At 47.6% G+C, this 121896-nt stretch overlaps 2 protein-coding genes across 7 annotated transcripts in view; both read left to right on the top strand.

The window, feature by feature from the left end:
• The first annotated feature begins 434 nt into the window (after window positions 1–434).
• Window positions 435–63890, top strand: tbc1d2 (TBC1 domain family, member 2). Of its 4 annotated transcripts, none has more exons than XM_078213958.1 (13): window positions 435–1338; window positions 10571–10718; window positions 18803–18938; window positions 23944–24071; window positions 26794–26981; window positions 33481–33861; window positions 38504–38614; window positions 42684–42868; window positions 46640–47143; window positions 55140–55260; window positions 58513–58698; window positions 61309–61430; window positions 62835–63890. In XM_078213958.1, exons 1-13 carry the CDS (start codon window positions 928–930, stop codon window positions 63088–63090), a joined length of 2877 nt encoding a protein of 958 aa, XP_078070084.1. In that variant the 5' UTR covers window positions 435–927; the 3' UTR covers window positions 63091–63890. The 4 variants fall into 4 exon arrangements, with proteins under 4 accessions (XP_078070084.1, XP_078070086.1, XP_078070087.1 ...); XM_078213961.1 differs by having other exon boundaries at window positions 1100–1338; window positions 18808–18938; XM_078213960.1 differs by lacking the exons at window positions 18803–18938; window positions 23944–24071.
• Window positions 63891–102362: 38472 nt separating this feature from the next.
• The window catches only part of LOC144494736 (coronin-2B-like), a 155463-nt gene continuing 135929 nt past the window's right edge, over window positions 102363–121896 (top strand). For all 3 annotated transcript variants that reach the window (XM_078214018.1, XM_078214013.1, XM_078214015.1), the window contains exon 1: window positions 102363–102699. The gene's annotated coding sequence lies outside the window, so the exon portion shown is untranslated. The remainder of the gene's footprint in view (window positions 102700–121896) is intronic.

Below are 121896 nucleotides of genomic sequence, written 5' to 3'. Positions count from 1 at the left end.
CATCGAAGCCAGACTCCCTTCCGAAGCAAACACCAGCACTGCATTACTGATGGATTAAGAATTACAGAACCCAGCATTAATCTTCACTCCAGGATCCACAGTGCTAAGGCACAGGGGACTCTTAATCTGGAAGGAAGTTGTTGGGTGTTTGGTTAGAACTTGTTTGAAATCGCTTTCCGGAATTGTCAGTTATGCAATTAGATACTCATTTTCTTTTGCGGTGTGCTGCCTGCGCCAGAGTGTTGTCTGTGGTAACCCCAGTAACACAGCGCTTGCCCTTAAATTCTAATTTTCGCCTTTCCGGCCAGTGGTATTTCCCCATGCAATTTCCTAGGGGGTGTGGGCTTCCTCGTTTCGGGAGTTTCTCCAGCGTTGGAAAATTACAAAGGGCGGGGGGAGTCAAGGTGACAGCAGCGGCGAGAATTTGGGAGGAACACTGAGCGTTACCGCCCAGCCTGCAGTGTGTGTGTGTGATCAGGAGACAGGGAACTTGGCAAGTGTCCTGTGAATGATGTGGGCGCAGCCTGGGGATTGGAAAGGCACTGAGGGCAACATATTAACCCGGGTGCGGAGCGCATGAAGTGCCTCCGATGAACAAGAATGAGTTTGTTTTCTTTTTGTGATGACTTGGACCAACTAACTCACTGCCAACGTTAACTCAAGTTCACATTTGTTGAAACTGCTGCAGAAACTTTGGATGGAACTTTGCCCTCGTTAATTCGGATCAGGGGAAGTGGATATTTTGTCCCGAGTTTGTTGCACATGGACTGTTTGCTGTTTCTTGTAGAGGTGGATGCACAGTTTAACGTTGAAAGATGTGATGTGAATTCTGCCCCCCTGGTCTCTGTGTGACATGTTGGCTCAATAATTCTTTACATTTTTGCTCTCAGTAGTATTGGTGTGTGTGTGTGTGAGTGTTGGACAATCATGGCAGAGACACTGGAAGTGGGTAAGACTGGTCTTAGCCTGGAAAAGCCACAGGAGGACTCTGGCACTGGGGCAGCGTGTGTTACTGCGGGTGAGGGGGCAGCTTCAGCCAGAGCGGATGAGCCAGATGATTTGGCCAACTACCTGGAGCTCAAGCCCGAAGGGCAGCCTGGGGGCAGCAAGCTGTGCGGCTACCTCAACAAGCTGGGGGGCAAGGGGCCACTGAAGGGCTGCAAGACCCGCTGGTTCGTCTTCGAGCAGAGGACCTGCCACCTGTATTACTTCCGAACAGCCCAGGACTGTAACCCACTGGGCAGCATAGACCTGGCAAAGGCTGTCTTCAACTACAGTCTGGAGGCAGAGGAAGGAACCTTTGAAATCACAACTCCAGAGAAGGAATATACTCTGAAGGTGAGTGTGAAGTTACAGGGGTGACGCTGCTCAGAGCTGGCAGTGATTTAACCATTAACATCGCAAGTTGGGATTCTTAAACAAACGATTCATGTTTGAAGCGTATGTGAGTTTTATTCACATACCCACTCACCGGCTTCCTTACCAACCATGGGTGATCTCTTGGTGAGAATAAATATTTCATTATGAACTAAGCTAAGCCGCAAAGAGTATATTTCTGTCTGTTGTCTGTCTCTGCTTCACCGTCTGCCTCCTTGCCTGTCTGTCTCTGTCTGTTTAGCCGTCTTGGGCCCCTCCACCCGTCTGCTCCCCACCTGCTCATCCCCCATCCCTCTGCAGGCCTATATCCATATAGAACATAGAACATAGAACATTACAGCGCAGAACAGGCCCTTCGGCCCACGATGTTGCACCGACCAGTTAAAAAAAAAACTGTGACCCTCCAACCTAAACCAATTTCTTTTCGTCCATGAACCTATCTACGGATCTCTTAAACGCCCCCAAACTAGGCGCATTTACTACTGATGCTGGCAGGGCATTCCAATCCCTCACCACCCTCTGGGTAAAGAACCTACCCCTGACATCGGTTCTATAACTACCCCCCCTCAATTTAAAGCCATGCCCCCTCGTGCTGGATTTCTCCATCAGAGGAAAAAGGCTATCACTATCCACCCTATCTAAACCTCTAATCATCTTATATGTTTCAATAAGATCCCCTCTTAGCCGCCGCCTTTCCAGCGAAAACAATCCCAAATCCCTCAGCCTCTCCTCATAGGATCTCCCCTCCATACCAGGCAACATCCTGGTAAACCTCCTCTGCACCCTCTCCAAAGCCTCCACATCCTTCCTGTAATGTGGGGACCAGAACTGCACACAGTACTCCAAGTGCGGCCGCACCAGAGTTGTGTACAGTTGCAACATAACGCTACGACTCCTAAATTCAATCCCCCTACCAATAAACGCCAAGACACCATATGCCTTCTTAACAACCTTATCTACTTGATTCCCAACTTTCAGGGATCTATGCACACATACACCTAGATCCCTCTGCTCCTCCACACTATTCAAAGTCCTCCCGTTAGCCCTATACTCAACACATCTGTTATTCCTACCAAAGTGAATTACCTCACACTTCTCCGCATTAAACTCCATCCGCCACCTCTCGGCCCAACTTTGCAACCTGTCTAAGTCTTCCTGCAAACTACGACACCCTTCCTCACTGTCTACCACACCACCGACTTTGGTGTCATCAGCAAATTTGCTAATCCACCCAACTATACCCTCATCCAGATCATTAATAAATATTACAAACAGCAGTGGCCCCAAAACAGATCCCTGAGGTACACCACTTGTAACCGCACTCCATGATGAATATTTACTATCAACCACCACCCTCTGTTTCCTATCCGCTAGCCAATTCCTGATCCAATTTCCTAGATCACCCCCAATCCCATACATCTGCATTTTCTGCAGAAGCCTACCATGGTGAACCTTATCAAACGCCTTACTAAAATCCATATATACCACGTCCACTGCCTTGCCCCCATCCACCTCCTTGGTCACTTTCTCAAAAAACTCAATGTCGCTCTATCGGCCTGTTTCAGTGTGTGTCTCCCCCCCCACTCCCTTCTCTCTCTCTTTTTCTTTCCCTCTCTTTTTCTCTCTCCCTTTCTTTCTCTCTCTCTCTCCTTTCTTTCTTTCTCTTTCTCTCCCTCTTTCTTTCTCTCTTTCTATCCAATGTTGGTAGTTTACAATATGTCTGAAGGACTGAACAATTTGAAACACGAATGTTTGGGATGGGCTTTAGAAACATGTCACATTGTATACTGTTCACCTGCTTTAAGTTTCCATCATTATGACTTACAATATGGAATGATCATCAAGATCATAGAATCCCTATAGTGCAGAACGAGGCCATTTGGCCCATCGAGTCTGCGCCAACCATAATCCCACTCAGGCCCTATCCCCAGAATCCCACTTATTTACCCTGCTAACCCCCAACCAAGATGACTTCTGAAATTCAGTGCAGGTTTAGTAATACTCTGAAAAATTTCCAGTAATTACAAATTTTGCCTTCTAGCAGCAAGGAACTGTGAAGCAATTACTGGCGACTGCTTAACTCGCTAACTTCTGTAAGGCAGTGTAGTGTTTGAAATGAATTATTCAATTCCTTTTTTGTTCCCCTTTTCTTTCTGCCTACCACAAGCAAGTTACAACGTAAACCACACTGGGGAAGTGGAATTATTTAGAAAACAGATAATTTTTATGGGATGGAATAACGTCTTATTTTGAGATGAGGTATAAACTGAAACTAGGGTGACTTATCTACAAGTTTAGTTATCGTTTCCTGAATAAACACGCTGTTTACCAGGTTAATAAAGTGATGCAATAGCCGCATTTTAATTTGCTGTGAGATTTTTTTGTGCACCTAGATTCCGTGTAAAACACTACTGGAAAAGTGAAACCAAAATGACATTTCGAATGAGGTAGAAATGTCCGGGGATGGAAAGCCTCGAGGGGCCTGGGGCGAGAGTGGGAGTGTGGCCTTGAGATAGATGATCAGGCATGATCATACTGAATGGTGGAGCAGGCTCGAAGGGCCGAATGGCCCACTCCTCCTATTTTCGACGTCCCTATTGAGGAAGTGGCCTTTTCCAACTCTCTCCTAATTGCTGAGCTGAGGTTGGCCAACTAGAAAGGTGGCAGGGGCAGTGCTGTTGAGCTTAGAGGATGGAAAAGTTACCTGGGCCACTAAAACATCTTTCTCATGACTAAGATGGAATTGGCTGGGACTGTCAATGGACTGCCTTCCCTTCGGGCAGCAGAATATAAGACAAAAGAACAGGAGATGGCCATTTAGCCCTTCTCATCTCCACCATTCAATAAGGTCATGGCTGACCTTTCACCTCAACTGCTTCCTACACTATTCCCATACTCCTTAATTCCCTTGGCACCCAAACTCTATTGGCCCCTATCCTGAATATATTCAGCAACTGAGCATCCACAGCTTCCTGGGGTAGAGAATTCCAAAGATTCACAACCCTCTTCATTAAAGAAATTTCTTCTCACCTCGGTCCCAAATGGCTGACCCCTTACCCTGAGACTGTGAGCCTGTGTTCTAGATTCCTCAGTAAGAAGTTTAACAACACCAGGTTAAAGTCCAACAGGTTTATTTGGTAGCAAAAGCCACACAAGCTTTCGGAGCTCTAAGCCCCTTCTTCAGGTGAGTGGGAATTCTGTTCACAAACAGAGCATATAAAGACACAGACTCAATTTACATGAATAATGGTTGGAATGCGAATACTTACAACTAATCAAGTCTTTAAGAAACAAAACAATGTGAGTGGAGAGAGCATCAAGACAGGCTAAAAAGATGTGTATTGTCTCCAGACAAGACAGCCAGTGAAACTCTGCAGGTCCACGCAACTGTGGGGGTTACAAATAGTGTGACATGAACCCAATATCCCGGTTGAGGCCGTCCTCGTGTGTGCGGAACTTGGCTATCAGTTTCTGCTCAGCGACTCTGCGCTGTCGTGTGTCGCGAAGGCCGCCTTGGAGAACGCTTACCCGAATATCAGAGGCCGAATGCCCGTGACCGCTGAAGTGCTCCCCAACAGGAAGAGAACAGTCTTGCCTGGTGATTGTCGAGCGGTGTTCATTCATCCGTTGTCACAGCGTCTGCATAGTTTCCCCAATGTACCATGCCTCGGGACATCCTTTCTTGCAGCGTATCAGGTAGACAACGTTGGCCGAATTGCAAGAGTATGTACCGTGTACCTGGTGGATGGTGTTCTCACGTGAGATGATGGCATCTGTGTCGATGATCCGGCACGTCTTGCAGAGGTTGCTGTGGCAGGGTTGTGTGATGTCGTGGTCACTGTTCTCCTGAAGGCTGGGTAGTTTGCTGCGGACAATGGTCTGTTTGAGGTTGTGCGGTTGTTTGAAGGCAAGAAGTGGGGGTGTGGGGATGGCCTTGGCGAGATGTTCGTCTTCATCAATGACATGTTGAAGGCTCCGGAGGAGATGCCGTAGCTTCTCCGCTCCGGGGAAGCACTGGACAACGAAGGGTACTCTGTCCACTGTGTCCCGTGTATCCCGTGCCATCAGACCTTTGAATGGACCTACCTCGTAATAAGTTGATCTTTCCCTACACCCTAGCTATGACTGTAACACTACATTCTGCACTCTTTCCTTCCCTTCTCTATGAACGGTATGCTTTGTCTGTATAGCGCGCAAGAAACAATACTTTTCACTGTATACCAATACCAACATGGCCAACATATCTGGTTCTCTTTCGATCTGTCTCCTCTGTTTCTCAACCCAACAATTTGTTTCCCCCACTTACTCTGTGTGGATCCCCCGTGATCATGGGAACATCACCATCAAATCTTCTCTTCCCGAAGGAGAACCACCTCAGACTCTCCAATCTATCCCTCAGACTGAACCCCTTCGTCCCTAGACCATTCTTGTAACATCTTTCCCGCACTCTGTCTAAAGCCGTCCTATCTTTGTGATGTAAACGCCATCTCTCTGTAACCTGCTCAAGCCCTCAGATAATCTCTGTCATTTTCCAATTCTGCTCTCCTGAGCCCCCGCTTTCTGCCCTCCACCACTGGTGGTCGTGTCTTTAGCTGCCAGAGCCCCAAGCTCTGGAATTCCAGGGTGGCACGGTGGCACAGTGGTTGGCACTGCTGCCTCACAGTGCCAGGGACCTGGGTACAATTCCATGCTTGGGTGACTGTCTGAATGGAGTCTGCACATTCTCCCCCTGTCTGCGTGGGTTTCCTCCCGCAGTCCGAAATATATGTAGGTTAGGTGAATTGGCCATGCTAAATTACCGCTTAGTGCCCAAAGATGTGCAGGTTAATCAGACTGGCCATTGCTAAATTATCCCTTAGTATCCAAAATGTGCAGGTCAGGTGGATTGGCCATGCTAAATTGCCCCTTAGTGCCCAAAGATGTGCAGGTAGGTGGATTGGCCATGCTAAATTGCCCCTTAGTGCCCAAAGATGTGCAGGTCAGGTGGATTGGCCATGCTAAATTGCCCCTTAGTGCCCAAAGATGTGCAGGTCAGGTGGATTGGCCATGCTAAATTGCCCCTTAGTGCCCAAAGATGTGCAGGTAGGTGAATTGGCCATGCTAAATTGCCCCTTAGTGCCCAAAGGTGTGCAGGTTAGTCAGATTGGCCATGCTAAGTTGCCCCTTAGTGCCCAAAGATGTGCAGATTAGGTGGATTCACCATGCTAAATTGCCCCTTTGTGTCCCAAGATGTGTAGGTTAGAGGGATTAGCCATCGTAAATATGTGGGGTTACTGGGTAAGGTGCTCTGTTGGAGAGTTGGTGCAGACTCGATGGGCCAAATGGCATCCCTTCTGCTCTGTCGGGATTCTATGATACCAACAGCCAGGCTACGGTCACAATGAACGAACAGTCAGGTCCCAATACTGGAAAGTACATTCACAAAAGACAGGAAACATCTGCTGTCCTTCAGACAACTGAAATATTTCCCCTTTTGACCAGATTATTTTTGGAACTGTATGTTTTAGTTTTCCAAACTGAGACTTAAATTGAGACATGCTTCATTATTCATGAGGAGAAGGAAAAGCTCAAATTTGCAAGTTGAGATGTGTAATTGGGGCTACTTAATCCTCCAGATGGGGTCCCGTGGGGTTTGCTGCAATGCTGCATGTAACTGGGAGTAAAATTGGGTGATGTATAACACTGCCATTACACTCAGTCCTGACCAGTCCAGTTACTTTCAGACTGGGGCCCTTTTGTGTCGCAAGATGCATAGGTTAGAGGGATGAACCATAGTAAATATGTGGAGTTTCACTTCCAGTTTCTGCCCACACTTGCCCTATTCATGATGAAGCAATGGTGCCAATAGAGATACAAGTCTGAAAGAAGTAACCACAGGCTGAAAGTGAGATCAGGCCCCATCATGATGCTGTGTCAACTGACGGGAATAGTGAACTTGACACAACCTGATGCAACACCTTTACTAGAGCAAACATTTCCAGACATTTCCTGGTGTGTTAACAGGCAGTTTGACACCATGAGAATTAGATCAAAAAGAATGAGGTTTCAAGGGTGTCTTAAAGCACAAGCGAAAGGTGGAGAGGTGAAGGAATAATTTTTTAGACTCACTGAGGTGCAGAGAGGCTATTCGGCCCATCGGGTCTGCACCGACTCTCTGAAAGAGAATCCCACCCAGGCCCTCTTCTCTGCCCTATCCCTGCAACCCCGCGAATTTACCATGACTAATACACATAACCTACACATTGACTTTGGGTGGGATTTTCCGGCCTCGGGTCGAGCGAGGCCTGTCGCTTGTCTCTTCTCTCCACACCCACTCCAACTTACAAAATACACCCAGCACAGAAACAGGCCATTCAGTCCAAGTTCCATGTGACCTCCCTCACACTTCTCTTCATCTCAACCCCCATCAACCTAACCGTCTATTCATAAGAACATAAGAACTAGGAGCAGGAGTAGGCCATCTGGCCCCTCGAGCCTGCTCCGCCATTCAATAAGATCATGGCTGATCTTTTCGTGGACTCAGCTCCACTTACCCGCCCGCTCACCATTATCTTTAAGATTACCCTTGTGTAACTGCCTAGCATTGCCATCAATGCAGAAAAGCTTTACGACAGCGATTCCAGGGATGAGGCACTTCAGTTACGTGGATGGATTGGAGGAGCTAGGATTGTTCTTCCTACAGAAGAGAATGTTGAGAGGAGATCTGCTGAAAATCATGAGAGTTCCAGGCAGAGTGGGTAGCGATATACTGTTCCCCTTGCTGGACGGGTCGAGAACGAGAGGACACTGATTTGAGATGAGAACCAAACACGAGATGAGGGAAAAATCTTTTTGTACACGGCGAGTGGTTAGGATCAGGAGTACATTGTCCATGTGTGTGATGGAGGCAGATCCAATCTTAGCTTTTGAAGGGGACATAGATAGGCACTTGAAGGGAAAGGATTTGCAGAATTGTTGGGAAAGGGCAGATCTGAGAAACGAGCTGAGTTACTTTTGCAGGGAGCTGGCATGAACAACATGGCCTCCTCCTGTGCTGTACTTATCTACACTATTCACCTCAACCCTCCCATGTTTTTGATTCGATTTATTATTGTCACATGTATTAGTATACAGTGAAAAGTATTGTTTCTTGCGCACTATACAGACAAAGCATACCGTTCATAGAGAAGGAAAGGAGAGAGTGCAGAACGTAGTGTTAAAGTCGGGTGTAGAGAAAGATCAACTTAATATATGATAGTCCGTTCAAACGTCTGATGGCAGCAGGGAAGGAGATGTTCTAGAGTTGGTTGGTACGTGATCTCAGACTTGTGTACCTTTTCCCTGATGAAAGAAGGTGGAAGAGAGAATGTCCGGGATACGTGGTGTCCTTAATTATGCTGGCTGTTTTTCCGAAGGCAGTGGGAAGTGTAGACAGAGTCAATGGATGGGAGGCTGGTTTGCGTGATGGACTGGGCCACATTCACAATCTTTTGTAGTTTCTTGCGGTCTTGGACAGAGCAGGAGTCGTACCAAGCTGTGATACAACCAGAAAGAATGCTTTCTATGGTGTTTCTGTAAAAGCAGATTATGGTGAATCTCAGCAGCAGCTGAGACAAGGCAGTGGTGAAAACAGTGCTCAACTTGCTGAGCTTTGCATTGTAGAGCCAGTGTGTGTGTAATTGAAAGCAGTAAGGAAAACTAGGAACAATTAACTCTGCTATCCATGTCCTGACTGGCACCAAATCCCATTCACCCATTACCCATGTTGTCATTAAGAAGTCTCACAACATCAGACTAAAATCCAACAGGTTTATTTGGAATCACAAGCTTTTGGAGTGCTGCTCCTTCATCAGGTGAGTCACCTGATGAAGGAGCAGCACTCCAAAAGCTTGTGATTCCAAATAAACCTGTTGGGCTTTAACCTGGTGTTGTGAGGCTTCTTGCTGTGCCCACCCCGGTCCAACGCCGGCAACCCCACATCATGTTTTCGTTGACCTGTATCCTTGTCTGCAATGACTCAAGTTTAGCATTCTTCCCCTTGTGTAACATAGGAAATAGAAGGAGGAAAGTTTACTTATTAGTGTCACAAGTAGGCTTACATTAACACTGCAATGCAGTTACTGTGAAAATCCCCTAGTCGCTACACTCTGGCGCCCGTTCGGGTACACTGAGGGAGAATTTAGCATGGTCAATGCACCCTAACCAGCACGTCTTTCGGACTGAGTAGGCTATTCGGCCCTTCGAGCCTGCTCCACCATTCATTATGATCATGGCCGATCATCCAACTCAATATCCTGATCCCTCCTTCCCCCCCATGTCCCTTGATCTCTTTAGTGTCAAGAGCCACATCCGATTTCTTCTTGAAATCAGACAACTTTTGGCCTCGACTACTTTTCTGTGGTAGTGAATTCCACTCATTCGCCACCCTCTGGGTGAAGAAATTTCTCTTCACCTCGGTTTCAAAATGTTTCCCCTTATCCTCAAACTATCTACAAATCCCTCTGTAGCTTCATCCCCTCACTAACTGTCTCTCGGTTCCCAGCTGTCAGTTCTCTGCGCTTCTCCAACTCTGTCCTCTTGTGAACTTCTGATTCTCATCGCTGAACCATTTGGTGGCAGTGTTTTGATTTGCCCAGGTCTCACGTTTTGGAATAGCCTCCCTAAATCTCTTCATCCCTCTACCTCTCCGTCCTCCTCAAAAATCCTCCTCACCACATATCGTTTTTGACCTAATATCTTATGACTCGGTGACAAATTCTTGCTGTTGGAACCTTGTAAAGCTAAAAAAAAGGTAAAATATGAAAGCGTTTATGGTTAAAGTTTATTTATTAGTGTCACAAGTAGGTCTACATTAACACTGCATTGAAGTTACTGTGAAAATCCCCTAGTCGCCACACTCCAGCGCCTGTTTGGGTAAACTGAGGGAGAATTTATCATGGCCTAACCAGCACGTCTTTCGGAGTGTGGGAGGAAACTGGGACACCCGGAGGAAACCCACACAGACACGAGGAGGACGTGCAGACTCCGCACAGGCAGTCACCCGAGCCGGGAATTGAACCCAGGTCCCTGGCGCTGTGCGGCAGCAGTGCTAACCGCTGTGCCGCCGTGCTGCCCAGAGACGCAGTTGATTTGGGTGAGACAGATCTGAAGTTAAGGGATTTGGGAATAAATATGTTCTTTTTGCCTTTTATGAGAAGAATTAATTTGTTTTCAGGCAAAAAATTGTCAAGTCATGATGTACTGGTTACAGAAGTTACAGCAAAAACGCTGGGAGCATGGTGAGGAGCAGAACCATCTCCTTATAGACAACCCCAACATCTCCACTGAACATCCTGAGTTACTACCAGCCCTCAGCAGAGAAGGTATGTCCATCTTTACCAGACTGGAATGCTCCAAAACGTAACCTAAAATTGAATGCAGAGTGTTAAGTGCTACGTTTTGATAGGAAGGACAAGGAGAGGCAGTATAAAATAAAGGGTTCTGAAGAGGGTGTAGGACCAGAGGGACCCTAGAGGTATATCTGTACAAATCATTGAAGGTGTCAGGGTAAGTTGAGAAAGTGGTTGATAAGGTATACCGGATCCTGGGTTTATTCCAAATCTCTTCCCGCACCTCGTGGTGAACTAAGGCAGACTTTCACATTCTGATGACTTACACAGCTTTGAGAGAACATAGCCTTTGGCAGACGTCACGAGGAATGAGGGTGAGCTGGTATTTCTGACTCTGGCACATGGCTCAGCTGCCACGTCAGCCTTGGGTTGCCAACTCTGGTTGGACACATTCCTGGAGGTTTGATCATGTGACCTCCCGCCCGCAGCAGTCCCTTCGAATCAAACGGCCTCTTTGTTTTCTCTCCCTTTGCCAAGAATTTGAAAACAATGAACTGGGTTCGAAAAGGAAATTGGACGGGCACTTGAGGGAAAGAAACTTGCAGATTTACAGAATCATCACAGCACAGAAACAGGCCATTTGGCCCATTGAGTTTGCACTGGCTCTCTGAGCAATTCACTAAGTGTCGTTCGCCATTCATCTCCCTATAACCCTGCATGTTTTCCCTTTTAAGATAACAAGCTGATTCCTTCTTGAATGCTTTGATTGAACCTGCCTCCACCACACTCTCAGCCAGTGCATTCCAAACCCTGAAACGCTTGCTAAGTGATAATAATCTTTCCGCATGTCACTATTTTGCTTCTTTTGCCAGTTATCTTGAATCGGTGCCCTCTTGTTCTCAATCCTTTCATGAGTGGGAACAGTTTCTCTCTGTGGAGACCCCTTGTGATTTCTGAAAGGCGGGGATCAAGCGAGGGATTGAGACTGAGTGGACTGCTCTACAGAGAGCTGGCATGGGACACTTTGGGCCAAAAGGCTTCCTGTCTTTGTCTGGGGTTCATACACGCGCTGTTTTTCCCTTTGGGGAATAGTGGGGAGGTGGCGGAAGGATTCCTGAGCTTATTATCAGCCCTTTGAACGCATTGAAAGCTCCTTCCGTGGTCAACAAGTCCCATCATTGGACTTGAACCCAGAGCTTCTGGTCCAGATGTGGGGTGCTACCCACTGTGCCACAAGACCTCCTGATTTGGGATTTCCATTTGATGATGTTGGGTTCTTTGATGCGAAGGGTGGCACGATGGCACAGTGGTTAGCACTGCTGCCTCTCAGCGCCAGGAACTCACGCTCAATTCCGGCCTTGGGTGACTGTCAGTGTGGAGTTTGAACGTTCTCCCCGTGTCTGCATGGGTTTCCTCCGGGTGCTCCGGTTTCCTCCCACAGCCCAAAAATGTGCGGGTTAGGTGGATTGGCCGTGCTAAATTGCACCTAAGTGTCAGCGGGATTAGCTAGGGTAAATACATGGGGTTACAGGGATAAGAAAATGGGGCATGTCCTCTCTCTGTTCGACCCCAAAAAACCCCACACATTTCCCATGGCTAATTCTTCTAACCTACACACCTTTGGACACTAAGGGGCAATTTAGCATGGGCAATCCACCTAATCTGCATATCTTTGGAGCGTGGGAGGAAACCGGAGCAGCCAGAGGAAACCCACGCAGATACGGGGAGAATGTGCAGACTCCACACATTCACCCAAGGCTGAAATTGAACTTGGGTCCGAGGCACTGTGAGGCAATAGTGATAACCACTGTGCCACCATGCCGGCCCATGTGGTCACTTTAACTAGGCATCTCCACATCGTCACTTTAACTGCCAGGTTGGCTTTTGGTTTTTGGTAAGATTTTCAGCAGCCAGTGGGAGTCTGTCATTAATGAATGGCAACACCAGGTTAAAGTCCAACAGGTTTATTTGGTAGCAAAAGCCACACAAGCTTTCGGAGCCCCAAGCCCCTTCTTCAGGTGAGTGGCACCTGTAGAAGGGGCTTGGGGCTCCGAAAGCTTGTGTGGCTTTTGCTACCAAATAAACCTGTTGGACTTTAACCTGATGTTGGTAAACTTCTTACTGTGTTTACCCCAGTCCAACGCCAGCATCTCCACATCATTAATGAATGGGACAGTCCTTCGCTGCACCACCAAAGGAGGCATTGCAGGAAATTAAAGGGGGTGAGGGGCGCTACCCTTCTCACAGAGAGGTCACAACCTAATGATGGAGACCAAACTGGATAATGAGAGAACTTTAACCGGTCCATGGGCAGAATTTTGGGTCATAGAGTCATAGAGGTTTACAGCATGGAAACGTGCTCTTCGGCCCAACTTGTCCATGCCGTTCTTTTGTTTAACCACTAAGCTAGTCCCAATTGTCCGCATTTGGTCCACCTCACTCTATACCCATCTTACCCATGTAATTGTCCAAATGCTTTTTAAAAGACAAAATTGTACCCGCCGCTACTACTACCTCTGGCAGCTTGTTCCAGATACTTACTACCCTCTGTTTGAAGAAATTACCCCTCTGGACCCTTTTGTATCTCTCCCCTCTCACCTTAAACCTATGCCCTCTAGTTTTAGACTTCCCTACCTTTGGGAAAAGATGTTGACTATCTAGCTGATCTATGCCCCTCATTATTTTATAAACCTCTATAAGATCACCCCTAAGTCTCCTACGCTCCAGAGAAAAAAGTCCCAGTCTATCCAGCCTCTCCTTATAACTCAAACCATCAAGTCACAGTAGCATCCTAGTAAATCTTTTCTGCACGCTTTCTCGTTCAATAACATCCTCTCTATAATAGGGTGACCAGAACTGTACACAGTATTCCTAGTATGGCCTTACCAATGTCTTAGTGACCACCTGGGGTCTGTTTCCCAGGAGATAACTTAACTCCAAAATCTGACTTGAAAACCAGTTTGAAAAGCCTGGCCACTTTGGTCCACTAATCTCCAAAATCTGTGATTGCAATACAGACGATAAACAGGAAAGAAATGTTCCTTTATTTGAAGTATTGGAGGATAACAGTTCTGATTCAGTCACGAGGGTGTGTGGTCCAAGGTAATGATCCATTGAGGGGGTTCATGTATTAGAAATCACAGGGGGTCTTGTGGCATAGTGGGTAGCATCCCTACATCTGGACCAGATGCACTGGGTTCAAGTCCAATGAAAAGACTTGTTGGCCATGAAAGGAGCATTCAATGCAGTTTAGTGGGCTCAGGAATCCTTCCACTGTCTCTCTGACTATTCCCCAAGGGAAAAACAGTGTGTGTGTGAAGATACGCTAAACAAAACTGTATTAGAAACACATATTCTACTGCATGCCAGCTGTCCTTTGTAAGCTTGAGGGAATCATCTTTACCCAATTGTCTACTTTAAGACAAGAAACTGCAAACTCCAGGTTTTGGGAGAGGGTTATGTTATGGTGCTGTGGGTGTTCCACAATCTGCCCTTTTTCCCAGTGGTAAGATATATCGAGTCATCCTGGCGTGCTTCAATGGGATGCAGGAAGAGACAACACTTCAAAAATAACACTACTAAAAAATAACTTCTTATCGCACCTTTCACAACCTCAGAATGTCCCAAAGCACTTGATAGCCAATGATGTACTTTTGAAATGTACTCAGTGTAGGAAACACGGCAGCCAATTTGCGGACAGCAAGCTCCTCCCACAAATAACAATGTGTGAACGGCCAGATAATCTGCTTTCAAAGCTGCTAAATCTTTGGCCAGGACACTGGGAAAAACTCCCCTGTTTTTGAAGATAGTTAAAGGTAAACTCGCCATAGTCCCAGATGACCATAGGCTGTGACTGGTGGTGATTTTAACCTGAGGGTCACCACACCTCAGACGAGGGGCAAGCTTGAGAAGACGGGGCCTTCATGAATAACCTCAGCCGGTGCGAGAATCGAATCCACGCTGTTGGCGTCGCTCGACATCACTAACCAGCTGTCCAGCCAACTGAGCTAAACCGACTGAAGATAATAACGATGGAGTATTTGGCATTCACCTGAGGAAGCTGACAAGAATCTCCGGTGGCACAGTGGTTAGTACTGCTGCTTCGTAGTTCCAAGGACCCGGGTTCGATTTCCAGCTTGGGTCACTGGCTCTGTGGAGTCTGCACGTTCTCCCCGTGTCTGCGTGTGTTTCCTCCGGGTGCTGTGGTTTCCTCCCACAGTCCGAAAGACGTGGTGGTTAGACGCATTGGCCGTGCTAAATTCTCCTTCAGTGTACCCGAACAGGTGCCGGAGCATGACGACTAGGGGATTTTCACAGTAACTTCATTGCAGTGTTAATGTAGGCCTACTTGTGATGCTAATAAATAAACTTTAATATCTCCTCTGAATGACAGTGCAGTATTCCCTCAGTACTGCACTGAGAACATTGGCCTAGATTCTTTTCTCCAGTCTCCACAGTGGAACTTGAACCCACAACCTTCAGGCTCAAGACTGCTACCCACTGAACCCCAGCAGACACTGCATCCATTTGAACCATATTTGGGCATAGCTAGTTTGTCTTAACATGCCTGTTATTGTTAAAGTTGCGTGAGATTTGCTTAGAAGCCAGTATGAAACTCACAGTATCAAGCCTGTCGATCCTGTTCTTCCATCCTGGAAGGGATGGTGAGTCAGAATACTGGAAGTCACATCCTATTTGCTGACTGACTTCATCTGTAATTTGATGTGGCTTTCTTTGCCAGAAGCTGATATCATGTAATTTTACCAAGAGACATAAAACTTAACCTTCTGTTTTCCGCATGATGTGCAACTCAAATACATGTCAGGAGATATTTGTATCTGCAACTTAGGACATGTCTTAATCATTGCAATAGATAGCGTACACACACACACACACACACACGAGTTGCCGCCGTGGGTCTGTCTATATGTGACTGAACAGACTGTTTCTTGACCTGCGGATCTTTGGGCACATGAGGCAGAATGTCCCATGAGATTGGGGCGGCACGGTGGCACAGTGGTTAGCACTGCTGCCTCACAGCGCCAGGGACCCGGTTCGATTCTGACCTCGGGTCACTGTCTGTGTGGAGTTTGCACATTCTCCCTGTGTCCGCGTGGGTTTCCTCCGGGTGCTCCGGTTTCCTCCCACACTCCAAAGATGTGCGGGTTAGGTTGATTGGCCATGCTAAATTGTCCATTAGTATCAGGGGGATCAGCAGGGTAGATAGGTGGGGTTAAGGGAGTGGGGCCTGGGGTGGGATTGTGGTCGGTGCAGACTCGATGGGCCGAATGGCCTCCTTCTGCCCTGAAGGGATTCTATGATTCTATGAAATTGGGATCCAGAGCGCAGCATTTGCTTCCTTTTCTTTCTGTCCCTGCCACCGTTACGGGATTTGGGATCAAAGCACAAGGCCGCTTGATGGACAAGTTGTCACCATTTTGAATGAGCAAGCTTCCCACTATTGTGCAGGAATAATGACCCTGGAGCTGCAGGGGATTTGTGACAGTGTTCTCTTTTCTTTCGTTGCCAGATTCTGTCAATGGGCGTTTTAACAATTTTACTTTTTCTAAGGGTTGAGTGAAGTTTTCCCAGAATGTTCAGTCTGTGGCTGATGTCCACAGCCTTCACTTAGCCCAGAGAGATGACAAATCCATCTGTGCAAAACCACACTCTCGATGCTAAATAGCTGTAAGCCCGCCTGCCAAGTCTTTGCATTGTGTCTTAGCAACAATTGAGTGAACACACTGAGTATTGACATCACTATTGCCCAATGAGTTGTATTCTGTCAGTCAGTGAGCTGGAGGTACGGCGGGACCTGGAACAAGACTCGCAGCAAACGGTTTATTAGTCACAAGTAAGCTTACATTCATTCACACTGCAATGAAGTTACTGTGAAAATCCCCTCGTCGCCACACTCTTCTCCGCCTGTTACACTGAGGGAGAATTTATCATAGCCAATCCACCTAACCAGCATGTCTTTTGGACTGTGGGAGGAAACCGGAGCGCCCAAAGGAAACCCACACAGACACGGAGAGAAATGCAAACTCCGCACTGACGGTGACCCAAGCCAGGAATCGAACCTGGGTCCCTGGTGCTTTGAGGCAGCAGTGCTAATCACTGTGCCCTATCTTACAGCAAACAAAATCCATTTTACTCAGCAGTCTCTTTCTAAACAGCTCACAACACAAACAGTCCAGAGTCTAAACGGAGACTCTACGGACTACAGCAGTCTCCCGATAAAAGCAGGATTTCTTCTCCAGCAGGAAAGCAGTGAGTGGAGGATAGTAACATCATCACATTCCATAGGTAAAATCAATCCTAGTCACGCACAGCATAGTGCTTGGAGACTTGATGGACGAGCGAATTAGACAACATCTCCACCATGGATGGGACTTGTGCTGCTACCCACAATACTCAGTTAAAAGGAATTCTCATTGGGTTGACAAACCCAATGGGCAGCACGGTGGCACAGTGGTCAGCACTGCTGCCTCACAGCACTAGGGACCCAGCTTTGATTCCAGCCTCGGGTCACTGTCTGTGCAGAGTCCTCCCATCCTCCCCGTGTCTGCGTGGGTTTCCTCCCACAGTCCAAAGATGTGCGGGTTAGGTGGATTGGCCATTGCCCCCGAGTGTCAGGGGGACTAGCTCTGGTAAATGCATGGCGTTATGGAGATAGGGCCTGGGTGGGATTGTGGTTGGTGCAGACTCGATGGGCTGAATGGCCTTCGTCTGCACTGTAGGATTCTATGATTCTATGACAAATGAACTTGAGTTTGACGTCTCTGGAATTGTGAAGTCTTTGTGCCTCTAAGTATGTATTTGATTGGCAGCTCTAATTCTGTTTGAGACAAGCACTTGAATTCCTATTTGTTTTTTGATCAAGCTTCAAAGTGTTTTGGGAATATATCTGCATTGCTTCAATCCAGCTGTCCTTCCAAAGCCATCAGGAAGTGCAAGATAGCCAGGACAAACCATCGGAGATTTGTGTGCGACCGGGAGATGTAAAATTGCCTTTTCCTAGTCCAGAAAGAATAGTTATGATAAGACAATTACTGTTTTCCTGTTCCCTTCTCTGCTGATTATATGGCTTCCTTTCAAAAGAAAAGTATACAGGATCTTGCACTGTATCAACAGAAGCTTAGACTACAAAAACAAGCAGGAAATGCTGAATATTTATAGCTGTAGCAGGAGTACTTTGGCCAATTAGGGTGGCACAGTGGTTAGCACTGCTGCCTCACAGCGCCAGGGACATGGGTTCAATTCTGGCCTCGGGTCACTGTCTGTGCGGAGTTTGCACATTCTCCCTGTGTCTGCGTGGGTTTCCTCCGGGTGCTCCGGTTTCCTCCCACACTGCAAAGATGTGAGGGTTGGGTTGATTGGCCATGCTAAATTGCCCCTTAGTGTCAGGGGGATTAGCAGGGTAAAAGAGGGTTATGGGAAAAGGGCCCTGAGTGGGATTGTGGTCGGCACAGATTTGATGGGCTGAATGGCCTCCTCCTGTACTGTAGGGATTCTGTGATTCTAATTCGAGGCACCAAGGGTGGATGTCAAGCCTTGGTGAGATTTACCGTAATTTTACTTTATTCATTCATGGCAAGTGACCACCCCAGCAGTTATTGCCCATCCCTAATTGCCCTTGAGAAGGTGGTGGTGAGCTGCCTTCTTGAACCGCTGCAATCCCCATGGTGTAAATACACCTGCAGTGCTGTTAGGGAGGGAGTTCCAGGATTTTAACCCAGTGACAATGAAGGAACAGCTGATATATTCCCAAGTCAAGATGGTGAATGGAACATAAATACTAGTATGGGTTGATTGGGCAGAAATGCCTGTATAATCCTCGATGACATTGTTCCTTGCCAGTGTGCATCAACAAACGTTGGCTGATCACGAGCTACACGTTGATTTTAAGGAGATTATCGAGTCATTGATGGTGTAAAATTCCTGCCTTCATGCGATTTGGATTATGGGATATTTGTGCAAAATTTGGTTTGAAAGGTGGCAGCCAGGCCCTGGGTTTCAGCGAGTGGGTGCTGGACGTGGTCAACACTGCTGACAAGCCGGTCACTTCTTCACACTTTCTGTTAACGAGGGAAACAAAACATTCTCACTTTCCTCAGAGCAGACGGACGAATTCTTGGATCCTGTGAAAACGCCCACCGGTCACGTGGGAGTGGAGGCAGCTTCTCTACCAATCATGCTGCAACCAACCACCCTGTATAACATCTCCCTCAAGCACCTGGGAACAGAAATCCAGTAAGTGTTTGCCGTTGCATTACTTTTCACAGCGTGTGGATTGGGGGGGATAAGAAGGAGTCACAGCGAGCTGTAGTGGCCTGGAACACGCTGTCTTGGAAGGATGGTGGAAACAGATTCGGTTGCAACTTTCAAAAAGAGAATTGGCTACAGGAGCGAGAGAGTTAAGTCACCATAGATAGATTGGAGAAGTGGGCAACACAGAGGCCCAGTGGTTAGCACTGCTGCCTCGCAGCGCCAGGGTCCCAGATTTGATTCCCGGTTTGGATCACTGTCTGTGTGGTGTTTGCACATTCTCCCCGTGTCTGCGTGGGTTTCCTCCGGGTGCTCTGGTTTCCTCCCACAGTCCAAAGATGTGCGGGTGAGATGGATTGGCCATGCTAAATTGTCACTTAGTGTCAGGGGGACTAGCAGGGGAAATACATGGGACTACGGGGATAGGGGCTGGTTGGGATTGTGGTCGGTGCAGACCTGATGGGCCGAATGGCCTCCTTCTGCACTGTAGGGATTCTATGACTGTTTTCCGTGGCGAGGTGAAGATTAGGAGGCGATTTGATACTGGTGTTCAAAATCACAAAGGGAGGGTCGCGATGGAATAAAAACTGTTCCCATTGGCGGAAGGATTGAGAATGGGAGGGCACAGATTTAAGGTAATTGGTAAATGAAGCAATGAAGACACGAAGAGAAAGTGTTTTCACTCAGCGAGTGGTTAGGGTTTGGATTGCGCTGCTTGGGAGTTTAGCTTTCAAGAGAGAATAGGATTATTTTCTGAGAAGGAAGATTGTGAGAGGGTTACGAGGAGATGGCAGGGGAATGGCGCTGGGTGAATTACTCAATTGGAGAACCAGGGCAGATATGGGGGGTGGGGTTAGGGGAGCGGGGTGGGGGGTGTGTGAATGGCCTCCTGTGCTTGTAACCATTCTGTGAAAAGAGAGTTGGTTGAACACTTGGACAAGGGAAAATTGGCAGGGCTCTGGGGAAAGAACATTTGTGGAGTGGGACTAATTGGATGGCACTTTCAAAGACCTAGAACAAGTACAATGGGCTGAACGGCCTCGTTCTGTACTGAATAATGAAATGTCATTTGGTATTTATTTCATTGACTCCCACTGGAGATTTCATTGTTCAAAGGAGCACTGCCCTTCTGAAAAACATTTATTACCCCTGCCCCTTTGCAAGCACCAACCTCCTGTTCAAAATGTTTCCAGTGGCTCTTGACTTTGTTACTCAAATGGGTCCAGATGGCAGCGGGCACTGGCAGCTCGTCATCTGTGTGAGGAAGGTAATCAACCAGTTGAACTGACCCTGCATTCACAGGATGTGGCAATGCTGATGTTTCCTCGATGGCCTTGAAAAAGATGGGGGAGAGCAGCCATCACCTTGACCTTGGAATAGCTCCCTAGGCAGAGGCAGTTAGGAGTGAACCACGTTGGATCTGGAGTCAGGCTTCCCTAAAGGATGTTGGTAAAGCGGAATGGGCTTTTAACAACAATCTCACCCTCACTTAATGTGTGTGTATTTAAATTCTCGGCCTTTTGGTTAAGATCAAGTGTAGTATGGTCGGCAGCCCATGGTCGGCCGCACTTGGTTGAGGTCATTAGGTTACACTGAGGCTTCATATGTTTCATATGAAGCAATTTTTAAAAGCGGCATCTCGGCCTTTTGGCTAAGATGCAAATGAGCTCAAGTCTTGGAGGAGGAACCTCCCCCTTCCCCAATCAGCTTGGCTCATGTAGATCAGGCCCAGGACAGGGTGGTTTGGTCGCTCGCCCTGTCTTGTCAGCCTGGATCTGAAATGTCTCAACTTGTTGAGACTCTGAATTGGATTTGATTGAATTGGAAAAGTATTAATAAAATGGAATTCAAATGAGCATCTCTGGATCACGAGTCCTATAACTTGATTTGATTTATTATTGTCACATGTATTAGTATACAGTAAAAAGTATTGTTCCTTTCGTGTTATAAAGGTAAAGCATACTGTTCATAGAGAAGGAAAGGAGAGAGTGTAGAATGTAGTGTTACAGTCATAGCTAGGGTGTAGAGAAAGATCAGCTTAATGCGAGGTAGGTCCATTCAAAAGTCTGACAGCAGCAGGGAAGAAGCTGTTCTTGAGTCAGTTGGTATGTAACCTAAGGCTTTTGATTCTTTTTTCCCGACGGAAGAAGCTGGAAGAGAGAATGTCCGGGTTGCGTGGGGTACTTAATTATGCTGGCTGCTTTTAAGAACATAAGAACATAAGAAATAGGAGCAGGAGTAGGCCATCTAGCCCCTTGAGCCTGCCCCGCCATTCAATAAGATCCTGGCTGATCTGAAGTGGATCAGTTCCACTTACCCGCCTGATCCCTATAACCCTAATTCCCTTATCGATCAGGAATCCATCTATCCGTGATTTAAACATATTCAACGAGGTAGCCTCCACCACTTCAGCGGGCAGAGAATTCCAGAGATTCACCACCCTCTGTGAGAAGAAGTTCCTCCTCAACTCTGTCCTAAACTGATCCCCCTTTATTTTGAGGCTGTGCCCTCTAGTTCTAGCTTCCTTTCTAAGTGGAAAGAATCTCTCCACCTCTACCCTATCCAGCCCCTTCATTATCTTATAGGTCTCTATAAGATCCCCCCTCAGCCTTCTAAATTCCAACGAGTACAAACCCAATCTGCTCAGTCTCTCCTCATAATCAACACCCCTCATCTCTGGTATCAACCTGGTGAACCTTCTCTGCACTCCCTCCAAGGCCAATATATCCTTCCACAAATAATAATAATTTCCGAGGCAGTGGGAAGTGTAGACAGAATTGATGGATGGGAGGCTGGTTTGCGTGATGGATTGGGCTACATTCACGACCCTTTTGTAGTTTATTGTGGTCTTGGGTAGAGCAGGAGCCATACCAAGCTGTGATACAACCAGAAAGGATGCTTTCTATGGCGCATCTGTAAAAGTTGGTGAGAGTCGTAGCTGACATGCCAAATTTCCTTAGTCTTCTGAGAAAGTAGAGGCATTGGTGGGGCTTTCTTAACTATAGTGTCGGCGTGGGGGGGACCAGTGACATAACCAATTTGCGACCATGCCCTAGTGTGTGCACATACGAATGTTTAAGAAGGATTTACTGAATTAGGGGATGGAGTGGGAAATTTGATTCTTTATTTCTTTAGTTCAGGAGAAATGTCTTTACCCAGAGAGTGGGGAGATTGTGGAACTCACTACCGCAGGGAGTGGACAAGGTGAATACCACAAATACAGTTAAGGGGGACGAACATATGAGGGAGAAAGGAATGGAAGGTTGTGCTGATGGGGTGAAGTAGGAAGTGAGGGGGCCTGCGTGAAGCATTAACCGGCTGGGCCAAATGGCCTAATTTTTGTGCTGTAGTTACTATGACAATCGTTTTGACACTCCCATTTAAAGTGGAAAATCCCTAAGCAAATTTAAACTGAATGGAATAGAGTACAACAGAGGAGGCAGGGAGACGGTGGCATAGTGATGTTGTTGGTGGACTGATAATCCAGAGACCCAGGGTAACGCTCTGGAGACCCGGGTTCGAATCCCACCATGACAGATGGTGAGATTTGAATTCAATAAAAATCTGGGATTAGAAGCCTAATGATGATCATGAATTGATTGTCATAAAAACCCATCTAGTTCACTAATTTCCTGTAGGGAAGGAAATCTGCCATCCTTACCCATCCTTACCCAGTGTAACGACTTTAATCAGGCAGTTGAGGTGGGCCAGTTTGAATATAAACCATCAAAGGATGTCCTTGATTAAGGACCAAATTGATGTTTGTTGCTGTGCTATGTTGTTTGTACTATTATATTAAAAATGGCATGTTTTTTTGTTGATACTGTGTTATGTCAGGTGTTATCTTTATAATTTATTATTGTTGGTATTTTGAAAGTGTGATGTATCTTTGTATTTGTAAACTGTTTGATAAGTAAAAGGAGTGGGCCAAATTGATGGGCCAATCAGGGAGCCTCTTGCTTTGTACCTAACCAGGCGTGTCAGTTCCTCTGGGACTCCGAGTGTGGACTGCGAACTGAAAGTACTCGGTATGCTGTTGTCAGACTTGTAAATAAAGTGATTTTGGTGAAGCGACTTCTGCCTCCGAGGACTTATCACACCCAGTCTGGCCTACATGTGATTCCAGATCCACAGCAATGTGGTTAACGCTTCACCGCCCTCTGAAAAGGCCCAGCGAGCCACTCAGTTCAAGGGCAATTATGGGTGGGCAACAAATGGTGGCCTTGCCAGAAACACCCACATCCCAGGAATTAATTGAAAGAAAGAACTCAAACTCGGGATGGGGTTTTCTGGGTTTTTGGTCTCACCGAAAGCCCACGACATTTGTGTGCTCTCTCCCCCCACTGCCCCCCCCCCCCCCCCCCCCCCCCCACCCCAACCCCCGCGATGAGTTTTCCCATGGTGGGGTCAGAAAATGCCAGCCTTGGAAATATTTTTAAAGTATTTTAAACTTGTGCGGAATTGGCATAAAACAACTTACAACACCCACAAATCACAGATAGCCTTGTGACTTAACTGGCAGTTTGTTTTGACAAAGTGCATAGAATCCCTACAGTGCAGAAGAAGGCCATTTAGTCCATCGAGTCTACACTGACCACAATCCCACCCAGATCCTATCCCCATAACCCCACATATTTACCCTCTCAATCCCTCTGACACTAGGGGTAATTTAACATGGCCAATCAACCTAACCCCTAAATCTTTGGACTGTGGGAGCACCCGGAGGGGATCCACGCAGACAGGGGGAGAACATACAGACTCCGCACAGTCACCCGAGGCCGGAATTGAAACCAGGTCCCTGGCACTGTGAGGCAGCAGTGCTAACCACTGTGCCACCGTGCCGTGCATCTTTGATGGATTGTCAGATTAGATTCATTTCCATGCTGCATTTTGAATCCCTTGTGTTTGTTAGATAGCGGATATGCTGCAATCTCCTTATCTCACTGAATGCTCTTTGTCTGTTGCTTATCTGTCCCATTCCCCAAAACAGGAATTTTGGTTCCAAGACAGTGTTTCAGTTCTCCGGAAGCAGGGCGCTAAGGGAAAGCAGGACATGCTTTGAGGGGCCTAACGACACTAATGAGGAGCTACCGCAGGCCAAAGGCGGCAATCCAGCAGGTAGGGCCTCACCCGCACACAGCGGGAGCACTCCCACATAAAAAAATCAAAAACAAATTCCTTTATATTTCCAAAACTAGCTGAGCCCCTCCTGCCAAAGAATTACAAGTCTTTGTGACTCATTGATTTATCTGTCTTGGGCGGCAGAAGGCATGTGACACACCTTTTTGGAAGGAATTTACCTGGGAAATACCAGCTCGTGAACAACCTATCACCACGGGTGTGTGGTTTTCTATGTAAAGAGTTCAAAACACTTCACTCGGAAATAGATTTGTACAGCATTTAAGGCAGCAAATAATCACTTAACCTCTGGGCTAAAAATTAATAGCTTGCCCAAGAGTCACTGTTGTTAGATCACTAAGGACCTGAGGCCAAGGCTGGCATTGGGAATGGCTTGTGACAGAAACACTGTGGGACCAGGGTTTTCCGATGGGCCTACTGCAGATTTTGTTTGCCAGAGCCTGCGATTGCTGATAGTTTACAAATTGAATTACTTGCCTTTAATTTCTCGGTTAGGCATTTTCTTTTTTCTAATTGAACTATTGAATCTGCGGTTGTTTTCTATAGAATCACTAATTGCTAACAAAATGGAATAAGGAGGAGCTTTAAAAAATCATCATTTAATACAAACACTGTTGAGGTTTTGTTTTACACTCAGAATAAGAGAATTGGATAAATAACTGAGGTGGAAAATTCTACAGGGCTACGGACCCTACATAATTACAATGGGCTTTGAAGAAAGTTCCTCTTTGCGACACCATCAGCCATAGAATCAAAGGATCCCTACAGTGCAGAAAGAGGCCATGCGGCCCATCGAGCCTGCACTGACCACAATCTCACCCAGGCCCTACTCCCGTAACCGTACATATTTACCTTGCTAATCCCCCGGTCAAGTAGGGTCAATTTAGCATGGCCAATCAACCTAATTCGCACATCTTTGGAGTGTGGGGGGGAAACCGGCGCACCCGGAGGAAACCCACGCAGAATGTGCAAACTCCACACAGATAGTGACCCAAGGCTGGAATTGATCCTGGGCCCCTGGTGCTGTGAGGTAGCAGTGCGAGCCACTGTGCCACCGTGCCGCCCATGTAGCCACCAATTTCTGCATAGCAAGATCCCAGAAAGAGGTGAATGATAAATTTGTTTTAGGTTGATTGAGGGAATGAATGTTGGTTAGACACCTGGGGGCGGGATTGTACGACCTCGCTCAACCCGAGACCAGAAAATCCTGCTTGGGGTCAACGGACCTTCCCATCGTCCGTCCCTCGCCTGCTCCGATTCCCGTGGCGGGCAGGGCGGTAAAATTCCAGCGCTGGGGAGACCTCCGCTGTTGTTCTTTGAATAGTGTCACAAGATGTTTTACATCCCCCCCCTGAAAGGGCAGTCCGGGGCTGAGAAGCTCACCTGAAAAACAGCGCCTCCAACAGTACGGCACACCCTCAGCACTGCACCTGGAGTATTGGCCTGGATTGTGTGTTGGGAATGGGAGTCGAACCTGCAATCTTCTGACTTGGGGTAGAGGGGATTTGCTCCTTCAGCTTCTGGGGGAGCGGGCTTAAAGGGCTGTAGCCTCTTTGCCTGGCAGGATAGTGGCTGGGAGCTATCCATAGACAACCTGAAAAGGATGGTGAACATGGATTCAGTAATTTTCATTCAGGGAAATTGGATAAATAAGTGAAGAGGCGAACTTTGCAGGCCCTGGATAAGTGTGATGGGCTGAATAGCCTTCCTGTCTGCTGTATCGTAGATTATAGAATCCATACAGTGCAGAAGGAGGCCATTCGGTCCATCGAGTCTGCACTGACCATAATCCCACACAAGCCCTATCCCCGTAATCCTGCATATTTACCCTGCTAATCCCCCTGACACTAAAGGGTAAACCTAACCCGCACATGTTTGGACTGTGGGAGGAAACGGGAGCACCCGGAGGAAACCCACGCAGACACGGGGAGAATGTGATTTGATTTGATTTATTATTGTCACGTGTATTATCATACAGTGAAAAGTATTGTTTCTTGCGCGCTATACAGACAAAGCATACTGTTCATAGAGAAGGAAATGAGAGAGTGCAGAATGTAGTGTTACAGTCATAGCTAGGGTGTAGAGAAAGATCAACTTAATACGAGGTAGGTCCATTCAAAAGTCTGACAGCAGCAGGGAAGAAGCTGTTCTTGAGTCGGTTGGTATGCGACCTCAGACTTTTGTATCTTTTTCCCGAAGGAAGAAGGTGGAAGAGAGAATGTCTGGGGTGGCGTGGGGTCCTTAATTATGCTGGCTGCTTTGCTGAGGTAGCGGGAAGTGTAGACAGAGTCAATGGATGGGAGGCTGGTTTGTGTGATGGATTGGGCTACATTCACGATCTTTTGTAGTTCAAACTCCACACAGACAGTGACCCAAGACTGGAATCGAACCAGGGTCCCTGGCGCTGTGAGGCAGCAGTGCTAACCACTGTTCTACCGTGACACCCATCATCTTCTAAAAATACTGGGGCACCTGCTAAAAACGATGGGTGAAAAATTCCTGATTTTCCTCTGAAATGGAGTTCAGCCCAGTGATGGTGGTTTTAAATTTGCTCATCCCTCCAGGCTGGAGTTCTGAGTTCTCCATTGCATCAAACAGACATTGGAAGTATGAACATGCTGAGCTGTCCTCCCAATGTTAAATGGCTGTCGCAGTGTGCACAGCACTATGTAATGAGCTCATGTTTGCCTATTCTCTTCAGTGAAGGATCCACAGCAGGAAGAAGGGACCAGTCCAGTTCAAAAGCCTTCAGGGGGATGTTTGAAATCACTGACCATTCGACACAATTGGACTCCGCTGTCTCCGGAGAAGGACGAGATCGCCCCCGACAAGGTCGGCAGATTACATAGTGACATCCTGGGGCTCACCAATGAGCTTAACGCACAGAGGGTAAGGCACCTGCCTCTTAGTAGGAGTGTTTGTGCAAGGTTACTGAGATTGGAACAAAGCATATCTGAGTTGTGTTTCCAAAAGGTTATAGAATCATTGATTCGTACAGTACGGAACGATGCCATTTGGCCCATCAAGACTTTGTTCTTCGAAGAGCAATTCAATTTGCCCCCACTGCCCCTTCCCTTGCCCCCACTGCCCCTTCCCTTGCCCCCACTGCCCCTTCCCTTGCCCCCACTGCCCCTTCCCTTGCCCCCACTGCCCCTTCCCTTGCCCCCACTGCCCCTTCCCTTGCCCCCACTGCCCCTTCCCTTGCCCCCACTGCCCCTTCCCTTGCCCCCACTGCCCCTTCCCTTGCCCCCACTGCCCCTTCCCTTGCCCCCACTGCCCCTTCCCTTGCCCCCACTGCCCCTTCCCTTGCCCCCACTGCCCCTTCCCTTGCCCCCACTGCCCCTTCCCTTGCCCCCACTGCCCCTTCCCTTGCCCCCACTGCCCCTTCCCTTGCCCCCCCACTGCCCCTTCCCTTGCCCCCCCACTGCCCCTTCCCTTGCCCCCCCACTGCCCCTTCCCTTGCCCCCCCACTGCCCCTTCCCTTGCCCCCCCACTGCCCCTTCCCTTGCCCCCCCCACTGCCCCTTCCCTTGCCCCCCCCACTGCCCCTTCCCTTGCCCCCCCCCCACTGCCCCTTCCCTTGCCCCCCCCACTGCCCCTTCCCTTGCCCCCCCCACTGCCCCTTCCCTTGCCCCCCCACTGCCCCTTCCCTTGCCCCCCCACTGCCCCTTCCCTTGCCCCCCCACTGCCCCTTCCCTTGCCCCCCCACTGCCCCTTCCCTTGCCCCCCCACTGCCCCTTCCCTTGCCCCCCCACTGCCCCTTCCCTTGCCCCCCCCACTGCCCCTTCCCTTGCCCCCCCACTGCCCCTTCCCTTGCCCCCCCACTGCCCCTTCCCTTGCCCCCCCACTGCCCCTTCCCTTGCCCCCCCACTGCCCCTTCCCTTGCCCCCCCACTGCCCCCCCACTGCCCCTTCCCTTGCCCTCCCACTGCCCCTTCCCTTGCCCCCCCACTGCCCCTTCCCTTGCCCCCCCACTGCCCCTTCCCTTGCCCCCCCACTGCCCCTTCCCTTGCCCCCCCACTGCCCCTTCCCTTGCCCCCCCACTGCCCCTTCCCTTGCCCCCCCACTGCCCCTTCCCTTGCCCCCCCACTGCCCCTTCCCTTGCCCCCCCACTGCCCCTTCCCTTGTCCCCTCCGCTGCCCCTCCCTTTGCCCCCCCACTGCCCCTTCCCTTGCCCCCCCCCGCTGCCCCTTCCCTTGTCCCCCCCGCTGCCCCTTCCCTTGTCCCCCCCGCTGCCCCTCCCTTTGCCCCCCGCCGCCCCTCCCTTTGCCCCCCCGCCGCCCCTCCCTTTGCCCCCCCGCCGCCCCTCCCTTTGCCCATACCACTGCAATCTTTTCCCATCACCTTTGGATGGTTTGTCAGGTTCTCCAAGGGCATTGAAAGAAAGACCTTAGTTTTATATGGAGCCCCGAATCATTTTACCGACAAAATTTAAAATGTAGTCGCTTTGGAATATAGGAAATGTGGAGCCAGTTCTCTCTCCGCAAGTTCCCATGAAATACTCTGACATAATAACTAAATCTGTGGGTGACACAGTGGTTAGCACTGCTGCCTCACAGCGCCAGGGACCCAGGTTCAATTCCGGCCTTGGGTGACTGTCCATGTGGAGTTTGCACATTCTCCCTGTGTCTGCATGGGTTTCCTCCGGGTGCTCCAGTTTCCTCCCACCGTCCAATGATGTGTGGTTTAGGTTAATTGGCCATGTTAAATTGCTCCTTAGTTTCCAAAGTTGTGCAGGCTAAGTGATTGGCCATGCTAAATTGCCCCTTAATGTCTCAAGATAGTTATGGGGTTCAATGGGATAAATGGGTATGGATAGAGGACGGGAGTGGGCCTGGGTATGATGCTCTGTCGGAGAGGCGGGTACAGTTACAGCATATAAAATACATTTGGACAGGTACGTGGATGGGAAAGGTTTAATTTGATTTGATTTATTATTGTCACATATATTAGTATACGGTGAAAAGTATTGTTTCTTGCACGCTATACAGACAAAGCATACCATTCATAGAGAAGGAAAGGACAGGGTGCAGAATGTAGTGTTACAGTCATAGCTAGCCATCAAGTCTGGTGCAGACTTGATGGCCCGAATGGCCTTCTCCTGCACTGTAGGGATTCTATGATTTCCTTTCTTAAAGGGCATTAGTGAACCAGATGGGTTTTTACAACAATCAGTGATATTGTTATGGTCATCATTATTGCGATGAGCTTCAATTCCAGATTTTATTAATTGACTTTAACTTTCACCAACTACCAGCCGCCGTGTCCCTAGAGCACTCGCTGGGGCCTCTGGATTACTAACCCAGTGATATTACTACTGTGTCGCAATCTCTATCTTAGTTGGATGTTTTATACCAAATCACGGCCCCAATTGCACAACATCATCACTTTCTACCCAATGCATCATGTCACTAGAGTGAGGTGGAAGTGGTAGCAATATTGAAACCACTTTTCATTCCCTACACCATCACAGTCCCAAATCTACATGAAACAGCGCAGTGTGCTGTCTGCCATGTGTCCTGCTTAAGGAGGTTCCTCAACTGCAGAGTGTGTTCAAGACTGATTGATAGGTGGCGATTGGCAAAGGGAAATTGGGGTAGAGAGTTGGTCATTATTGAAAGGTGGAGCAAATCTGAAGGATAAGTGGCTCACTCCTGCTTGACGGTATCGTACCTTTAAGAAATATATTTGTGGGTGGCACAGTGGTTAGCACTGCTGCCTCACAGTGCCAGGGACCCGGGTTCGATTCCTAGCTTGGGTCACTGTGCAGAGTCGGCACGTTCTCCCCGTGTCTGCGTGGATTTCCTGCGGGGGCTCCGGTTTCCTCCCACAATCCAAAGATGTGTGGGTTAGGTTGATTGGCCGTGCTAAATTGCCCCTAGTTTCTGGGGGAGTAGCAGGGTAAATATGTGTGGTTACAGGGAGAGGGTGGGGTTGCTGTCGGTGCAGGTTCGATGGGCTGAATGACCTCCTTCTGTACTGTAGAGATTCTATGATTCTGTGATATTTTAATCATGTTTCTTTGCAGCTGTTTCAAGCAGTTAAGACCATAAGACCATAAGACCATAAGACATAGGAGCGGAAGTAAGGCCATTCGGCCCATCGAGTCCACTCCACCATTCAATCATGGTTGATTTCAACTCCATTTACCCGCTCTCTCCCCATAGCCCTTAATTCCTCGAGAAATCAAGAATTTATCAATTTCTGTCTTGAAGACGCTCAACGTCTCGGCCTCCACAGCCTCCACGGCCTCCACAGTTCCTAGCATTTTATTGGCACCATTCTATCTGCAGCCAGTCTCCTTTAATTGTTCCTGAAGCAATATAATGGACATCATGTTTATTTTTAATCTGGGCTGTTGCAGTGTCCTGGGGTTTGATGATCCTTTTGGAATTGCTGGGTGGAGCATGATTGACACGCCAGGTGCTGCCTGGGGACAGTTTTTTTCCCACAGATGCTGTGTGGACTACAGACAGAAAGCAGTGTCTCTTGTTTTTCCCTCTCCCTGGAGTTGGAAATTCTGCCGTCTGTGAGTTACTGTTAGAAGCAGGTGGAGGCAGGCAGAGTCTCAGTCTCTCTCTCTCCCTCCAGAGGCGTTTTGGAAAGTTTCCGGCCTGGGTCATGCAGTCCAAAAATGTGCAGGTTAGGTGGATTGGCCATGTTAAATTGGCCATTAGTGTCAGCGGGACCAGCAAGGGTAAATACGTGAGGTTACGGGGATAGGACCTGGCTGGGATTGTTGTCGTTGCAGGCTTGATGGGCCAAATGTCCACCTTCTGACTGTAGGGATTCTATGATTCAAGCGTTTGCTAGTTTTATTAGATGGTAGGAATGGAAAAGCCATTTACACATGGGCTGAATGTCCACCTTCTGACTGTAGGGATTCTATGATTCTATGATATCACCTGCTCCTGTTACTCACGGCATTCCAAGTGATTTGAAACAGATAAGATTCTGAGAGTCTTGGCAAGGTGCTGGGAGGATGTTTCCCCTGACAGGGGAACCTGGAACTCGGGCATACAGTTTCAAATGAAAGGGTCTCCATTTAAGATGGGGATGAGAAGGAATTTCTTCCCTCGAAGGGTTGTTATCTGTGGAGAGCAGTGGGGGAGAGAGTTCCAGAGATTAATGACCAGCTGCCTTCTCTGCTAGAAGGAAATCAATTCCAGATCCTCATTCAGGAGAAAAATCCAATAGAACCTGGGGAAGGAACTGGTACTGGCCTGAACTGGTACTGTTCTGAACTGGCACGAACTGTTCTGAACTGGCACGAACTGTTCTGAACTGGCACGAACTGTTCTGAACTGGCACGAACTGTTCTGAACTGGCACAAACTGTTCTGAACTGGTCTGTACTGGTCTGTGTGCCTTAAATTGGAACTCCAGTCCAGAGCAGTACCAGTCATTTCCAAATCCTGAATCTCTCCACATAATTAAAATTCTTTAGTGCTGGTAAGGGGAAAGATTTAAAAGGGACATGAGGGACAACTTTTTCACACACAGGCTGAAGTGTTTGGGATGAGCGGCCAGAGGAGTTGGTAGAGACGGGTACAGTTACAACATTTAAAAGACATTTGGACAGGTACACAGAGAGGGAAAGGTTTAATTTGATTTTGATTTGATTTATTATTGTCACATGTATCAGCATACAGTGAAAGTATTGTTTCTTGCGCACTATATAGACAAAGCATACTGTTCATAGAGAAGGAAAGGAGAGAGTGCAGAATGTAGTGTTACAGTCATAGCTAGGGTGTAGAGAAAGATCAACTTAATACAAGGTAGGTCCATTCAAAAGTCTGACGGCAGCAGGGAAGAAGCTGTTCTTGAGTCGGTTGGTCTGTGACCTCAGACTTTTGCATCTTTTTCCCGACGGAAGAAAGTGGAAGAGAGAATGCCCGGGGTGCGTGGGATCCTTGATTGTGTTTAGAGGGATATGGGCCAAACACGGGCAAATGGAACTAGTTCAGTTGAGGAAACCTGGTTGGCATGGAAGAACAAAGAACAGTACAGCACAGGAAACAGGCCCTTCGGCCCTCCAAGCCTGTGCCGCTCCTTGGTCCAACTAGACCAATCGTTTGTATCCCTCCATTCCCAGGCTGCTCATGTGACTATCCAGGTAAGTCTTAAACGATGTCGGCGTGCCTGCCTCCACCACCCTACTTGGCAGCGCATTCCAGGCCTCCACCACCCTCTGTGTAAAAAATGTCCCTCTGATGTCTGAGTTATACTTCGTCCCTCTCAGCTTGAGCCCGTGACCCCTCGTGATCGTCACCTCCGACCTGGGAAAAAGCTTCCCACTGTTCGCCCTATCTATACCCTTCATAATCTTGTACACCTCTATTAGATCTCCCCTCATTCTCCGTCTTTCCAAGGAGAACAACCCCAGTCTACCCAATCTCTCCTCATAGCTAAGACCCTCCATACCAGGCAACATCCTGGTAAACCTTCTCTGCACTCTCTCTAATGCCTCCACGTCCTTCTGGTAGTGCGGCGACCAGAACTGGACGCAGTACTCCAAATGTGGCCTAACCAGCGTTCTATACAGCTGCATCATCAGACTCCAGCTTTTATACTCTATACCCCGTCCTATAAAGGCAAGCATACCATATGCCTTCTTCACCACCTTCTCCACCTGTGTTGCCACCTTCAAGGATTTGTGGACTTGCACACCTAGGTCCCTCTGTGTTTCTATACTCCTGATAACTCTGCCATTTATTGTGTAACTCCTCCCTACATTATTTCTTCCAAAATGCATCACTTCGCATTTATCCGGATTAAACTCCATCTGCCACCTCTCCGCCCAATTTTCCAGCCTATCTATATCCTGCTGTATTGCCCGACAATGCTCTTCGCTATCCGCAATTCCAGCCATCTTCGTGTCATCCGCAAACTTGCTGATAACACCAGTTACACCTTCTTCCAAATCATTTATATATATCACAAATAGCAGAGGTCCCAGTACAGAGCCCTGCGGAACACCACTGGTCACAGACCTCCAGCCGGAAAAAGACCCTTCGACCACTACCCTCTGTCTCCTATGGCCAAGCCAGTTCTCCACCCATCTAGCCACTTCTCCTTGTATCCCATGAGCCTTAACCTTCTTAACCAACCTGCCATGTGGTACTTGGTCAAATGCCTTACTGAAATCCATATAGACGACATCCACGGCCCTTCCTTCATCAACCGTTTTTGGGCCGAAGGGCCTGTTTTCGTGCTGTATATCTCTATGAGTTTATGACTCTATGTATCACCCCAGTAGACCTTCTCTGCACTCTCTCTAGAACTTAAATCATTTTGTTTTTTTTCAGTTTTTGAGGTGGGATTGCAAGATTTGTTTTAAAATGAATTGTTAGGTTGACCGTTTGACCTTTGCCGATTTTATTGGTGGCAGGAATTGGTCAAGCTCTTGCACAGGGCCCTCGAGGCGGCACAGCAGGAGAAGAGAGCCTGTGCCTCGTACCTCTCCGCCGATGATTCCACCCGCCTGGAGCTGGTGCGGCACAAAGTCCGGCAGATCGGGGAGCTGGGAAAGCGGATCAGCCTGCTGGAGAAGGAGAAGCAGGAGCTGGAGCTGAGGCTGCGGCTGCAGACGGATCTGACCGATGAGTTGAAGCAACATGCCCTGCTGCTGATGGAGAAGAACCACGCCAAGCAGGAGGTCATCTTGAAACTCTCCGAACAGATGGCCAACGAAAACTCCCTCCCAGAAAACTGTGACAAACTCACCGCAGAGACCATGAGAAAACTGGAGGACAGAATTGCACATCTCAAGGTAATTTGGTTTTCTGATGATAATGTTAGCATTCATGTCGAGAGGGCTAGACTCCAAGAGCAGGGATGTACTTCTGAGGCTGTATAAGGCTCAGGTCAGACCCCATTTGGACCATTGTGAGCAGTTTTGGGCCCCGTATCTAAGGAAGGATGTGCTGGCCTTGGAAAGGGTCCAGAGGAGGTTCACAAGAATGATCCCTGGAATGAAGAGCTTGTCGTATGAGGAATGGTTGAGGACTCTGGGTCTGTACTCGTTGGAGTTTAGAAGGATGAGGGGGGATTTTATTGAAACTTACAGGATACTGCAAGGCCTGGATAGAGTGGACATGAAGAGGATGTGTCCACTAGTAGAAAAAACTAGAACCAGAGGGCACAACCACAGGCTAAGGGGACGATCCTTTAAAGCAGAGATGAGGAGGAATTTCTTCAGCCAGAGAGTGGTGAATCTGTGGAACTCTTTGCCGCAGAAGGCTGTGGAGGCCAGGTCATTGAGTGTCTTTAAGACAGAGATAGATAGGTTCTTGATTAATAAGGGGATCAGAGGTTATGGGGAAAAGGCAGGAGAATGGGGATGAGAAAAATATCAGCCATGATTGAATGGCAGAGCAGACTCGATGGGCCGAGTGGCCTAATTCTGCTCCTATGTCTTATGACAACACAAACTTATATTTGTGTAGGGACAGGAGGAGGCCATTTGCCCCTTGAAGGCTGTTTGCCACTTCATGAGATTGTAGCTAACCAGCCCCCTAACTCCACACACACCGTCTTTGCCACACATCTCTTCACAAACTTTGGCTGACAAAACCTTTCAGTGTTGGATTTAAAATGGACAATAGATCTCGTATTGTTTGCAGAGGATTTCCCAAACTTCTACCACCCTCATGCGCAGAAGTGTTTCTTAACTTTGCTCTTGAGAGGCTTGTCTCTCACTTTCAGACTGTTTCCCATTATAAAACATTGCGGAGCACTTGGCAGGAGTCATTTACCCACCAAAATCTGACACCAAGATGCACAATGCCCAGTGACCCAGTTTGGGTTTCGCCAGGGTCACTCAGCTCCTGACCTCATTACAGCCTTGGTTCAAACATGGACATAAGAGCTGAATTCCAGAGGTGAGGTGGGAGTGACAGCCCTTGACATCAAGGCCGCATTCGACCAAGTGTGGCATCAAGGAGCCCTAGCGAAACTGGAATCAATGGGTATCAGGGGGAAAACTCTCCGCTGGTTCATACCTGGTACATAGGAAGATGGTTGTGGTTGTGGAGGGTCAGTCAGCTCAGCTCCAGGACATCTCTGCAGGAGTCCCTCAGGGTAGTGTCCTAGGCCCAACAATCTTCAGCTGCTTCATCAATGACCTTCCCTCCGTCATAAGGTCAGAAGTGGGGATGTTCGCTGATGATTGCACAATGTTCAGCGCCATTCGCAACTCCTCAGATAGTGAAGCAGTCCATGTTCAAATGCAACAAGATCTGGACAATGTCCAGGCTTGGGCTGACAAGTGGCAAGTAACATTCGCTCCACACAAATGCCAGGCAATGACCATCACCAATAGAAGACACTCCAACCACCACCCCTTGACATTCAATGGTGTAACCATCACTGAATCCCCCACTATCAACGTCCTTGGGGTTACCATTGACCAGAAGCTCAACCATAATAAGGGTTGGCACGGTAGCACAGTGGTTAGCACTGCTGCTTCACAGCTCCAGGGACCTGGGTTCGATTCCCGGCTTGGGTCACCGTCCGTGTGGAGTTTGCACGTTCTCCTCGTGTCTGCATGGGTTTCCTCCAGCTGCTCCGGTTTCCTCCCACAGTCCAAAGATGTGCGGGTTAGTTTGATTGGCCATGCTAAAAAATTGCCCTTAGTGTCATGAGATGCGTAGGTTAGAGGGGTTAGTGGGTAAATATGTAGGGATATGGGGTTAGGGTCTGGGTGGGATTGTGGTCGGTGCAGACTCGATGGGCCGAATGGCCTCTTTCTGTGCTGTAGGGTTTCTAAAAAAAAATATCAGTGGCTACAAGGGCAGGTCAGAGGCTAGGAATACTGCGGCGAATAATTCACCTCCTGATTCCCCAAAGCCTGTCCACCATCTACAAGGCACAAGTCAGGAGTGTTATGGAATGCTCCCCACTTGCCTGGATGGGTGCAGCTCCAACAACACTCAAGAAGCTCAATTCCATCCAGGACAAAGCAGCCCGCTTGTTTGGCGCCACATCTACAAACATCCACTTCCTCCACCACCGACACTCAGTAGCAGCAGTGTGTACCATCTACAAGGTGCACTGCAGAAATTCGCCAAAGATCCTTAGACAAAGCCTTCCATCTAGAAGGACAAGGGCAGCAGATACATGGGAACACCACCACCTGCAAGTTCCTCTCCAAGCCACTCACCATCCTGACTTGGAAATATATCGGCCGTTCCTTCGCAGTCGCTGGGTCAAAGTCCTGGAATTCCTTCCCTAACGGCATTGTGGGTCAACCCACAGCACATGGACTGCAGCGATTCAAGAAGGCAGCTCACCACCATCCTGCCCCCAGGGCAACTAGGGATGGGCAATAAATGCTGGCCAGCCAGCGATGCCCATGTCCCAAGAATGAATAATTTTTTTAAAACGAGGCGACTTGGGGACCAAAAGATTGGCCAAAAGGGCAGTTTTAAGGAACGCATCAAAGGAGGGGTGAGAGTGATATGCAGGAGGTTTAGAGAGGAAATTCCGGCACTTAGGGCCCAGGTAGCGGAATCACGGTCACCAATAGTGAAGCGATTAACGAAAGTAACCCTTTGTGCAGTCATAGCTAAAATTTGATGGATTATTTAACACAATGGGTAAAAGTGGTGGAGTCCAAGTTCATTATCCTCCTTATCTTCACCAACTCTTCCAGCCCACCAGAATTTCTGAGCTCCTCCAATTGGCCAATTTCTCCCTCAGTGTACCCAAACAGGCGCCAGAGTGTGGCAACTAGGGGATTTTCACAGTAACTTCATTGCAGTGTGAATGTAAGCCTGCTTGTGACACTAATAAATAAACTTTAAAAAGGGGCGGCATGGTGGCACAGTGATTAGCACTGCTGCCTCACAGCGTCAGGGACCCGGGTTCAATTCCGGCCTTGGATCACTGATCTGCGTGGAGTTTGCACGTTCTCCTCGTGTCTGCGTGGGTTTCCTCCAGGTGCTCCGATTTCCTCCCACAGTCCAAAGATGTTTTGGTTAGGTGGATTGGCCATGCCAAATTGCCCCTTAGGGGAATAGGTGGGAATAGCTAGGGTAAAGGGTTATGGGGATAGGGCCTGGGTGGGATTGTGGTTGGTGCAGGTTCAATGGGCCGAATGGCCTCCTTCTGCACTGTAGGGATTCTATGATTCTACGATTTCATATGTGTGGCAATAGCCCAGCTGTGGCTTTGATTCTTCCTAACTCTGTGACCACCTTCAGCCCATGGAGATTCCTCACGCATCCACAATTTCCATCGCTTTGGTGTCTGAATCTTCAGCTGCTAAGCTCTGAAATTCCCACTTCCCCAAACCTCTCCTTTCCCATGCTCCGGAATGCCTCCCTCTGTGACTGAGCTTCTGACCATTAACGTGGCCTTAACATGTCCTGGCGTGGCTCAGTGTCAGTTTGTTTTGTTTGTTCATGGGCTGTGGGCGTCGCTGGCTGGGTCCAGCATTTATTGCCCATTCCTACATGTAGGCCAGACCGGGTAAGGATGACAGATTTCCTTCCCTAAAGGACATTAGTGAACCAGATGGGTTTTTCTGACAATTGATAAATGGTTTCATGATCATTAATTGACTTTTAATTCCAGATTTTTATTGAATTCAAATTTTACCATCTGCCCCTGTAGGGTTTGAACCTCGGTCTCTGGGTAACTAGTCCAGTGACAATGCAACTACACCACAGCCTCCCCTGTGAAGTGCCTTGGGATGTTTTATTACATGAAAGACACTGCTATATAGATCAGAGAATCATAGAATCCTACAGTGCAGAAGGAGGCCATTCAACCCATCGAGTCTGCACTGACCACAGTCCCAGCCAGGCCCTATCCCCATAGCCGCATGCATTTACCCTAGCTAGTCTACCTGATACCAAGGGGCAATTTACCATGGCCAATCAACCCAACCCGCACATCTTTGGACTGTGGGAGGAAACAGGAGCACCCGGAGGAAACCCATGCAGACACGGGGAGAATGTGCAAACTCCACGCAGACAGTGACCCAAGCCGGGAATTGAACCCGGGTCCCTGGCGCTGTGAGGCAGCAGTGCTAACCACTGTGCCATCATGCCACCCCCATATAAATGCAGGTTGTTATTCTTTACCTATTGAAAGGCAGAATGCAAATGGGGACCTCACTCTCTCGCATATTCCAAACCATTGGGTTTATTGAAAGAAGATTTAGTTTAGTTTGAAAATAGTTGTGAATTTGAGGGAAAAAAACAGCAGGAACCGGTTTAAACGTAAGGTGTGTAAGAGTTGGAGAATCTGTATCGATGCTTATTCGATGGTTTATAAAATCTTTTTCTTTTAAGAAACCATAGTTTTTGATGTTTGAAATTACCGTCACATTTCTTCAAATCCACTTTTAAAAACACTAAACCATTGTTACTGTGAAGTTTACCTGTTTGAACTTCTTTATTTGACAGGATGATCAAGATGCTTACAAAACCCAAAACAAGTTCTTAAACTCGGAGATCTACCAGGTTACCAAGCTTTGGCAGGCCACTGCTGATCGGGAGAAGGCTCTGGATATGAAGGTATGGGGTGGTCATGGTAGACACTGCGACCGGGATTCCCTCCCTGACAGTGCCGCAAGACAACTTCCACCACACTGACTGTAGCAGCTCAGCAAGGCTACTCACCATCACCTTCTCGAGGGGGAGGGAGGTGATGAGGAACAGGCTGCTGGATTTGACCCTGACATCCGTATCCTTCAGAATGAATAAAGCATTTGAGCTGGGATCGTTACAAACAGGATCAGGAGTAGGCCATTCGGCCCCTCGAGCCTGCTCCATCATTCGGCAAGATCATGACTGATCTGATTGGGCCACTTTTCTGCCTGTCTCCCATAACCCGTGACTGTCTTGTAGGTTAAAGAATCAATTTTGAATATATTCAACGACCCAGCTTCCACTGCTCTCTAGGGAAGAGAACTCCAAAGACTAGCAACCCTCGGAGAGAACTAATACCGGGGCGACACGGTGGCACAGTGGTTAGCATTGCTGCCTCACAGCTCCAGGGACCCAGGTTCGATTCCCGGCTTGGGTCACTGTCTGTGTGGAGTTTGCACATTCTCCCCTTGTCTGCGTGGGTTTCCTCCGTGTAGTCCGGTTTCCTCCCACAGTCCAAAGGTGTGCGGGTTAGATACATTGGCTATGCTAAATTGCCTCTTTGTGTCCTGGGATGCGTAGGTTAGAGGGATTAGTGGGGTAAATATGTGGGGTTACGGGGATAGGGCTAGGTGAAACTGTTGTCGGTGCAGACTCGATGGGCTGAATGGCCTCCTTCTGCACTGTAGGGTTTCTGTGATTTCATCTCCATCTTAATGGGAGACCCCTTATTTTTAAATTGGTGCCCCCTCCCCCAAGTTCTAGATTCTCCCATGAGGGGAATCGTTGTCTCACATCCACCCTGTGCGGGTCCCTCAGACTCCTCTGTGTTTCAGGAAGGTAAGAAGTTTAACAACACCAGGTTAAAGTCCAACAGGTTTATTTGGTAGCAAAAGCCACACAAGCTTTCGGAGCTCCAAGCCCCTTCTTCAGGTGAGTGGGAATTCTGTTCACAAACGTTTGTGAACAGAATTCCCACTCACCTGAAGAAGGGGCTTGGAGCTCCGAAAGCTTGTGTGGCTTTTGCTACCAAATAAACCTGTTGGGCTTTAACCTGGTGTTGTTAAACTTCTTACTGTGTTTACCCCAGTCCAACGCCGGCATCTCCACATCATGACTTTCAGGAAGGTCACACCTCATTCTTCTAAACTCCAATGTGGCAACTTGTGCAACCTTTCCCTGTACCACAAACCAACCACTCCAGAATTAGCCTAAAGAGAATTCTCTGAACTACTTACAATGCAATTATATCCTTCCTTAAGTAAGATGACCAAAACTGTAGACAGCGGTCCAGGTGTAGTCTCACTGGTTTGTGTTCTCACCAGCTTGTTGGGCAAGGGGTGATTCTTGCTTTGGTAAATTCAGACATCAAATAAGTGGCAAGTCCCAGATTCAAATCCCAGATGAGCCTTTCAGACCAAGTCAGGTGTTCTGTTCACTTCTTGGGGGTCTTTTAGCTCAGTTGGCTGGATGGCTGGTTTGTGATGCAGAGCGATGCCAACAGCACAGGTTCAATTCCCGTACCGGCTGAGGCCTTGCCCCACCTCCTCAACCTTGCCCCTCGCCTGAGGTGCTGACCCTCAGGTTAAATCACCACCAGTCAGCTCCCCCCCTGCCTCAAAGGGAGAGAGCAGCTAATGGCCATCTTTGAATATGGTGACTTTACCGTTGCCTGTGGTGTCACCAGTGCCCTCTACAGTTGCAGCAAGACTTCCCTTTTAGCAATAAAGCCCAACATTCCATTTGCCTTCCTAATTAATTCCTTTACCTGGGTGCTAACTTTTTGTGATTCATACACAAGGTCACCCAGATGTACCACAGCATTCTGCAGTTTCTCTCCATTTAAAGAATATTCTATTTTCCTATCCTTCTGATCAAAGTGGACAACATCACATTTTCCAATATTACGTTTCATCAGCTATTTTTGTCCACTCGCTTAACCTGGGGCGGCACGGCAGCACTGCTGCCTCACAGCGCCGGGGACCCGGGTTCGATTCCCGGCTTGGGTCACTGTTCGTGTGGAGTTTGTACGTCCTCCCCGTGTCTGCATGAGTTTCCTCCGGGTGCTCCGGTTTCCTCCCACAGTCTGAAAGACATGCTGGTTAGGTGTACTGGCCACGCTAAATTCTCCCTCAGTGTACCCAAACAGGCACTGGAATGTGGCGACTAGGGGACTTTCACAGTAACTTCATTGCAGTGTTAATGTAAGCCTTACTTGTGACACTAATAAAAAAAATAAACATTCCTTTGTAGCCTCCTCACAATTTTCTTTCCTACTTACATCAGCAATGGCTGATCCAAGTCGTTGATATAGATTGTAAATAGTTACAATAATAAATAGGGACCCCAGAACTGATTCCTGTGGCACTCCACTAATGGAGCAGCGCTCCGAAAGCTAGTGGCGTTTGCTACCAAATAAACCTGTTGGACTTTAACCTGGTGTTGTTAGACTCCTTACTGTGTGCACTCCACTAGTTACAGCTTTTCCTCTGGGAAATTGTGCTGCCAATTTAACAATTAACTCAACTTTTTCCCTTAGTTTTGTCTTGATCCTTGTTCAGTAAACTGCAGCGGGTTCTGAGGGGAGAGTGTGAGAGGGAGCTATGCTAAATGAAGTGTGTGTGTGAGAGATGCTCTCCCCCTGGTGGCGAATGAGCAAATTCCTCCCATTGCATCTGATACATTCAAAATGCAAGCTGATCCCACGAAGAGTGCATCTGACGCAGTATGGCTGGTCAGAATATCTAATGATTGTTTTTTTCACAAATCACATCCATTTTCCTTCAGCCCTCTCTGTGTCACACCTCCCTCAGTTACTGAAGTCAATGAAAGGAATTTCTGATGCAACTCTCAGAAAGTTATTTCCACATCGTAGAATCCCTGCAGTGCAGAAGGAGGCCTTTCAGCCCATCGAGTCTGCGCCGACTCTCTGAAAGAACATCTTACCCAGGCCCACCCCCGGACTTATCCCATAACCCTGTGCATTTACCCCACTAATCTACACATCTTGTGACACTAAGGGGCAATTTAGCACAGCCAATCCACCTAACCCGCACATCTTTGGACTGTGGGAGGAAACCGGACTACACGGAGGAAATCCATGTAGACTCGGGGAGAAGGTGCAGACTCCGCATGGACAGTGACCCAAGACGGGAATCGAACCCGGGTCCCTGGTGCTGTGAGGCAGCAGTGCTAACCACTGTGCCACCCTGTGTCAAGTTTTTGTACACATAGTTGGGGCAATTAGCTAGTAAATAACTTAATGCTTTTTTTACATTAATGGTTCCTGTTTAAACATCAAATTTCCTGTATTTATAAAAGATAATAACCTCATTTGTTTGCACATTGAAGGACAGTTTAAAGCAGCATTATTCTTGGTCCTCACAGCCCTTCGCATTGTCAGATTGTTTGAAAGTTTGCAACCCTCTCCACGCTGCGTGGAATGCACTTCTTAATTTTCCCCTCTGATATTCCACCCACCCTTATTGTGACAAATAACTCAGCGATTTGCAACAGCCTGACACCAGTCCTTGTGGAAAAGCTGATGCGACCATCTAATGTACACATCTTTGAACACTAAGGGGTGACTTAGCACAGCCAATGCACCTAACCCGCATCTTTCGGACTGTAGGAGGAAACCGGAGCACCCGGAGGAAACCCACAAAGACACGGGGAGAACGTGCAGACTCCGCACAGACAGTGACCCAAGCTGGGAATCGAACCCGGGTCCCTGGCGCTGTGAGGTAGCAGTGCTAACCAATGTGCCACTGTCCTGCCCGATTATTTTGCCAAATGTCTTAAACCTACATCCTCTGGTCACTAGCCCTCCAACCTGTGGCAACATTTTGCCCGTACTTCCTCAATTCAAACCCTGCGTCGCTCAGGCTGCCAGCGCTAAAGGTTTACTTTCTGCCTGAACTAAAGCTGTCGGCAAGTCAGGCGTGCCAGCTGTTTATTTTTCTTTTGATGTTTCGAGCTTTTCCTTCTCTCTCTGCAGTGTGCCGCTTTGGAGGCCAAATGCTGTCAGGTTGAGAGCAAGTACTTGTCGATGATCCGAAAGCTCCAGGACAACACCAGCAAGCAGGAGGAGACGCAGCAGCAGGTGGTCAAAGAGATCATTGCTGACCAGTCAAAATGGGAGGTCAAAGCTAAACCTGGCAACCAAGTCGGTGGATTTTTCAAGTGAGTGAAGAACAAGATGGTGCATCTTAATTTGGAATATCTCTCCTTTGTTATGAAGGATTACCGTCTGTGTGTGTTCATTCTTCCATAAGATGTGGGCATCGTTGGCAAGGGCAACATTTATTGCCCATCCCTAATTGCCCTTGAACTGAGTGGCTCGCTGGGCCATTTCAGAGGGTAGTTAAGATTTTTTTAATTCATTCGTGGGACATCGCTGGCTGGCCAGCATTTATTGCCCATCCCTAGTTGCCCTTGAGAAGGTGGTGGTGAATTGCCTTCTTGAATCGTTGCAGTCCATGTGCTGTGGGTTGACCCGCAACCCACATAATTCAACCACATTGCTGTGGCTCTGGAGTCACATGTAGGCCAGACCAGGTAAGGACGGCAGATTTCCTTCCTTAAAGGACACTAGTGAACCAGATGGGTTTTTATAACAATCGGTGATACTTCCATGGTCACCATTACTGAGCCTGACTTCAGATTTATTATTTAATTCAATTTAAGTTCCACTGGCGTTCTGGTGGGATTTGAACCCATGTCTTCAGATCATTAGCCTGGGCCTCAGGAATACTAATCCAGTTATATTATCACAACGCCAGCATCTCTTCCCCCTTGCATCCCGCCCTAGCCCACCCCATCACCTTCTCGAGGGCAGTTGGCGATGGGCAACAAATGCTGCCCTTGCCAGTGACCCTCACATCCCATGAAAGAATTAAAAAAGTCACTGGAAATTTTGATTTGATCTTTATTTATTCTTGTCACATGTATTAACATACAGTGAAAAGTGTTGTTTCTTGTGTGCTATAGACAAAACATACTGTTCATAGAGAAGGAAATGAGAGAGTGCAGAATGTAGTGTTACAGTCATAGTTAGGGTGTAGAGAAAGATCAACTTAATGCAAGGTAAGTCCATTCAAAAGTCTGACGGCAGCAGGGAAAAAACTGTTCTTGAGTCTGTCTGTACGTGATCTCAGACTTTTGTATCTTTTTCCCGACGGAAGAAGGTGGAAGAGAGAATGTCTGGGGTGCGTGGGGTCCTTAATTATGCTGGCTGCTTTGCCGAGGCAGCGGGAAGTGTAGACAGAGTCAATGGATGGGAGGCTGGTTTGCGTGATGGATTGGGCTACATTCACGACCTTTTGTAGTTCCTTGCGGTCTTGGGCAGAGCAGGAGCCCATACCAAGCTGTGATACAACCGGAAAGAATGCTTTCTATGGTGCATCTGTAAAAGTTGGAGAGAGTCGTGACATGCTAAATTTCCTTAGTCTTCTGAGAAAGTAGAGACGTTGATGGGCTTTCTTAACTATAGCGTCGGCATGGAGGGACCAGGACAGGTTGTTGGTGATCTGGACACCTAAAAACCTGAATCTGGATAAGAACCATTTCTCCAGAAATATCCAATGCTCTCCTGCTGAGGGAAATGGGAAAAGAGATGAAATTGTATTTAATTTGAAACCAAACATTATTATTTGAGATGAAGCTCAAATGCTCTCTGCTGGAGCAGAGAAGACTGAGGGGCGACCTGATTGAGGTGTTCAAGATTATGAGGGGCATGGACAGGGTGGATAGGGGGCAGCTGTCCCCCTTAGCTGAAGGGTCAGTTTTGCAAGGTAAAAGTGAGAGGTGGGAGGATTAGTGGGGATTTGAGGAAAATCTTTTTTACTCAGAGTGCTGACGGTCTGGAATGTGCTGCCTGGGAGGGTGGTGGAGGCGGGATGCCTCACATCCTTTAAAAAGTACCTGGATGAGTACTTGGCACATCGTAACATTCAAGGCTATGGGCCAAGTGCTGGCAAGTGGCATTCGGTGGACAGGTCTGGGCCTTTCATGCGTCAGTGCAGACTCGATGGGCCGAAAGGCCTCTTCTGTACTGGAGTATCCTGTGGTTCTGAAACTGAGGAACTGGGACAGTGGCTGGTTATTAATTTTAAACACATTCCTTGTTTTATTATTGAACAATTTTTCATAGACAAGGGTGTCCAGGCTCAAGAGACCGAATGGCCTACGCCTGCTCCTAAGTAAAATGTTCCATTTACTCCTTGATCTCACAGTCTCTCCCTGTTCACAGAATCAGCTTTCAACTCTTAAAATTTGGGGGGGAAATTATCAATTGCAGGAAGAAGGGCAGCACGGTGGCACAGTGGGTTAGCACTGCTGCCTCACAGCGCCAGGGACCCGGGTTCGATTCCCGGTTGGGTCACTGTCTGTGCGGAGTCTGCACGTTCTCTGCGTGGGTTTCCTCCGGGTGCTCCGGTTTCCTCCCACAGTCTGAAAGACGTGCTGGTTAGGGTGCATTGGCCATGCTAAATTCTCCCTCAGTGTACCCGAACAGGCGCCGTAGTGTGGCAACTAGGGGATTTTCACAGTAACTTTATTGCAGTGTTAATGTAAACCTACTTGTGACACCAAGTAATAAAATAAAAATAAAGAAGGATTTGCATTATGCTTCATGACCTCAGGGTGTTCTAAAGCACCTTACAGCCAACAAAGTATGTTGAAAGTGCTGTGACTATTGTGGGAACTATGGCGTTGCGGAGTTTTGCAGCACCTGGGACAGTGGTATGTAGAGTATCGAAGTTTATCCCGGCATGAGCAAGGGAGACATAATGAGCAAGCCAAGTCCTGCTCAAAGATACGATCGTTACAGTCGTCATTTTTATACTCCCCTCGAGGGTACGAACACAGAATCCCTACAGTACAGAAGGAGGCCATTCGGCCCACCGAACACAATCCCGCCCAGGCCCTATTCCTCTAACCCCACATGTTTATCCTGTTAATCCCCATTTAGCATGGCCAATCCACCTAACCCCCACATCTTTGGACTGTGGGAGGAAACCCACGCAGACACAGGGAGAATGTGCAAACTCCACACAGACACTGACCCAAGGCCAGAATTGAACCCGGGTCCCTGGCGCTGTGAGGCAGCAGTGCTAACCACTATACCACCGTAACCAGATGATTCTGACCAACACAATTGACAACTGGAAAATTCAATCACAACAATTAACCCGTGAACAACTGTAAAATCAACAAGCAAGTTATTGACCCATAGTTGCTCCACACCACTCGATTGCACACAGCAAGATCCAATGTGATGATGACCAGATAAAGTGCCTCCTTAAGATATTGGTTGAGGGATAAACATTGGTTAGTGTAATCTCTCCTACTCTTTGATATATTAACGGGAAGTCCACCTTGGTTCAACATGTCTTCCGAGACACGGCACCTCCAACTGTGCACTACTTCCTCAGAGCCGCACTGGCAGTGTTGCTCTGGAATGTTCTATTGGGGTGGGACTTGAACCCGTAATGTTCTGTCTCTGACGTGAAACTGTGCTACCGTCTGAGCTACAGCTGACGCTGAAGATAGTGCATCGCCAGAACTGAAAAAATGTTTTTTTTGGTCCAGTGATGTGCAGGTTCGGTGGATTGGCCATGCTAGATTGCCCCTTAGTGTCCAAAGATGTGTAGGTTAGAGGACTTGGCCATGCTAAATTGTCCCTTAGTGTCCAAAGATGTGTAGGTTAGGTGGTTTGGCCATGCTAAATTGCCCCTTAGTATCCAATGATGTGCTGGTCAGGAGGATTAGTGGGGTAAATATGTGGGATTGCGGGGATAGGGCAGGAGGTGGGCCAGGGTAAGATACTCTGTTGGAGAGTTGGTGCAGACTCGATGGGCTGAATGTCTTCCTTCTGTAGGGATTCTATGATCATCTTCTCCTAACTTGTGGCTCCGTACATCAGTGATTTCTGTTTCTTTCTCCCTATCCCAGTGAGTACGACGAATATGGCTTCAAGATTGTGTCTTCGCCGGTGCAGGACAAGATCCTATTGGCCAAAATCCAGGCGCTCCAGCGGAAATCCATGCAGCTGATAGCCAGTCAGGAAGGCCAGGAGAAAGCCATCCAGGTTAAGTGGGCAAACCAGCTCTCGGGCAGGAGCGCCAGTGAGCTCCTGCCATCGCCAGAGTTAAAGAACATGATCCGTAACGGCGTCCCCAAGGAGTACCGGCAGCAAGTCTGGAAATGGTGCATCAACCGGTGGGTTCGGCACATTCGAGAGCGATACGGTTCGAAACGTTACCAGGAGCTGCTGAGGCTGTGTAAGAACAAAGACCGAGCAGCGTCCAAGCAGATCGAGTTGGATCTCGACCGGACTCTGACCAACAACAGGCTCTTCAACTCCCCGACCTCCAAGATGGTTCAGAAACTGCGCCGCGTGCTACTGGCCTACTCGTGGCAAAACCCCGACATTGGCTACTGCCAAGGACTGAACAGGTACCCCTCCTGAACCTCGCTTCTGTACACACAGGCACCCAGACAGAGATAGAGATGCACCGGCCAACTTTACCACCCAATCGGAAGGTCTGTTGACCTCGGGTGGGATTTTACAGTTTTGGGACGAGTGAGGGTGTAAAATCCTGCCTACAAGGTTGGATTTACCCGGGGTTGGGGTCAGGGGGGCGGGATATGGGAGGCGATTTGATCAATGGGTCACGAACTTGCCCCTCACACCCCCGCCCATTTGAGACCCGGGAACTGATGGGGATTTCCGTCAATGTCCGGGTGAGGGGAGTGGGCCAGACTGTGGCCCAACTCAGGAGCCACTGTTGTGACTGCTGTCTGTGAATGGTTAAAGAGAAAAGGATGGAGTCTGCAGGATTTGAACTGGTCAAGAAGGATGCTGGGACCACAACTTTTCACATACATTAACGATTTGGAGGAAGGAACTGAAGGCACTGTTGCCAAGTTTGCAGATGATACAAAGATATGTAGAGGGACAGGTAGTATTGAGGAAGCAGGGGGGCTGCAGAAGGACTTGGACAGGTTAGGAGAATGGACAAAGAAGTGGCAGATGGAATACAATGTGGAAAAGTGTGAGGCTATGCACTTTGGAAGGAGGAATGGAGGCATAGACTATTGTTTAAATGAGAAAATGCTTCGGAAATCAGAAACACAAAGGGATTCCCGAGTCATTATTCAAGATTCTCTTAAGGTTAACGTGCAGGTTCAGTCGGCAGTTAGGAAGGCAAATGCAATGTTAGCATTCATGTTGAGAGGGCTAGAATAGAAGAGCAGGGATGTACTTCTGAGGCTGTATAAGGCTCTGGTCAGACCCCATTTGGAGTATTGTGGGCCCCATATCTAAGGAAGAATGTGCTGGCCTTGGAAAGGGTCCAGAGGAGGTTCATAAGAATGATCCCTGGAATGAAGAACTTGTCATATGAGGAATGGTTGGGGACTCTGGGTCTGTACTCGTTGGCGTTTAGAAGGATGAGTGGGGATCTTATTGAAACTTACAGGATACTGCGAGGCCTGGATAGAGTGGACCTGGAGAGGATGTTTCCGCTAGTAGGAAAAACTAGAACCAGAGGGCACAACCTCAGGCTAAAGGGACGATCCTTTAAAACAGAGATGAGGAGGAATATCTTCAGCCAGAGTGGTGAATCTGTGGAACTCTTTGCCGCAGAAGGCTGTGGAGGCCGGGTCATTGAGTGTCTTTAAGACAGAGAAAGATAGGTTCTTGATTAATAAGGGGATATGGGGTTATGGGGAAAAGGCAGGAGAATGGGGATGAGAAAAATATCAGCCATGATTGAATGGCGGAGCAGACTCGATGGGCCGAGTGGCCTAATTCTGCTCCCATGTCTTATAGTCTTATGGATGGATTGCTGGAACTCGGGATAGGGACAGGCAAAAGTTGGTGTTGTTAAAATGTCATTACTGCGCGATAGACCTTGGCCAAAACTTCAATTCTTTTTTGAATTAACGCTAACCTCCTTCCCTGCTGCCGACCCTACTCCTGATAGGATGGAGCTGTTCACATCTCCCATTGGCCACACCGCCCCTCCGGGCTCATTAATCGCACAAATGTATCCAATTACTGACGAGGCAGACTTCACTTCGCTGGTTCCTCCACCTCACCCGAGCTGAGGTTGACAGTGTTGGTCATGGAGGTTGCAGACTGGCACATGGGACACTGGCTTCGCCGTGCCAACCCAATTCAAGACCATGACAATCCGGCCCATGGTTTGTTACTGGGCTGGCCGTAATCCAGAGACCTGGTTTAGTGATCTGGAGATAACGGGCTCAATTTTACAAGCGCCAGGTTCCTCGTCCCACCCTGGCTAAAATGTCAGTGTAGGGACAGCTGCCAAAACGAACATGACCGTTAGTCAGCTGAAGGTGGGATTTTTTAGAATCTCAGAATCCTGACAGTGCAGAAGGAGGCCATTCGGCCCATCGAGCCTTGTACTGACAACAATCCCACCCAGACCCTATCCCCGTAACCCCACCTATTTACCCTGTTAATTACCCTGATGCTGAGGGGCAATTGAGCATGGGCAATCAAACTAACCCGCACATCTTTGGAGTGTGGGAGGAAACCGGAGCACCCGGAGGAAACCCACGCAGACACGGTGCAGACTCCACACAGTGACTCAAGCCGGGAATCGAACCCAGGTCCCTGGCGCTGAGAGGCAGCAGTGCTAACCACTGTGCCACCGTGTTGCCCATTTCTGCCTCATAGTAGCAGGATGTCCAGTCCATTCAGGGGTTGGCAGCTCTCCACTTTGTCGCAGAGGTTGTGCAATATTCGATTGGAGTGATTGGGTAAGTGTTTGGTGGTCTCGCTGGCTGCCCAGTTGGCAGGCCCAGGCAAGGGGGGGGATGGGTGGTCTTTGAGAGGCCAATATCGGGCGGGAGGTGGGGAAGCAACCTGCAAGGACGTTTAGGGACCCTGGGGGGAGTCTTTTTCTGGATCCCCAATGTCCAGGGGGCTCGTTAAGGAGAGATCCCTTCCACCCGCTTTCGTAGAGATGGCCGCTCGCCAGGGGCAGCTGGATGAGGCCCTTAAATGGGAATTACTTGTCCACTTAAGGGCTGCGGTTGGCCCACTGATGGGTGGGCCGCTTGACGCCACCCCTGCCGGTGGTATGTCAACGAGATCAGGCGTGATGTGTGAATGAGACTTGGTGTGGGATAGAATGTGGAAAAATGTACATGTAGAAACCTGACACAAGTGTGTTTCCTCTTTCCCCCAACACCCCCGTCATGGTATTTGATCAGCATGGCTGGCTGTGAACAACACGTTGTGCAGACCTGTTTGGACAGCTCCTATCTGTTATTCCAACATGAAGCATTATTTACCAGGAACCAACCATTCGTATGATTTGAATTCCCTGTTTATGGTGATTGCTGCAATGCAGCACTCAGCCGGCAGATTGATGGGCTTTCTCTGGGCACGTTGCCAGCTGGGCTTATGGACCGTCAGCATCAGGAAGCTTCCTTCTTCAATCCCAGACCAAAGCCACTCGAGTTTACCGCCTGCACCAGCACGTTTGCACTGGGATGGTTCCTTGGGGATGAAGCCAGTGGGTGGGATCAGTGTCCTTGCTCTCTGTTCAGGCTGTGGGAGAGGGATAAACAGTAGATTGGGCAATGCAACAAGTTGGAGCGATCCCTCAAATCCAGCCTCAATGTACTGTGTGAAAGGAGGAAATTGCATTTCTATAGCACCTTACACCAACTCAGAACATCTCAAAGCACTGGGACAGCCAGTGGAATACTTTTGAGGTGTGTTGTTCTGTAGGAAAAATGTCACTTTGCACTCTGCAAACTGTGGCATTGTGTTTTTTGTTTTAGTGATGTTGCTCAAGGGATTAATATTGGCCAAGACATGAGGGAGAACTCCTCTTCACTGTGGTCAGGGATCTTTTACATCCACCTGAGAGGGTAGACAGGGCCTCGGTTTAATGTCTCAGCTGTGAGATGGCACTTCTGACAGTGCAGCACGCCCTCGGTGTGGCATTGCGAGTTTCAACCAGAGTCTAAAGTGGGACTTGAACCCACAACCTTCTGCCTCTGAGATGGGAGCATTGCTCACTCAGCAGACACCTGATGCTGCAATTCATGCAATTCATCTGGGATAAGGATAGGGAGAGGGCCCCCCCCCCCACCCGGGGCCCCCCCCCCCACCCAATGGCTCGTGTTAGGAACTTGGTGTCCTAATGGTATGTTCATTGTATTATTGAGGTTAAGGATACACAGGTGAAAGACATTGATTGATTTCAGTATCTCGAGCACTTGTAAAGAGAGACTCGCACTGTGCGCCTTTCCATTTGGCTTGGCGGGAGGGGTTTCCAGTACGGCTTGCTGCGGCACACACTCCTCCTCTGTCAGGACGCGCCTTGGCATTCTGTTCCACCACCTGGCGATGGGAGAGGTCCCCAGTAGAAGGCAGTCTATGTGGGAGTCCTCCTTTTTTCCTGACATAGAGGGTGTTGCACACAGCAGGGCAGTGCAATTATGGAGCTAGGTGATCCATTGACTCCCTGGCTGCATGTATTTGCTGTATTCCACATTGATGTAGATTGCCCGAGGAGGCAGCCCCCTTTTCGTTACCTGAAGGGGCTGCTCCTCAACTTCTGATTGGAATTCAGCCCCACACTCCTGATCTTCAGTCACCTGGTGCTGGGAGCGGGGGGGGGGGGGGGGGGGGGGAGGAGAGTGGTGGTGGTGGCACGGAGGGAGGAGGACCTCACCGCAAGCCCTGCTACTAGCCTGGCCAAGGTGACCAGTAAGAGGCACATGCGGGGGATGGTTGAGGGGGCAGTCTGACCCGACTGTCTGGCTCTGTGAGCGGCTACTTTTGTGGCTGAATGGCCTTGGAGAGGATAGACGGCCATGTTCACGGGTATGCTTCCAGCCTTTCCCACCCAGTGGACACTGCGAGTTTTGCAGTGCATCATCACCCCCGACATTGATAAGAACAAAGAACAGTACAGCACAGGAACAGGCCCTTCAGCCCTCCAAGCCTGCGCCGATCATGATGCCTGCCTAAACTAAAACTGAATGCACTTACGGAGTCCGTATCCTTCCGTTCCTATCCTACTCAACTGTCTAGTTGCCTCTTATATGCCACTATCGTACCTGCTCCCACACCTCCATGGGCAGCGGGTTCCAGACATACACCACCCTCTGTGTAAAAAAACTTGCCTCGCACATCTCCTCTAAACTTATCCCCACGCACCTTAAACCTACGCCCCCTAGTACTTGTCTTTTCTCCCCTAGGAAAGAGCATCTGACTATCCACTCTGTCCATGCCACTCATAATCTTGTAGACCTCTATCAGGTCACCCCTCAACCTCCGTCGGTCCAGTGAGAACAAACCGAGTTGATCCAACCTCTCCTCACAGCTAATACCCTCCAGACCAGGCAACACCCTGGTAAACCTCTTCCTGTACCCTCTCCAAAGCCTCCGCATCCTTCTGGTAGTGTGGCGACCAGAATTGTACACAGTATTCCAAATGAGGCCTAACTAAGGTTCTGTACAGCTGCAGCACGACCTGCCAATTTTTATACTCAATTTTTAAAATCAATTTTGATTTGGTATTGCAAGTTTGCTTTGCTGTTTAGATTTCTTTGTTCCAGTGACCCACCAGGGATTGCCACCCTCTCTCATTTCAGAACGTTTCAATTTATTGATTTTTGTTTTATCAAAAGAGAGACCAATAGTGACTGGTGAGACCAGATAGTTAGCGTATAACGCAAATAACACCGAGGTCACGGGGTCAATCCCCGTACTGGTAAGGGAGCCTGCTGCACACATAATCTTATTCAAGATTATTTGGGTTCTTTAACTGGTTGTAGGGCAGAAGGAGACCATTCTGGCCTTTGTGACGTTACCAACACACTGCATGAGCAATTCACCTCTCGTCACTTACTTATGTAGCTCTGTGGTTTGAAGAAAAACTGGCGGATCTCCTTGTTAGCCTGCTCCTGGCCAAGGTTTTATTTTATTCGTTAATTGGATGTGGGCATCGTTGGGTGGGCCAACATTTATTGCCCATCCCTGATTGCCCTTGCGGGGCCAGTTGAGGAGTTGCTGTGGCTTTGGAGTCAAACGTAGGCCAGACCAGGTTAGGACGGCAGATTTCCTTCTCTAAAGGACATTAGTGAACCAGATGGGTTTTTACAACAGTCAACAATGTCATCGTTAGACTTTTAATTCCAGATTTTTATTGAGTTCAGATTTCACCATCTGCCGTGGTGGGATTTGAACCTGGCATTACTCTGGCTCCTGGATTCTAGTGCAGTGACAATGCCACTATGCCACTCCCTCCACTATGGTCTATTGCTTAGGGATTTTCAACTTTAGATCGGAATATCAAACAATAGTCATAGTAACTACAGCACAAAAACAGGCCATTTGGTCCAAATGATTAATGATTCACACAACAATTGAGGGAATTGTTTGACCTGACTACCCGCCCCTCTTTCTTGGGTTCGTTGGCACCCGGGTGTCCTTCGAGAAAGAGCATTGCATGTCTGTTGGTATGTGTGAGGCCTTCCACGACCACTGGGTGTCATGCAGTTGGAGTGTATTGACATGTTAACTTCAGTTTCCTTTGATGTTTCTGCTTGAAGCACAGTGCTGCTTTAAGGAACGGTTCTTTAGTCAAGTGGCTTATTTGATAATTTGCTTTGCTCAAAAGAGTATGAAGTGAGATTGGTGTAAAGAATCATAGAATCCTACAGTGCAGAAGGAGCCATTTGGCCCATCGAGTCTGCACCAACCACAATCCCTCCCAGGCCTTATTCCCATAACTTAATGCATTAACCCTAGCTAGTCCCCCTGACAATAAGGGGCAATTTAGCATGGCCAATCCACCTAACCCGCACATCTTTGGACTGTGGGAAGAAACCGGAGCACTCGGAGGAAACCCACGCAGACACGGAGAACTTGCAAACTCCACACAGTCACCCGAGGCTGGAATTGAACCCGGGTCCCTGGTGCTGTGAGGCAGCAGTGCTAACCACTGTGCCGCCCTGGTGATGGCCGGTTAGCTCAGCTGGCTGGAGCATGGTGCTAATAACACCAAGGTCATGGGTTCAATTCTACTGCTGTTCACCAAATACTTTCTCTACCTCAAAAGCATGCACATAACTGCCCCCAGTTTAGCTGGAATCTTGAAATGGTTACAGCGCAGAAGGAGGCCACTCAGTCCTTCTTGTCTGGAGGAACCTGCTCCTATGCTGCTCTTTCCTTTGTTGAAGGTTCCTGGTCCACCTTCCTACACCCACCAGTGGGGTTGACTCACCACGGGAGTCTCTCAAACAGCTGGAATTTCAGTTATGAACCAGTCCTGGCAGGGGGTCATTCATCCTGGCTACCTACTCCTCTTCCATGGTTATGCCCGCAATCGGGTTTTCCACAGAGAGGGAAAACGTTATGTCCCCGGTTTGTTGGAGGCCTTCTACAACTAGCGGGTGTTGCATTATCTCCTCCCCCAAAATATTACTTAAATTAAATGTAATAAGTTTCCTGTAAAGTTTTTATTTGTTACAGTGCCCCTTTAAGGGGCAGTTCATTAATTAATTAGTTTATTTGTTTGATTGTTGTATTAGAATGATTGGCTATGCTAAATTGCCCCTTAGTGTCATGGGGATTAGCAGGGTAAATATGTGGCATTACAGGGATAGAGCCTGGAAAGGATTGTTGTCAGAAAGTTGGTGCAGACTCGATGGGCTGAATGGTCCCCTTCTACACTGTAGGATTCTATGAATCGCTCCAACATTGGTGGGCTCACAGCACCTGAGGTTCTAAGCTCTATAATTCCCTCCCTAAACCTCTCTTCCTCTCTACCACTCAAACTTATCTTTTAAGAGACTCCTTAAAGCCAACTGCTTTGACCGAGCTTCTTTTCAGCTGTCCTAGTGTCTCCTTATGTGTCTCAGTGTCAAAACCATTGTCTTATCATTCTTCCTGTGAAGCACTTTAGCATGTTTTATTTTTATTCATTTGTGGGACATGGGCGTCGCTGGCTGGCCAGCATTTATTGCCCATCCCTAGTTGCCCCTTGAGAAGGTGGTGGTGAGCTGCCTTCTTGAATCGCTGCAGTCCATGTGCTGTGGGTTGACCCACAATGCCGTTAGGGAGGGAATTCCAGGATTTTGACCCAGCGACTGTGAAGGGACAGTGAATAATTTCCAGGTCAGGATGGTGAGTGACTTGGAGGGGAACTTGCAGGTGGTGGTGTTCCCATGTATCTGCTGCCCTTGTCCTTCTAGATGGAAGTGGTCGTGGGTTTGGAAGGTGCTGTCCAAAGATCTTTGGTGAATTTCTACATTTTATTACATTAGAAGCGCCATACTAATGCAGTTTGTTGTTGCTGTGCTGTTACTCTGGGCCTGTTCCAAACTCCAGGAAGGAAAAGAGGGGGATCGCTGGGAGGAAGGAGACTGCTTGATTAGTAATGTTGACTTTTCACAGACTGGCGGCCATTGCGCTGTTGATCCTGCGGGAAGAGGAGGATGCTTTCTGGTGTCTGGTGGCCATCATTGACTGCATTATGCCGGAGGATTACTATAGCAAGACCCTTACTGGCTCCCAGGTGAGGACCTGTGGCTCTCTGATCAATTAAATCCATTCTTCACAAGTATTGGAACATTTTTGGGGGAGGGAGAGGAGTTGCACCTGTTAGGATGTTAATATATTGTCACAGGTAAGTACTCGGAGCACTAATAAAGAATGCCTGTTTCCGTGATATAGAGGGTGCACATTCTATCTGTACAGATAGTTGTGAGGATCTAGTCTGAATTGAGTTCTTCAAGTTATAAGCTGGATAAATGGAGTATGATGCTCTCTGAATGATCAACTTCGTCACCATAAAGTCTTCCAGAGCAAAATGGCGTCCATCACTGAGTGTTGCAGACTGGCACAATCCAAGGTCCAGGAATGTATGCATGGGGGCACGGTGGCACAATGGTTAGCACTGTTGCCTCACAGCGCTAGGGACCCGGGTTCAATTCCCGGCTTGGATCAGTGTCTGTGCGGAGTCTGCACATTCTCTCCGTGAGTGCGTGGGTTTCCTCTGGGCGCTCCGGTTTCCTCCCACAGTCTGAAAGGCATGCTGGTTAGGGGAATTGGCCATGCTAAATTCTCCCTCAGTGTACCCGAACAGGTGCTGGAGTGTGGCGACTAGGGGATTTTCACAGTAACTTCATTGCAGTGTTAATGTAAGCTTACTTGTGACGATAAATAAACTTTATACTAAAGCTTGGGTGCATTGGGGAAAGGCCACAGTCTTTCAGCCATAGTGCACTGAGGGGTTGGATAATGGGTAAATCCCCTTGGTTGTAGTTTATTGAATCCCTACAATACAGAAGAAGGCCATTTGGCCCATTGAGCCTGCACCGACGACAATCCCAGCCAGTCCCTATCCCCGTAACCCCACGTATTTACCCTACTAATCCCCCTGACACTAAGGGGCAATTTAGCATGGTCAATCCACCTAACCTGCACATCTTTGGACTGTGGGAGGAAACCGGAGCACCCGGAGGAAACCCACACAGACACGGGGAGAATGTGCACACTCCACACAGACAGTGACCCAAGCTGGGAATCGAACCCGGGTCCCTGGCGCTGTGAGGCAGCAGTGCTAACCACTATGCCGCCCTTGTGTAACATCTTAATGAATCTTGTAAATATTAATTGTAAATGTAGTAACTCACACATAGTAATGGAAAAAAAACTGATTTGGTTTGCACCTAATGTAATGTCAATGTTGGTCATGTAAATTATGTTTATAAATCTTATATGAATAGACTATATTTTTAGAGGAAAAATAATTGCCGCAATAAACTCGTCTCCATTCTGTAAACTGGCTTCTTCCCATTCCCGAGAGCCAGCAGCTGATATTGTTTATGTGAGGTGGCTCAAGTAATAAGTATTTGTCTGATAGGCTGGTGCACTCAGTCACTCCCCCCATTGCACAGTGTCCCCTTTCCAATTCCAATTCTCTCCTCAGAGGGCAGCACGGTGGCACAGTGGTTGCGGCGGCACAGTGGTGAGCACTGCTGCCTCACAGTGCCAGGGACCTGGGTTCCATTCACGCCTGGGTGCACAGTTTAATTATGTCTGTGTGGAGTTTGCACTTACTCCCTATGTCTGCGTGGGGTTTGCTCCGGGTGCTCCGGTTTCCTCCCACAGCCCAAAGATGTGCGGGTTAGGTGGATTGGCCATGTTAAATTGCCCCTTACTGTCCCACGATGTGTTGGTTAGATGGATTAGCCATGGTAGATGCACGGGGTTACAGGGATGGGGCGGAGGGTGGGCCAGGATGTTCCCTCGGAAAGTTGGTGCAGACTCGATTGGCTGAATGGCCTCTTTCTGCACTATAGGGATTCTGTGGTTTGAAGGCAGACTTTCATCTGTTTCCATAGCTAGTAATTCCCGGAACAGTTCTGAAACCAGGGGCTTACAACTTGAGGGGCGCCACTCCACATCAAGTGAGGCTGACCAGAAGTTTCTTCCGCTCTTGGCGTGTTTGGAAGGATTTTTACAGGTTGATGCACTCAACCATCGGGGAAGACTGAAAAAGCCAGGACTCTTTTCTCAAGAGAGGGCTGAGGAGTGAACTCTTGGGTTCAAAAGGGTTTGATAGTTATGTTTCCATCGTTGGGTGGAGTCCAAAGCTAGGGACCATAAATTTGGTCATTAATAAATTCAACATGCAAATTTACCCAGAAAGTGGTGAGAATGTGTAACTCCTGCCCGTTGAGGTGAATAGTGTGGATACAACGGTGGCACAGTGGTTAGCACTGCTGCTTCACAGCACCCTGGACCCAGGTTCAATTCCGGCCTCGGGTCACTGTTTGTGTGGAGTTTGCGCATTCTCCCCATGTCTGTGTGGGTTTCCTCTGGGTGCTCTGGTTTCCTCCCACAGTCCAAAGATGTGAGTTGGGTTGATTGGCTATGCTAAAGTGCCCCCTTAGTGTCAGGGGGAGTAGCAAGGTAAATAGGTGGGGTTGCGGGGATGAGGCCTGGGTGGGATTGTTGTCAGTGCAGCCTCGATGGGCCAAATGATCTCATCCTGCCCTGTAGGGATTCTATGATTTTAGGGGATACTGGATTAACACATGAGGGAGAAAGGAATCGCAGGATACACTGATGGGATGAGATAAAGTGGGATGGGAGGCGACTTGTTGCTTCCAGTTGGCATAATCCAACTGGTCCATGTTGGTGTTTGAACTTTGGGGAGGAATGGCGTAGTGGAGTTTTTGGAGTAGTAATCCAGAGATCCCCGGTAATACACTGGGGACCTGGATTCAAATCCCACCACGGCAGATGGTGAAATCTGAATTCAATAAAAAAAATTTGGAATTAAAAGCTTAATGATGATCGTGAAACCATTGTTGATTATTGTAAAAACCCATCTGGTTCACTAACGTCCTTTAGGGAAGGAAATCTGCCATCCTTACCCGGTCGTACATATTACTCCTGACCCCCAGCGGGGTGGTTGACCGTGAATGCCCTCTGGAATGGCGAGCCACTCAGTTCAAGTTCATTAGTGATAGGCAACAAATGCTCCCCCAGCCAGCCGTACCCACATCCCATGAGTGAATTTTTTTAAAGAGGTATTTTTGTGCTTATAAAGTTCAATGTAATTCTATTTAATATTAATTTATGCTGAGCCTGTTCATTGTTAGTGAGTGGTCTGTCTTCTGTTGGCCAGTGCCTGGAACAAATTAAATATGTCCATATATGAAAGGTAATGGAGCAAGAGTGAATTATGTCAACGATTGTGAGTTGGGAAGAGGATGGTGTTGTGTGACCATTTAATTCTATGTTTATCTCGTTACAGGCTGACCAGAGAGTATTTAAGGATTTATTGTCAGAGAAGCTACCCAGGCTCATGTCTCACTTTGATCTGTATAACGTGGACCTCTCTTACATCACCTTTAACTGGTTCCTGGTTGTCTTTGTTGACAGTCTTCAGAGTAACATCCTCCTCCGAGTCTGGGACGCATTCCTGTATGAGGGAACAAAGGTACCAGTGAGGTCTTGTGGTTGTACTTTCTGTTCTTCTGCTCTGCTAAAGCTATAATTAATATATAATTAAAATATATGAATATTAAATAAGATTTCACAAAAGAAAAGAAACAACAAATTGGGGTTAGAAAGGAGGAAAATGCGAAAGGAAAATAACAGGTATGGAATTGTCTTGAGTGACAGGATTCATTCATTCGTGGGACATGGGCGTCGCTGGCTGGCCAGCATTTATTGCCCATCTCTAGTTGCCCTTAGAGGGGCAACTGAGAGTCAACCACATTGCTGTGGCTCTGGAGTCACATGTAGACCAGACCGGGTAAGGACGACAGATTTCCTTCCCTAAAGGACATTAGTGAACCAGATGGGGTTTTTCCTGACAATCGACAATGGTTTCATGGTCATCAGTAGATTCTTAATTCCAGATTTCTCTTATTGAATTCAAATTCCACCAACTGCCGTGGCGGGATTCGAACCCGGGGGCCAGAACATTGGCTGAGTTTCTGGATTAATAGCCTAGTGATAATACCACTAGGCCATCGCCTCCCACAGTGTAGTGGTTAGTCTTCCAAATTGGAGGAAGGTTTGGTAAAGGAGTTCCCCAGTGGTCAGTGTTAGGAGCCCTGTTCTCCCTGTTGTTATATTAATGACCTAGACCTTAGCATACAGGCACAGTTTCAAAATTTGTGAATGGTACAAAAGTTGAGAGCATTGTGAAATTGTGAGGCAGACAGAGTAGAACTTTAAAAGGACACAGGTTGGCGGAATGGGTGGACAAGTGGCACATTATAAAGTTTTTTTAAAAAGTTTAATTTATTAGTGTCACAGGTAGGCTTACATTAACACTGCAATGAAGTTACTATGAAAATCCCCCAGTCGCCACACTTCGGCGCCTATTCGGTTACACTGAGGGAGAATTTAGCATGGCCAATGCACCCCTAACCAGCACTTCTTTCGGACTGTGGGAAGAAACCGGAGCACCCGGAGGAAACCCACGCAGACACGGGAAGAATGTGCAGACTTCGCACAGACAGTGACCCAAGCTGGGAATCGAACCTGCGTCCCTGGCGCTGTGAGGCAGCAGTGTTAACTGCTGTGCTACCGTAATTTACTGCCGAGAAGGGGGAAGTGATACATTTTAGTCTGAAGAACATGGAGAGACAATATAAAGAGAGGGTGCAATTCTTTAGGAGGGTCCTGGGTAGCTATGTGCAGAAATCATTGAAGATGGCAGGTCAGGTTGAGAGAGTGGTGAATAGAGCATACAGTATCCTAGACTTATTCAATAGGGAGATAAAATACAGGAGTAAGGAGGTTATGATAAATCTGGATGAAACTCTTGTTTGGCCTCAGCTGGAATAATGGGTCCAGTTTGAGGAACCACACGTGAGGAAAGATGTGAAGACTTTGGAGAGAATGTGGAAAAGATTCACAAAAATGGTTCCGTGGATGAGGAACTACAGTTATGTAGAAAGATTGGAGAAATTTTCCTTGGAGAAGGGAAGGCTGAGGTGAGGTTTGATCGAGATGTTCAAAATCACGAGAGGTTCGGACAGAGTTGATGTAGAGAAACTGCTCCCATTTGGTGGAAAAATCGAGAACCAGAGGGCAAAGACTTAAGATAATTGGTAAAAGAAGTCATGGCGACATGAGGAGAAAGCTTTTCAAGCCATGAGCTGTTAGGATCTGGAATGTGATCGCTGGCAGTGTTGGGGAGATGAGGTCCACCAAGGCATTCCAGCTAGAATGAGATATTTATCTGTAAAACAGAACTACAGGGAGAAGACAGCGGAGTGGCACTCGGTGAATTGCTCCTTCAGAGGCCCAGCAGAAGCAGGATGGGCCGAATGGCCTCCTTCTATGATTCTATAACAACTAGGAAGCAGGATTAAGTGAGGGTTTCTTGTCTGGAGATTAACACCAGAGTTAGATGATTTGAACTAGGAGCGACACTGCAATTGGCTCTCGGTCTGTGAGATTATAGAGCGGGATAGTCAGCTGGAACATCACAGAATGATATAGCACAGGAGGAGGCCATTCAGCCCATTGCGTCTGTGCCGGCTGCTGATTTGCCTGACTGCTGAAAGCGTGGACAATTGAATGAGATCGAGAGCTGTATTGGAAGTGATAGGTTGGTGTGGCCAAACTGGCAGCAGAGTCAGTAAAGCGAGTGGATCACTGAAGATAATTGACCGAAGAACCAGAAGTGACACCAGGACAGCTGTTTATAATCTAGTGAGCTATGATGTGGAGCACACGGCCTAGGAGTTCGGTGGGAGCAGGGGAATCAGATACACACTTGAAAAAGGGAAAGATGTGGGGCTATAGAGAAGGGGAGGGGGGGGGGGGCAGTGAGATGAATTGGGTAGCTTGTTCAAAGAGCCAGCATAGGTGTGTTGGGCCAAATGGCCTTCGCCTGTGCTATATGATTCTACCACAGCTGAAAATTTCACAGGGTTCTGACAGCTCATCGATCCCAAGGCATTGCCCACAGCACAAGGTTTTCAAATGGATGAATTAGTTGGGTTTGGCAGTTAACCAACAGGCCTTGTGTGGAGGTGATAGAGGGAGAAAGATCGAAACTGCAGCATGTCCCCCCTTTGTGTTGCAGGTAATATTCCGCTACGCACTCGCAATTTTCAAATACAACGAGGAGGAACTTCTGAATCTTAGTGATAACCTGGCCATTTATGACTACCTTGGATGCTTGACGCAAAACATTTCTGAGGGAAGGTAAGATTTGACTTTGTTTAGAATTTTAACAAAATAATTTAGCGATGTAGGTACATAGGGACTAAGGAGCAGGAGTAGGCCATTCAGCCCGTTGAGCATGCTACATCATTCAATTAGATCATGTTTGATCACCTGCCGAAAACCACTTTCCCGCACTACCCCAGATCTCTCAATGTCATTAGCCTTCAGAAATCTATTGTTCTCTTGTCCTGAACATGCTCAGTGATCTTCCACAGCCTTTCACAGAGCTGGTGCAGACTCGATGGGCCGAATGGCCCCCTTCCACACTGTAGGGATTAGAATAGGATAGAATCTCTACAGTGCAGAAGGAGGCCAATCGGCCCATTGGGTCTGCACTGACCACAATCCCACCTAGGCCCCATCCCCGTAACCCCACATATTTACCCCACTAATCCCTCTAACCTGCACATCCCGGGACATTAAGGGATAATTTAGCACGGCCAATGCACCTAACCTGCTCACCTTTGGACTGTGGAAGGAAACCGGAGCACCCGGAGGAAACCCACGCAGACACGGGGAGAATGTGCAAACTCCACAAAGACATTGACCCAAGGCCGGAATTGAACCTGGGGGGGTCCCTGGCGCTGTGAGGCAGCAGTGCTAACCACCGTGCCACCTGATGAAGAGTCACCCGGACTCGAAATGTTAACTCTATTTTCCCTCTCCACAGATGCTGCCAGTCCTGCTGAGTTTTTGCAGCATTTTGTGTCCTTGTCTCCTCTACCCTCTCCAAAGGATGTGAAAGACCCCGTGGCACTATTTTAAAAGAGGAGTGCAGTGGTTAGCACTGCTGCCTCGCAGCGCCAAGGATCCGGGTTCAATTCCCGCCTCGGGTCGCTGTCTGTATGAAGTCTGCACATTCTCCCCGTGTCTGTGTGGGTTTCCTCCGGGTGCTCCGGTTTCCTCCCACACTCCAAAGATGTGCGGGTTAGGTGGATTGGCCATGCTAAATTGCCCCTTTGTGTCCCAAGATGTGTAGGTTAGGCGGATTAGCCATGGGAAATGTGTGGGGTTACAGGGATAGGGCAGGGGAGAGGCCCTGGGTGAGATACTCTGTTAGAGTCGGTGCAGACTCGATGGGCCAAATGGCCTCCCCTGCACTGTAGGGATTTTATGATGTCTTGGGCCAGTAGTTCATGTTCCAGCCAACATTGCAAAAGCAGATGATCTAGTCGTTGTGCAATTTGTGGGATCTTGCTGTGCACAAATTGGCTGCTGCATTTTCCACCTTACATCAGTGACTGCACTGCAAAACAAAAAAATACCACATTGGCTGTCAGACGCTTTCAGAAACTCACGGTCATGAAAGGTGTGATATTAATGCAAGTTCTTTCCTTCCTTAATCTTCTCAAATGATCAGCAATTGTTTCTGGCATTCCGCAGGAAGCTGATGAACATTGCGTTTGTCGAAATGAACCCCTTTCCCCTGAAGTTGCTTCAAAACCGACGGACGGTGCACCTGGAGAAGCTGAAAGCTGAACTGAGCGAGCTGGAGAGCATTCGGGAAGCGTATGTGAAAGAGAAAGTGGAGCAGAAGGTCTCCATTGATGGCGCCAGTGAGGACGAGGAAGAAACTGAGAGGAATCGTTCTGGAGCGCCAACACCTGATCTTCCGGCAGGGGATGCCCCAAAGTCCTGATGTCGCTCTTCAAGAAGGTGCTCCGACACTCGAGACTTCCAACAGCGGGAATAGCTTTCCGCTAGACACGTTTCCTTCATATACAAGGGAGCATGCGTGAGTGACGTTTGATTTCACTGTGTGAAATACCTTTCTTGTGTTCATCATTGTCGGTATCACAGCTCCCATCTCAGGTGTAACGGAGCCCCGATGGAGAGTGGTGGAGCTTGGAATACTTCACCCCAAACCGAGGCAACCTCTCTCCAAAGCTCAGCAAGGGGGTGACACCTGCTTCGCTGCAAACGTCTTTCTCCAGTTCTCACGTCGGACATCCCGTGAACGAGACCAGGCCGCGCACTCCTGAAATATCTCGGCTCCTTTTGGAGTCAGGTTTGTTCGGATCTAGAGCAATTCTGCTCGAGTACACTTCCACATAAAGAGAGAAGAGATGTTCCACCCTATCAGCCTGAACTGGGATGAAACCAATCCTGAGAGATGAGAGGAGTGTGGACTATATAAACCACCTGTTCATACAAGGGGATTATTTATCATTTTGACACCTGATTTTAGCCCAACTTAGCACTCACCAAATAAATTGTAAATACAGAATGCCTTGTAGGTTAATGTTAGGATATTCATTGTATAAACCTATTTGTAAGTATTTGTCCACCTGTGGGACAGAAATCTAATCCCAAAACCAACCCCAGTATATTGGATTAATTTAAGTCCTCATTAAAGAGGGCAGCGGTATCCCTATGTACAAGATTTTTTTAAAAAGTGGTGATATTAAAAGTTTAATTGTTCATTCATCTGTATTATTGCAACACCATTCTTTTGATTTGATTTATTATTGCCACATGTATTAACATACAGTGAAAAGTATTGTTTCTTGCGCGCTATACAGACAAAGCATACCGTTCATAGAGAAGGAAAGGAGAGAGTGCAGAATTGGTGTTACAGTCACAGCTAGGGTGTAGAGAAAGATCAACTTAATGCAATTCAAAAGTCTGACAGCAGCAGGGAAGAAGCTGTTCTTGAGTCGGTTGGTACATGACCTCAGACTTTTGTATCTTTTTCTTGACGGAAGAAGGTGGAAGCGAGAATGTCCGGGGTGTGTGGGGTCCTTAATTATGCTGGCTGCTTTGCTGAGGCAGCGGGAAGTGTAGACAGAGGCAATGGAAGAGAGGCTGGTTTACCTGATGGATTGGGCTACATTCACGACCCTTTTATAGTTCATTGCGGTCTTGGGCAGAGCAGGAGCCATACCAAGCTGTGATTCAACCAGAAAGAATGCTTTCTATGGTGCATCTGTAAAAGTTGGTGAGAGTCGTAGCTGACATGCCAAATTTCCTTAGTCTTCTGAGAAAATCGAGGCATTGGTGCGCTTTCTTAACTATAGTGTCGGCACGAGAGGACCAGGACAGATTGTTGGTGATCTGGACACGTAAAAACTTGAAGCTCTTGACCTTTTCTTGTCTTCTTTGTCCCCGTTGATGTAGAGAGGGGCATGTTCTCCTTTACTCTTCCTGAAGTTGATGACAATGTTCTTTGTTTTGTTGACATTGACATCCTGGACAAAGCAGCCTACTTGATGGCATCTCTCCCCCCCCCCCCCCCCCCCCCCCCCCACTCCACCCACAAATACATACTGGCAGCAGTGTGCACCATCTCCAAGATGCACTGCAGCAATCCACCAAGGCTTCTTCGACAGCACCTTCTAAGCCTGTGACCTCTGCCTCCTAGAAGGACAGGGGCAACAGATACATGGGAACACCACCTCCTGCAAGTTCACCTCCAAGTCACTCACCATCTGACTCGGAAATATATTTGCTGTTCCTTCACTGTCGCTGGGTCAAACTCCTGGAGCTCTCTCCCTAACAGCACTGTGGGTGTACTTACACCATATGGACTGCAGCAGTTCAAGAAGGCGACTCACCACCAGCTTCTCAAGGACAATTAGGGATGGGCAATAAATGCTGGCCAGCCAGCGACGCCCACATCCCTTGAAAGAATGAATAAAAAATAATTACCATAATATTTTACTGTGGAGAAGTTTCTAACTTGTATCGGTAGTTCTCATCACTGTTGGGAACAGGACTATGGCCAAACTTTTAACGGCATGCCTGCCCGAGGCTTGTAAGATCGTAGCCGAGGCCAAGGGAGAATGCCGCTTTGTGAGCCTGGGGCGGACGTGCCAGTAAAATCAGGGCCAACGTCTCTGGAGTTGGCAGAATTTGGGTACAGTTGGTCAGTCTGGAGCTGTAACCAATATACATGTAAAACTTAAAACATCATAATTTTTATTCTTCAGAAACTCACTTATCCAATGTTTGGAAAAACATGCAGCCTCTGTGATCATGTATTGTTACAGACTGCCCCTGAAACCAGAGTTGTCAATCATAGTCAGTCTGTCCAATTAGGACCTGTACCCATGACCTCATTACAATGTTGATTTACACTGCCCAGGTGGCACAACTCACCTGAGAGGCCATTTTGTGTTGCTACTGGTTATGGTGTTCTGAATCATAGAAACTAGAAGCAGGAGTAGGCCATTTGGCCCGTCATGGCTGATCATCAATATCCTGATTCCCCTCTTTCTCCCCCCCATATCTCTTGATCCCTTTAGCCCCAAGAGCTATATCTAATTTGACGACGTGAATACGAACTAAACATAGTTTTTGATATCGGGGGCACTGTTCCAAAGAGAGTCTGATATTCCTTTTGAGATGGATTAGTGTTGAACAACCCAGGTGTTTGGACGTGAAGAGACTGGCTTGAGAGCCATGTTGGTGCGTCGCTGGGCTAGTATGCTAGTTGCCATGGTTCAATTGTCTGCCACACTGAGCAGTCACCACGGAAATCACTTTATTCAGATGTCTTTGAACTTCCACCAGTACACAAAGCACACAATCCCCCACACCCACAGTGCAATTAAACCTCAAGTTAAACATTGAGTCATTCACTCAGGAACCGTGTCAAAAGGTACACGGCCATTTCCAAATATCCCGGCAGTCACATCGCTGATGTAGCCTCACTTCTGTGATGGATTTTTTTTGCAAAACTGGAAAGTGTTAATTTTAACAGCCCTGGATCTTTGGGGAAATTCGCATGTGTGTGTGTTGTTTTGAACAAGTGCTTATTTTCCAGCTTTCTTCCATCTCTTCCAAAGGCAGTGGTCTCCATGGTTATATTGCTTATGATGTGGAGATGCCGGCGTTGGACTGGGGTGAACACAGTAAGAAGTCTAACAACACCAGGTTAAAGTCCAACAGGTTTATTTGGTAGCAAAAGCCACAAGCTTTCGGAGCCCCAAGCCCCTTCTTCAGGTGAGTGAGGACTCGTGTTCGCAAACAGGGCATATAAAGACACAAACTCAATTTACAAGATAATGGGTGGAATGTGAGTCTTTCCAGGTAATCAAGTCTTAAAGTTACAATGTGAGTGGAGAGAGCATTAGGCACCGGTTAAAAAGATGTGTATTGTTTCCAGACAGGAAAGTTAGTGAGATTTTGCAAGTCCAGACAGGCCATGGGAGTTACAGATAATGTGACATGAACCCAAGATCCCGGTTGAGGCCGTCCTCATGTGTGTGGAGCTTGGCTATCAGTTCCTGCTCAGTGATTCTGCATTGTGTGTCATGAAGGCCACCTTGGAGAACGCTTATCTGTTGGGGAGCACTTCAGCAGTCACGGGCATTCAGCCTCTGATCTTCAGGTAAGTGTTCTCCAAGGCAGCCTTCACGACACACGACAACGCAGAATTGCTGAGCAGAGACTGATAGCCAAACTCCGCATACATGAGGACGGCCTCAACCGGGATCTTGGGTTCATGTCACACTATCAGTAACCCCCATGACCTGTTTGGACTTGCAAAATCTCACTAACTTCCCTGTCTGGAAACAATACACATCTCTTTAACCGGTGCCTAATGCTCTCTCCACTCACATTGTAACTTTAAGACTTGATTACCTGTAAAGACTCACATTCCACCCATTATCTTGTAAATTGAGTTTGTGTCTTTATATGCCCTGTTTGTGAACACGAGTCCTCACTCACCTGAAGAAGGGGCTTGGGGCTCCGAAATCTTGTGTGGCTTTTGCTACCAAATAAACCTGTTGGACTTTAACCTGGTGTTGTTAGACTTCTTACTATACTGATTACCACAGCTCTCCAATAACTGGGCACTGAACTGCGTTGGACTATTTTTTCCTGGGTGCATGTGCATGCTCAATATCTATGCACATTCGTGCATTGTGTAGGCTGGAGTTCCTGAGGAAGGATCTGGGATGAGGGTCCTTGTTGTTTGTTCTTCCAGTACAAACCAGCTTGTAACGCCTTGGGCGTGATTTGCCGTATTCCCCTCTCCCCTCCACCATGGTTTGTTTTGCGGCAGAGACAGCCTGTCATTGGCCAGCAGTGGGATCTTCTGGTTCTACCTTTCAACAGAGTTTTGCGTTGTTTGCACCCTTTGCTGCTGGGACCAGAAGGTCCCATTAGCGGCCAGAAAATCCCACCAACTCTTTCCCATATTTAACTGGGATCTGTTACTGCACTTTGCAGTGTAGGACCACATAAAGAAGCACACTCTTCTGAAAAAAAACAGGATATTCTGGTAATAATCAGAAGGACAGACAGCATCTGTGATGGGAGAAGCATGGTGGCACAGTGGTTAGCATTGCTGCCTTACAGCACCAGGGACCTGGATTCAATTCCTGGCTTGGGTCTGTGCAGAGTGTGTACATTCTCCCCGTGTCAGCGTGGGTTTCCCCCGGGTGCTCCAGTTTCCTCCCACAGTCTGAAAGACGTGCTGGTTAGGGTGCATTGACCATGCTAAATTCTCCTTCAGTGTACCCGAACAGGCGCTGGAGTGTGGCAACTAGGGGATTTTCACAGTAACTTCATTGCAATGTTAATGTAAGCCGACTTGTGACTAATAAATAAACAAACAAACAAGTCATGCGTGGGATATTACAGCCTTGCTCACTCTGAAATAGTAAAATCCCGCTCGAAGTCAACGGACCTTTCCATGGTCCGCCCCTTGCCCGCTCCGATTCCCGTGGCGGGTAGGATGATAAAATTCTCGCTATAAGAGTTCACATTTCAGGTTGACATCCTTACTTTCTGACAAAAAGTCACAGGCCCCAAAGATTAACTCCATTTCTCTCTGTACAGATATCCCCACAGATAGAATCAGAGAATCCTACAGTGCAGAAGGCGGCCATTTGGTCCATCCCACCCAGGCCCTATCCCCATAACCCTATGCATTTACCCTAGCTAGTTGCCCTGACATTAAGTGGCAATTTAGCACGGCTAATCAACCTAACCCACACACCTTTGGACTGTGGGAGGAAACCGGAGCACCCGGAGGAAACCCGCGCAGACAAGGGGAGAATGTGCAAACTCCGCACAGACAGTGATCCAAGCCGGGAATTGAACCTGGGTCCCTGGTGCTGTGAGGCAGCAGTGCTAACCACCGTGCCGTCCCATGTCCTCTCTGATATAGATATGCTGAGACATCCTCTCTGTACAGATATACCTTGCCAAAGCTGTTGAGTATTTCCAGCGATTTTCTAGTTTTATTTCAGCTTTCCAGCATCTGCAGCATTTTTCTTTTGTTCAGGGAAAGCCCCCTGTATTTTTTGCTTTTATTGTCAAGTGGGATTGCTAACATTCCCGGGACTCTGGAACCCGCCAGCTCACAGCAAGCAGACAGATTAGCTGCTGGCCTCTTTATGTGACTCGGAGACGAACTGGCCTGTGCGTGATTAATGAAGTTCCGAATGCAGAATCTGGTGCAGGATCCCACCATTGTGGCCAGCGGGAAAGGCGCCACTGGAGCCGCCCATCGCCGCGTTTAGTCTCAAAATGGGAGACTTCTGTCCCAAGAGTGCGGGGGACATTCCAGTAGCACCAGGCTTACTGAAAAACAAGGTGCCAACCTGGTGAAGCTACAATACAGGACAACTTGCGAGCCAAACATCATTAGCAGCAAGTGATAGACAGAACTAAGCGATTGCACAACCAACGGATCAAATCAGAATCTGCCTCATGCAGTTACAAATATTCCACCATTTGTAACATTGAAATATGAGTAAATTATCATATAATACAGTCCACTATTAATCTGAATTTTTCACTATTGAAACCTCCTCCCAATCAGATCATAGAATCCCTACAGTGCAGAAGGAGGCCATTCAGACCATCAAGTCTGCATCGAACACTGTCCCACCCAGGCCCTATTCCTGTAACCCCTCACATTTACCCTGCTAATCCCCCTGACACCATAGTTAATTTAGCATGGCCAACCCACCTAACCGGCACATCTTTCGACTGTGGGAGGAAACCAGAACACCCGGAGGAAACTCACGCAGAGAATGTGCAAACTCTACACAGACAGTGACCCAAGCCGGGAATTGAACCCAAGTCCCTGGAGCTGTGAGGCAGCAGCGCCAACCACTGTGCAGCCCCAGCTACCAGAGAGTTTTACCTTTTCTTTGATAGGTCTCTGTTGTTGGTGTTGGTTGCTTGATCTCAGACGCTTTGTGCGGGCGAGCAGATAGAGAGGGAGATGAAGGTGGGAAAACTGTAGAGATGACCTCCAATCTGCCACTCCTGAGTAGTCTCACACTTGTAATTACGGGCACTGCTCAAATGTTCACAAGCCAATTAGGGGAGGTGATGGCCTAGTGGTATTATCGCTAGACTATTAATTCAGAAACTCAGCTAATGTTCTGGGGACCTGGGTTCGAATCCCGCCACGGCAGATGGCGGAATTTGATTTCAAGAAAAAATACCTGGAATTAAGAATCTACTGATGACCATGAAACCATTGTCGGAAAAACCCATCTGGTTCACAAATGTTCTTTAGGGAGGGAAATCTGTCGTCCTTACCCAGTCTGGCCTACATGGGGCGACATGATGGCACTGTGGTTGGCACTGTGGTTAGCACTGCTGCCTCACAACGCCAGGGACCCAGGTTCAATTCCGGCCTCGGGTCACTGTCTGTCTGGAGTTTGCACATTCTCCCCATGTCTGCGTGGGTTTCCTCCGGGTGCTCCAGTTTCCTCCCACAGTCCAAAGATGTACGGGTTAGGTTGATTGGTCATGTGAAATTAACTTTAGTGTCAGGGGGATCAGCAGGGTAGATATGAGGGGTTGCGGAAAAAGGGCCTGGGTGGGATTGTGGTAGGTGCAGAATTGATGGGCCGAATGGCCTCCTCCTGCTCTGTCGGGATTCTATGATACATGTAACTCCAAGCCACAGCAAGGTGGTTGACTCTCAACTGCCCTCTGAAGTGGCCTAGCAAGCCATTGAGCCCAAGGGCAACTAAGAGTGGGCAACAAATGCTGGCCCAGCCAGCGATGCCCATCTCCCATGAATGAATTTTAAAAAATTATTTGGCCATTATACTCCAAATAAATAATATTGGATTTTTCTGGAGCAGGTGAGACTTATCCAAATTTGTGTCCTGTGGCTTCACAGTCAGATGATAGTTTTCAATGGCAATATATCTAAATTAGACATTTCTATTCCCGGAGAATAATTTTGAGAGCTGATTAGACAAATATATTTGTACAAAGGTTACACAGCTTACTGTCATCATCCAGAGGAGGGGGCTGTCTTTAATGAGGCACATTGCCAACTATCTCTCTCGCATCTTTGCTGCACAGGCAGTGAAACCCGGTATAAAAAATACTTGGATTGTTTTTTAAATGTAATATATGTTCTGAACTTTGTCATACATGTGTCATGCTAAGTTTTAATTGGTGTAAAATGTCCTGCAGATCCTGAACTGTGCAGTCTCTCACTCATATTGTAAAACTCAATTTTATTCTATTCATTTGTGGGACATGGGCATCGCTGGCTGGGCCAGCAGTTGTTGCCCATCCTTAGTTGCCCTTGGACTGAGTGGCCTGCTAGGCCGTATCAGAGGGCAGTTGAGAGTCAACCACATTGCTGTGACTTTGGAGTCACATGTATCATAGAATCACGGAATCCCTCAAATATTTGTGAGCATTTCAACCACACAAAATTGCCACGGAAATTAAAACCCCATTTCTCAGCAGGCTCCAGGTGCACCAGCTGAGGTGACATTGATACTCCGCTGTGTGTCTGTGTTTAACACCCTCAACTATAATGATCACACACACATTGGCCCATAATTTCCCTGTTCCACAGCATCACGTTTGGGGGGGTACCTCAGTGATACGCTGGGGATTCCCTCTCGGACGTTCCCACGTAAGGGTTTACCCGGCAATTATCCAGAAGCACTAACATCCCTGGACAATCGGGTTGGCTTGGGAACCATCTCTTAGAAGTGGTTTAAATGGCTCACTTTGGATTGTTCTGCCAGTTTTACCCTGACGGTTACTCTGAAAGAATTAGAAGAAAAAAAGCACTTCACCGTAACCAATTAAATACCCAGACTGAGCCCAGCATGTGGATACACAAACAAACCCCTCCCCGACCGGTCCGACCCAACCCAACACTCACCCCGAGCTCTAGCCGGCCCTATCCTCCCTCCTGGTTCTACCACCCTTCCCCCCCACCCCAATTGACCAATAGGCTGCTAGTTTACGACCTCGCTCGGGCCTCAGGGTAAAGTCCTACCCCGAGGCCAACAGAGAATTCCATTCTGGGGCGGGCGTGGCGGTAAAATTCATCTCATTGTCTTCAAGACTAGAAGATCAATCGGCAGGACACTGCTGTATGCAACCCTGGAGAAAAATCATAAGGACATTAAAAAAGATGTGTAATAGTAATTTGAAATTTTTTCTGCCAGATATAAAAATATTGAAAATGAAGGTGGGGAAGAGGCTGATATTTGAGCATTATCCAGTTGCAATGAGCCTTTTTGCTTTCCAATTAATGCAGGAAGGCAGTAAGTCACAAGGATTGATGTGTTGGCCGACTAATGATTTGATTTATTATTGTCACATGTAGTAGTATACAGTGAAAAGTATTGTTTCTTGCGCATATTACAAAGCATACCGTTCATAAACAGGAAAGGACAGGGTGCAGAATGTGGTGTTACAGTCATAGCTAGGGTGTAGAGAAAGATCAACTTAATGCGAGGTAGGTCCATTCAAAAGTCTGATGGCAGCAGGGAAGAAGCTGTTCTTGAGTCGATTGTTCGTGACCTCAGGCTTTTGTATCTTTTTCCCGATGGAAGAGAGAATGTCTAGGGTGTGTGGGGCCCTTAATTATGCTGGCTGCTTTGCCGAGGCAGCGGGAAGTGGAGACAGAGTCAATGGATGGGAGGCTGGTTTGTGTGATGGATTGGGCTACATTCACCACCCTTTATAGTTTACTAATGGCTCGAGGGTGAGGGAAAGACACATGATGAAAACTCACGTTAATTACAATTCTATTCAAAACACACAAGTTTATAGAAAAAAGAATCCTTCAATTCCTTCATGATGCGGCATTTTTTGACATCACATACGTCACATTGAGGGAGCAAGTACAGTGTTCACTAAATCAATAAATCTGTCCAATCTTTATCGCAGAATGCTTTGTGTCGATTTTATACACTTGTATATTTTTGATGAGGGACAAATAAACACGATAAAGTAGTTTGATTGTGTGATGCTGGAAATCGTTGCAGATTACTGTCCTGAACTTTACAGAAAATGATATCCAACAGCAGAATCTTTGTGAAATTTCTCTCCAGTCTTCTAAAAAAAAGATGTAAAGAGTTGAACCTTGCTTACTGGGAATACACTACTCAATCTAAGTTTCTCATCAAAAAAGATTGAAACTTACATACCTAATTCAAAGAAGTTATTCAACGTCTCTTTATTGTGATAACTTTCTTATCTGTTAAATTGCAACTTCAGCTAACTGACATTTTATTTTATTATTTTATGAGGTGTGAGAATCACTCAAAGGTCAGGATTTGTTGACCATCCTTATTTGCCCTTGAACTGTGTGTCTCGCTCGGCCATTTCAGAGGGGCAGTTGAGAGTCAACCACATTGCTGTGGGTCTGGAGTCACATGTAGGCCAGACCGGGTAAGGACGGCAGATTTCCATTAACAAACCAGGTGGGGTTTTACAACAGTCGATGATATTTTCATGGTCACTATCACTGAGAGATTAACTTTATATTCCAGATTTTTATTAATTGAATTTAAATTCCACCAGCTGCTGTGCTGGGATTTCATAGAATCATAGAATGCAGAAGGAGCTCATTCGGCCCATCGAGTCTGCACAGACCACAATCCCACCCAGCCCCTATCCCTGTAGCCCCACGTATTTACTTTAGCTAGTCCGGATTTTCCAGCCACATTCACCCCAAGACTAGAAAATCCCGCCTGAGGTCAACGGACCTTTGTGTGGTCCAATTCCCATGGCAGGCGGGATAGGAAAATTCCACCCGAGAAGTCTGTTCTTCAGATGGTAGCTGTTACAATCTTTGTGCCTATACTCCATGTTCCCTGGTGTTTGAGCCATCGATTTTCCCTTATGATCAGGAGTCAACTGATTATGATGAGCTTGGCGTCCTATTACTTGGAAGATGGGTTAGCAAACACTCTGTAGAGGTGAGGCCTGACAGTAAACCAGTTGCCAAAACAGAAAATGGTGCAAAATCGCAGCAGGTCTGACAGCATCTGTGGAGAGAGAATAGAGCCAACATTTCGAGTCAGGATGACCCTTTGTCAGAGCTGAAAGCAAAGAAAATCAGGCAAGATTAACACTATGAGGGCAGAGGTCAGGGTGGGGAGCTGTAATTGGACAAAGGGAATGTTAATGGTGATGATAAAGGCTGAGAAAGGTACTAAAAGCGTCCATTAAGTGATCGGAATGTGTGAACGGCAGAACAAAGGTACAGTTTGCTAGGGGACTACCTGAGGAATGTGGCAGTTGGCCCCAGGGGTTGGTGATTGGTCAGGGGAGGGGGTGTGTGATTTGGAGACAACGTGGAGAGCGAGATTTCAGAAGTGGAAAAATAAAAATAAGAATAGAAAGTGATAAAAATGGATGAATGAGATGAAAAGAAGAAATGAAATAAAATAAATGTAAATGGATTGAAGGTGGAGGAGAGAGTTCACGCTCTGAAGTTGTTGAACTCAATGTTCAGTCCGGAAGGTTGTAAAGTGCCCAGTCGGAAGATGAGGTGCTTTTCCTCCAGTTTGCGTTAGGGTTCGCTAGAACATTGCAAATGGCCAAGGATGGACATGTGGACAGGAGAGCAGGGTGGTGCAGGCAAGCGACAGGAAGGTCTGGGTCCTGCTTACGGGCGGACCGAAGGTGTTCAGCAAAGCCGTCACCCAGTCTCTCCGATGTAAACTAGCAGGTTAGCTTATCGTGAATGAACAGGAAATTGAGCTGGAATTTGCTACGTGCTTGTGTTTTAACAATGTGTTATTAGTCAGACACATCATTATGCTGACAGGAATTCCAAGAAAGTCTTTCTTGAGTGACGTACCCACATAATTCCCTGACACTTTGGTGCTTCTCCACAGAGACCCTGACTAAAGTGTAGCGAATTAGAAAGATTCGCATTGACGTAACACCTTTGAGAGGCTCCAGACTCCTCAAAGAGCTTTACATCTGATGAGCTACTTTTGAAACGTAATCATTGTTGTAATGTAGGAAATGCAACATCAATTTGTGCACAGCAAGATCCCAGAAACAGCAATGTGATATTGGTCAATACTTATAGTGATTTGAGGAATAAATATTGGTCGGGACATGAGGGAGAACTCCCTTACTCTACTTCAAAATAGTGCCGCAGGATCTTTTATGTCCACTTGTGAGGGTAGATAGGGCCTCAGTTTACTAGCTCATCTGTATGGCAGCACCACTGAAGCACAGCACTCCCTCAGCACTGCAGTGGGAGTGCCAGGTTATGCTCAAGTCCTCTGGAGTGGGACTTAAACCCAACCTTCCAAATGAGACACTACCCTCCCCTCCCCAAGCCCCCAACCACAAGCACTAACATCAGCCTGGTCCCCTCAGTATGAGACCCTTGCCTTTGGTGCCTTTTATACAGCTGAGACCGTCAACCCCAATGGTAGGATTTCCAACAGGAAACCACTGTGTGGTGCTGTTTGCTACATTCCAGTGTCAGGTGGCCACTTTTTCAGACTAATTCAAATTAAATTCAAATTTAATTCAAATTCAAACTAAAAGATGTCACCGTTTACATGTCACCATTGAACCGTCTTTACTTTTGTTAATGAGTCATGAGTATTGATCACACGACTGAATTGAGGTCCAGCCTGTCTTTCTTCCCACACCCTCCCAAACTCCTGCTTTCTCCAATCACATCATTCAGTTATAAGTCTAACTGTCGCACCAGAATTGTGATCACAGCTCTGTGACGTTTGTGAAGGAGATAATTTGTGGCTGAGCTATTTTTAGTTACTTCATTGATGACCTTCCCTTCAATTTATGGATTGGCTGTCACTCTTTTATTTTTATTAATTCATAGAAACATAGAAGATAGGAGCAGGAGGAGGCCATTCGGCCCTTCGAGCCTGCTCCGCCATTCGTCACGATCATGGCTGATCATCCAACTCAATAGCCTAATCCTGCTTTCTCCCCATAACCTTTGATCCTCTTCGCCCCAAATGCTATATCCAGCCGCCTCTTGAATACATTCAATGTGTTGGCATCAACTACTAGATGAGACATGGGTGTCGCTGGCTGGCCAGCATTTATTGCCCATCCCTAGCTGCCCGTGACAAGGTGGTGGTGAGCTGCCTTCTTGAATCGCTGCAGTCCACATGCTGTGGGTTGACCCACAATTCCGTTAGGGAGGGAATTCCAGGATTTTGACCCAGTGACAGTGAAGGAACGGCCGATATATTTCCAAGTCAGGATGGTGAGTTGTTTGGAGGGGAACTTGCAGGTGGTGGTGTTCCCATGTATCTGCTGCCCTTGTCCTTCTAGACGGAAGTGGTCGTGGGTTTGGAAGGTGCTGTCTGAGGATCGCTGGTTTGCTGATGATTTCTTGGTGTTCAGCTCCATTCTCGGCCTCCGTGATAATGCAGCAACCCGTGCTGACCTACACCTTGGCTTTTTGCTAATCTGGCTCAGTGAGTGGGAAGCACACTCTGTTCTGACATAGAAGGATGTGGGTTCAGCCCCACTCCAGAGACCATTGAGCACAAAGATGTATACTGATGATCCGGTCAGCACTGAGGGAGTGCTGCCCTGTACCATTTTCCCTGCACTGATGTATGTTAATGACCTCGACTTGGGTGTAAAGGGAATAATTTCAATTTTTGCAGATGACACTAAACCTGGAAGTACAGGTCGGATATCCTTTACCTGAAAACAGAACACGTACTAACCAAACTTTTATTTGAAGAGCCATGCAGTTACTTTGTATGTTAATAAAGCAATATATTACATTGCAGGTGTAATATGTGTTAACAGGTAAGAAGTAAGGTATGTGAGAGTTGGCAAATGGAGTAACAAGGGAGGCACGGTGGCACAGTGATTAGCACGGCTGCCTCACAATGCCAGGGACCCGGGTTCGATTCCCAGCTTGGGTCTTTGTGTGGAGTCTGAATGTTCTCCTCGCATCTGCGTGGGTTTCCTCCGAGTGCTCCGGTTTCCTCCCACAGTCCGAAAGACTGGTTAGGGTGCATTGACCATGCTAAATTCTCCCTCAGTGTACCCGAACAGGCGCCGGAGTGTGGCAACTAGGGGATTTGCACAGTAACTTCATTGCAATGTTAATGTAAGCCTACTTGTGACACGAATAAACTTTAATTGTAGACTAACCTAGGCCACTGTAATGTAAGTCGGCCTGGCCTCTTTATGGGGGGGCGATCCTTTGAGGGCGATCCTTTGAGGGCGATCCTTTGAGTGCCATGTGATCGGGCCAGACCCTATGGCGACGCTACGAGGGAAGCTGAGCCAATCGGGAATGAGGGGGGCACATCTTGGGACGGGGGAGAAACCTCAGATGGAGCCAGGGAGGAGAAGACAGGAGACTGTGTATTAGTTCTGTCACACCCTTTTCTTTGTGTATATATACATATATTAATAAGTCATTCACTGTTGAAGCCACAACAAGTCGCCTTTTACTTTACTACAGAGGCTTCGGGCCTACTGTATATACAGTAGATTTGAACATTTCTGAAAACCAAAATGTAATTTGGCCCAAAGGGCTTCAGATAAAGGATACATGACTGGTAGGTCGTGAACTGTGAGGGGGAATTTCAAGAGGACGAATGAGCAGAGGACTGACATTCGATAGAGTGAAGTGTGAAATGATCCATTCTTGGAGGAAGAAGAAGGGGAGACAATAGAAAATTAAAGGGGATTAAGTGGAAGTGGTCGAGAGCTTCATGTTTCTAGGTGTCTGAATCACTAACAACCTGTCCTGGTCCCCCCATGCCGACACTATAGTTAAGAAAGCCCACCAAGGCCTCTACTTTCTCAGGAGGCTAAGGAAATTTGGCATGTCAGCTACGACTCTCACCAACTTTTACAGATGCACCATTGAAAGCATTCTTTCCGGATGTATCACAGCTTGGTATGGCTCCTGCTCACAGCCTCCGATCCATTGACTCCATCTACACTCCCCGCTACCTCGGAAAAGCAGCCATCCCCTCTCTTACTTTCTTCCATGTTCTTCCGTCGGGAAAAAGATACAAAAGTCTGAGGTCATGTACCAACTGACTCAAGAACAGCTTCTTTCCTGCTGCCTGAATGGACCTACCTCGCATTAAGTTGATCTTTCTCTACACCGGGTATGACTGTAACACTACATTCTGCACTCTCTCATTTTCTTCTCTATGAATGGTATGCTTTGTCTGTATAGTGTGCAAGAAACAATGCTTTTCACTGTATACTAATACATGTGACAATAATCATAGAATCACAGAATCCCAACAGTGCAGAAGGAGGCCATTCGGCTCATCGAACCTGCACCAACCCCACCCAGCCCCTATCCCGTAACCCCATGTATTTACCCCGCTTATTCCCCCTGACACTAAGGTGCAATTTACCATGGTCAATCCACTTAACATGCACATTTTTGGAATAATAATAAGTCAAATCAAATCAAAAGGGAGAATACTCAGGCGCAGAGGGACCGCGGATTACGTGTACAGATCATTGAAGGTTGAAGGGCAGAGAAAGGGAATGCAAGGAATATAGAAAGTTAGCACACAGGTACAGCAATCAGTTAGGAAGGCAACTGGCACTTTAGCCTTTATTAGAAGGAGGATTAGAGTACAGGAATAAAGAAATCTTGCTACAGTTGGGTTTTGGTGAGACCACATCTGGAATAGTGTGTGCACTTTTGGTTTCAACATTTAAGAATGGCCATTCGTGCCCTTGAGATGGTACAACAAAGGTTCACTGAACTGGTCCCTGGGATGAGGGGTTGCCGTATGATGCTGAGTAAATTGGACTATATTCCTTGCTGTTTAGAATGAGAGGTGACCCTATTAAAACCTGCAAAATTCTGAAAGGGCCGGGATGGGTAGACACTGAGAGAGTGTTTCCATTGGTTGGGGAATCTAAAACACGGGGGCACAGTCTCAGGATTAGGGACCATCATTTCAGACTGAGACGCGGAGATATTTCTTTTGTCAAAAGGTTGTGAATCTTTGGAATTCTCTGTTCCGGAGGATAATGGATGCTCCATTGTCGAATATATTTGAGGCTGGGGTAGATAGATTTTTGATCATGCTGGGAATTAAGAGATACGGGGAACAGGCAGGAAGTCCAGGGACAGTCAGGATTGTATTGAATGGCGGAGCAGGCTCGATGGACCGAGTGGTCTACCCCTGCCCCAATTCTTATGACTGGCTGAGATAGTGATTAACAATTGGGATTCTGGGCTTTATAAATAGGGGCATAGAATACGAAAGCAAGGAAATTATGATAAAGTTGTACAGGTAGAGTTACCCTTGCTCTTTGAAATAATACCATGGGATCTTTCCACATCCAGCTGAGAGGGTAATATTTACCAGTTAATCAATTTGTTGATTCTGGAGTTGAGAGGGTTTGCTTATGAGGAGAGACTGAGTAGACTGGGACTAGACCAATTGGAATTCAGAAGAATAAGGGGAGCTCTTATAGAAACATAGAAGATTATGAAGGGAATAGATAAGATAGAAGCAGAGAAGTTGTTTCCACTGGCGGGTGAAACTAGAACAAGGGGGCATGGCCTCAAAATAAGGGGGAGCAGATTTAGGACTGGGTTGAGGAGGAACTTCTTCACCCAAAGGGTTGTGAATCTGTGGAATTCCCTACCCAGTAAAGCAGTTGAGGCTACCTCATTGAATGTTTTTAAGGCAAGGATAGATAAATTTTTGAACAGTAAAAGAATTAAGGGTTATAGTGAGCGGGCGGGTAAGTGGAGCTGAGTCCATGAAAAGATCAGCCATGATCTTACTGAATGGCAGAGCAGACTTGATGGGCCAAATGGCTTACTCCTACTCCTAGTTCCTATGTTCTTAATATCAACATTGCTTACAAAAACACCAAATGATCTGACTATTATCTCGCTGCCTGATGCGCGACAATAAGCACGTGGAACCAAGGCTTCGGTATTGAAGGCTTTAATAGAGTAACAATGGAACTACTAACACGAATACACCAGTTCAGACTGAAGGGGTCCTGCCGGAGCAGGGGGTCTTATACCTCGCCACCGGAGGCGGGACCCCACTGGAATGTGCCATGATAACTCTTATAACAGGTAAACACCCTAACCCAACAACATTGTACAACCCCCACAGTAACAACACCCTAGCCCAACAGTAACATAGTAACAACCCCCAGTGGTGAACCAACGATGGTTCACCACATTCACCCCTCCTTTAAGAACAAAAGGTGGCGGGGTGCACGAAAAAACAGGTCATATAAACAGACAAATCACAGGATTCACAAGTCCAGACGGTCTGGAGGACCGCACCGACGCTGCGATCTCCTCAACACCGGTTGCGAAACCGGAGCAGGTGCTTGTGGTGGCGCTCTTTCCAAAGCAACGTCTGGCTGTCCCCTCAAGGACTCCCGGGCCGGCCGGCCCTGGTGAGGCGATGGTGCAGGGGATCCTGGAACGTTTGGTGGTGGTGGTGGTGGTGATGATGGTGGCGCCGATCTCCGAGTCTCAGGCAAGCTGTACATGGGAGTAAAAGTGTTATGCACTGGTCCCGGTGCTGACCGCGCCACGTCTGGGGAAGCAATGAGGAGTAGTGGATTCGTGACTGGGGGAATAGGAGCGACAGGAGTTGCTACGTCCCCTGCAGGCGCCAGGTCTCTAATGGAGACAGTGTCCTCTCGCCCGTCAGGATATGCCACATAGGCATACTGAGGGTTGGCGTGGAGGAGTTGGACCGGTTCGACCAAGGGGTCGGACTTGCGAGCCCTCACATGTCGCCGCAGAAGGACGGGTCCTGGGTACGTCAACCAGGCTGGCAATGAGGTTCCCGAGGACGACTTCCGAGGGAATGAGAACATCCTCTCGTGGGGAGTAGCATTGGTTGCCGTACACAGGAGGGAGCGGATAGAATGGAGCGCATTTGGAAGGACCTCCTGCCAACGGGAGACTGGAAGGCCCCTGGATTTCAGTGCCAGTAGGACAGCCTTCCAGACTGTAGCATTCTCCCTTTCCACCTGTCCGTTACCCCTAGGGTTGTAGCTCGTGGTTCTACTAGAGGCAATCCCGAATGAGAGCAGGAATTGCCTCAAGTCGTTGCTCATGAACGACGAGCCCCTGTCGCTATGAATGTAGCAGGGGTACCCGAACAGGGTAAAAAGTTCACTGAAAGCCTTGATGACGGTGGCAGTCGACGTGTCCGCACAGGGGACAACAAACGGAAACCGGGAATACTCGTCTATTATGTTGAGGAAATAGACATTCCGGTCCGTTGAGGGAAGGGGGCCCTTAAAATCCACACTCAGCCTCTCAAAAGGGCGAGTGGCCTTGACCAATTGTGCCTGGTCTGGTCGATAAAAGTGTGGTTTGCATTCTGCGCAAATCCGACAGCTTCTAGTCACTGACCTGACATCCTCCACCGAGTAAGGCAGGTTGCGGGCTTTGACGAAGTGGTAGAGTCTGGTGACTCCAGGATGACACAGATCATTGTGGAGAGCCTTCAAGCGGTCCTCCTGCATGATGGCGCATGTTCCGCGCGAGAGGGCATCCGAGGGCTCATTGAGCTTCCCTGGACGATACATAATATCGTAATTATAGGTGGAGAGCTCAATTCTCCACTGCAAGATCTTATCGTTCTTGATCTTGCCCCTCTGCGTGTTGCTGAACATAAACGCCACGGATCGTTGATCCGTGATCAGGGTGAACCGCTTCCCTGCCAGGTAATGGCGCCAGTGTCTGACTGCCTCCACAATGGCCTGAGCCTCCTTCTCCACCGCTGAGTGCCGAATTTCTGGGCCTTGAAGGGTGCGGGAAAAGAACGCGACGGGCCTGCCTGCCTGGTTTAGTGTGGCGGCTAGGGCGAAATCAGATGCATCATTCTCCACCTGGAAAGGAATGGATTCATCCACCGCGTGCATCGTGGCTTTCGAGATGTCGCTCTTCAAAGCCTTGAAGGCCAATTGGGCCTCCGGCGTAAGTGGGAAGGTCGTGGACTTAATGAGCGGACGAGCTTTGTCCGCGTAGTTGGGGACCCACTGTGCATAATACGAAAAGAACCCGAGGCATCTCCTCAGTGCTTTCGTGCTAGCGGGCAAGGGAAGTTCAGTGAGTGGGCGCATACGGTCTGGATCAGGGCCAATGACCCCGTTTTCCACCACGTATCCGAGGATGGCTAACCTACGCGTACGGAATACGCACTTCTCCCTGTTATAGGTCAGATTCAGGCGAGATGCAGTGCGCAGAAAGTGTTGGAGATTCGTGTCGTGGTCCTGCTGGTCATGGCCGCAGATGGTGACGTTATCCAGGTACGGGAAGGTAGCCCGCAACCCGTTCTGGTCCACCATTCGGTCCATAGCACGCTGGAAGACCGAGACCCCATTGGTGACACCAAATGGAACCCTGAGGAATTGGTATAGACGACCATCCGCCTCAAAAGCCGTATATTGTCGGTCCTCCGGGCGGATGGGGAGTTGATGGTAGGCGGACTTAAGGTCTATGGTAGAAAACACTCGGTACTGCGCAATCTGATTGACCATATCAGAAATGCGCGGGAGAGGATACGCATCCAGCTGCGTATAACGATTAATGGTCTGACTATAGTCGATGACCATCCGAGGTTTGTTCCCGCTTTTGACTACCACGACCTGCGCTCTCCACGGACTAGCACTGGCCTGTATGATCCCTTCCTTGAGGAGCCGCTGAACCTCAGATCTAATAAAGATCCGGTCCTCAGCGCTGTAACGCCTACTTTTAGTAGCGATGGGCTTGCAGCCAGGTACCAGATTTTTAAAAAGGGATGGTGTAGTGATTTTCAGGGTGGATAGATTGCATGCGGGGCGCTTTGGGCAATTTGGAGGCTGCGGCTGATTCCCTACTGCCAGTGAAGGGAGTGGCCCACCGTACTGTAGGATCACACTCTTCATGTGGACCATAAAGTTTAGTCCGAGGAGAATTGGCGCGCAAAGGTGAGGTAACACAAGGAGCCTGTATTGCTCGTAAATTGTGCCCTGTACCTCAAGAGTTACCATACATCGTCCTTGGATCGGTACAGACCGGGACCGTGATGCCATGGAAATTGTCTGCTTGGCAGGGAGAACCCGGAGTCCACACCTTTTAGCAGTTTCAGGGTGTATGAAACTTTCGGTGCTTCCACTGTCAAACAGACAATTCACAGTTCTACCACTAACCTTTATATCCATCATAGAATGTTCAAGTCTGTAGTGCCTGGTCTGATCCAGGGAGATCGACGCCACCGTTGGCCCCTGGGCGTCACTGCATGCTGCCGATGTGGATGCTGAGGACCCCTGCTGGTCGCTCCTAGTCGTCGTGGACCATGATGGCCGCCCCCATGAATCGCACGTGGGCGAGGGCGCGAAGCGCAGCGACTCCTGGTGGTCTTCCTCCTCCTCTGTCAGCCGCGATGGCGCCGTCCTGGGATCGCACGTGGTCGGACCTCGTGGGTACTGCGACGCCGAAGGAGATTGTCTCCGTTCTGGAGGGTTACAAGCTGCACTGCCGTTTTTAGGTTTGGACCTGCAGACTTTGCCGTAGTGGCCTTTTTTACCGCACTGGCTGCAGATTGCCGTTTTTGCAGGACACTGTTGCCGTGGATGCTTGGCCCCACCACAAAAATAGCATCGTTGGCCACCTGGAGCTGCCGCCGTCGTCGAATCGATCTGGGAGCGCGGGTTAGCGGGGCGAGGAGGGAGCTGAGCTTGCTCCAACCACGTTGACTGCACGTGGTCCTCGGGGTACAGCGCCAAGCTCTTCGACGCCGCTTCCAGCATCACGGCCATCTCCATTGCTTGGGTCAAGTCGAGTTTCCCCTTTTCCAGCAATTTAAGCCTGATGTACGAGGACCCTACCCCTGCTACGAACGCGTCTCGGGCGAAGTCGTACATATACTGTTCGGCTGATACGTCCTTACAATCGCAACCCCTGGCAAGCTGCAGGAGCTCATTGGCATAGTCCTCCATGGTTTCACCCGACTGCCGACGTCGTGTAGCGAGGAGGTAACGAGCGTGAATCTCGTTGGGTGGCTTCGTGTATCTTTTTTTTAGGAGCTCGACGGCACCCGGGTAAGTGGGAGCTGCACGAATGGCTAGGTAAATCGTGTCGCTTACCCTTGCGTGGAGGACCTGGAGTTTATCACTGTCTGTAGTGATAGCTACCGAGGCTGCCAGGTAGTCCTCAAAACACTTCCACCAATGGTCGAATGTGTTAGCTGCACCGACCGCACGTGGGTCCAGTGTCAGACGATCCGGTTTTAGAATCTGTTCCATACTCTCTGTTTTTTTTTTCTTGTTGTACAGCTGTGAGTTTTCTGTTACTCTATTAAATTGATGCGCGACAATAAGCACGTGGAACCAAGGCTTCGGTATTGAAGGCTTTAATAGAGTAACAATGGAACTACTAACACGAATACACCAGTTCAGACTGAAGGGGTCCTGCCGGAGCAGGGGGTCTTATACCTCGCCACCGGAGGCGGGACCCCACTGGAATGTGCCATGATAACTCTTATAACAGGTAAACACCCTAACCCAACAACATTGTACAACCCCCACAGTAACAACACCCTAGCCCAACAGTAACATAGTAACAACCCCCAGTGGTGAACCAACGATGGTTCACCACACTGCTGAGTGTGGGATTTCATTCTGTGCAAATATCTGCCATATTTTCTAAATTACAACAGTGACGAAACTCCAAAAGTACTTTGTGTCAAGAACTTTGGAACGTCCTGAGGTTGGGAAAGGCGCCACAGAAATGCAAGCTTTTCTTTCCGATTCTCTCTTGCTCTCGTTCTCTTTCTCGTGTTGGGGACAGGTGGGGGTTTAATTTAAACCACCTCTATTTTTCCCATCACCGCTCGCTCCGTTAACAGAAAGGTGTTTTTGATTTTTGATCCCCCTCTCCCACTTTATAAGACGTAAGACCATAAGGAATAGGAACAGGAGTAGGCCTTTGAGCCTGCTCTGCCATTTAATAAGATCAAGAAGTGGCACATTCGCCCCAATCCCTCAGTTTTGGGATGGTCCAAACCTCTATGATTAACCCCACAGCAAACCTGAGATGTGGTAAAATCAGAGGGTTAGTTTACTTTATGCAAACACAAAATGTGGGAAGAGGGTTCGCAATGCTCCCCCCACCCATCCCCTCCCACTTTTGGCATTCATACAATGAAAGAGGGATAGGGAAAGAAAAGGGATTCAGGGCAAAGCCCACAGACAAAATAAGAGTTATTATTCCATGTGAGTCCAGAGTTCAGAATCAAAAGTCCGATGGTGTATTCCTGCAGAGAGGTTTGCAGGTTGAAGCTAATGTGGAATCATCCACTTTTTCAGTGCCATTGACGATCACGATGGGAGAAGCATGTAGAGATGACTGAGTCTTGCGGCAGTCACTGGTACAGAAGTCCAGATATTCCAGTACCAGCAGTATAGATGAGGGCCAGGCAATTTAAACCAGGCCCGAGTTCTGGTTCTGTTGACGGAAGATGGTGGATTGCCTCCTTTAGCGTCACGAGGCAATACTACAGGTTCTAGCAGTTTGGTGGGGGAAGGAGTTTGGGGTGTGTCAACACACGACATGACTTCCACTTCTTCACCTTGGTTTGGACAAAGGACGTATATTGCTGGTCTGGATTCTTGAGATGGTCAACATTTCATCCGTTAATACATGTATCAGATTTCATAGAAACATAGAAGATAGGAGCAGGAGGAGGCCACTCGGCCCTTCGAGCCTCCTCCACCATTCATCACGATCATGGCTGATTGTCCAACTCAATAGCCTAATCCTGCTTTCTCCCCATAACCTTTGAGATATCTGGCTTCTCCCTGTGTCCAACAATGGGAACAGATTCTCCCTATGTACTGTGTCCAATAATGGGAACAGATTCTCCCTATGTACTGTGTCCAATAATGGGAACAGATTCTCCCTATGTACTGTGTCCAATAATGGGAACAGATTCTCCCTATGTACTGTGTCCAATAATGGGAACAGATTCTCCCTATGTACTGTGTCCAATAATGGGAACAGATTCTCCCTATGTACTGTGTCCAATAATGGTAACAGATTCTCCCTGTGTACTGTGTCCAATAATGGGAACAGATTCTCCCTGTGTACTGTGTCCAATAATGGTAACAGATTCTCCCTGTGTACTGTGTCCAATAATGGGAACAGATTCTCCCTGTGTACTGTGTCCAATAATGGGAACAGATTCTCCCTATGTACTGTGTCCAATAATAAGAATAGATTCTCCCTATGTACTGTGTCCAACAATAGGAACAGATTCTCCCTATGTACTGTGTCCAATAATGGGAACAGATTCTCCCGGTGTACTGTGTCCAACAATAGGAACAGATTCTCCCTATGTTCAATCCTTATGTTCAATCATAATGCAGGGTCCCAAGAGTGAGCGAGATCTTTTCCATGGAACCCAATCAGTAAGGTACACAAATCCATCAAAAACCACCAGCTGGCATAAATAATACCATTGGCTGCTTTCCCATACTTACTTTCAGAATAATTAGTTTCCTTCTCAGATTACGTTTGTAATCAACGTCAAAAGATTAAGGGCAGATTCACTAGAATGGTAACAGGGATGGGGGACTTCAGTTAATGTGGAGAGACTGGAGAAGCTGAGATTGTCCTTCCTTAGAGCAGAGAAGGTTAAGCAGAGATCTGAAGGAGAACTTCAGAACTACAAAGGTTTTTGGTTGAGTAGATGAGGAGGAATTCCTTCAGCCAGAGAGTGGTGAATCTGTGGAACTCTTTGCCGCAGAAGGCTGTGGAGGCCAGGTCATTGAGTGTCTTTAAGACAGAGATAGATAGGTTCTTGATTAATAAGGGGATCAGGGGTTATGGGGAAGAGGCAGGATGAGAAAAATATCAGCCATGATTGAATGGTGGAGCAGACTCGATGGGCCGAGTGGCCTAATTCTGCTCCTATGTCTTATGGTTTTATGGAGTAAATAAGGAGACAGTAGCAGGAAATCATAGTACACTGAGTTAAGATAATTGACCAAAGAAACAGAGAAGAGGGGAAGGATTTAATTTAACGCACAGATTTGTTATAGAATTCACTGCCTGAAAGGGCAAATTCATCATAAAGGTTTACAGCATGGAAAAAGGCCCTTCAGCCCAACTTGTCCATGCCGCCCTTTTTTTTTTAAACCCCTAAGCTAGTCCCAACTGCCCGCATTTGGCCCATATCCCTCTATACCCATCTTACCCATGTAACTATCTAAATGCTTTTTAAAAGACAAAATTGTACCCACCTCTACTACTACCTCTGGCAGCTTGTTCCAGACACTCACCGTCCTCTGTGTGAAAAAAATTGCCCCTCTGGACCCTTTTGTCCAGATATTGACTATCTAGCTAATCTATGCCCTTCATCAACAGCAACTTATTTTTAAATAGTGTGTTTAAAGTCCCAAGGTGCTTCACGGGAGTGTTATAAAACAAACCATGACATGAACCTCATAAGGAGATATTCAGACAGATGACCAAAGTCTTGGTCAAAGAGCGAGGTCTTTAGCTAGATAGTGAGGTGGAGAGGAGTAGGGAGGGAATTCCAAAGCTTCCAGCCCAGGCAACTGAAGGACATCGAGGGTGGAGTGATTCAAATTGGAGATGTTCAAGGAGTCAGAATGTGAGAAGCGCAGGTAACTCAGGGGGGTTGTGGGGCTGGAGGAATTCAGATAGAAAGAGGCAAGGCCTTTTGGGAGGGATTTGAAAACAAGGATGAGATTGTTAAAATCGCACATTGCTTGGCCGGGAGGCAGTGTAGTTCACCGAGGATGACAGACAAACGGGACCTGGTGCGAGTTAAGCTGTAAGCAGCAGATTCCTATCATTGTCATGTAGTTGATGGTTATGAAAGGTGACGGGAGCTCTAAACTGGCATTGGAGGCTGTGAATTGCAATGGTTTCTATACTGGGCCCCAACCTGCAATACAGTCCTGGCTTTCCCCTCCATTAGTATCCAGAGAGAACATGTTTTTTATAGTGCAGAAGGAGGCCATTCAGCCCATCGAGTCTGCACCGACCACAGTCCCACTCAGGTCCTGTCCTTGTAACCCCACGCATTTACCCTCATAATCCCCCTGACACTGAGGGTCAATTTAGCATGACCAATAAACCTAACCTACACATCTTTTGAACTGTGGGAGGAAACCGGAGCACCCGGAGGAAACTCACACACACACGGGGAGAATGTGCAAACTCCACCCAAGGCTGGAATTGAACCCGGGTCCCTGGCACTGTGAGGCAACAGTGCTAACCACCGTGCCACACAAAATGTTGACTAGAATTGGCACTATTATAACGAAGAAAGAACTGGCCACAATTTACCAAATGTCTCCATGGATCCTCCAAAATAGGGGACTGTTGTTCCAGAACTTTCTACTATTGGCAGAGTAATACCCTTGTATTGTAGTGACCTTCGGTTGAAAAGGAAAGTTGTGATTGAAGTGCACCACCTAGAATGAGAGAATGATAAAGCACAGAAAGAGGCCATTTGGCCTATTGTGACTGTGCTGGCTCTTTGTAAAAGCTATCCAATTAGCCCCATTCCTCTCCTGCTCTTTTCCCATAATGCCGCATTTGTTTTCCCCTCAGGTATTTCCAATTCCCTTTTGAAAGTTACTAATCAATCTGCTCCCAACACCCTTTCAGGCAAACTCGTTCCAGATCACCACAAATCTCTGTGTGAAAAGAAATTCTCCTTGTATCATTACTGGCTCTTCTGATAATTATCTACAAGCTCTTTGCTTTGGTTATTAACACTCCTGGTCGTGGAATTGGTTTCTCCTTATTTACTCGATTAAAGGCACTTCATGATTTTGAACATCTCTATTGTGATGATACTGTGCCTTTAAGAAAAGTATTCATTCTCGTGAGGGGTTTGTTTAAAATGCAGCTCGTTTTACATGGTGCCGAATTGTCTGCACCAGGCAACTCACGTGTTAATAATGCAGGCTTATGGTTGATTTTAGCTCGAGATGTTTTTGCTTTAATCTGAGTTAATGCATTTTTGTTTATTTGTTTTTTTTCCCCTGAGGTTTCAGAGTAGGGTTTTGATTAAGTTGATTGATAGAGTCATGTGTTAAGGGGAGGAGCCAAGCTTACAGGAAAAACATGCAGTTACTGCCTGATTCTGAAAGAAGCAAGAGATCTCTCTCTCTGTCTCTGTCGACTGCTATTTGGGATCTACGAGAAGAAATAGGTTTCTCTCTCTTTCTCTCCACGGATGTTCAAAAGGCCCTAGAACTGTTGACAAATCTAAGCATATAAGCCTGTGTGTTGCTATCTAATTTTGAAGAAGTGTTTAAGTTTATGAGAGGAATATTGCTTGAATTGAAACTAATTGAAACTTGGGGCGGCACGGTAGCACAGTGGTTAGCACTGCTGCTTCACAGCTCCAGGGACCTGGGTTCGATTCCCGGCTTGGGTCACTGTCTGTGCAGAGTTTGCACATTCTCCCCGTGTCTGCGTGGGTTTCCTCCGGGTGCTCCGGTTTCCTCCCACAGTCCAAAGATGTGCGGGTTAGGTTGATTGGCCAAGCTAAATTGCCCCTTAGTGTCCCGGGATGCGTAGATTAGAGGGATTAGTGGGTAAATATGAGGGTTAGAGGGATTAGCAGGTAAATATGTAGGGATACGGGGATAGGGCCCGGGTGGGATTGTTGTCGGTGCCGACTCGATGGGCCGAATGGTCTCTTTCTGCACTGTAGGGTTTCTATGGTTCTTTCTATGGTAGTAGAGATAGGTTAGCAGTTAAGAATTGTATCTTGTCACATTTAAGTATTTCAATTGGTAATTTGTTATAATTAAACTGTATTGTTAAATAAAGTTTGTTCTGATAAAAGCTTCCTAGAATCACACCTGGAGTGAAACATCTTAGCCTCACACTAATGGCAAAATAGAAAACTATTGGGGTCTAGTTGGGCTTCATAATGTACTTTGGGATTTCTGTATCTTAACACTATCAAATTTTCTCTTAATCTTTTCTGCTTGAAGGAGAACAACCCCAGCTTCTTCAGTCCCTCCATGTAATTGAAGTCCCTCATCCCTGATATAATTCTGGACAATCTCCTCTACACTCAGAGTCATAGAGGTTTACAGCATGGAAACAGGCCCTTCGGCCCAATTTGTCCATCCCGTCCTTCTTTTTTAAACCACTAAGCTAGTCCCAATTGCCCGTATTTGGCCTATATCCCTCTATACCTAATTTACCCGTGTAACTGTCTAAACGCTTTTTAAAAGACAAAATTGTACCTGCCTCTACTACTACCGCTGGCAGCTTGTTCCAGACACTCACCACCCTCTGTGTGAAAAAATTGCCCCTCTGGACACTTTTGTATCTCTCCCCTCTCGCCTTAAACCTATGTACTCTAGTTTTAGACTCCCCTACCTTTGGGAAAAGATACTGAATATCTTTTGGGTTTCATAATGTACTTTGGGGTAATTGCCAAGGCCTTGACATCCCTCCTAAAGTGCGATGCCCAGAGTTGTGGCCACAGAAATCCAGATGGGGCCTTATCAGTGATTCATTAAAGTTTAGTCGAACTTCCTTGGTGCTCCTTGTTATCCCTTACTTTGATAAACGAAAGAGCAAGCTACATTCCTGATGTAGGGTGGACGTCAGGGTCAACTGAGGTGACAACCTCAACAATTTGTATTCAAGTCACGGCACAGTGGCACGGTGGTTGGCACTGCTGCCTCTCAGCGTCAAGGACCCTGGTCGATTCCCGTCTTGGGTCACTGTCTGTGTGGAGTTTGCACATTCTCCCCGTGTCTGCGTGGGTTTCCTCCGGGTGCTCCGGTTTCATCCCACAGTCCAAAGATGTGCGGGTTAGGTGCATTGGCCGTGCTAAATTGTCCCTTAATGTCCTGGGATGCGTCGGTTAGAGGGATTTGCGGGGTAAATATTGGGGAGTTACAGGGATAGGGCCTGGGTGGGATTGTGGTTAGGGCAGACTTGATGGGCCGAATGGCCTCCTTCTGCACTGTAGGGATTCTATAAGTCAAAATGGTGCAACTACGTAAATTACTTGTTCAACGTAGAGCAGCGATTGCATCATCTATCAGTCGATGTAAGAACTTTGCACATCGCAAAAGTGGGAGTGCTTAAAAAACCCAGCAGAGGCTGAATCTGGCAACAGTTCAAACAGAGAAACTGAAATGGAGAAAGTATTGATTCAATCTCCTCAGCATTCAAATTGCAGCCTGTGCTTCAATACAAGGAGGCAGCTCCAAAGCTTATCACTTTTTTGTCTATGTTTGATTTGATTTGTCTACACTTAAAGTGCGATGTAAAAGCAGTCCGAGATTATCTAATCAGAATGGCAAAACACAGAACCATGAGTGCAACCAACACTGTGTAACTGGCTAAGCTTTCATGGGTTTAGCAAGCAAGTTACAATTGAGTATGTGCTTGGACATAAATTATATTTTTGTCAAAGGGGAGACATTGTTCATAGAAATAAAAACGTCCAACTTTACGCTGGATTGAGGTTTTCCCCCCAATATTACAGAGGGTTATCAACTAAATTTTAATGGCTAAAATCCGTGTTTTTTCGTGTTATTTTTAGTGTTTTTCTAGGTGCAATCCAAATGTGTAGAGTAGGAGTGAGAGAGGAAATTCAAGGCTGAGTTAAGATTTTTGAGTTTATTTATTAGTGTCACAAGTAGGCTTACATTAACACTGCAATGAAGTTACTGTGAAAATCCTAGTCGCCACACTCCGGTGCCTGTTCGGGTACACTGAGGGAGAATTTAGCGTGGCCAATGCACCTAACCAGCATGTCTTTCGGAATGTGGGAGGAAACCGGAGCACCTGGAGGAAACCCACGCAGACACGGGGAGAATGTGCAAACTCCACACAGACAGTTACCCAAGCTAGGAATTGAATCCGGGTCCTTGGCTGAGGAGGCCAGATCATTGAGTGTCTTTAAGACAGAGAAAGATAGGTTCTTGATTAATAAGGGGATCAGGGGTTATGGGGAAAAGGCAGGAAAATGGGGATGAGAAAAATATCAGCCATGGTTGAATGGCGGAGCAGACTCGATGGGCCGAGCAGCCTAATTCTGCTCCGATGTCTTCTGGTCTTATGGTCTGGTGCTGTGAGGCAGCAGCGCCAACAACTGTGCCACCGTGCCACCCGTGAATGACAAAGGAGTCAAGGGTTATTGTGGGAAGGCAGGACAATGGGGGTTAAGGCCACTAATGGATCAGCTATGATCTTATTGAATGGCAGAGCAGGCTTGAGGGGCCGGATGACCTACCCCTGCTCCCATCTCTGATGTTCTAATTTTCTTATGGGTCATGGTTAGGCCCCAGCTGGAGGCTTGTGGCCAGTTCGGGGCACCGCACTTGAGAAAGGAAGTCGAGGCCCGTGAGAGAGTAGAGGAGATTTGCTCGAGTGGTACTTGGGGAGAGGAACTTCAGTTCTGTGGGGAGGAGACGTGGGGAAGTTGGAACTGTTCTCTTCAGAGCAGAGAAGGCTAAGTAGATATTTAATACACATATTTCAGAATTATGAAAGGGTTTAATAAGCAGGATTGGTGGAAGGGTCAGGCACAGATTTAGGGTAGTTTGCGAAAGAGCAGTGAAACGAGGAGATTGTTTTTTACACAGTGATTCCTTACGATCTGGCATGCGCTGTCTGAAAGGGCAGTGGAAGCAGATTCAATAGTAACTTTCTAAAAAGAAATCAGATAAGTACTTGAAGGGAAAGAATTTGAAAGGTTAGTGATAATTAGATAGCTCTTAGAAAGAGACGCTATAGGCACAATGGGACATGAGGATCCCGCTGCACTGAAAGATTCTGTGATTTGAACAGGTACATGTGTAAGAATTTGACGAGCCTTTTGTGCTTTTGCACTTGTGTTTTAATGCATATATTTCAATGGGATACAAGGGAGCGAGCGGAAAATTACTCTCTCTCCCTCTTCCTTATGGCACGAGAATCAAATGCATTAAATTAATAATAAAAATTTGATTAATTATTCATGAAATTGCAAGAGCTGATTTGCATACTGAGCCATGAAGATATAAACTTTTAATAGACCCTCCAGTAACCTCTTTTTTCCAAATCTTGACATCTCATTTAATCCCTGCAGTGCAGAAGGAGGCCATTCGGCCCATCAAGTCTACACCGACTCTCCGACAGAGTATCTTACAAAGGCCCTAACCCCATAACCCCATGTATTTACCCCACTAATCCCCCTAACCCACACATCTTTGGACACTCGGGACAATTTAGCACATCTAATCCACCCAACCATCGCACCTTTGGACTGCGGGAGGAAACCGGAGCACTTGGAGGAAACCCACGCAGACACGGGGGAGAATGCGCAAACTCCACCCAGACAGTCACCCGAGGCTGGAATTGAACCAAGGTCCCTGATGCTGCGAGGTAGCAGCGTTTGCCACTGTGTCGCTGGACCGGCACCACATGGACTGCAGTGATTCAAGAAGTGGAGATGCCGGCGTTGGACTGGGGTAAGCACGGTAAAGAAGTCTCACAACACCAGGTTAAAGGTTCTGTTGTGAGACTTCTTACTGCGATTCAAGAAGGCAGCTCACCACCACAACAACCTAGAGGGTAATTGGGAAATGGGCAATGAATGCTGTCCTATCCAGTGGTACCCCCTTTCTAAGAATGAATTTAAAAATCCTTATTAGTTAACCTATTCTCCAAATGGCTAAGTGATGGTAAATGAATGACTTACAACGACCCATTAGAAACTTCCAGATTGTGTAATCAGGCTGGAGGTTTTGTGTGGATAGTGAAGAGGATTGTGTGACAGGTATGGGTGTGAATCGATAAGAGACATTCAAAGGTGAACCTTGCAACACAATTTTATAACAGTGTGGGACTCTGTCAGAGGGCAAAGGTGGGAATTTTATTTTATGGGGTGCACAGTTAGACATTGTCTATTAATTTGCAAGGCAGGTCTCACCATTTCCAGGTAGATAGATTTATTTTATCCATTTCATTAAAAAAGTATTTTCCAATCCCATTTGTTCTTCCTTTTCTGAAGCTTTTAGTATTACTTTGTTGAGCAATGCCTTGATTTTAAAATTCTCATCCTCGTTTTCAACTCCTTCCAGTTTAGTTTATTTATTAGTGTCACAAGTAGGCTTGCATTAATACTGCAATGAAGTTACTGTGAAAATCCCCGAGTCGCCACACACTGGCACCCTGTACACAGAGGGAGAACTTAGCATGGTCAGTGAACCTAACCAGCACGTCTTTCAGACTGTGGGAGGAAACCGGAGCACCCGGAGGAAACCCACGGGGAGAATGTACAGACTCCGCACAGACAGTGACCCAAGCTGAGAATCGAACCTGGGCCCCTAGTGCTGTGAGCCAGCAACGCTAACCACTGTGCCACCATGCCACACATAGCCATGGCCTCCGTGCACTCCTTATCTCTGTGATGTCGTCCAGCCCGACTGGGGAGATGGAGGTATAGTAATGTCACCAGATTAACAAGCCTGTGGCCCAGGTTAATGCTCTTGGGACATGGGTTCAAATCCCTCCATGCTAGCTGTGTCTGCACTGACTCTCTGTCAGAGCATCTTACCCAGGCCCACCCACGCCCTATTCCCATAACCCCACATATTTAGCTCACTAATCCCCAACCTGCACATCTTGGGACACTAAGGGGCAATTTAACATGGCCAATTCTCCTAACCTGCACATCTTTGGAGTGTGGGAGGAAACCGGAGCACCCGGAGGAAACCCATGCAGACACGGAGAGAACGTGCAGATTCCGCACAGACAGTCAACCAAGCTGAGAATTGAACCCGGGTCCCCAGCACTGTGAGGCAGCAGTGCTAACCACTGCTGCCGTGTCACCTGTTTCTGCCTCCATCCATAGCAAAACATGCGCTGGATTGCAGTTTTAAACAGAATTGCATAGAATATGAAGCACAGGAAAGGCCATTCAGCCCACCCAATCTATGCTGGTTCCCAATTGAACCATGTTTGATGCTGTCCAAAATGTGACTTATGACCAAAATCATGAAAGGGTGGATTGAAACCAAGTTTGACCACAGATACGTTACGTCTCAGCTATAACCAGATGAAAAACAAATTTCTGTGTCTCGTACAATACAACTCTGGCATTTCTGTTACGTTATATCTTCAAAAATAATCTTACTGTTACTGCACCCTCCGGCGTGTCCTCCTTAAGTACAGCTGTGATATTCTCCTTACCCAGTAATGAAAAAACATAATAAAAACTAATAAAAACCATTGACGATTGTCAGAAAAACCCATCTGGTTCACTAATGCCCTTTAGTGAAGGAAATTTGCCGTCCTTACCTGGTCTGGCCTACATGTGACTCCAGAGCCACAGCAATGTGGTTGACTTTCAGCTGCCCTCGGGCAACTAAGGATGGGCAATAAATGATGGCCCAGCCAGCGACGCCCATGCCTCAGAAATGAATAAAAAATAATAATGCAGCCAACAGGCTGAGTGTTAACCTGCAAATGCTACCAATGACAAGTGGTAAGGGTGGGAAAGATTCCTGGTCAGCCATGTGATGGAAAGAACGTTGGTGCCTCTGCTATCAGTATCCATAGCTCCAGACTATAACATGCATGTTACCATGGCAACTCAGAATCTCTGAGTCAACTGTAACATGCACCAGATAAACACGTGAGGGAGAATGGAATAGAAGGAATAAGAATGAAATAAATAGTTAGAGGGGATACTTGTGTGGAGAAAAGACATCAGGGATAGGTGGCACAGTGGTTAGCTCTGCTGCCTCACAGCGCCAGGGACCCGGATTCAAGTCTGGCCTCGGCTCAATGTCTGTGTGGAGTCTGCATGTTCTCACCGTGTCTGCGTGGGTTTCCCTCCAGGTGCTCTGGTTTCCTCCCACACTCCAAAGATGAGCAGGTTAGGTGGATTGACCACGCTAAATTGCCTTTTGGTGTCCCAAGATGTGTAGTTTAGGGGGATTAGCAGGGTAAATATGTTGGATTACGGGATAGGACCTGGGTAAGATGCTCTGTCAGAGAGTCGGTGCAGACTCGATGGGCTGAATGGCACTGTAGGGATTCTAAATGGCCTGTTTCTGTGCAAAAATAGATTCTGTAATTTCATGATTAATTAATCTTCTGGTGGTGTCCTCTTGGGAAGCACAGTGTTCATGTACCATTCGCTCGCTTTACTGTTTCCCACGAGGAGTCATTGCATAGGAAGCCCTCTAGAGAGTAAAATGGGCAGGTCCAGCTTCCTGTCAGCAGCATGTTAAAACTGGCTCATTATCCTGATGGCAAAACTATAGAACAAGATATACCTGTGCGACTGGGGAGTAGGGCTTGTTTACTCTGCGGTGGGACACCAGGCCACTCACAATGCCTTTGCCAAGTACAGGTTACGCGCTAATGTTGTTCGACGTTTTAAGCATTGTGTAAAAATAACATTGGTATCTGTTGCAAAATTAAAAATAAACATCAGCTTTATCAAACATCAATTACTGAACCCACTCAGATAAGACAATCAGCAGCAGCCCCAGAAAAGCCTATTATACTAAGGAAGCTGACAGGACACCCTCTCCTGTGCTACAGCCCAGTGTTTGTGTCTCCGTGTGTGTACTTGCCTGGCTTACCCTGCCTGCCAACTCTACCATTGTGTCTGTTCCAATGATGTATTTCATTTCTGCTTGTAGATTCAATGTGTTGCTTTGCATTTAAAGCGCTAAACAGGCCATTCAACCCTTACATCATAGAGTCATAGAGGTTTACAACATGGAAACAGGCCCTTTGGCCCAACTTCTCCATGCCGCCCCTTTTTTAAACCCCTAAGATTGCCCGCGTTTGGCCCATATCCCTCTATACCCATCTTACCCATGTAACTGTCTAAACGCTTTTTAAAAGACAAAATTGTACCCTCATCTACTACTACCTCCACAGCTTGTTCCAAACACTCACCACCCTCTGTGTAAAAATATTGCCCCTCTGTATCTCTCCCCTCTCACCTTAAACCTATGCCCCTTGGTTTTGGACTCCCCTCCCTTTGGGAAAAGATATTGACTATCTGTCTGATCTATGCCCCTCATTATTTTATAGACCTCTATAAGATCGCCCCTCAATCTCCTACACTCCACAGAAAAAATTCCCAGTCTATTCAGCCTCTCCTTATAACTCAAACCATCAAGGCCCAATAGCATCCTAGTAAATCTCTTCTGCTCTCTTTCTAGTTTAATAATATCCTTTCTATAATAGGGTGACCAGAACTGTACACAGTATTCCAAGTGTGGCCGTACCAATGTCTTGTACAACTTTAACAAGACGTCCCAACTCCTGTATTCAATGTTAGGTCTGTGTCAGTGTTTATGCTCCACACAAGTTCCCCACCCTATCTATTTAGAATCATAGAATCCCTACAGTACAGAAGGAGTCCATTTGACCCATCAAGTCTGTCCTGACTGTAATCCCACTCAGGCCTTACTCCCGTAACCCCACACATTTACCCTGCTAATCCCTCTGACACTTAGGGTCAATTATCATGGCCAATCCACCTGCACATCTTTGGACTGTGGGAGGAAACTGGAACACCTGGAGGAAACCCATGCAGACACGTGGAGAATGTGCAGAGTCCACACAAACGGTGACCCGAGGCTGGAATTGAACCCGGGTCCCTGGCACTGTGAGGCAGCAGTGCGAACCACTGTGCCACCGTGCCGCCCTATCGATAAAAATTCATTTTGCCCTATCATCATATCCTTCTCCTTTCTCCTTCCATGTGCTTCTCTGAATTCCACTTAATACTTCAGTGACCCAAACTGGGAATCGAACCCGGGTCCCTGGCGCTGTGAGGCAGCAGTGCTAACCACTGTGCCACCCCTTCAATTTTATTTAACAACCAGGGCGGCACGATGGCACAGTGGTTAGCACTGCTGCCTCACAGGGACCTGGGTTCAATTCCGACCTTGGGTCACTGTCTGTGCAGAGTCTGCATGTTCTCCCCGTGTCTGTGTGGGTTTCCTCCGGGTGCTGGGATTTCCTCCCACAGTCCAAAAATGTGCGGTTTAGGTGGATTGACTGCTAAATTGCCCCTTAGTGTTGGAGGATTAGCAGGGTAAATGCATGGGGTTACGGGAATGGGGCCTGGGTGAGATTGTGGTCGGTGCAGACTTGATGGGCCGAATGGCCTCCTTCTGCACTGTAGGATTCTATGATTCTCCAGCGTTTCCATATCAGTTTTTGTAATTTGCAGCAGCAATTCTGCTAAGCTAGGCATTGAAGGTGCTATAGGAATTCAGGTTGTTGGTGCAGCAGCATCATATCAGATATTAAAGGACACTAGAGGCAGTGATGGATAAAAGCACCACGTGGTTTGGATCCGGGCCAAACAGAAGTTCTCTGCTCCAATCTGTGATGACCTCGCCACACGCCTGCCTACACAAGAGCAGCTGCTGCGGTTCCAAACAACTCACTGACTGCAAAATGCATCGAGATATTCCAGGGAGACAGAAATTCCACTCTTCAATCCATTACCATCTGACACACGGGGTAGTGAGGTGCTTTGCTGAATTTGGCTTCAGTGTCTGTGGATTTGGGAGAGAAAGTCAGCAAGGGGGAGGCTGCACTATTGTCCAGAAACATTTCCTCGTCAAACATTACAAAGCAAGAAGGAAAGAGTTGCATTTATATAGCATCTTTCACCACCTTGGGCCTCTCAAGGCACTTGACAGCCAAAGAGGAACTTTTTTGCTGTGTAGTTACTGTTGTAATGGAGGATCATAGAATCCCTACAGTGCAGCAGGAGGCCATTCGGCCCATCGAGGCTGCACCGACCACAATCCCAGCTGGGCCCTAGCCCCATAACCTCATGAATTTACCCTAGCTAGTCCCCCTGACACTAAGGGTCAATTTAGCACGGCCAATCCGTCTAACCCGCACATCTTTGGAGTGTGGGAGGAAACCGGAGCACCCGGAGGAAACCCACGCAGACATGGGGAGAATGTGCAGACTCCACACAGGCAGTGACCCGAGGCCAGAATTGAACCCGGGTCCCTGGTGCTGTGAGGCAGCAGTGTTAACCACTGTGCCACCGTGCTGTATTTCCAAACATGGCAACTAATTTGCGCTGAGCAAGATCCCACAAACACCAATGTGTAAAGGACCAGATAATCCGTTCTTGAGATTAAATAGTGACCCCGGGGATGACTTCCCTTGTTCAGCTTCAGATTTTGTTTCTTTGACATCAAACTGAGCAGGCGGGACTGCAGTTTAATGCCTCACCAGAAAAACGGCACCTCCAAGACTACAGCACTCCCTCAGTACTGCGTTAATGTCTTGTTAATTACATTGTTAAGGTTTATTAATGTCGATTATGTTGTTTTTCATATTTGTTCATGGGATGCGGGCGTCGCTGGCTGGGACCAGCATTTATTTTCTATCTCTGAGGGGATTTAAGAGTCAACCACATTGCTGTGGCTCTGGAGTCACATGTAGGCCAGACAGGGTAAGGACGGCAGATTTCCTTCCCTAAAGGACATTAGTGAACCAGATGGGCTTTTATGACAATCCTTTCATAGATCATGTTTCCACTAGTGGGAGAGACTAGAACTCGAGGGCACAACCTCAGAGTGAAGAGACGCTCCTTTAAAACTGAGATGAGGAGGAATTTCTTCAGCCAGAGAGTGGTGAATCTGTGGAACTCATTGCCACAGAAGGCTGTGGAGGTCAGGTCATTAAGACAAGAGCGTCTTTAAGACAGAGATAGATAGGTTCTTGATCAATTAGGGGATCAAGGGTTATGGGGAGAAGGCAGGAGAATAGGGATGACAAAAAAAATCAGCAATGATTGAATGGTGGAGCAGACTTGATGGGCCGAATGGCCTAATTCTGCTCCTATGTCTTATGGTCTAATTCCAGGTTTTTATTGAATTCAAATTTCTGCCATGGTGGGGTTTGAACCCTACAGTACTGCACTGAGTATCAACAAGTGTATCATCCACAGCTGGAACAGTTTGGAAAGCATGTGGAACAGTTTGGGGAGAGAGAGAGGGACCATGTGGAGGGAGAGAGTGGGGAAGTGGAACTAGTTAAAGTAAATTCAGGACAATGGAATTTTAAAAAAGGGCGGCACGGTAGCACAGTGAGGGCGGCACGGTAGCACAGTGGTTAGCACGGCTGCTTCACAGCTCCAGGGTCCCAGGTTCGATTCCCGGCTCGGGTCACTGTCTGTGTGGTGTTTGCACATTCTCCTCGTGTCTGTGTGGGTTTCCTCCAGGTGCTCCGGTTTCCTCCCACAGTCCAAAGATGTGCGGGTTAGGTTGATTGGCCAGGTTAAAAATTGCCCCTTAGAGTCCTGGGATGCGTAGGTTAGAGGGATTAGCGGGTAAATATGTGGGGATAGGGCCTGGGTGGGATTGTGGTCGGTGCAGACTCGATGGGCCGAATGGCCTCCTTCTGCACTGTAGGATTTCTATGAAAACCATATGATAATCAGTCCTGATTATGGATATCGGGGCTCTAAGATTATTATCACATTCTCAGCTATGTCCCAATTAGTTTAATCAATTATTGACTAAGGTCTGCTAGCATCTGTGGAGAGAGAATGGAGCCAACGTTTCGAGTTTGGATGACCCTTCATCAGAGCTCCGACGAAGGGTCATCCAGACTCAAAATGTTGGCTCTATTTTCTCCCCACAGATGCTGTCAGACCTGCTGAGATTTTCCAGCATATTCCACTTTTGTTTCAGATCCCAGCATCCGCAGTATTTTGCTTTCATACAAGGGACAATTTAGCACGGCCAATCCACCTAACCAGCACGTCTTTGGACTGTAGGAGGAAACCGGAGCACCCGGAGGAAACCCACATAGACACGGGGAGAACATGCAAACTCCACACAGACAGTGACCCAAGGCTGGGATTGAACCTGTTGTAATTTTCTTTGTTCTTTGGGGTTTTAATTCAGTCGGGCAGCATGGTCGGTGCAGGCTTGGAAGGCTGTTCCTGTGCGGTATTTTTCTTGTTCTTTGTTCGTTGTTCTTTGAACCCAAGTCCCTGGCGCTGTGAGGCAGCAGTGCTAACCACTGTGCCAGCTCCATCCTCGCCTCTGTCTTAAGTGGGTGACCCCTTATTTTTAAAGTGACCCAGTTCTAGACTCTCCCACAAGAGGAAACATCCTCTCCACATCCAACCTGTCCAGACCCCTCAGGATCACTAGGTTGCTTGTTTTGTCAATACGGACTTGTCTATTAGAGGCTCAACATGTCATTCCCCCGTGTGGTGGACCTCAGTTGTGCCTTTGTCCTATATGGACCACCGTTGTGTGTGTTTGTCATACCTGGACACATCCCCTTCCAGATTGGTTCCTCCCTCAGCACCTAGTATAAAGGTGGCTGTCTCCTCCCCCTTGTTCAGTCCAGGTCGGTTATTTGTTGGGATCTGCTCCTGATTCTGTTGTGAATAAAAGCCTACACTTATATTGGCATATCGGTAGTCTTTCGCCTTATTGATAGCGCATCACCCCGCTTTTGAACTCATTCCTACTTCTCAAAAATAAATATTTGATGTCAGTTGCATTCTAGTGAAGCCACATCTTGCTGACGTTCTGGTCTGACATGTACACAGAATGTGAAGGATCATTCTCTGGCACCTGGTGGGAATTTTCGTCCACAATGGGGTGAGGTGAAGCTCAAAATGCCAGTACCGTCCAGCTGGGCCGAATGGCCTGCTCTGCGCGGCCAAAAAAAAAATGTCCCCAATAAAGCGTTGTGAACATGCTACATGGAGAGACAAGTTGAATTTTCAGGGCACTTTCTGTTAATTTTCAACTTCCAAGTCTACTTTATAAAAAATGCAATGAATAAAATATATTTTGGAAGGGGGAGGGAATCTAGAATCAAATTATTGCTATGCTGAGAAATGATGAGCGGCTTAAAAGCAACTGCGGATCACATAAAAGGAGGAAGTCTGCGAGAGGGCAAAGATTGATTCAATGACAAAAGGGATGCTGGTGTGTGGATGAATTATTGCTCCCGGAAGGTGAAAGCTCATGTTGAAGGGAGTTACCTTGTGAGAAATGTCGGGATTTTAGGTGTGCAAAGATTTAACATTAAAAATATATCTATATAAACAGAGAGGCAGGAGATTTGCCGCACCCCTATCGCTCCTGTTGTGTGTAGGCACAGACTGTGAATACTGCAGCTGCTGTGTGTGTGTGTGTGTGAGAGAGAGACTCCGCCTTCTTAAATCTCCTTGCTGCAAGACACTAGCTTTTCCCAACTCACTCCAATCTAGTCAGCACAAAGGCAAGAGGATCACTCTCATTGTCATTTGATGTCCCTCAGTCACAGCCCTCCCTTGTGTGTGACTCCCTTCTGCGTGTCTCTCTCCCCCTCTCCTGTGTGTGTCTCTCTCTCCTTCTCCCCGTGTGTGTGTCTCTCTCGTGTGTCTCTCTCTCCTTCTCCCCTGTGTCTCTCACTCTGTGTGTGTGTCTCTCTCTCACACTCTCCTCTGTGTGTTCTCACTCTCTGTGTGTGAGTGTGTCTCCTTCTCCTCTGTGTGTGTGTCTCTCTCTCCTTCTCCTCTGTGTGTCTCTCACTGTGTGTGTGTGTGTCTCTCACTCTGTGTGTGTGAGAGTGTGTCTCCTTCTCCTCTGTGTGTGTGTGTCTCTCTCTCCTTCTCCTCTGTGTGTCTCTCTCACTCTCTGTGTGTGTCTCTCTCTCTCCTTCTCCTCTGTGTGTCTCTCTCCCTCTCCCTCCTATGTGTGTCCTTGCTCCCTTTAAATCTCTCCCTTTAAACCAACCCCCTCTCTGTTCCACACCCCTCTCCCTCCCTCCCGGTCCTGCCTGGCACTGCCGGCATGTTTTATGAATGAACATTGAACCTTCTGGGCAGAGAGAGAGAGAGAGGGAGGCTCACCGGCTGCAGGGTTTAAAGTCACTACCGGGACACATTGTGCGGGAATAGCAAGGAACGGGAACAATTATCCTTTGAAACAGAACGGGAGAGAGAGAGGAAGCTGAGCAGTTGCCTCTTTACCTGGCTGTGTCTAACCTGCGGGGAGTGCCTGGAAGGTAAGAGGGAAAAACATGGTCATGGAGTGTAACCAGAGACTTAAATACCTCACCTGTTTCTCAGTCACCTTCCCTTTTGAGATGTTATTTGTTAAATACATTTAGAAATATATATTGTTCAAAGGTATGACTGGTTGCAAACATTCTGTAGGCTAAATAAGGCAAATTAGCGCTCCCCCCCCCCCCCCCCCGTTGCATTTTGATCAGAACAACAGCGTTTAAAAACATGATGGTGTAAGGGAGGGCAAAAAATTATCACCCGCTGTAAAACAGTCGCTTATTTCAGCCTCTTGGAGTAAGGGATCGTCTCTAAAAAGCATCTTGAACCCAAAAGGCCACCAACTCCCCAAACTACTCACTCTTGTGAAAATGGGGAAATCCTTTTCCATCTGATTTTCTTTTTTGTCTGTTGACTGATCCGTTCCACCCTCCCTTTTTGCTGAAAGGTGATCGTTTTCTTTGGGCCATGTTTTCTCAGATTCAGACTTGCCGCCACCCTCCCCTCTCCCTTGATCCGGGGGAGTGTGGCATCTGCCGTGTGTTGATTTGGTAATTTGGGGATTCCTGATTCAACAAGTAGATGTGAAAGTGTCTGAGCTGATGTTCTTCTGCTGGCTTAGAAAGTTTCCTTGCTGTAGCTAAACCCCTCCAAGGCCTGGAATGACCTATACCTGCAAGCTTCTCCAGACCTACATCCCTCTGAAATCTGTCTTCCTTCAAGTCTAACCTCTTGTGCAAACCCCTCTCCCCCTCCAGTCCTTTCACTCCATCATTGGAGACCAGGCCTTCAGGTACCTAGGCCCTAAACTCTGGAATTCCCTTCCTTAAGACCTTCTACCACTTCAGATGCTCCTTAAAGCCTGCCTCTGTGATCAAGCTTTTGGTCATCTGTCCTAATATCTCCTATCGACGTTTTGGTGTCCAATAAAAGCAAAATACTGCGGATGCTGGAATCTGAAACAAAAATGGAAAATCTCAGTAGATGACCCTTCAAGTCATCCTGATTCAAAACGTTGGCTCTATTCTCACACCCACAGATGCTGTCAGACCTGCTGAGATTTTCCAGCATTTTCTGTTTTTGTCGTGGTGTCCGATAATGTCTCTGTGAAGTGCCTAGGAATGTTTACACTGTGCTAAGGGCGCTATACAGATGTAAGCTATTCCATATCCTGTGTTTTCTAATCTGGGTCAGGCTTGTGTTGGAGATCCCACATCCCTGCGTTTGGGAGTTTAAAAATATGCTAAGGTTTATAGTCCTGATTGCTACCTGGACACTCTCCCAGGAGGTGTGTGGATGAAGATGGTGTGGGGCTCTGCTGTGATGCAGCCACAGTTGCACAGCTAGCAGGTGGGTGCTAAAAGAGCCCTGTGCTGAGGCCTGAGCTTTGGGGTGTGGCCCCTCTCCCTGTGGAGCTGAACTCCAGTGCAGAGGGGGTGTGAAGAACATTGGCAGGAAGTGTTGGGGAAAAGTGAATGGGTCCTATATATTTGACCACGAGTGAATTAACCCATTAGTCTCCCCTCCCTGTGCTGGTGGGAAAATTCCCCACAATATCCAGAATAAAAGGGTAATGCACATTCTTATTTGTAAAGCTGTCTAAAGCTGTGTTGGGAAAATCATCTACAATCAAAAAAAGAGATCCCTCTATGGAGGGATCTCCCCCAATTACGTTGGGGACCTGGGGTGAAGGGTGATGCATGCAGCAGTGCCGCACAACCGTAGGGTTCACGGGCTCCGAAGGCTGCCCTTTCTGTGGCCTTGTGGAGTCTGTGGACCATGTCTATGTTTTGTGTCTTAGGCTGCACTCCCTTTTTGTTTTCCTAAAGAACCTTTTATTGATGTTTTGTTTGCACTTCAGTCCCACGCTCCTGATCTACGGACACCCGATGCGGAGAGGGGAGGGTCGGGATGGCGACCTCCTCGTGAACCTGCTCCTGGGTCTGGCGAAACGCGCCATTTACCAGTCGAGGCAGTGGGCGATCGAGGGGGCCGTCCATCCTGACTGTCCTCCCCTCTACCGCGGCTACGTTCGCGGCCGGTGTCCCTGGAGAGGGAGCATGCGGTGTCCACGGGCGCGGTTGACACCTTCCGCGCCCGTTGGGCACCGCAGGGGTTGGGGTGCGTTATTGACCCTGACAATCACATTTTAATTTGATGTTTTTAAGTTTCCTTTGTACTTTGATTTCTGTTCGGGCTGTTCCCCCTCCTTTTGGGGAGCTGCCCCTTTTACTTTGTCCTGACTTAATCTGAGTTTGTTTATTTGGTTTGACCTAAAAAGAGGGCAATTGCAGAAAGGTTCCCTGCAGCATTAACCCACGGATATCCATTACTGAAAATCATATGTTCTACCTTAGAATAGAACATATTCTAAACCTACAGCGCAGCAAGAGGCCATTCAGCCCATCGAGTCCGCACCGACCACAATCCCATCCAGGCCCCATCCCGCAACCCCACACACTTACCCTGCCAATCCCCTGACACTAATGGGCAATTTAGCATAGCCAATCAACCTAACCCACACATCTTTGCACTGTGGGAGGAAACCAGAGCACCCGGAGGAAACCCATGCAGACACGGGGAGAATGTGCAAACTCCACACAGACAGTGACCCGAGGCCAGAATTGAACCCAGACCTTCTTAGCGTTCTTTGAAAGAATGTTAATACAAAATTGTTTTTTTAAATTTTAATTTGGATGCAATGGAAGCGACAATGATCCGTCACTCCCCGCACCCCCAGTCCCACCCGGAGGGTATCTCCCTTCACACCAAATCCCGACGCCCACCCACTCCCCACCCCCCACTCCCCCCATGCCTCGGTTGGTGGTACTCTTTCTTACCTTTGGGTCAGGAGGTTGTGGGCCCACTCTAGAGATTGAGTAAAAATCCAGTCTGCTGACATTCCCAGTGCAGTACTGAGGGAGCGCCGCGCTGTCGGCGGGTCAGCGCCGAGGGAGCGCCGCGCTGTCGGCGGGTCAGCGCCGAGGGAGCGCCGTGCTGTCGGCGGGTCAGCGCCGAGGGAGCGCCGCGCTGTCGGCGGGTCAGCGCCGAGGGAGCGCCGCGCTGTCGGCGGGTCAGCGCCGAGGGAGCGCCGCGCTGTCGGCGGGTCAGCGCCGAGGGAGCGCCGCGCTGTCGGCGGGTCAGCGCCGAGGGAGCGCCGCGCTGTCGGCGGTGTCATCTTGATAGATGAGATGCTAAACTGAGGCCTCCATCTGCCCTCCCAGGTGGATGCGACTGATCCCAAGGCCACCATTTTGAATAGCAGGCGGGTCCTCTCTGGTTTCCTGTTCAAAATTTATCCCACAATCCAAACGATCTGGTCATTATCTCATTGCTGATATGGGAGCTTGCCGTGAGCAGATTGATGGCTATACTTCCCACATTACAATGGTGCCAACAAAGTTCCTTTTTGAAGTGTGCTCACTGTTGTAATTTCAGAAACACGGTAGTCAACCTGTGCACAGCAAGCTCCCACAATCAGCAATGTGATAATGACCAGAGGATGGATTTTTGTGATGTTTATAGAGGGCCAAATATCAGCAGGGAGAACTCCTCAATCTTCTCCACTGAAGTGCCAAGGGTGACACGGTAGCACAGTGGTTAGCACTGCTGCCTCACAGCGCCAGGGACCCAGGTTCGATTCCCGGCTTGGGTCACTGTCTGTGCGAAGTCTGCACGTTCTCTCCGTGTCTGCGTGGGTTTCCTCCGGGTGCTCTGGTTTCTTCCCACAGTCCGAAAGATGTGCTGGTTAAGTGCACTGGCCGTGCTAAATTCTCCCTCAGTGTACCCGAACAGGCGCCGGAGTGTGGCAACTAGGGGATTTTCACAATAACTCCATTGCAGTGTTAATGTAAGCCTACTTGTGACAAATAAACAAACTTTGAAAATAATTCTTTTACATCTACCCGAATTCTTGCGAGGCTTCCGTTTAAAATAAGCCTCGTCCGAACAACAGCATCCTCTGATGGTACAGGACTCTCTCAGAACCGGAACCGGGAGGGTCAGCTAGGATATTGAGCAGGAGTCCTGAAGCTGGACTTGAACCAAAACCTTCTGTCCAAGAGTGCAGGCCGCTGGATTGTAGCTAACGCCCTACGTACAGGCGCAAGCCCTTCCTTTCTTTTTGCTCTGTTAAGTGGTGCAGTGCTGAGTTCCCTCGAGCTAGGCTGGAAATCGAGAACACTTTGTTCCGTACACCAGACACCATTGAGTTTGTGAGCAGCGGGTGGGGCTGGCTGGAACTCTGATACTGAAGCCAGCCCTGCCTCCCCATTCCTACCCATGGCACAATGGTTGGCACACTGAAGCAGCCATTCCATTTTCAAGGACAACCTTGAGCACTGGCAGCACATCTGGAGACTTCGAGAAATTGGGTCTTCTGCTGCCATTGAGTGAATGCTGATTGCTCGGTCTAGTTTGGGTAGTGCTATTTAACTGTGGTGTTATCATATTGCTTGCATTGGGGAACAACAACTCTAAGGATAAGTACATTTAACAGACGGGGAGGCAACTTAATTTAATTTAAGTTTATTTCTTAGTGTAACAAGTAGGCTGATATTAACACTGCAATGAAGTTACTGTGAAAATCCCCTAGTTGCCACACTCTGGTGCACACCGAGGGAGAATCTAATATGACCAATGCACCTTACCAGCATATTTTTCGGACAGTGGGAGGAAACCGGAGCACCCAGAGGAAACCCATGCAGACACGGGGAGAATGTGCAGACTCCGCACAGACTGTGACCCAAGGCTGAAGTTGAACGCAGGTCTTTGGTGCTGAGAGGCAGCAGTGGGGTGGCACGATAGCACAGTGGTTAGCACTGCTGCTTCACAGCGCCAGGGACCCGGGTTCAATTCCCGGCTTGGGTCACTGTTTGTTTGGAGTTTGCACGTTCTCCCCGTGTCTGCGTGGGTTTCCTCCGGGTGCTCCCGTTTCCTCCCACATTCTGAAAGACGTGCTGGTTAGGTGCATTGACCTGAACAAGTGCCGGAGTGTGGCAGGGGAATTTCACAGTAACTTCATTGCAGTGTTATTGTAAGCCTTACTTGTGACTAATGAATAAACTTTACTTTTACTTTACTAACCACTGTGCCACCCCACAGCATTCAACACATTTCATAGAATCCCTACAGTGCAGAAGGAGGCCATTTGGCCCACCAAGTCTGCACCGACCACAATCCAACCCAGGCCCTATCCCCATAACCTACATTCCACTTAGAAAGGAAACTAGAACTAGAGGGCACAGCCTCAAAATAAAGGGGGTCAGTTTAGGACAGAGTTGAGGAGGAACGTCTTCTCACAGAGGTTGGTGAATCTCTGGAATTCTCTGCCCACTGAAGTGGTGGAGGCTACCTCGTTAAATATGTTTAAATCACGGATAGATGGATTCCTGATCGGTAAGGGAATTAGGAGTTATAGGGATCAGGCGGGTAAGTGGAACTGATCCACTTCAGATCAGCCATGATCTTATTGAATGGCGGGGCAGGCTCGAGGGGCTAGATGGCCTACTCCTGCTCCTATTTCTTATGTTCTTATTTACCATTTACCCTAGCTAGTCCCCCTGACAGTAAGGGGCAATTTAGCGTAGCCAATCCACCTAACCCACACATCTTTGCACTGTAGGAGGAAACCGGAGCACCCTGAGGAAACTCCACACAGGCATGACCCAAGCCGGGAATTGAACCCGGGTCCCTGGCACTGTGAGGCAGCAGCGCTAACCACGGTGCCACTGTGCCATCCCTTTTTACATTTTATCATGTTCTTTTTCAATTTTATGCTTTGACCAATTTTGCGTGCATCAATTTGACAAATTGTTGGGGAAGGGATCACCAGTTTCATTCCGGTACGCCAGAGTCTGATGCCCATGGGGAGCTGTGTTGCTTTTCATTGTTGTACCTACTTGCATTTATATAGTGCCTTTCACAGCCTTGGGCTGCCCCTTCGTACGTTACAGCCAGTGAAATACTTTTGGAAGTGTGGTCAAAGTTCTAATGTAGGAAGCTCTGCAGCCAGTTCGCAAACAGCAAGACCTCACAGACGTCAATGTGATGATGACTTGATAAACTGCGTCGAGTGATGTTTGTTGAGGGTTAAGTATTGGCCAGGATCATGGGGAGAGCTTCCCTGCTCCTCTTAAAAATAGTGGCCCACACAAGTGGACAGTTGGGCGGTGGCCTCTGTTTAATGTCTCATGTGGGGCAGTACGGTGGCACAGTGGTTAGCACTGCTACCTCACAGCGCCAGGGAACTGGGTTCGATTCCCGGTTTGGGTCACTGTCTGTATGGAGTTTGCACATTCTCCCCGTGTCTGCGTGGGTTTCCTCCAGGTGCTCCGGTTTCCTCCCACAGTCTGAAAGACGTGCTGGTTAGGTGCATTGACCTGAACAGGCGCCAGAGTGTGGCGACTAGGGGAATTTCTCAGTAACTTCATTGCAGTGTTAATGTAAGCCTTACTTGTGACTAATAAATAAACTTTAACTTTAATTCTGTTCCCTTGCACCTTCCCAGTTTTAATTACTGTGCCATTGGTGCTGTGCGTGCAAACCGTCCCCTCGCGAAACCTCTCCACCTCTTCTCCCTCCCTTTAGATGCTCTCCAATCCGTACTTCTGAGGTTTTGGTCATCTCATTATGTGGCTTGGTGTCAAAGTTTTGGTCATGATTAATTTGCCTGTCAAATAGTGTTGGGAATTCTGCTACGCTAAAGCTGCTACATAAATGTAGCAAGGGACCGCACAGTGGTTGGCACTGCTGCCTCACAGCGCCAGGAACCCGGGTTTGATTCCCAGTTTGGGGCACTGTCTGTGCAGAGTTTGCACATTCCCCCCATGTCTGTGTGGGTTTCCTCTGGGTGCTCCGGTTTCCTCCCATAGTCCAAAGGTGTGCAGGTTAGGTGGATTGGTCATGCTAAATCGCCCCTTAGTGTCAGGGGTACTAGTTAGAATAAATGCATGGGGATAGGGCCTGGGTGGGATTGTGGTTGGTGCAAACTCAATGGGCCGAATGGCCTCCTTCTGCACTGTAGGATTCGATGATAAATACAAGATGTTGTTATTAATTTGATTTATAAATATTAAAAGTAATTTAATCTATAAATACCCATTATCTCTTGATTTGATTTATTGTCACATGTATTAGCATACAGTGAAAACTATTGTTTCTTGCACGCTATACAGATAAAGCATACCGTTCATAGAGAAGGAAAGCAAAGAGTGCAGAATGTTAATGTTACAGTCATAGCTAGGGTGTAGAGAAAGATCAACTTAAAACGAGGTAGGTCCATTCAAAAGTCTGACGGCAGCAGGGAAGAAGCTGTTCTTGAGTCGGTTGGTACGTGACCTCAGACTTTTGTATCTTTCACCTGACGGAAGAAGGTGGAAGAGAGAATGTCCGGGATCCTTTATTATGCTGGCTGCTTTTCCGAAGCTGTGGGAAGTGTAGACAGAGTCAACAGTTGTGAGCAACTGTTAGGAAAAGTGAGGCATCCCTTTTCGAATCGAAGGGCACACTGCAATGTCTCTCATTGTTTGACTCCGTTTTTAAAAATAACCTGGTGTTTTGAAATTACAAAGTGTTGATATAATCCCAGCTGTGAGGGGTTTACCTCCCAGAGCTCGCAGTCAGGTCTGCCTAGGAGACTGTGCTGGGCTACTTCAGAAATCGAGGCTGCTGCAATTCTCCCGAAGGACACAGCGATGGCTTCTAATCAGCTGTCTGTCCTGTTGCTCTCGGGTGATCATCATATTTTACTTAATGTACAGGGCTGAAACTAAAGACCATTTCAGAAGCCTTTGAACTGTTACTGTGCAGATCAGACAAGTGGGCAAAATAATAAGATGGAAAGTTGGCCTCATGTCTGGGTCTGTTGCAGACTAATGACTATAGCCTGATTACTATGATTAGAACATAGAACACTACAGGCCCTTCGGCCCTCGATGTTGCGCCGACCAGTGAAACCAATCTGAAGCCCTCTAATCTACACTATTCCAATATCATCCATATGTTTATCCAATAACCATTTGAATGCTCTTAATGTTGACGAGTCCACTACTGCTGCAGGCAGGGCATTCCACGCCCTTACTACTCTGAGTAAAGTACCTACCTCTGACATCTGTCCTATATCTATCACCCCTCAATTTAAAGCTATGTCCCCTCGTGCTAGCCATCACCAATCATAGAAATCATAGAAACCCTACAGTGCAGGAAGAGGCCACTCGGCCCATCGGGTCTGCACCGACCACAATCCCACCCAGACCCTACCCCCATATCCCTACATATTTTTACCCGCTAATCCCTCTAACCTACACATCTCAGGACACTAAGGGGCAATTTTTACAATGGCCAATCAACCTAACCCGCACATCTTTGGACTGTGGGAGGAAACCGGAGCAAACCCACGCAGACACGAGGAGAATGCGCAATCTCCACACAGACAGTGACCCGAGCCGGAAATCGAACCCAGGTCCCTGGAGCTGTGAAGCAGCAGTGCTAACCACTGTGCTACCGTGCCGCCCGAGGAAAAAGGCTCTCACTATCCACCCTCAGCCTTTCCTCATAAAACCTTCTCACCATACCAGGCAACATCCTGGTAAATCTCCTCTGCACCCTTTCCAGTGCTTCCACATCCTTTCTATAATGCGGCGACCAGAGCTGTACGCAATACTCCAAGTGCGGCCGCACCAGAGTTTTGTACAGCTGCAACATGACCTCATGGCTCCGAAACTCAATCCCTCTACCAATAAAAGCTAACACACCGTACGCCTTCTTAACAACCCTATCAACGTGGGTGCCAACTTTCAGGGATCTATGCACATGGACACCGAGATCTCTCTGCTCATCCATACTACCAAGTATCTTACCCTTAACCCAGTACTCTGTATTCCTGTTACTCCTCCTAAAGTGAATGATTAGTCAGCAGAAACCATTTTTGCTGTACCATGTGATGACCAGGATGATGGAAGATGAACAAACTGGTCCTTGATCCGTTATCTTCCAGCAGTGTCTATAGATGAGAGCCTGTATCAGACAGGAACGCCCTCCAACGTAACTCAATTGGCAAAGTGAATCTTAAGGAACTAGATGGGCAGCACTGCAAGATTATCTTGCAATCCAATTGTACACTTTTTACTGTCTGATATAAACTCAGCCCAAGCAATTGATGTAAAAGCAGTTACTGCGGATGCTGGAATCTGAAACAAAAACAGAAAATGCTGGAAAATCTCAGCAGGTCTGACAGCATCTGTGGAGAGAGAATAGAGCCAACGTTTCGAGTCTGGATGACCCTTCGTCTTGACGAAGGGTCATCCTGACTCGAAACGTTGGCTCTATTCTCTCTCCCAAGCAATTGAGGTCTTGGCATTTCTGCCTTCTGTTCCTCAGCCTGTCCAGGTGACAGCCTCTTGTGCAAAAGTTTTAAAAATGTTGTAATGGGACGCAAGTGTTACTGGCACGGACAGCATTAATTGGCTATTTCTACTTCCCCTTGAGAAGATGGTGGTGTGCCTCTTTCTTGATCCATTGCAGCCATCTGGTGTTGGGAAGGGAGTTCCAGGATTTAGACCCAGTGAAGGAATGGTGATTGTATTTCCAAGTCCAGAGATGCCCATAGTCACGTGGTTTAAAAGACTCCTCAATGTTGGGTGAGAGTTAGTTACCGATATGTGAAAGGAATTTCTCCTGGGTCTCTCCGACCTCGTGATGTCTCAAAGCTGGAGCCAATGATGTGCTTTTCAAAGTGTAGTTACTGCTGTAATGGAGGAAACAGAGCACCCCATTTATGCACAGCAAGATCTCACCAATAGCAATGTTACTACGACCAGATAGTTTGTGTTAGTGATGTCGGTTCAGGGATAAATATTAACCTGGTCACCAGGGGAAATCCCTTGCTCCTCTTCGAAATAGTGTCGATGGGATTTTTTATATCCACCTAAGGAGGCATATGAGGCCTCAGTTTAATGTCTCATCTTAAAGATGACACCTCCAACACCCTCTATGTAGGTCTCGTGGGAGCAGACTAGGGCTGGAATTCTCTGACCTCGCCCATGCCTGGGATTCTCCAGTCCCGCTGCAGTGAATGGAATGTTGGCTGAGCGCCAAATTCTCCGCTGGCAGAGATGGCGGGATGTGCGCAATCGGAGAATTCCGGCCTAGATTTAGGTGCTCATGTATCTAGCGTGGGGCTTGAACTGACAACCTTTTGGACTCGGAGTCAAGAACGTTACCAACTGAGCCATCACAGATAGAAACAGTGCCTACCTTGGCTTGATCTTCTAAAACACACTGAAAGGGTGGAATTGGCACCGATTCTCCAATGCAAGTATCCTCTACTCTCACTTCCTCGGTAGGACAAGGGCTGGGGTTCCTTCATATTGACGCCAGAGTGTGGCAGGAAACACAGCCAGTGTGTTTGGTCTTTTAATCGCAATGTCTCGAACAACCTTGTTAAAAGCAGTGAAGCCTGCATTTGGCAGCTGTTTGTTTGGTCTCGGGGTTAGTCACTCTAACTTGCTTTTCTGCTTGCAGGTTTTCAGACAAGCTGTAATGGTGTTTGCAAGATGTACGACTTAAACACTTTGACAAGTATAGTGTTGAGGGTCTGACATTTCCTGGGGCTCCAATTACTTACGCCGATTTATGGAAATTCATGCACTTTTGTTGACACAGTTTGGTCAAATGCTAACGAGATTACTTGGGTCATCTGAACAATGGATGCCCTTTCAGGATCTAACCTATAGATTGTGCCCAAGGAATAAACACCAGGCTGAGAGATAGAGATACATGATAAAGTATCCTAACTCGCACCAAGTCCCATTTACCTCCCGCCCCTCCTGATCTCATGGAATTACATACGTCTCCATAACTCTGCTATCGTGTTGTTTCACTTTTTTTAGCCTAGTGCTAGTGTTAAATGGTTTCTCTTGTATGTACATATCACCTAGCCTAAGGTTAGAGTTTCCACCTGACAAGTCCTCAGGACCAGATGGCCTACCTTCTAGGATTTTAAAAGAAGAAATAGTGGAGCCATTGATCATAATATTCCAAAATTTATTCGATTCGGGAAGGGTCCCAGTGGATTGGAAAATAGCAATTCTACCACCTTCATTCACAAAAGCAGGAACATGCAGGCCAGTTAGTCTAACATCTGTCACAAGGTAAATGCTAGAATCTATTATTAAGGAGGTTATAGCAGGATACTTACAATATCACAATGTGATCAGGCAGAGTCAACGTGGCTTTGTGAAAGGGAAATTGCCTTTAACTATTTCATTAGACGTTTTAGGGAAGTAGCAAGCAAGGTGGATAAAGGGGAACCTGTAAATGTGGGGTATAGAGTCATAGAGCTTTATAGCATGGAAACAGGCCCTTCGGCCCAACTTGCCATGTCACCCAGTTTTTACCACTAAGCTAGTCCCAATTGCACATATCCCTCTATAACCCATCTTACCCATGTAACTGTCCAAATACTTTTTAAAAAACAAAATTGTACCTGTCTCTACTACTGCCTCTGGCAGCTCATTCCACCCTCTGACTGAAAAAATTGCCCCTCTGGACCCTTTTGTATCTCTCCCCTTAAACCTATGCTTCCATAGAAATCATAGAAACCCTACAGGGCAGAAGGAGGCCATTCGGCCCATCGAGTCTGCACCGACCACAATCCCACCCAGGCCCTACCCCCACATATTTTACCCACTAATCCCTCTAACCTACGCATCCCAGGACTCTAAGGGGCAATTTTTTTAACCTGGCCAATCAACCTAACCCGCACATCTTTGGACTGTGGGAGGAAACCGGAGCACCCGGAGGAAACCCACGCAGACACGAGGAGAATGTGCAAACTCCACACTCCTTCCCTACCTTTGGGAAAAGATATTGACTATCTAGCTAATCTGTGCCCCTCATTATTTTATAGGCCTCTATAAGATCACCCCTCAGCCTCCTACGCTCCAGAGAAAAAAGTCCCAGTCTATCCAGCCTCTCCTTATAACTCAATCCATCAAGTCCCGGTAACATCCTAGTAAATCTTTTCTGCACTCTTTCTAGTTTAATAATATCCTTTTTATAATAGGGTGACCAGAACTGTACACTGTATTCCAAGTGTGGCCTTACCAATGTCTTGTACAACTTCAACAAGACGTCCCAACTCCTTTATTCAATGTTCTGGCCAATGAAACCAAACATGCCAAATACCTTCTTCACCACTCTGTCCACCTGTGACTCCACTTTCAAGGAGCTATGAACCTATACCCCTCGATCTCTTTGTTCTGTAACTCTCCCCAATGCCCTACCATTAACTGAGTAAGTCCTGCCCCAATTTCATTTACCAAAATGTATCACCTCACATTTACCCAAATTAAACTCCACCTGCCATTCATCAGCCCACTGGCCCAATTGATCAAGATCCTGTTGCAATCCTAGATAACGTTCTTCACTGTCCACTACGCCACCAATCTTGGTGGCATCTGCAAATTTACTAATCATGCCCCCATAAATTCTCATTCAAATCATTAATATAAGTACTTGAATTTTTAAAGGCATTTGATCCGGTTCCACATAAGATAAGAGAACAAGATGCAAGGGAGTAACATATTAGCGTGAATAAAGGACTGGCTAGCTGACAGGAAGCAGAGTGTGGAGATAAATGGGCTATTTTTGTGTTGGCAAACTAGTGGAGTGCCATAGGGATCAGTGCTGGCGCCTCAACTATTTACAATCTATATCCATTTGATGTGGCACCTTACCAAATGCCTTTTATGATGGATGTGAGAATATTTTTCTCTGGGTGGTTAGTCTGTGGAATTCTCTTCACCTACAAAGCAGGGGAGGCTGGATGATGGAATTAATACAAGGCCAAATTAGGTAGAATTTTGACGGGGAATTGAGGGTTATGGGAGACAGGAAAGTGGAGTTGAGACCACAAAATGGTGGTGTAGGCTTGAAAGGCTGAATGGCCTACTCCTGCATTTTAGTCCCATCTTCTTGCCTCACATGACCTCCTGCCCACTCTGTTCAGTCAGACAAGCTATTTTTCCCTATTTCCAATATTTTAAAAAGCGTTCAAAGACAATGAAAAAACAATTTTTGATGGTGTGTAATAATTGTGGGAATTAGTTTAGAATGCATATTCTAAATTCCCATCCTTCAGATTCAACTTAAAACTATTTGTTAACATTAATTAAGAATATTGTGTTTTGGATTCAACTCGCCAAAGCTTCAACAGCACCTTCCAAATCTGCGACCACTCCCACCTAGAAGGACAAGGGCAGCAGATACCTGGGAACACCACCAACTGGAGGTTCCCCTCCAAGTCACTCACCATCCTGACTTGCAAATATATCGCCGTTCCTTCACTGTTGCTGGGCCCAAATCCTGGAACTCTCCCCACCACCCCACAGCACTCTGGGTGTACTTATAACACATGGACAGTAGAGGTTCAAGAAGGCAGCTCATCACCACCTTCTTCAGGACAACTAGGGATGGGTAATAGATGCTGGTCTTGTCAGTAATGCCCACATCCCGTGAATGAATGAATAAAAAATCTGAGATGAAAAGATGAAGATAAACCCAGGACGGTTCCTCACTAAGTTTATTTATTAGTGTCACAAGTGGGCTTACATTAACACTGCAATGAAGTTACTGTGAAAATCTCCTAGTCATCACACTCCGACGCCTGTTCAGAGAGAATTTAGCATAGCCAATGCACCTAACCTGCACATCTTTCAGACTGTGGGAGGAAGCCGGAGCACCCGGAGGAAACCCACGCAGGCACGGGGAGAACGTGCAGACTCCGCACAGATGGTGACCCAAGCTGGGAATCGAACCCACGTCCCTGGTGCTATGAGGCAGCAGTGCCACCGCGCTGCCCTGGGATACTGTATTTCATGCTTAATATTCATTAATAATTTACTTGGGGAGGGGGGTTGGGGTGGAGTTGGTGCAGGGGTCAGGAGGACTGGAGGGGGGGGGTGAATCATGAGAATAAAACAATCAATATGATTAATGAGGCTTGGAAAAGTAATCGTAATGTTAGGTTTTTTTGTTGTAAAACGGCAGGCTAATAACAAGGCTGCTTGTGTGTGTTATGGGAGCTTCAGTCTCGCGTTAAATGGGGATATTCCAAAGTTTGCACCTCTCCATTATTAACTTCACAAAGACAGAAGCAGCTCACCCTCAGCCTTCTCGATTTGGTTCATGTGTAAATTTTCCTAATTGTCTGTTATTTGCTCGTTAAGCTGTAGTTAAGTGTGGCCATTATCAACATAGATGCCTCTGTATCAATGTGCTAAGTATTGCCAATCAAATCCTTCAGCACTGAAAGATAACAGTTACAAAGTGAAGTCTCATCCACTCAGATTTGGGTTTTCCAGAGAGATTTTAAAAGATGGCAAATTTTACATTTTCATATATTTTTTCTCACTTTTCTATCTCATATTCTCCCTTTTATTCCAGTCATTGTATCCCTTTCATTGTGAGGTTTTACGGCCCTGTTTCAGTGGAGGGGTGGAGCTGGAAAATGTAGCAAAGTCTATTGACTTCGGCAGGAATGGAAAATCCTGCCAGCTGGGGAGCTGTAAAATCCCGCCCATTATTCCTCCTCCTGTTTCTGATTTGACATCGGATTCAAGCTCTTTGTAGCGCTACCGTTTTTGCTGTGTTTATTTCCCAATTTTTCTGTTTGCTTTTGTACAGATGTCCTTTAACACTCAGTCCACGTGTATCCGTTTACACTTCCAGCAACCTCGTGAACAGAATTAGTATTAAGCTGAATTAAGGCTGCAGGGACAGCTCGAATTCATGGCGGGCACTGTCCCTCTTCCTCCTTCAGTTACCAGCCCTTAAGAGGACGCTGGCGTTGATGAACTTCCATTGGATTGGTCCATGATTATTCTTGGCAGGTATCGCAAAGGCTTGCCATTGCCTTCTGCGGTTCCACCCACCAGGAAACCCACCTGCTCATCCCATTTGTCATCGGGCATGTTTCGCTCCATTTTAAACACTCCCTGTAAGCCATCAAGTCCTGGAGTGGGATTTGAACTTAGAGCTTCTGGCTCAGGGGTGAAGACACTATGGATGCACCACAAGGCCTACTAAACACAGGCCGGAATTCTCCGATGTTCATCGTTCCACCACCACCGCCAATGAGGATGGAGAATTTGACGCTCAACCAAATCTCCATTCTCAACAGCAGGACTGGAGAATCCCAGTCGCAGGCGAGGTTGGAGGATTCTGGCCACTGTTAGCCAACCTGTTACTGTGAAAGCTGGCCTGAATGAAGCAGCTGTGAAAGTTTGTCCACTCCATTTTAACACTTGGTAATACCACAATGCTAGTTCCATTGGAACAATGTGTTATTTACAGAGTAACCTTGACGATAATGTGATGACTGAAGTTAACATTCAAGTGGTCAAAAGCTTGGTCAAATCTCTTGCCCTCTCTGTCGCATTCCCTCCAAGATGTATCTTAGACAGGAACAGGAAGAGACCATTCAAGACTAAAATAAGAATCATAGAATCTACAATGCAAAAGGCGGCAATTCGGCCCATTGAGTCTGCACCGACAACAATCCCACCCCGTAACCCCACATACTTACCCTGCCAATCCCCCCGACACTAAGGGGCAATTTATCATGGCTAATCCACCTAACTTGCACATCTTTGGACTGTGGGATGAAACCGGAGCACCCGGAGGAAACCCACGCAGACATGGGGAGAACGTGCAGAATTCACACAGACAGTGACCCAAGCCGGGAATTGAACCCGGATTCCTGGCGCTGTGAGGCAGCAGTGCTAAACACTGTGCCGCCGTGTCGCCCTAAGAATAGCAAAGTGTTGGAAACATTCAGCAGATCAGGCAGCTCTGTGGAGAGAGTTAATGTCTCATTATCCTTTATATTCCTAATAAAAAAAAGGGATAAGGGGATGTGGGAAACAGGGGGACTTGAGAGCAGGGAGAAATCGGCCATGATCTGATTGAATGGCAGAGCAGGCTCGAAGGGCTGAATTTGTCTACTTCTGCTCCTCATCCCTACATTTCCATGTTTCGAGTTGAATGTGACTTTTTCTTTTAGTTCTGAGCTGCGGCTCTGAAGAGATTCAGATTGAATTCAAAACGTTAACTCTGTTTCTCTCTCTACAAATGCTGCCAGACCTTTGATTTGATTTATTATTGTCACATGTATTGGGATACAGTGAAAAGTATTGTTTCCTGCACGTTATACAGACAAGGCATACCGTTCATAGAGAAGGAAAGGAGAGAGTGCAGAATGTAGTGTTGCAGTCATAGCTAGGGTGTAGAGAAAGATCAACTTAGTGTGAGGTAGGTCCATTCAAAAGTCTGACAGCAGCAGGGAAGAAGCTGATCTTGAGTCGGTTGGTATGTGACCTCAGACTTTTGTACCTTTTTCCTGACGGAAGAAGGTGGAAGAGAGAATGTCCGGGGTGCATGGGGTCCTTAATTATGCTGGCTGCTTTTCCGAGGCAGCGGGAAGTGTAGACAGAGTCAGTGGATGGGAGGCCTGTTTTATCTGCTGGGTATTTCCAGCACTTATTTTCTTCTATTTTGGGCTCCAATGTCCTCTTCCTGTTTCTTCCAGTCTTTTTAATTTCAGGTTTCCAGCATTCACTGAATTTTGCTTTTATTTTAACTGTTTGAGCTCGTTATACATTTTCTGACGTGGTTTTACCTTCCTCCTGATGCACCTTGCCTAATAAGGAAATGTTTCATATTAACTCCATTTTGAAAGTTTAACTGCCCCCTCTCCCCCCCTCAGCATCCACTTTTTGGGGTGGACGAGGGGTGGCTTGAAGCAGCACGGTGACACAGTGGGTTCGCACTGCTGCCTCACAGCACCAGGGCCTCGGGTTCAATTCCGGCCTTGGGTCGCTGGCTGTGTGGAGTTTGCATATTCACCCCGTGTCTGCGTGGGTTTCCTCCGGGTGCTCCGGTTTCCTCCCACAGTCTGAAAGATGTGCGGGTTAGGTGCATTGGCTATGCTAAATTGCCCCCTAGTGTCAGCGTGACTAGCTGGGTAAATATGTGGGGTTACGTGGATAGAGCCTGGCTGGGATTGTCTGTGCAGGCTTGATGGGCCGAATGGCCTCCTTCTGTACTGTAGGATTCTATGAATCCTTGCCTCACAAGAAAATGTATCATATCACTAAGAGGGGGGGGGGGAGGCGGGGGGGGGGGGGGGGGGGGGGGGGGAGGAAAGAGATTCAGAGATCCATTCTCCTTTAGAAGCAAAAATGTCACCTAATTTTACTCCTAACTGACTAATCTCTAACTTGTAGATTGTGCCTCCTGGTTCTGGGTTCCCCCACTTGGGGAACCCCTTCATCAATTCAAACACATCGATTGAAAAACGTATAAATACCAAAGGACAATGTTGAAATTGTCAATACTTGATCCAATCATATGGCATTTCCTTTACTGCTGCTTTGAAGAAGACATCAGATGCACCATAGAAAGCATTCTTTCTGGTTGTATCACAGCTCGGTATGGCTCCCGCTCTGCCCAAGACCGCAAGAAACTACAAAAGATCGTGAATGTAGCCCAACCCATCACGCAAACCAGCCTCCCATCCATTGACTCAGTCTACACTTCCCGCTGCCTCGGCAAAGCAGCCAGCATAATTAAGGACCCCACGCACCCCGGACATTCTCTCTTCCACCTTCTTCCGTCGGGAAAAAGACACAAAAGTCTGAGGTCACGTACCAACTGACTCAAGAACAGCTTCTTCCCTGCTGCCGTCAGACTTTTGAATGGACTTACCTTGCGTTAATTTGACCTTTCTCTACACCCTAGCTATGACTGTAACACTACATTCTGCACTCTCTCCTTTCCTTCTCTATGAATGGTATGTTTTGTCTGTATAGTGCGCAAGAAACAATTGAGTCCATACCGGCTACTCAGGCCCCATCCCTGTAACCCCACATATTGACCTTGCTAATCCTCCTGACACCAAGGGGCAATTTAGCATGGCCAATCAACCTGTCCCGGACATCTTTGGACTGTGGGAGGAAACCGGAGCACCCGGAGGAAACCCATGCAGACACGGGGAGAATGTGTGGAGTTTGCACAAACAGTGACCCAAGCTGGGAATCGAACCTGGGTCCCTGGTGTTATGAGGCAGCAGTGTTAACCACTGTACCGCCCCATTTTTGACATTAAAGTGGTTTCTTTCTCACTTGATGAAGGAGCAATGCTCCGAAAGCTTGTGATTTCAAATAAACCCGTTGGACTTTAACCCGGTGTCGTGTGACCTCTCATCTTGTCCGCCCCAGTCCAGTACCGGCATCTCCATCATTTCTCCGCACTGACGCTGCCTGACTTGTTGAACATTTTCTATTTTGTATTTTCCTCTTGCTCTGAGCTGCTGTGGGGTAGAGGCTGATGTCCTCGTTACCATGTGCAGCAATGAGGGAGAGGTGAAGTCTTTCGGATAACCCAGATGGGCAGGAAAGATCCCACGGCAGTATTTTGAAGAACAGTCGGGGACATCTCTCCAGTGTTCAATCCAATATTTATTCTGCAATCAGCATCATGTAAGTTTGGGCTGGGTTCTCTAACCCCACCACAGGTCGCGTTGGGGTCATGGGGGAAACATGGGGACAGGCCTAACGAATTTAGCCCCAATGAAAGAACCCCCCTTCGGGATTCTCGAGAGAGCAGGAACCAGATTAACGTATTTAAATCTACAATTGAATATGCTTAGTCGGTTTCAGGCGGGATCCTCCCCACTCCTGGGATTGTTGACTCTCGGGAGCAGCGAGATCCCGACGAGAATAACTACTGGTCTCCACAAAAGGAAACCAGGCATGATGGCCACTCTGGGGACCCGGAGGCCATTGAAACCCCTGGGTGATCAGGTGAATGGCTGTGTTGTGCCCTGGCACTGCTCCCTGACCATTGAGTGGTGCCAGCATGCCACTGCCAGGGTGCCAGGGTGCCAGTGCAAGGGGGCGGGGACATGGGGTTGTTCTCCTGTGTGCGCTACTGAGGGGGAGGGAGCATGGAAGGGGCTCCTGAGGAGGGCGGGGAGGAACCTTTGTTGACCCATAGTGGGGTGACACTCATTTGGAGTGGGGGGGGGGGGGGGTGGGGAGAAAGGGTGCTGATGCCAGGGAATAGGGGAAGGGCCTTGCCGGCATCTTTACATTCCCACGCCAAAAAGATTTCTAAGCGTGGTTTGAATTGCACCGACC

This window comes from Mustelus asterias, chromosome 6 (assembly GCF_964213995.1).
Source record: "Mustelus asterias chromosome 6, sMusAst1.hap1.1, whole genome shotgun sequence".
In the NCBI taxonomy this organism is placed as follows: Eukaryota; Metazoa; Chordata; class Chondrichthyes; order Carcharhiniformes; family Triakidae; genus Mustelus; species Mustelus asterias.
This window is presented reverse-complemented; position numbering and strand designations above follow the sequence as displayed.

Coding starts and splice junctions, on each gene's coding strand:
- tbc1d2 (XM_078213958.1), top strand. CDS start 928: ATGGCAGAGACACTGGAAGTGGGTAAGACTGGTCTTAGCCTGGAAAAG. Junction 38,615..42,683: donor AGAAGGCTCTGGATATGAAG/GTATGGGGTGGT, acceptor CTCTCTCTGCAG/TGTGCCGCTTTGGAGGCCAA. Junction 42,869..46,639: donor CAAGTCGGTGGATTTTTCAA/GTGAGTGAAGAA, acceptor TCCCTATCCCAG/TGAGTACGACGAATATGGCT.